The sequence below is a fragment of the Mirounga angustirostris genome, unplaced genomic scaffold (genome assembly GCF_029215605.1).
Source record: "Mirounga angustirostris isolate CCGP_5_RB_7025 unplaced genomic scaffold, mMirAng1.0.hap1 SCAF_1, whole genome shotgun sequence".
Classification (NCBI taxonomy): Eukaryota; Metazoa; Chordata; class Mammalia; order Carnivora; family Phocidae; genus Mirounga; species Mirounga angustirostris.
Genome location: NW_026991709.1, coordinates 212,902,953 through 213,039,986, shown reverse-complemented (window position 1 = coordinate 213,039,986; position 137,034 = coordinate 212,902,953). Strand labels below are relative to the sequence as shown.

At 57.7% G+C, this 137,034-nt stretch overlaps 5 protein-coding genes, 2 long non-coding RNA genes and 1 other non-coding gene across 12 annotated transcripts in view; 2 read left to right on the top strand and 6 right to left on the bottom strand.

Moving 5' to 3' along the window:
- The window catches only part of DAPK3 (death associated protein kinase 3), a 14,404-nt gene extending 2,161 nt beyond the window's left edge, over positions 1–12,243 (bottom strand). The window contains exons 1-8 of one of the 2 annotated variants that reach the window (XM_045863321.2): positions 12,111–12,243; positions 11,018–11,158; positions 5,197–5,557; positions 4,916–5,045; positions 4,592–4,640; positions 3,908–3,934; positions 769–921; positions 23–68 (exon numbers count right to left, since the gene is read on the bottom strand). In XM_045863321.2, the coding sequence (XP_045719277.1) occupies positions 23–68; positions 769–921; positions 3,908–3,934; positions 4,592–4,640; positions 4,916–5,045; positions 5,197–5,557; positions 11,018–11,079 (828 nt within the window). In that variant the 5' untranslated portion in view covers positions 11,080–11,158; positions 12,111–12,243. Of the gene's footprint in view, positions 1–22; positions 69–768; positions 922–3,907; positions 3,935–4,591; positions 4,641–4,915; positions 5,046–5,196; positions 5,558–11,017; positions 11,159–12,099 lie in introns of both variants that reach the window. The other variant, XM_045863320.2, reaches the window with a different exon arrangement.
- A 5,137-nt stretch (positions 12,244–17,380) lies between these two features.
- EEF2 (eukaryotic translation elongation factor 2) lies at positions 17,381–27,100 on the bottom strand. Its single transcript, XM_045863319.3, has 15 exons — positions 26,949–27,100; positions 25,838–26,052; positions 24,617–24,798; positions 24,321–24,532; positions 23,450–23,628; positions 23,146–23,251; positions 22,546–22,659; positions 22,169–22,307; positions 21,802–21,997; positions 20,919–21,177; positions 20,153–20,260; positions 19,376–19,729; positions 18,886–19,068; positions 18,672–18,804; positions 17,381–18,092 (listed from the first exon to the last, which is right to left on the bottom strand). The coding sequence occupies exons 1-15, from the start codon at positions 26,949–26,951 to the stop codon at positions 17,899–17,901; spliced, it is 2,577 nt and encodes an 858-aa protein (XP_045719275.1). The 5' UTR covers positions 26,952–27,100; the 3' UTR covers positions 17,381–17,898.
- Positions 23,700–23,764, bottom strand: LOC123835058 (small nucleolar RNA SNORD37). The gene has a single exon (XR_006788615.1). It is a non-coding gene; the product is annotated as a small nucleolar RNA SNORD37 (small nucleolar RNA).
- A 22,525-nt stretch (positions 27,101–49,625) lies between the features above and the next one.
- On the top strand, positions 49,626–73,777 carry PIAS4 (protein inhibitor of activated STAT 4). Of its 2 annotated transcripts, none has more exons than XM_064573372.1 (11): positions 49,626–49,749; positions 54,643–55,069; positions 65,559–65,616; positions 66,393–66,434; positions 66,797–66,887; positions 67,003–67,131; positions 67,220–67,325; positions 69,326–69,399; positions 69,500–69,660; positions 71,657–71,787; positions 71,942–73,777. In XM_064573372.1, the coding sequence occupies exons 1-11, from the start codon at positions 49,723–49,725 to the stop codon at positions 72,214–72,216; spliced, it is 1,521 nt and encodes a 506-aa protein (XP_064429442.1). In that variant the 5' UTR covers positions 49,626–49,722; the 3' UTR covers positions 72,217–73,777. The 2 variants fall into 2 exon arrangements, with proteins under 2 accessions (XP_064429442.1, XP_045719274.1); XM_045863318.3 differs by having other exon boundaries at positions 65,559–65,643.
- Positions 73,778–75,464: 1,687 nt separating this feature from the next.
- Positions 75,465–95,382, bottom strand: ZBTB7A (zinc finger and BTB domain containing 7A). 3 transcript variants are annotated; one of them, XM_045863316.3, is made up of 3 exons: positions 95,092–95,382; positions 84,202–85,481; positions 75,465–80,603 (listed from the first exon to the last, which is right to left on the bottom strand). In XM_045863316.3, the coding sequence occupies exons 2-3, from the start codon at positions 85,464–85,466 to the stop codon at positions 80,105–80,107; spliced, it is 1,764 nt and encodes a 587-aa protein (XP_045719272.1). In that variant the 5' UTR covers positions 85,467–85,481; positions 95,092–95,382; the 3' UTR covers positions 75,465–80,104. The 3 variants fall into 3 exon arrangements, with proteins under 3 accessions (XP_045719272.1, XP_045719271.1, XP_045719273.1); XM_045863315.3 differs by lacking the exon at positions 95,092–95,382 and adding an exon at positions 93,838–94,190; XM_045863317.3 differs by lacking the exon at positions 95,092–95,382 and adding an exon at positions 87,209–87,624.
- Positions 95,383–99,043: 3,661 nt separating this feature from the next.
- LOC135361815 (uncharacterized) lies at positions 99,044–107,063 on the bottom strand. The gene is made up of 3 exons (XR_010405923.1): positions 104,384–107,063; positions 102,756–103,042; positions 99,044–101,371 (listed from the first exon to the last, which is right to left on the bottom strand). It is a non-coding gene; the product is annotated as an uncharacterized LOC135361815 (long non-coding RNA).
- Positions 107,064–107,120: 57 nt separating this feature from the next.
- On the top strand, positions 107,121–113,060 carry LOC123834236 (uncharacterized). Its single transcript, XR_010405925.1, has 3 exons — positions 107,121–108,534; positions 109,350–109,428; positions 112,682–113,060. It is a non-coding gene; the product is annotated as an uncharacterized LOC123834236 (long non-coding RNA).
- Positions 113,061–114,142: 1,082 nt separating this feature from the next.
- MAP2K2 (mitogen-activated protein kinase kinase 2) lies at positions 114,143–136,742 on the bottom strand. Its single transcript, XM_045863314.3, has 11 exons — positions 136,360–136,742; positions 131,925–132,135; positions 127,268–127,414; positions 122,986–123,063; positions 122,448–122,499; positions 122,238–122,362; positions 121,481–121,694; positions 119,522–119,586; positions 118,162–118,223; positions 117,093–117,138; positions 114,143–115,476 (listed from the first exon to the last, which is right to left on the bottom strand). The coding sequence occupies exons 1-11, from the start codon at positions 136,449–136,451 to the stop codon at positions 115,366–115,368; spliced, it is 1,203 nt and encodes a 400-aa protein (XP_045719270.1). The 5' UTR covers positions 136,452–136,742; the 3' UTR covers positions 114,143–115,365.
- Between the last annotated feature and the right edge of the window lie 292 nt (positions 136,743–137,034).

The window sequence follows — 137,034 nt, the reverse complement described above, 5'->3', positions numbered from 1 at the left end:
GGAGCTGCCCCACCCACCTCACCTTGATCCAGGAGTGCTCCAGGCTCTGGGCGATGGTCATTCTTCTCCTGGAAGAGCCCCCCACCCTGGTTAGTGCCATGCATGCCATGTGCCCTATCCTCCCATGAGGCTGGCGGAGAGACGAGCAAACAGGGAAGGGATTTTCCAGGCTCTCCCCCGCACCTCTGCTCTCCGTCCCCACCTCTGATGACTCCTACACACAGACCCCCAGGGACTCCCCTCCAGCCTGGGGGCAAGTCCTTTAAATGCCCTTGAAACTACTTGTGATCTCCAGAGCATATGCTCCGCTCAGCCAGCAAGGAGCCCATGAAGGGGCCAGTGGGGGCGCAGGCCCCAGGGTCTTCCATGCTTTCTGAGGGGTTTTGTGAGCTGGGGCGAGACCGAACGCTGGGTCTCGCCAACTCCGGCGCCCACAGGAGGGACCAGAGAGGTGGAAGGAATTGAGCGGCTCGCGCCAGGGGAGGACTGTCAGCAACGGGAGCCCCTCTCTGTGAATGAGGGCTCCGTGATGCCAGAAGTTTTAGATTTTCCTGGGAAAAGTACCTGAGGAATTTGGAATTTCACAGGAAAACTATCTTAAACATCAGCAAGGAATTAACAGCTCTTCAAGACACAGCGGGAGCCAACTTGAGCATCCACCGCTGACCCCAACTCCCAGTTACACAGAGGGGACAGCATGGAGGGACACGCTCTCGGGGAGCCAGAAGGCCTTCCCTGCCAGCCCCCTGCCCAGCCCGGTGTTCCTACTTGGGGTCTTTGACAAGCAGCCGGCGGATGAAGTCCTTGGCTAGCTCACTGGTGTTGCTGAAGTATTCCTCGTCAAAGTCATAGTTCACGGCCGAGATGTTGGTCAGGGTCTCCTGCTTGGTCTCACCCAGAAACGGGGAGGCGCCGCTCAAACTGGAAGGAGGACAAAGGGCTCAGCGTCCCCGGCACTTGGTCCCTGTCACCTCGGGGGCTGGACACAGAGGAAAGCGGATGCTGGGGCCTGGGCTCCCCCACGCACCCGCATTCCCCCAGAACCTGCCCCCAACCGGCCCCCAGCCTCCCACCAGGAAGCACCAAAATGTCATGCTCAGCCGCTAATTGGCACTAAAGAGGGGGCAAGTGTCTCTAAGGATGCTGGAAGCATCTGCCCCAAACGTTTAGTGAATACAGAGGAAAAGCTGGTGACTTCCCAAGAGGGTGTCCTGGCCAACACCATGCCAGCCGGGCAGGGCGGACGTCACCAGAGATGACACAAGGATATCGTGTGCGTCCTGAGCAGCTGTGCTGGGGGGCCACCCCACCACCCCATGGGGCTCTGGGCACGAGCTACTGTGCCGTATGAGAAATACCCTCCTGGTCCTCACCCGTCCTCAGGCACAGAGCTCCGTAAGCCTCGTACCCTCCTGAACACTAAGAACTAAGAAGGTGGGAGTACCGGTTATGATATTCGGCCTCCAGCCTTGGTTTGTGAAGTGGCTGCAAGGTGGTAAGAGGAGAAGAGCCCTTTGCCACCCATCACGAGCCCCTTTCGGCCACACCGGAGTCTACCCGAACGCGGCTACTTCTGGTTGGAAGGGCCCTAGATGACCGCGGGCTGGGCTGGGGCTGGCGGCTGGGTGAAGCGGCCATGGGGTTAGCAGAATGGATCCGCTGGGGCAAGAAGAGGGGCTGGAGACTGAGTTCGTCATCAGCAATTTAATCACTCGGGCCTCCACAACGGGACCTCCGTGAAACCCCTCCCTGAAAGGGCTTGAAGTTTCCAGGCTGGGTTCTGAATGCCTCCACGTGTGGGGAAGAGTGCCTACCTCCAAGTCCACAAGGACAGGAGCTCCTGCGCTCGGAGCCCCCCCAGACCTCGCCCTACATGCCTCCTCATCTGGCCGCTGGTCCGAATCTCTGGCCTTCATAACTAACCGGTACCAGTAAGCACACTGTTCCGAGTTCTGTAAGCCGCTCCGGCAGGCTCTCCAGGCCAAGGCGGCTCATGGGAGCCTCTAACAACCTGGCTCGTGGCCCAGGCAGAGCGCACCAGAACTGACTAAAGCTATGGGACACTGTCCTGGGTGCCCCAAGATGGGTTTTTAAATATTTTTCAGTTAGTTTTTGTTTTTATTTTGTTTTTAATTTTTTTTAAGATTTTATTTATTTATTTGACAGACAGAGACACAGCGAGAGAAGGAACACAAGCAGGGGGAGTGGGAGAGGGAGAAGCAGGAGCCAAAGGCAGACGCTTAACGACTGAGCCACCCAGGCACCCCCTAGTTTTTGTTTTTAAAGATCAAGGTAAGGGGCGCCTGAGTGGCTCAGTCAGTTAAGTGTCTGCCTTTGGCTCAGGTCATGATCCCAGGGTCCTGGGATTGAGCCCCATGTCAGGCTCCCTGCTCAGCCGTGAGTCTGCTTCTCCCTCTCCCTCTGCCCCTCCCTGTTTGTGCTCACTCTCTCCCTAAAATGAATAAATAAACATTTTTTTAAAAACTTTATTTATTTGACAGAGAGAGACACAGCAAAAGGAACATAAGCAGGGGGAGTGGGAGAGGGAGAAGCAGGCTTCCCACCGAGCAGAGAGCCCAATGCAGGGCTCGATCCCAGGACCCCAGGATCATGACCGGACCCTAAGGCAGACGATTAACGACTGAGCCACTCAGGCGCCCCAAAAATGAATAAATAAAACCTTAAAAAAAAAAAAAAAAATCTTAAGAAACCTTCAGGGTGTGGGGCGCCTGGGTGGCTCAGTGGGTTAAGCGTTGTATTCGGCTCAGGTCACGATCCCAGGATCCTGGGATTGAGCCCCGCATCGGGCTCCCTGCTCAGCAGGAAGCCTGCTTCTCCCTCTCCCACTCCCCCTGCTTGTGTTCCCTCTCTCGCTGTGTCTCTGTCAAATAAATAAATAAAAATCTAAAAAAAATAAACCTTCAGGGTGGATCACTAAGCCACCTGACAAGGGAAGAAAGAGCAGTGGGGGCCTACTTAACACAGGGATGGAGGTGAGGAACAGTCCAACCGTGGCGCCTGAGGGAATAGGTCAGGGAAACCTGTTCCGCACAGAGCAGGGCTCTCCAGGAGCCTGAGACAGGAATCACCTTTCCCTCCTACACAAATTCATTTATTTGCTCATCCACCCATCCACCACCTACCCACCCATCCATCCACCCATCTACCATACATCCATCCACCCACCCACCCACCCACCATCCTTCCATCCACCCACCCACCCATCCACCATCCATCCATTCACCCATCCAACCATCCACCATCCATCCACCCATCCACCATCCATCCATTCACCCACCATCCATCCATCCACTCACCCATCCACCATCCATCCATCCACCCATCCACCATCCATCCATCCACCCACCCATCCATTCACCCACCCACCCACCCATCCACCATCCATCCACCCATCCACCATCCATCCATCCACCATCCATCCACCCACCCACCCATTCACCATCCACCCACCCACCATCCACCCACCCACCCATCCACCATCCATCCATTCACCGACCCACCCATCCACCATCCATCCATTCACCCACCCACCCATCCACCATCCATCCATTCACCGACCCACCCACCCATCCACCATCCATCCATTCACCCACCCACCCATCCACCATCCATCCATTCACCCACCCACCCATCCATCCACCATCCATCCATTCACCCACCCACCCATCCACCATCTGTCCATCCATCTACCCATCCACCATCCACCCATCCACCATCCATCCACCATATCCATCCATCCATCCACCATCCATCCATCCATCCACCCACCCACCAAGTTCACTGAGCACTGTGGCGGGTCAGAGCCCACGGTCCCTGTCCCTGCCCAGAAGCCTTCCTGAGCCAGCAGGGCCCCAGGAGACGCAGGAAGCACCAACCAGGCACTCACAGGATGTAGGTGATGACTCCGATGCTCCTGGACAGAGCACACAAGAAGAGAGGAACAGTCAGCTCAGCAGTGGGGGTGGCACCCCAATTCCCAGAACCTCTACCTGGCCCAGACGGGGAAGCCAAAAGCCCATGGCCTGCTCTGCTCTCCTTCCAGGGTTTGCACGGCCTCCACTAAGGGCGTTCCTCCCTCAGCTCTGGGTGTCTCAGGATGGGGCACCCAAGCTCATCTGGCCACACCCACCCCTCAAGGCTCAAACTGGGCAGGGGAGGGGTTGGGGCAGATGTGGGACTCTGTGCCTGCCTTGCTCCAAGCGGGGCTGACAAACTCTTCCTACAAAGAGTGAGAAAGCGAATGTTTCAGGCTTTCTGGGTCACGGTTTCTGTCCCTTACTTGTCTGTTTTGTGTGTAACAACACCTTAACAAGAAAACCATTCTGAGCTCACGGACCTGCTCTGGCTGGCGGGCCATCGTTTGCCGACCCCCGTTCCAAGGCAGTGGTCTGTCTTGCCCACACCCAACAGCACCACAACCAGGCGGATGGCCTACATCCCAGCCTGAGGCTGTGGCCTGGCAGCTCCCAGGCTGAGGGACTCCCTGAGGAACAAAGGGGCTACATGCCAGGCGGGTGTGTGCTCAGCTCAGCAGCAGGCAGCCCTGGCCCCACCACTCCCCGCCACTCACCACATGTCCGCCTCCAGACCCAGGGGTTCATAGTTGACGATCTCCGGAGCTGCGGGGACAGGGAGACGCAAGGGGTGGGGTCGGACGCTGGTACGTCTGAGGAAGCACGGGGATACGGCCACAGGGAGCAGCAGGGCCCACCTGGGGGGGGGGGGCGCGGGGGGCAGGGTGGCCTGACCTCCACGTGCCGACACCAGGACTCGGGAGAGGAGATCAGGGGGGTGGGCCAGATGCCCAGGGGCCAGGCCCGAGGCGCCCCCACAGGCCAGGGATCCTCCAATGGCCCCACAAACCCCGGCCCCAAGGCACTATGCAGAGCCATACCCACGAATTCAGGGGTGCCAAAGATATTCTTGAACTCATTCCCTGCTTCAATCTTGTGGGCGATACCAAAGTCGATGAGCTTGATCCGTGGGTTGGGCACGTTCTTGTCCAGCAGCATGATGTTTTCTGGCTGGGGGTATAGCAGATCTGTTGCTCTGCTGGCCCAGCGTCCCCAAGACAGCCCCAATCTCCCCTGGGAAGCCCCCACAGGTCACCAGCCTGCACTCTGTGCTGTAAGAGCTGGACCCCCTCCCCGGACCCGCCACCCTGCTGGAGCCCACCTTGAGGTCAAAGTGGGCGATGCGCTTGGAGTGCAGGTAGTGGACGCCATCCAGGATCTGCTTGAGGAACTGAGTGGCCTCGTCCTCCGTCAGCGACTCCTTTTCCGCCAGGAAGTCGAAGAGCTCCCCACCCGAGACCAGCTCTAGGATGAGCACCACGTCCGTCTTGTTCTCGAAGATGTCGTGTAGCGTGATTATGTTGGGGTGCCGGATCTCCCGCAGGATGTTCACCTCCCGCTCGATCTCCTCCCGGCTGACGCCCCGCCGGCTGGACGACAGACGGCGCTTCTTGATGAACTTGGCCGCATACTCCTTCCCGGTGCCCTTCTGTCGGCATTTCCGCACAATGGCAAACTGGCCGCTGCGGGGACAGAGGAGTGAGCAGGGGCCCGGCGAGGGACTGGGGAGGGGACAGGGCTTCTGTGACAGCACCTCCCAGCCCCGCCAGGTGGCAGGTGAGCTGCTAGGTGGGTCCAAAGTGGCCATGGCAGGTCTGCCAGGCAGAGAGCAGGGAAGTGGCTCAGTGTTTACAAAAGGAAACTGAGTCCATCCCAGGGCCGGTGGGATCCCAGGCAGCCAGGAGAAAGCAGCCGACAAGAGGTGTTTCCTCGGGCACAGCGGGCAGGAGGCCCTGAGAGCTGTCTACCCTGCTCGCCACCGTGTTAGAGGAGGGGACTGAGGGGCGGGGCGGCCAAGAGGGGTCTTTACTTTTTTTTTTTTAACATTTTATTTATTTATTTGACACAGAGAGAGAGATAGCGAGAGCAGAAACTCAAGCAGGAGGAGTGGGAGAGGGAGAAGCAGGAAGCTGATGTGGGACTCGATCCCAGAACCCTGGGATCATGACCTGAGCCGAAGGCAGACGCTTAACGACTGAGCCACCCAGGCGCCCCAGAGGGGATCTTTTATGTGATGTGATTCTACACTGATTTGACTTTCCATAGTCTATTTTGTCATTTTTAAAAACCTAAGAAAAAACTTAAAAAGCCACTAACTTCTTATTCAACTGGTCAAGTAAGAGGAACACACACATTTTCGAACTGACAGAGAGGACGGGGGCCAGAGCCTGCACCCACGGAAATGGGAGCTTAGACACAGTTTCCACGCACCTCTGCAGTTCCTTCCAATGTCTGCCCAAGAGAAATGACAACAGAAATCCACAGAGAGGGTTCTACGCAAATCCTCAGTCAGCACGATTCCCAGCAGCCTCAAGGGGGGAAACAACCAAATGGCCATCGACAGATGAATACATGTCCACCACACACAGGCATGTCAATCGGCCACAAACAGGAGCCAGGCGCCCACACGCGTGGGCCCGGGGACGGACCCCGAGCCCACGACGCTCAGGGAGGGAACCAGACACAGAAGGCCACACAGGGTGTGAGTCCATGTGGGTGACATGTCCAGAACAGGCTCATCCACGGACGGGAAGGGGGCTCGTGGGGGCCGGGGGCTGGGGAGGTGACAGGTAATGGGGACAGCTAATGGGGACAGGATTGCTTTTGGGTGATGGAATGTTCTAGAATTATTTAGGGTAACAGCTGCAAAACCCTGTAAATACACTAAAAGATCACTAACTTGCACACTGTAAATGGGTGAACTGTACAGTACGTGGATTATATCTCAAGAGAGCAGTTATTAAAAGAGACAAAAATCCTATTTACTGTACCCCAGGGAGCTGTCCAATGTCCAAATTATTTTGCTATCCAAGAACTTAGTTATATTAACTTACTTTAACTCAAGAGCTGGCTGAAAAAAGCCAGACAATAAATATTTTTAGCCTTATGGGCCATGTGGTTTCTGTCATAATTCTTGTGTGTTTTTACAACCTTTTAAAAAAATAAAAAAACATTCCAGGTTCAGAGGCAGGCAGGATCACACTAGGCTAGGGCCGGATGTGCCCACAGGCCGTACTTTGCTGACTCCACATAAGCGGGGACCAAGTGCAAGACAAAGCACACGCTCCTGAAAGAAAACGTCAAGGGGCACCTGGGTGGCTCAGTTGGTTAAGCGACTGCCTTCGGCTCAGGTCATGATCCTGGAGTCCCGGGATCGAGTCCCACATCGGGCTCCCTGCTCAGCGGGGAGCCTGCTTCTCTCTCTGACCCTCCCCCCTCTCATGCTCTCTAACTCATTCTCTCTCTCAAATAAATAAATAAAATCTTTAAAAAAAAAAAAAAAAAAACGTCAAGGCACCACCAGGGATCAAAAGAAAAGAGACAGGGCGGTGAGGGGGAGGGCTCCGAGGAAGGAAGGGCAGAGATGGGGACAGGCAGGTAGGCTCGCCAAAGCTGGCAACAGCAGAGGCAGGCCAGGCCAGGCAGAACGAGCCTAGAAACAGAGACACACAGACGAGTGAGGGACCCAAGGGGGTTTGTGCAGTAAGTGGACCAACCCATGGTGCCAGCACAGATGTGTTCTACCCACGCTCAATCAGAAGATGGGGGACATTCAAGGTGGGCAGCCTACTAACACAGTGGGCTGAACGATGGCCCCGCCAAAGACACCCACGGGTGAAACCCAGAACCTGTCAACAGATCACCGCTCCTGGTAAAAGGGACCTTGCAGGTGGGAGCAAGTCAAGGCCTCTGAGGTGGGGGTGATCCTGGGTTCCCGGGGGCCGGCATCCTCACGAGGTCCTCAGGAGAGGGAGGCAGAGGTGGAAGTCCCAGAGATGAGCAGACCCTGCACTGCTGGCGGTGAGGATGGAGAGGGGCCCGCGGGCCGGGAAAAGGCAGGAGTTGGGTCTCCCTGGGGCCCTGGGGGGAACCAGCCCTACAGGTCTGTTTTAGACTCCAGACTCCCAGACCTTTCACATAATTGCACGTCCTTCTAGGCCACTGAATTGTGGTGATCAGTGACGGCGGTGACAGGAGACTCAAACATTCATCCAAAAGCCAAGCGCACAGGTCAGCCAAGAAAGGCAGTGCTCCTTGTCAAGCCTCACCCCCCTACCTCCTGAACCTGCCACAACGGTCCTCGGGGGACACTATTCTCCTGCCCCCTCCACGTCTCCACTAACTCTCCCGTCACCTGAAATGCTTCCCCTCTCTTCTGCCTGCACTAGCCAAGCAAGTCCCATGACAAATCCCCAATGGAAATGACATCAAATTCTGAACGTTCACCCCATGCCAGCGGCACTGGGCTAAGTGCTGGACGTGGGGCCTCGTTTTCAGATAGAAAGATTGTTTTTCCCTGCTTCTTTCTAACGTGAACTAACAAATGAAGACGAGTAAGACAAGGCTCATGGGAACAGGCAAAAAAATGCTATTACAGGCTAAACTGGGTACCTCAAAAATCCCTGTTGAAGTCCTAACCCCCAGCACCTCAGAGCGGGACTATCCGGAGACAGGGCCTTAAAGACGTGATTCAGTTAAAATGAGCTTACACAGGGTGCCTGGGTGGCTCAGTCGGTTAAGCGTCAGGGTCCTGGGATCGAGTCTGGCATCGGGCTCCTTGCTCAGCGGGGAGTCTGCTTCTCCCTCTGCCCCTCCCCGCCGCTTGTGTGTGCTCTCTCTCAAATAAATAAAATCTTTAAATTAATAAAATAAAATAAAATGAGCTCACAGGAGTGGGATGAATCCAATCTGACCGGTGTCCTTTTAATAGGAGAGAAGGACACATAGACACAGACAGACAGCCCTGTGAGGCCATGGGGAGAAGATGATCATCTGCACGCCAAGGAGAGGCACCTCAAGAGGAACCAGCCCTGCGGACACCTTGATCTTGGACCTCCCGCCTCTAGGCCCGGGAGAGTATGAATCTCTGCTGCTCACGGCGCCCCGTCCACAGTACTTTGCTGTGGCAGCCCAAGCCCACACAAGTGCACGCACCACTCTATGAAGTGGAAGCCAGAGCGGAAGTCCACGTTGTCAACCCACAGAGTGATTTATTTCCCAAGACTATCAGTGTGAAGGTGAACTAGGAAGAAAGAATCCCCCGACCCCTCCCAAGCACACACACAAAGACACTTGCTTCCAGTTCATGCAGCCCCATCCCCCCTGGGACAAGAAAACATGGCCCTGCTTTATTCGTGGTCCTCATCACGAGGATGCCGGGCTGCTAATTCCCCTGCCTCTGAAACTGAGAGCTTCTGCGGCAGGCATCTGCCAAGGTGCAGAGCGAGCATGGGAGAGGATGCTGTCCGGGCACAAGGATGCACGCTCTTCCCAATGCATAGGGCTCCGCCTCACTGGGACATCTACTGGGCCTCTTCCAGGGGGGCAGGCAGAAGCCTAATGCCCACCTCTGGTTCCAGCACACCTGGGCTTTGCAGCCAGCAGGGCTTGGTCTCAGGGCTGGAATCCCACATGGCCACTTCCAGTCTGCATGGCCTGGGGCAAGCTGCTTCCCTCCTCTCGGCCTCCGCTTCTTTATAAAACAGGGAGGGCAGGTGCACCTGCCTTGTAGGTCTTTTCGTAGGTGAACCAAAGTAACAGAAGACAGACTAGAACTTGGGATGTCCAAAAGACATCTATAACTCATATAAACTGTGGCACGGCGTGCGCAGCACCCTGTGCCTCTAACCCTTCACCTCACGGATCTCCGAGCACATTTGGGATCATCGGCTAGAGCCGTGCCGCCCAAGACGACAGCCACTGGCCACGCGGTGGCCCGCACGCCAGTCTGAACTGAGATGTGCTGGGAGTGTGCATCACACACCAGATTTCAAAGGCTTCATACCCAAAAAAGGTGGTAAAATCTTTCGGTGGTAAAATCTTTCGGTGGTAAAATCTTTCACCGGTAATTTTTGTCGCGCTTACAAGTAAAATGATAATAGTTCAATCTATTGGGTTAAATAAAATGTATTAATTATTAAAACTGACCCAGCTACTACAAACCTTCAGTACGCTTCTGGGTGGCGAACATTCTACAGGCCGCGTAACGCTCCAGAGGCAGTGGAGCTGGACCACTGAAGAAACTTCCCGTAAAATCCTTACAGCGACTACCCTGTTCTTAGGTCACTGGGTCTGCACATACATATTCCTGTGGAATTAATTCCTAACAGCGGAATCGGTGGGTGAAGGGGCATATACATGGGACATTTGGCTGACTTTGGCCAAGCTGCCCTCAGCGGGAGGACCTAACACATTTCCAACAATAAAGGATGAGATGGGGGGGGCGGGGGGGCCTACGTTCTCTACCACTCTATTAAGGAAATTCCTAAAGTAGGGACTTCAGAATCCCAAATGAGCCTGAAACACTTTCTCAGCCAAGGCGTGAGACCCGACTCAGTTATTTACATTCCCTTTTGGTGACATCATGGGGCTGGTCAGCAGCGAACTCACCAAATAAGGTCTGAGGCTGGGGGGGGGTGGGGACGGATGGTGCCTGGCTAGTCTGAGGCACGGTGTTCTCAGGGGACACTCCCAGGCCCCTCCAGACAGGAAATCAGCTGCCTGGCTGGAATGGGAAACCTCCGCTCTTTCCCACAAGAATGCTAAACAATTGGCAAGGACGTGGGCCCAGACAGGAGGCCTCTCCTGCAAACGTGCACGAAAACCAATCATCTCCCTCAAGAGAGGGTTAAATAGAGGGACAGACCTTTACCAACAAACACTGCCACCACCTACTGCTCTCACGCCACACGGCAGGAACGCTGGTAGGTGCTCCAATTCTATTTCTCCCCAGCAGAGAAGGTCAGAACAAGAATGTGCGGACAGGGCCACCTGACTCCAAAGCCTAAATTCCTCCGGCCAGCACATGCCACTGACTCATTCCTCCTCCGAGAGGAGGATGAAGGACAGGAGGGGGGTACTATCCGGAAACCCCACAGTGCCCCTCTCCCATGCCCCGAGGCCCGGCGGCTGGCCCTGCTCACCTGCCCAGCTCCTCCCCCATCTCATAGTAGTCTTCTACGTCTTCCTGCCTGAACGTTGACATGGTGGGCAGTCTGCCTTCTGGTGCCTTCCCCTCGCTCAAGGCTGGAGACAGGACCTCAGGGAGTCCCCTAGCTGTGACCCTGGAGGAGAAAGGGGAAACAGGGAAGAAGTGAGACGCCAGCTGTTACTCTTAGCTACATGGAGCAATCTCCCCCACCCTGTGCCCCCAAACGAAGTTCCACACTCCTCATAAAAGGCACATGCATGTGGCGGGCCGGGTATTTTCCCATTACCTCACTTGGACACCGCACCACCCAAAAGGTCGCTGGAAGCCCCACTGTGCAGGCTTGGCCCCGACACTGCCCCAGGCCCACACCTCTGGCTCCCCACACACTGCCCCTGCCCTTCTCTGCCTCTCCCTCCTAGGCTTCTCCCGACCTGCTCATCCAAAGCACCCCCCCACATTCCTGCAAATTCCCCCCACACTGCACACCCCCAAACCCCGGGGCTCCCTTACGCCTGTCCAACCTGCTAAGTCGTTCCAGGGCCAACACCCCCCACCTCCCTGCCCATCTGCGACCTTAACCCCTCCTGTCCTCACCCATTCCCCCAACAAACCCCTGACCTCCACAGATCTCTTAAGACCTTCCTCAGCGGTGCGCTGAAGTCCTCGGGAACTGAACAATGGCTTCCAAACTGCGGCCAGCCCCCCACCCACGGTCGCCTGCCCCTGACCTCCGCCGTCCCGACAGCACCAACCGCTTCCCCGCTCCTCGAAGGCACCCCTGCAGAGGCCCGCACCCCGTCTCCCCCACCCGCAAAGGGCCACATCTCAGAGTCGCCTCCATTGTCTTTCCCCCAACCTTCGGACAAGCTCCAGGGTACACCGCCACGGCCCCCTCCACAGGCCCCTCCAAGCCCTAAATCCGGGTTCGAGCGTCTCCAAGGCGGCCACCCCCTCGCAAGCCCCGACCCAGCCCCTTCCCCTGCCGGCTCATCCCAGGAGGTCTCCGAACGTCCCCCCCGCGCCCCCGGAACGCCGCCTCGGCCTCCCGCGCCCGCCGCGGGCCACGAGCCGCACCCGCTCCGCACCGTCCGCGGCCCCGCGCCCCGGCCGGCCCTCTGCCGCGCTGGCCACCGCCGCCCTCTCCAGCCCCGCCGCCTCGGCCGCCGGGACGCGCCGACCTGCGTCGACGTCGCCGCGTCAGCCCGTGCCCGCCCCCGGGGGGCGGTCCCGCCGCCCATTGGTCTACGCGCCCGCCCCTCGGGACGCCCCGCCCCCAGCCGCCTTCCAGGCCCAGCGGGCTGGAGTCCGGTCCTCCGGATGACGCATCGCCACTGGCCGGCAGGCTCGCCTTCAGGCAGCCGATTGGCTGGAACGGGCGTCAGTCACACTTAGGAAGTCGAAAGGCCGACTTCCGGCCCCTGCGCCAGCCCGCCCGCTCTCCTCTGACCCCGGTCCTGAAGCTGAGGGGTGCGATGCCGAACTGCTGCATCCCTCCTCCTGCCTCCCTTGAGCACGGGACAAGCGCATGCGAGGCGCAGCTCCCGCATGGCCGCTCCTGGGGTGGACCCCGGGACCGCTTTAGTCCCTGAGTTGCAGTTTCCCCCTCTCTAAAATGTTACCCACGTTTCCAGATGCATAAACAAAAATGCACATGATGGGGCGCCTGGGTGGCTCAGTCGTTGAGCGTCTGCCTTGGGCTCAGGTCGTGGTCCCAGGGTCCTGGGATCGAGCCCCGCATCGGGCTCCCTGCTCCGCGGAAGCCTGCTTCTCCCTCTCCCACTCCCCCTGCTTGTGTTCCTTCTCTCACTGTTGTCTCTGTCAAATAAATAAATAAAATCTTTAAAAAAAAAAATGCACATGAGATCAGTCAGGTGTTGCCATTCATGCTTGATTTTTCTGACGTGTGTTGCCTCAAGATACACGCTAAAACAGCTTGTTAGTAGGTACCAATCAACCACCACAGGAGGTAAAACATGTTAACATTTCTCCGGTTCTGCAGATGGGGAAGCTGAGACCCAGAGAGGTTAAGTAACCCACCCGAAGTCACACAGCCGGGAAATGGCATAGCTGAGAATCATTCCCAGAAAGCCCTGAACCACTGCAGATGTCATCTGACGAAAGACCCCACGTCTTGACTTTCGCCGCCTACCCTGCCCTCATGCCATTCTCTCCTCGCTCACTCCACTCCAAGCTCATCTGACTTCCTTCTGACTTCCAACATTGCACTCCCACCCAGGGATTTGCACAAGCTGTCCCATCAGCCTGGATTCTTGCTTCAAGCACCTTCTCCCGGACCCATTGCATCAGTAATTATATCTTACATTAGATGCAATCATTACATCTTACGTTAGTATGGCACACTTGTCAGAACTAACGAACCGACAGTAATACATTCTCATAACCAAGTCCATACTTCATTCAGACTTGTTTTCCCCAACGTCCTTTCCCTGTGTCAACAATCCCCTCCAGAATCCCACATATTTAGCCCTTAGGGTCCTCTTGGTTGTTTCTCAGACTTTCCTTTTTTCCTATTTTGATGACTTTGACAGTTCCGAGGAGGACTGGTCAGGTATTTTGTAGAATGTCCCTCAATTGGATGTCTTTTTTTTTTTTTCCATAGACTGGGGTGATGGGTTTTAGGGAGGAAGACCAAATGCCCTTCTCATGACACCGTATCACAGGTCCAGACTATCGACATGACATTGCTGTTCACATTGGCCTTGGTCACCTGGTTCCATGTCAGGTTTCTCCAGAATACTTTTTTCTCTTCTCCTTTCCATACTGCATTTTTTGGAAGAAAGATGCTTGTGCGTAGCCCACACTTAGTGAGTTGGAACATCATTTTCCTTGAAAAAACAAAACAAAAACAAACCTGACAAACTATAGTAAATTAGACTTGGGTATATGGCATTTTCTCAAAAATGAACAAACCGAATCTGTCACTTCAAGGGAAACAATTGACAGGATTTGTTGCCAATGGTACATTTAAGCTTTTATTTTTTTTATAAAGATTTTTTTTTTTTAAGATTTTATTTATTTGACAGAGAGACAGAGCACAAGCAGGGGGAGCAGCAGGCGGAGAGGGAGAAGCAGGCTCCCCCGCTGAACAGAGCCTGATGCGGGGCTCAATCCCAGGACCCTGGGATCACGACCTGAGCCGAAGGCAGACGCTTAACGACTGAGCCACCCAGGCGCCCCTATGACTTTTATTTTTTATTTTTTTTTTAAGATTTTATTTATTTATCAGAGAGAGACACAGCGGGAGAGGGAGGAGCAGGCTTCCCGCTGAGCAGGGAGCCCGACGTGGGGCTCGATCCCAGGACCCTGGGATCATGACCCGAGCCGAAGGCAGAGGCTTAACAACTGAGCCATCCAGGCGCCCCAAATTTTAGCTTTTAAGCAAAAAAAAAAATATTTCAAAACTTGCTTGAGTTTCCAACACTTCCCTGATGAAACTGTTAACAAATGGGACTTTTCAATATTTTTTTAATAAGATGTGTCAACAATCTGAAAGAGCAGCAAACTTCAGGTATACCAGTATTTCCAAGGGACCAATGCATGTTACAAAAGCGTGCACGGGAAAAGGACGCCTTCAAAGTGCAAGAGGGGCCAATGGAGTTTAACAGTAATGAAAAGCTCGTTAATATGGTCTCAAATACCACACTGTTAATTATTCTTTAAGAAATTCCCACTTGTGGGACGCCTGGGTGGCTCAGTCGGTTGAGCGGCTGCCTTCGGCTCAGGTCATGATCCCAAGGTCCTGGGATCAAGTCCCACATCAGGCTCCCTGCTTGGCGGGAAGCCTGCTTCTCCCTCTCCCGCTTGCTTGTGCTCCTGCTCTCGCTATCTCTGTCTCTGTCAAATAAATAAATAAAATCTTAAAAAAAAAAAAAATTAAAAAAAAAGAAATTCCCACTTGTGTTGGGGTGCCTGGGTGGCTCAGCCTGTTAAGCGTCTGCCTTCGGCTCAGGTCATGATCCCAGGGTCCTGGGATCGAGCCCGTTGGGCTCCTGGCTCTGCAGAGAGCCTGCATATCCCTCTTTCTCTGCCTGCCACTCTGCCTATCTATACTCTCTCTGTCAAATATCTTAAAAAAAAAATTACCACTTGAGTTTTGGTGTTCCATCAAAGAACAGCCACAATCCCGAGAACAGTTCTTAAAGGGCTTCTTTTTTTCATGCACAGGAATGAAGCTGGATTCTCTCCATAGAATCCAACCAAAACCACGTTATCACCGTACATTTAACACAGCAGGTATGAGAATCCAGCTGTCCCCGAATAAGCCAGAGATTTCGGGGATTTGAAAAAAGGTAGGCTACTATTCCAATTTTTGTTTTGGAAGGTTCTTTTCTTCATAAAGATGTTAACAAACACATAATGGGTTTGTTGTATTTAAATAAAATTATATTTTTATCTCTCAATTTTAATTTCTAAACATGGTAAGTATCAGTAGATAAAACCCATTTAAACAAAAAGGGTCTTTAGGGTCCTTGATAATGATTAGAATGTACCGGTGTCCTGAGACTAAACAGGTTGTGAACGACTGGCCTAGAAAGACAAGGGTAACACAAAAAAATCAGTAAAAGGAAACACACATAAGGAGCAACATACACAGGCACATACTTGTAACATATCGATGCTTGGGATAAGCACAACAAGACATAATGAAGTCGTCAGGACAGCCCCTACCAAAGGAATCCTTTTGAATTTTACAACTGAAAATGCACACGGACATAGAGGTGCTGTGTTAGCAAGCCAAATACCTGAAGTGAGAAGAATTTAGAATTGAAAACTTAAAGCACAGTTCCATCTTACCAATTTACAGTCCCTATCTTTTGACAAAATTACTGGATATTAAAAATGCACAACTATGGGGCGCCTGGGTGGCTCAGTCGTTAAGCGTCTGCCTTTGGCTCAGGTCATGATCCCAGGTCCTGGGATCAAGCCCCCGCCATCGGGCTCCCTGCTCCGTGGGGAGCCTGCTTCTCCCTCTCCCACTCCCCCTGCTTGTGTTCCCTCTCTCACTGTGTCTCTGTCAAATAAAATCTTTAAAAAAAGCCAAAAAATTAAAAAAAATAAAAATGCACAACCAAATGCAATGTGGTATCCTCGATTGGATCCTGAAGCCGTGATAACCAAGTAAACGGTCACTTAGCATACTTTTGTAACACCTTTGCAACTTGTCTGTAAACGTATTCAAAAGTAAGTGTTTATAAAAAGTGCAAAAAGTACTTGAGTGTGGGGACGCCTGGGTGACTGTCGTTAAGCGTCCACCTTCGGCTCAGGTCATGATCCCAGGGTCCTGGGATCGAGCCCCGCATCGGGCTCCCTGCTCAGCGGGAAGTCTGCTACTCCCTCTCCCTCTGCTGCTCCCCCTGCTTGTGCCCGCTCTCTGACAAATAAAAATCTTTAAAAAAAAAAAAAGTACTTGAGCGTGGGTGTCAATGTCGGGTTCCGAAAGACCATTTTCGAACCCGAATGACCCTTTGTTGGAAGATGCTGGGGGTCGGAGACACGGGACAACTCTTAAATGGGTGGAGCTGTCCAGTGCTTTCATGACGTCCATCATCCCTGCCTGGCTTCTGCCTTCTAAATGGTAATGGGGCTCCCTAAGCCGGTGAACAACCCAAGTCCCCCCACAAATTTCCAAAACGGCATCCACCACAGTGCAGCATCACTGTTGAAGCAATGCATTCTGGTGGTGGTTTATCCAAAGAAGATGAAGAGTGACGAAGTAGAAAGACAAGGTCTGGAATTAAATGTTTATGGTTAAAATACACGCCTGGGTGGCTCAGTCGGTTAAGCGTCTGCTTTCGGCTCAGGTCATGAACCCCCTGGCCTGTGCTCTGGCAAAATCTTAAAAAACATCTCTTAGGTATGTGTGTCACTTTTAACCCCCAGCTTTAACTTTTCTGAACAACCAATCTGGTTGGCTAAGACAATTTGCCTGGCAGGTGGCTTGCTTTTGTGGTTTTCCCTGACAGTGAAGTCAGAGTTGTCCAAGCCAGCTACCGTCAACATGGCAGCCCCAGCACCATCAGACTCCAGAAGTGTAGTGAAATGCCAGGTTACAGATTAAACCCCTTGGTCGCACAGGACCCACCTCGAGCACCTCGAGCACTCAGCAGCCCCACGGGCCAGTGTGGCCACCTCTACACAGTGCAGGCGCAAGAGGCACCATCACGTGGACTAGCCCTGTGTGCCAGATGGGCCTCTGTACCTGGGCCTGACATCCGAAGATACTTCACGGTCAAGTCGAACCTTCTGCACGGCTATCACCAGCGGTGGAGATACCGGCATGCGGGAGGCCCGCTGCAGCCTGACGGGACCAAGGAAGTCACATGGACACACACGGTCACCACCATAACAAATTTATTATTCCAATGGCACTAATACAGCTGGAGGTGCTCACGGTGACACCGCACAGTTTCCTGCCTTCTAGCTTCTGTCCAAAGAGAAAGGTCTACCCGCTCGTTCCTTCCCCCTCGGGGGAAAATCCACTACGGGCCATTTACCCAAATAAACCTCTTAATGCATTATGTTTTTTTTTTTGACATCTGAGTTTCTGAAATGGAAAAAAGTGTTGAGTGTCCCATCCCGCCTCCCCCACCCCCACCGGCCAATAAGTCCCTGCTACCAGGGCATTTCTGTTGCCTCTGAAATCTTGAAATAAATATCGAAAGAAACGGCATCAAGTGTTCACGTTGAGTGATGGCACTGAGTGGGCCCCAGAACCTGTCAGGTGGAGCGTCCCCGTGGACAGTCTCGAGGTGTTATGGAGAATGCGAGGGCTTGTTGCTGTGGTTGATCGTCAGCCGGGTACAGGGGCTGTGCTGAGTCCCACCAGGGTGGTGGGCTGCAGGGGAGGGCTGCCTACAATTTGTCCAGGAAGTTGTCCAGGGCCGGGATGCCTTCCTTCAGGCCTTTGCGCTTGCGTGTTTCGGCCACCACCTGGCTGGGGCGGCTGGTGTTGTCGAAGGGATCCCCGGGCAGGATCTGCCAGTGGTCAAAAACGCACTGGGGGAAGGCCTGGCCACCAGTGTTGGACCTCAGGTCAGCAGTGAAGCCTGTGGAGAGGGACAGGGCTCACTAGCAGGCTCAGGAGACTTGGTTCCCACTACCTCCATGGCCAAGCCTCGGAGGAGGTGGGGACAACGCAGGCACACACATCACAGAACCCGGGTCAATTCAATCAGACCACATGTTAAACCTAACCCTGTACCTCACCCAAGCCTTGCTCAAAACCCACTAATTCGTAAGGGAGCCAGTGCTGGCCATTCCTGGGCCTCCCTCTGCTCACCCACAGCATGAACCTGAGCTACAGGCCAACCGCTCTGCTGGCCTTGACCTTAACATTTCACCAAGTCACACATCCAAGGGTTTTCTTCCCCTGCAAATCCACCATTTCAGGGAGCTGCGTATCGAGCAGACCCAACTCGTCCTCCATAGCCCTGCTGCTCCGCCGTCCAAATGGGCGGGGCCCAGGCCAGCACTTTGCAGATTCCATCCACAGCTCTCATCGGCCTTGCTAGAGGCAAACCCGGATGTATCCTGGACCAAGTCTGCCTGTCAGACTACTGGCTCTGCCCTGGAACCAACGGCCAGAGACAGTGGGTGTCTGAGGGATGCACCGAGCTGGAACTTACCAAAGGACTCATTCACAGGCAGGTAGGCCTTCACGACAAACATGGGGGTGCCGGCCACCTGGGACTCCTCAAACACATGACCCCGCTTCCTGTTCAGGACACCGTAGATGCCACCAACCACTTGTTCCGGACACTGTCAGGCAAGAATGGCTATTATAAGCAACTGCTGGGCAAAAGAGCAGCAGTAAGAAAGAACAGGACCGGCCCTCCCTACCTGAATCTCCACAAGGTAGATGGGCTCCATAAGCCGGGGCTGGGCGGTCAGCACACTAGCGTAGAGGCAGCGCCGGGCAGTGGGGATGATCTGGCCCCCGCCGCGGTGGATGGCGTCCGCGTGCAGGGTCACGTCGTGGACATCGAAGCGCACACCACGCATATTCTCTTCGCACAGAGCCCCCTGCAGAAGGAGCCAGAGACCACCATCAATGTCCTGCGACGACTGCAGCCCCTCCTTCCAGGACAAATCACATAGCTCTCCACCAACACCTCCTGGTCTCCACCTAGACTGACCTGCTGCGTCCCGCCCAGCGCAACCTCCCTAGGACTCCCTTCCCAGAAGGCAAGACCACAGCCCCACTGCGCCCACAGGGAACCCAGTACAAGTGACCCCAAGATCCCCCAATAGGTTGTGAGCCTCCCTGGCCTGTTTGAGAACCAACAGCCAGCTGATCCATCATCAGCTGGGCACCGAGTGGTCCCCTCACCTCTTTGGTGGCCCACTGGAAGCCAGCTACCACGCTATCCTTGATCTCATTGAGGTACTGCACACCCTTGGTGATGTCAGTGAGGACGTTGGGGCCAGTGCCGTCGGGCCCGAAGCACCAGATCTTGCGGGCCTCAGCCACATCCCACTCATACTTCTCGGCCAGATAGCGGGCCCGCTGCTTGAGCTCCTGGCGGGCGGACACCTCACCCTTGTCAATGTCCTCAGCCAAGCCGTCAGGGAAGGGCCGAGCCTTCATGTACAGCCGGTTGTGCTTGTTGGGGGACTTGGACAGGCAGAGCACATTCGACTCCTCACTGACAGTCTCACGATAGGAGACTACGGGGTCAGATTTCTGCAAGGGAAGCATGAAGGTCAGGCCAGGCAGCGACCTCCCAAGAAAACATTTACAGGGTCTTCCTGTTCAGACTCATGGGCATAGCATCATACACAGATGCAAACCCAGCTCCTTACAAGACCAGATGAAAACTAGGGCACCCAACAACCAGACCTGAGGCTAGCTATAGAAACCTAAGTGATCTATCTGCCATCTTCAGAAACTTCTGTTAACATTTCTTAGCATCCGGAAAGCAGCAGACCCTTCACGCTGCAACCTCAAAAATTTTGAACACGTATGTAAACTGTTTCCTGACAGCACATTTTATCCGTTTCCTAATAACAGACTTTATATGACAAACACATAAAAAAGAACAAAAAACCCTTGACTATGCAGTCTCTACTCAGGCCTCCAGCCATCTGAGCCTGGAGCAGGCCTCACCTTGATGGGAATGCAGGCATGGTCCTCCTCCAGGTCCTTCAGACAGATCTCCAGGTGCAGCTCACCAGCCCCTGCGATGATGTGCTCCCCGGACTCCTCAATGATGCACTGCAAGGGGCCAAGACTTAGCCCCTGGGCACTGACCCCAAGACATTCAGGAATCCCCAGAAATTCTAGGGAATGGGTGGAAAGCAGGCTCCCTCCAGTTGGAGAAGGTAGACTCCACAAAAATGGGGATTTTGGGTAACTCAGGGCTCACAATACAGTAAGTGCTCTCATGTGGTTTGTTTTTTTTTTGCGCTGGTTCTCAGCATTATTTCCCAAAACAATCTACACTAGACAGCCCATAAAAATCTAATGTTATGAAAAAGAACTGAATGATTTCGGGGCAAGAACTACCCCCTTATGGGACGCCTGGGTGGCTCAGTCTGTTAAGCATCTAACCTTCGGCTCAGATCATGATACCAGGGTCCTGGGATCGAGTCCTACATTGGGTTCCTTGCTCTGAGGAGCCTACTTCTCCCTCTCCCTCTGCTGCTCCCCCTGCTTGTGCTCTGACGAATAAAAATATTAAAAAAAAAAACAAAACAAAACCAAACCAAACTACCCCCTCGCTGCACAGCTGCTCTGCCAGGAAGAGTGTGTGCTCAGCACACACCTGACTTTCCAGTATCTGAATATCCCTAACTCTGAGAAGCCCCCCCATAGACCATAAACTAACCACACTCCTGCAGGGAGGGTTCCCTCCTGTCAGGGCACCACCCACCTGCACCATAGGGTCCGACTTGGCCAGCCGTTTCAGACCCTCCACTAGCTTGGGAAGGTCAGCCGGATTCTTGGCCTCCACAGCGACCCGGACGACAGGGCTCACGCTGAACTTCATCACCCGCATGTTGTGGGCATGCTCAAAGGTAGTGATGGTGCCAGTCTTCACCAAAAACTGGTCCACGCCCACCAGACCCACAATGTTCCCACAAGGCACATCTTCAATGGGCTCCACGTAACGGCCCATCATCAGGATTGTCCTGAGGGAGACAGAACAAGCATTAAAATACACCAAATCCCCAAATGGCCAAAAAAGGGACTCCTTCCTTCTGGAGCCTGGGGCTGTCCTGCCTGCCTGAAATGGTGGTGTGAACCCACCCCTAGAGCTTCAGTCCCTGACTTCACCTTGCAACCCAAGTTCCCATGACAAGGAGTCCCAGCTCTTGCACACCAAAGCTGAAATCTACCTGCTCATTCCCACCTCCCCTGTGGGGCTCCACACCCCACTCAGGGCTTCCTGGAGTGTCACAGGAACCTGAGGGCCCCAAGGAGCCGGGCTGTGTGTGTGGAGGGTCAGTCTTTCCCCCACCCGGAGACTACCACTACCACATGCCCTCTGAAGTCCACGCTGGCTCTCTGGGGACCTGACAGATCTACCGCTGCCAGCACCTCGAGCTTAGGGATGTGTGTGTCCAAGTCCAAACCAGGGCTCGGACCACTGCTTCCGGGCATGCTCATCCAGACAAGTCCCTCCTTCACCGTAACAGTTCCTTCACCCTCTCCGGGCCACACCATATCCTGCCACCCTCACTGTGGGGGAGAGGTGGGGAGTGGGGTGGAATACGGACCAGCCCAGCACATACCCATGAACTGCTGAGCCTTACCTCTGGATGGGTTTCAGGTACAGGTCCTCCTTCTTCCCAGGGGTGTAGTTTGGCCCCATGATCCTAACCTTCAAGCCAGTGGACACCAGCCCAGAGAACACACGACCGAAGGCGTAAAACCGACCTTTGTCGGAGGTTGGCACCATTTTGGAAATGTACATCATGAGGGGGCCTTTGGGATCACAGCTTTTAATGCCTGAAAAGAGAAAAATCCCCAAAGGGGAACATGTGATTCCCTCGCAGCTCACCCTTACAGAACCGTGACCCAGGACTTAGCAATAAGCAGCGCCTTCCAACCACTGCCACAGACCGCTCTTGAGGCAGAGCCCAGCACTCTAGAGCCAGATCATAGATGAACCTCACGTACCCATCGCTGCCTCGTCGTCCGGGGGCCCCTCATACAAGAGCTCACAGCGGTATTTCTGGGCCGTCACGGGAGAAGGCAGATGGATGGTGATCATCTGCAGCAAAGCGTCCCCGGCTGGTAGCCAGCGGCGCATCACAGCCTACGGAAGGAAACGGAAAGCTCAGGCAAGACCCATGGCCCTCAGAATCCCCTGCTCAAAATGACAGTAAGACGCACTTAGATTCTGAGCTGCTCCCCCCAGAGAGGCCAACACCACAGGTCTTCTGAACGTCCACTGGTGGATGGGGCTGTGACTGGTGAAGCTTCCGACTGAGAGCCACTGTCGCACGAGAGGGCAGGGCCGGCAAGTACCCCCAACAGGGCCCACCCACAGTCACCTTTAGAAGTGGTTTGCCTTCTTTGTCTTTGTCTTCGCTGTCCAGCTTGATATCCAGCTTTTCGATCAGCTTTGCCGTCTCCTCTTTCTTGAAATTCATGATAGCGTCAAACACCTAAGAAATTACAAAAATAGCAGTGGGTTTGGGAAGCCTGCGACTGCTTCCTCCCCAACAATCCTGAGCCATAAGCAAAGCAAGGGCAGGGCTACAAAATTCCCGTAACAGCAAGGCACGAAGGGCCTCGCCAGCCTAAGTCTTGGAAAGACAGAAGAGGTTGTTACAAGACAACAAACATGTTCTAATCCACAAACACTTAAAACTTGCTAGCAAAACCCCCACTTTTAGTCTCCTCTCCCCACCACCAAACCCCCAGCCAGAGAGGCACACTCCCCTCCACCCAGGAATCTCAGTGGATAGCTTGTCAGAGTGGAGCCCTAGGGGCTGAACCTCCACCACTCTTACCTCCCCCTCCCCCAGCACCTACCTTTCAACCCAGCTCTGCCCAACCACAGGAGATCGGTAACAGGTCCTCCGGGAGCCTCCAGGCCCAAGGACAGACAGCCCTAGGGATGCACATCCACGATGCCCTCATCAGCTCACCTTGAAAATAGGGTCCAAGATGAGCTGGCAGAACGTCCGTGGTAGCTTCTTGCCATCAGGACTGGTGGCTGACTTGCTGAATTTGCCGTTGGCTGGATCAAAGTACCTGGCAGAGAAGTATTCACCAACTCAACTACGGTAGGAGGATCAGGAGAGACCCAGATGGGCCAAGGAAACCAAGCTGGACAGAAGGAACCTACAGACGTTTGGTGGTCCCCAGCCCCGTCCCCACCACTGCCAGTTGATCCCCGTCCAGGCGCAGAAGTAGTGCGGAGAGCGCCTGCACCTCCCCTATGGTGCTCACCGGTCACCCCACAGCTTCTTCATCATGTCCTCCACTTTCTTGGCCCGCTCAGCAGGCCCCAGCTGGCCCTCGCCCTTGGCAGCAAATTTGGCCACATACATCTCTGCAAACTGCTTCAAGGTAAAGGCCCAACCGTGGAGTCCAGACCCAAAGCCGACAGTTCCAAGTACAGGGTCGATCTGCAAAAGCAAAAAAATGCTATGAGCGGAAACAGTTGCATAGAAAGCACTCAGTCCCTGAGTACTGTGGGCCTCAGACGTCAGATTTCTTCAGTAGCCATCAGGTCAAAGTGAAGAAATTTTAGTCATCATTTTTAAGGCCCAACTCTTCTCCATTCCCTCTGGCAGCAAGATACACACACACTAACCCTTAGAGCACTGTCAGCAGGCAGAACCACCCACTAGCCTGCAGCTCCCCCAAAAGTGCTAAGTGAAACCAGCTTTAAAAATAGCCCAGCTCGGGGCGCCTAGGTGGCTCAGATGATTAAGCGTCTGCCTTCGGCTCATGTAATGATCCCAGGGTCCTGGGATTGAGCCCCGCATCTGGCTCCCTGCTCCTCGGGAAGCATGCTTCTCCTTCTCCCACACCCCCTGCTTGTGTTCCCTCTCTCGCCATGCATCTGTCAAGTAAAATCTTTAATAGGTAAACATTCCCAGCAAATTCACTTTCAGAACTACCAAGAGTCTCCAAGAGACCCTAGCCTCACAATAGTCCCCAGGGCCAGCACCCTAACACCAAGGAAGGTCACAGCCCTTCCAGTATGAGCAAGAATTGAGTCTCCCCGTAGGGAGACATGGAACAAAGTACTGGGAACACAGGGGCAAATAGCAAGCTGGCCAAGACCCTCAACTTCAGCAAGCAAATGACCTACCATGATGTTGCCCATGGGTCCACTCTCGCCCTCCCCATAAGTGGAGATGATGACATTGACATTCTCCACGATGCGCTGGAAGGTCTGGTAGAGCTCCTCAGGCTCCAGCTGCAGCTCCAGCAGAGCCCGGTCCATCTTGTTCATCATCAGCACAGGCTTGATCCGCTCAGCAATGGCCTGTCGCAGCACCGTCTCTGTCTGCACGCACACACCTGGGGACAGGCGTCTCCATCAGCGGGGGCGGGGGGGAGACAGCCCCAGGACCCTAACTACACGCGCGGGTACCTACTGCTTACCAGACACACAGTCCACCACCACCAAGGCACCGTCGGTGACACGGAGGGCGGCAGTCACCTCCGAGGAGAAGTCCACGTGCCCGGGGGAATCAATGAGGTTGATTAGAAAGCCAGAGCCATCCTTGCTCTGCTTGATAAAGTTCAAGTCGTTCTCCGAGAGTTCGTAGAAGAGGGAGATGGCCCTGAGGAGATTGGAGCAAGTTGGGTGGATGGAAGCCACATCTCCACTGCCTTAGCGTAACCCCTGGAATAAACCTAGGTTCCTGCCTTTTAAACCCTCTCAGGGAGGTATTTTCTCTCCTCGCTAATTACTACTCCCTACAGACAGAATTCAGGCTTCCCACACAAAAGCCATCCCACCCAAGCAAGAAGCTTTGCCCTCACCCAGGGAGGCCCACCTCCCTAGTAGTACCAGCTGCAAAAAGCAGCTCCTCATGGGGCGCCTGGGTGGCTCAGTCGTTAAGCGTCTGCCTTCGGCTCAGGTCGTGATCCCGGGGTCCTGGGATCCAGCCCCGCATCGGGCTCCCTGCTCGGCGGGAAGCCTGCATCTCCCTCTCCCACTGCCCCTGCTTGTGTTCCCTCTCTCGCTGTGTCTCTGTCAAACAAATAAACCTCCTAAAAAGAAAAACTCCTTGGAGACCATCTGCCCAGCCCCTTCATTCTGGTTACTCCCAAGTTCAACACACCTGATTCCAAATATTGACCAGGTGACAAAATAAAACCCAAAAACCTCAGACTACCCCCAACTGAACTCTCAAAACAAACGACCAACTAAAAATAAGAGGCAGCTACGGTCACTGCTTCAGGTGCTCACTCTGTCAACACAGCCAAAAAAACTGTCACTGGGTGGGCCACATACGGGTCACGATATTCGGCAGCGTCTCGATGCCAGTGGCATTACCCCCCGACTTCTCCAAAGCGCCAAGAACACCGTGGCCCCGACACGGGGAGGCCGCTGGGTTAACCCCCTTCCTCTCCGAGGCTCCCCAGGTCCCAACACCAAGCATCACTGTGCCTCACCGGCTGGCTGCACCTTCCCCTCGTGAGACTGAACCGCATTCTCCCTCCCAGTTCAAAACCCCAGCCCCGAGGTGCTCCAATCACCTCCCCAGCAGCCCCAGGACCGTGGTACTGCCTGCGGTCTGGCTCCCCACGCATCCCAGACCTGGGTGAATTGAACACCCCCCCCCAGCTCTCCCCAGGACCCCAGCGCTGGCTCACGTTGACTTGATGGTGATGCAGCGCTCCTGCTCGTCCTTCCGGGTGTCGGTGAAGCGGGTCTCCCCAGCGCGGGCGGAGGCGATGATGCCGGCCTTGCACACCAGCGAGTCCGTCAGCGTGGACTTGCCGTGGTCCACGTGGGCGATGACGGACATGTTTCGGATGTTGGCCTTCTTGTCCATGATGGCCCGGATCTGGTCTACCGTGAAGTTCACCTGGACGGCAGGAGGCGGCGGCTCAGGGCAGCCCGGTCGGCCTTGGCACTTCGATCAAGACTGCGAAGGCCCCAGCCAGGAGCGGGCCGTCTGACCTCCACCTGGCGGCTGACACCCCCTTAAAAACGCCACTTGCCCCCTCCGGGAACCCCGCTTCTACTTGTCGCCAGACGCGGCGACCCAGATGGGGGCTGGGGACCAAGTGTCAGGGGTGACACCAGCTTTCCGAGGGCATACGCGCGTCGGAGGCCTCGGCAGCCCAGTTACGGCTGCGGGAGGGAAGGGGCTCCCCCCCCCAAACCCATCCCGCCGCTGGATCCTCCCGGGCTTCCCGCGAGCGAGGCCGTCTGCGCAATCCAAGGTCACCCCTCCACTGGGGGTCAGGCGGGGCCACCGGCGGGGGCGGGGAGCTCGCGCTGCCCCCACGGGCGCCAGCCTCCATTCGCTGGCTCCGCTGTCAGCGGTCCGCAGGCGCGACGCGCGGGGCGCAAGCCCTTCCCCGGCGAGCCCACCCCCGTCCTCCCACCCACGGCAGCCGACAGAAAACCGAGCCCAGCTCGCGCCCCGCGCGTTACATAAGGCGGCTCGGCGCGCCCCGCTCCCCACACGGCGCCCGCCCTTACAGCGTCTGCCACATCATCATAACCCCCCCGCCCCGCCTCTGCCCCAGCCCCGGCCCGGGGTCCCGCGAGGCGCCGGCGCCCCCGGAAGCGGGGCAGGGGCTCGGCGGACGGCGCGACGCGCAGACATGGCGGCGGCCGCTTCTCCCCCCCGGGCCGCCGGTGCCGCCATGTCTCCTCCAGGTCCGGGCGGCCCCAGCGCTCCAGACCCGGGAGCGCCGGTCCGGCGGGGCCCCCGCCGCCCACCCAGGCCGCCAGCCGGTCGGCGCTGCTCACCATGGTGGCGGATGGCGGTGGATTCTCCCAGACAGACCCGAGCGAGGCGAGTCGCGCCAAGGATGGCGGCGACGACGGCGGAAGAGAACGTTGACGTCAACACCCGGCCTTTTATAGGCAGAAGCCGGTTGGGCGGGTCATCTGACCGCGCTGCGGGGGCGGGGCGACAAGCAACGCCCCGCGCAGGCGCAAGGACGGGCTCCTCCGGTTAACCCTTCAGGCGACGGTGGGGCTGCGGGATTTCTCGGGGGCGGTGGTCGACCCCGAGCTGGGTGCAAGCTGCCGGAATGCAATGCTCAGGTGCCTTGGGCGAGAAGCGCCGTTTTAGCTGAGAGTATTAATCGTGGCCGCTACATCCGCTTGCACGATGACAAACACTTCTGTGAAAAGTACTTTACAGTGGGAGAAGGGTCTGCGGATTGTACCACAGCCCATTTTCTGGTTTTGCTATTATGTAAGATGAAACCGCTGGGGGAAGGTGGAGCGAGGATCCTCGAGACCTCTCTGTACTATTTTTGCAACCATCTGCCTTATAATTATTTCAAGATAAAAACCTTTTTTGAAGGCAGGTATTAATCACTCATTTATCCCAGAAAGATAGATTGGTCATCTACTGTACCAGGAATTGCCTGCTATAAGCGTAGTTGCTATAACGATAAACAAAACACCTTACTATCTCCCCCACTCTACCTGTTCTTACACTAGGTACTTAGATTCTTCTGTGCATCAGTTTCTTCACCTGTAAAATGGGGTAATCATTACTGCCTCACTGAGGGACAGTAAGATTAACTAAATACCTCCAAAGGAAAAAAAAAAAAATACATCCAAAGAGATTAGCTCTGCGCCTGACACAGCACTCAATACATGTCAGCTATTTTAATTAGCTATCACTGCTATTAATACAACATTTATTTAAGGGACATGGTTTGCCGTGTCTCAGGCACGGGGCTCAGCACTTTCCAGGTGCAATCTCATTTTCTATTTCATTTCCTCTCTAGCCGGAGGTTCACAAGTCTATTTTGCATTTGTGTCCTAATCTGACCCTAACAAACTATTGTATCTCAGATCTTTGGCTTGAGGGAACAAAATGGCATTCCATTCAGCATTTTTATTCTTTTTTTCTTTTTTTTAAAGATTTTATTTATTTATTTGAGACAGAAAGAATGAGAGACAGAGAGCATGAGAGGGAGGAGGGTCAGAGGGAGAAGCAGACTCCCTGCCGAGCAGGGAGCCCCGATGCGGGACTCGATCTCGGGACTCCAGGATCATGACCTGAGCTGAAGGCAGTCGCTTAACCAACTGAGCCACCCAGGCGCCCAGTATTTTTATTCTTTATAAAGAGCCAAGCTCGATGCTTGGTACATAGTAGGCTCTTAGGACGTCTTTCTTGTATCATCCATGAATGATATTCTTTTTTTTTTTTTTTAAAGATTTTTATTTATTTATTTGAGAGAGAGAATGAGACAGAGAGAGAGAGCATGAGAGGGGGAAGGATCACAGGGAGAAGCAGACTCCCCGCTGAGCAGGGAGCCCGATGCGGGACTCGATCCCGGGACTCCAGGATCATGACCTGAGCCGAAGGCAGTCGCTTAACTAACTGAGCCATCCAGGTGCCCCCATGAATGATATTAGCACAAAAAAAAACACCCTAAGGTAAATCTTCCCCTACACTCAGGCTGTCAAAAGGAGAGGGACTACATTGCCCTCCCTGCCCCCCCCCGCCCCCCCCCCCGCTGGGAGAAGGGGAGATACGCATCTGCCAAAAGCAATGCAAGTTGGAATCTGAACTCTAAGCCTGTGCACTCCTCATTCCCACAAATGCTTGCACATTTTGCTTTGTAAAGCACTGTCCAGCCCTGATAGCATTTACACTGAGGGTTAATTCGGGGGCTTTAAACACCTACATCTGTGTTCATGACACATTTGAGGTTAATTTTTACAAGGCAAATGTATGAGCCATTTGAAGGACATGGGTTTTTTGGTTTGTTTTTTTTAAGATTTTATTTATTTATTTGACAGAAAGAGAGAGAGGGGTGAAAGAGCACAAGCAGGGGGAGCAGCAGAAGAAGAGGGAGAAGCGGTCTCCCCACTTGCTGCAGGGCTCAATCCCAGGACCCTGAGATCATGACCTGAGCTGAAAAGGCAGACGCTTGACCAACTGAGCCACCCAGGGGCCCCTGAAGGACACATTTTCAGCAGATGGGTATCCAGTTTCCCATTCTTAATAAATTTTATTTTTTTTAAAGATTTTATTTATTTATTTGAGAGAGAGAATGAAAGAGAGAGCACGAGAGGGGGGAGGGTCAGAGGGAGAAGCAGACTCCCTGCTGAGCAGGGAGCCCGATGGGGGACTTGATCCCGGGACTCCAGGATCATGACCTGAGCTGAAGGCAGTCGCTTAACCGAGCCACCCAGGCGCCCCCATTCTTAATAAATTTTAATCTTTGGGCGCCTGGGTGGCTCAGTTGGTTAAGCGACTGCCTTCGGCTCAGGTCATGATCCTGGAGTCCTGGGATGGAGTCCCGCATCGGGCTCCCTGCTCAGCAGGGAGTCTGCTTCTCCCTCTGACCCTCCTCCTTCTCATGCTCTCTGCCTCTCATTCTCTCTCTCGCAAATAAATAAAATCTTTAAAAAAATAAAAATAAATAAAATAAATAAATTTTAATCTTTAAGTGTATTGAGCTCCCACTGTGTACTGGGCTCCATATCAGGCACTTCCCAGCACTTCCTTGCAAATTGGGGCATTTCATTGATGAAAAGCGAAGGTTTTCATCAAAAGGTGAGTCAATTTCCTCTCAAATGAATAGAATGCTTATTACGAAAATTCAATTTCGTGTAAATTGAATAAGGAGAATAGTGAGATTTAAGTCCTTCCATCCACTGTTACCCTTTATGGAGAGGTGTTCTGTCCCTCAGCTGCAGAGATGGAACCAGGTATTGACAGGGTACCTGTCCCCAGCGCTATCCCCAGACCCACGTTTAGCAGAAGCCTGTGGAAGGAGTTGGGCTTCAGCAGAGAGCGAAAGCATCCACAGCGGGTTCAGGGTCTGCAATAATAAATACAGGCCGGGGTAAAGGGTGGGGAAGAACCATGAGAAAAAAAGTCACCTCTGCAGGGAGGCTGAGCTGCGCATGCGCCAGCCCAGAGGCTGGGATGTCCAGGAGGCGACGGCAGCGGCCCCTGCTGACCAGCAGCCGCCATTGCATGCCCCTCGGATCTGCCTTTTGATGCTCGTTGAGCGCTTATAGGATGTCGGCCACCACCCTTTCAATCAATTAATTCACTTAATCCTCTTCACACCTTGGGCTTTGGCTAAGCTCCTTTGTGTGGGAGAAAACGGAGGCTCAGAGAAGTTAAGTGATTTGATCAAAGTCTCACAGCTGATTCAGAACCAAGGGACTCAGAAAGGCATGGTTTAATAGTGCATACACATAATGGAAGGTTCTTCAGCCTTAGGAAGGACGAACAGTCCTGCACCTGCCACGAGGTGAAGGGACTCTGAGGACACCGTGCTCAGTGAGAGGAGCCAGACACAGAGGGACACATCCTGCAGGACCCCACTCCCAGAAGGTCCCCAGAGGGAATCCCGTCCACAAAGACAGAGAAGAGAGGGTGGGAGCTGGGGCTGGGGCAGGGGGTGGGGAGTCCGTGCTTCATGGGGACAGAGTCTCCGTGTGGGGAGATGGAAAGTTCTGGAGACGGAGGGTGGGGGTGGTTGCACAAGAGTGTGAATACCTGGGGCGCCTGGGTGGCTCAGTCGGTTAAGTGTCTGACTCTTGATTTCGGCTCAGGTCATGAGCTCAGGGTTGTGAGATCGAGCCCGGCGCCTGGCTCCAAGCTCAGTACAGAGTCTGCTTGAGATTCTCTCTCTCCCTCTGCCCTTCCCCCTGCTTGTGCTCGCGCTCTCTTCCTCAAATAAATAAATACAATATTTAAAAAAAAAAAAAAGAGGGGCGCCTGGGTGGCTCAGTCGTTGGGCGTCTGCCTTCCGCTAAGGTCATGATCCCAGGGTCCTGGGATCGAGCCCCACGTCGGGCTCCCTGCTCTGCGGGAAGCCTGCTTCTCCCTCTTCCACTCCCCCTGCTTGTGTTCCCTCTCTCGCTGTGTCTCACTCTGTCAAATAAATAAACAAAAAATATTTTTAAAAAAATTGTGAATACTTAGTGAACCAAACTGTATACTTAAAAATGGTTAAAATTATAAATGTTAAAAAAAAAATTATAAATGTTATGGGGTGCCTGGGTGGCTCAGTCGTTGAGTGTCTGCCTTGGGCTCAGGTCGTGATCCCAGAGTCCTGGGATCAAGCCCCGCATTGGGCTCCCTGCTCTGCGGGAAGTCTGCTTCTCCCTCTTCCACTCCCCCTGTTTGTGTTCCCTCTCTCACTGTGTCTCTCTCTGCCAAATAAGTAAATAAAATCTTTAAAAAAAATTATAAATGTTATGTATATTTTACCACAATAAAAAAAAGACAACATGGGGCGCCTGGGTGGCTCAGTTGGTTAAGCGACTGCCTTCGGCTCAGGTCATGATCCTGGAGTCCCGGGATTGAGTCCCACATCGGGCTCCCTGCTCGGCAGGGAGTCTGCTTCTCCCTCTGACCCTCCCCCCTCTCATGCTCTCTCTCATTCTCGCTCTCAAATAAATAAATAAATAAATCTTTAAAAAAAAAAAAAAGATAAAGCTGGTGTCAGCCTTTAAAAAAAAAAAAAAAAAAGACAACATGGTTTAATCGGGGAGCAAATCTGCCCCATGGCTATTACCTGGACATGTTTCAGATCTGGTTAACTGAAGCTAGACATGGTGAGTTTAAATTCTGGTTCTGGGGGCGCCTGGGTGGCTCAGTCGGTTAAGTGTCTGCCTTAGACTCAGGTCATGATCCCAGGGTCCTGGGATCCAGTCCTGCATCGGGCTCCTTGCTTGCCAGTTTGCTTCTCCCTCTGCCTGCCGCTCCCCCTGCTTGTGCTCTCTCTCTGACAAATAAATAAATAAAATCTTTTGAAAAAAATAAATAAATTCTGGTCCTGCCCTCCCTGACTGTGTGACCTTGGGCATGTTACTTAACCTCTCTGAGCTCCAGATTTTGCATGTAAAATATTAAATAATTACAGAACCTATTTGATTATGGGGCTGGCTCTTGTGAGGCTTGAAGAAAATAATACCTAGTACACAGTATTCCCTTCTTAAGAGTTTACTCCTGTTTAAAAAAAAAAAGGATTTACTCCTGTTATGAGCTGAATTATGTCCCCCCCCAAAATAATATACTGAGGTCCTAACCCCCGGTACCTCAGAATTTGAGTGTATTTGGAGATAAGGTTTTTAGGGGGTAATGTTGTAATGAGGTCACTACAGCAGGCCCTCATCCGATGTGACAGCAGTCCTATTGGTTGGATTAGGACGCAGAGTGAAGACCATGTTGAGGACACAGCAAGAAGATGGCCATTTGAAAGCCAACAAGAGAGGCCTCAGGAGAACCAGCCCTGCCGATACCTCGACCTCAGGACTTTCGGCCTCCAGAACTGGAAGACAAATATTAAGCCCCCACTGTGTAGTGTTTTGTTATTAAGCCACAGTAAACCATCTTAAAAAAAAAAAAAAGCAAACCTCAATCACCGGGTTAATGTTTTAACACTACTTTTTTTTAACACCACTTTTAAAAAATCCAAGTGAATGCAAAAACGTCCATGATAAACAAGACATCAAATTTTTATTTTTAAAATTTTTTGAAGATTTTATTTATTTATTTGAGAGAGAGAGTGAGTGCAAGAAAGCATGAGCAGGGGGGAGGGTCAGAGGGAGAGGGAGAAGCAGAGTCCCCACCGAGCAGGGACTCCAAGGGCAGGGCTGGATTCACGACCTGAGCCAAAGACGGGATGCTTAACCGACTGAGACATCCAGGAGCCCCAAGACATCAAATTTTTTTTTTTTAAGATTTTATTTATTTATTCATGAGAGACAGAGAGAGAGAGAGAAGCAGAGGAAGAGTCCAGGGTCGCTGAACTCTGCAGAGGCTTTAAGGAAAAGACAGACTCGCTTCTCCCCTTCAGAGGGGTTTCGCCGTAGCAGCCGTGACGCCCCAGGTTACAGAGGCTTACACTGAGAATCTGGGAGGACAAGTAAAGGGAACCATCTCTTCTGGGCTCCACTTCCGTGAGGACACCCAACACGCCCTTAGGGACTTGATTAGAGCTCTAGGCAAACCATTTTGCATTTCTTTGTTTTTAAGCTGCCCCTACGACCTCCAGCCTGGGGACTTTCCAGGGGCCGCACCCCTCCCCACCCGCCAACACACCCATCAGCTGTGCAGCCTGGCTCCACCTTTTTGCCTGGAATTCTTCACATCCCTCAGACCAGGAGCTCCTAGGTTTCTTCAGTTATCTCCTGGGAGATTCCCTGCCCTCGGGGAGCTGACCAGCTGGAGGAAATAGTTGATCACATATTTGCACAAATTGAACCTTTCAAATTGGGCTTGGAAGGAGAGATAGACTAAGCAAAGGAGATAGCCGAACAGAGGAGGGCTATGATCTAGCCTGGGAGGATCAGGGAGGGCTGCCTGGAGGAGGTGACTCTTAAAATTTGTTACCCGTGGGTAGCCTGGGTAGCTCAGTCGGTTGAGCATCCGACTCTTGGTTTCAGGTCATGATCTCAGGGTTGTGAAATTGTGTCTGCGTGGGGCTCCACGCTCAGCACAGAGTTTGCTTTCTCCCTCTCCCTCTGCCCCTCCTCCCCTCCTCCCCTCCTCCCTCCCCCACCCTTTGGTCTCACGCACGCGCTGTCTCTCGCATGTGCGTGCGCTCTCGCGCTCTCTCTCAAAATAAATAATCTTGTTTTAAAAATGTAAAAACCACTTTTAGCTCCTGGGGCATACAAAAACAGGCAGTAGGGTGGATCTGGGCAGGGGGTGGCAGTTTGCCATCCCCTGCTCTAGGAGAAGGGTGTCCCTATGATTTATCATCCAAACAGGAACACTTTATGTTGGCAAAGTTGTGATTGAAGTTTAACCAATATACAGAAAGGGCATAAATCAAATGCAAAAAATCTGATGGCTTTCAGAAACTAAGCACACCATGGTAACCAACATGGAGATTAAAATACAGACTGTGGGGCTCAGTGGGTTAAGCATCTGACCCTTGATTTCGGCTCAGGTCATGATCTCAGGGTCCTGGGAATAGAGCTCCGCAGACTTGGCGGGGAGTCTGCTTGAGATTCTCACCCCCTCCCCCCTCCCCCTGCCAAGCATGCTTGCTCTCGCTCTCAAAATAAATAAATAGATAAATCTTTAAAATATGGACTGTGACCAGCCCTCAGATACACTAGAAATGCCACCATGTCTCTTCCAGTCACTACCACCCCAAAAAACCACCATCATGTCTTCTAATGACACTAGATTAATGGGGTGCTGTTTGTGAATTTTGTATGTGTTCAATCATGCAGCATGGCCTACTCCCAATGCTGTTTTTCCTTTTGAGACCCTGGCACAACGTATTTGTCCCTTTCCCTATTGGTGGGTATTTGGGCTGTTTCCAGTTTCGGGCAGTCAAGACTAACGCCGCTATGGAACATTCTAGCACATGTCCCAACAGCATTTCTGTTGGGTACATACCGCAGAGTGGAATTGCTGAGTCATACACCATGCCTGATTCCAGCTCCAGTGGATGCATCCATCCACCAAAGTGCAAACCAGGATGATTTTGAAAGCAAAACGAATGTTAATTTCATGGTACCAGGATGACTGTAAGCCAGGCTTCTCCCAGGACCCTGGGATGTGTGGTTCCCCCAGAGTATAGGGGAGCATATGAGTAGAGACCCCAGTGAAGAAGAACCTTATGTACAGCATGCTTGCTGTAAGTCTCATTTGTAAACGGGGATGGATAACCCTCGCCCTGAATCAGTAGTAGCACCCAGGAACCATTCTGTCCCCCACAGGGCACTGGGCCATGTCTGGGGACATCTGTAGTTGTCATAAATGGGGGTGTTCCTGGCATCAAGTGGGTGGGGACCAAGAATGCTGCTCAACACCCCCAGTGCTTAGGACGCCCCACAGTGCCCAGCAGAGCCGCACTTTAGAGAATGATCAGGTCCTGAATGTTTACAGTGCTGAGATGGAGCAAAAACCTATTATGCAACCTTTTTTTTTTTTTAATAATGTGCTCTAGGGGCTCTGCTCAGTCAGCAGAGCATGTGAGTCTTGATCTCAAGGTCATGAGTTCGAGCCCCACGTTTGGGGTAGAGATTGCTAAACGTAAATAAATAGATAGATAGATAGATAGATAGATAGATAGATAGATAGATAGATAATCTCTAAATTTTTGGAGTGTGGATGATATTCATCTATCCTGCATGTATCTAGTGAGCACCTCCTATCTACCAGACATTGACTGAGGTGCTGGGGACACGGAACCATCATCCCTGTCCTGGTGGGGCTTATATTCTAGTGGGACATGGCAGGGAGAAACATGAATACAGTATATGATATGTCAGATGGTGAGAAGTGCTGTGGAGGAAGCTGAAATAGGATTAGGGGCTGGGAGCACTGGGGTCAGATGGTGGTACAGATTTCATATGTATAAGGACTTAGAAGAGCAGAGACCTGAAGATCAGGGGCAGAGCAATGTGGGTGTCTGGGGGAAGGGAATTCCAGGTTGGGGGGGCAGCATGTGCAAAGGTCCTGGGGCAGGACCATGCCTGGAGTGCTGAAGGAACAGTGAGGAGGCCCTGTGCCTGGAGCAGAGTGAGGGAGAGGGAGAGGACAGGGAGGGGATGGGGCGGGTCTGGCAGGGCCTTGGCAGCCACTGGGAGTACTGGGGCTTTCCCCCCTGGAGAGGTGGGAGTCCTGGAAGGCTGTGGGTAGAGGAGTGCGGCGTCTGCCTCGGGTGCTTGCTGGTGCCCTCTGGTGGCTGCTGCGGGGACGACAGAATAGGGGCAGCAGAGGGCCCTGGCGATTGCCCTGGTCCAGGCAGGAGATCCTGGGGCTTAGGAATAAACAAATGTGCCCCGCCCCCCCCCAGCACACTGAAATATTATTATGCCCTAAAGGGGAGGGAAGCACTGGCACACACTATAATGTGGCTGGACCTTGAAAACATGATGTTCAGTGAGAGAAGCAACATAAAGGTCATATAGCACGTGATTCAATCTGTAAGAAACGTCCACAACAGACAAATCCACAGAGACAGAAAGTGGGTTAGCGATTAACAGGGGTTGGGGGAGGAGGAATGGGGAGCCATGGCTAAGGACTATTGGGTTTCTTTTTAGGGTGATAGAAATGTTTTAAAATTAGAATATGGTGATATGAAAACTCATTATACACTTACGTTGTTTATGGATGGGGCGCCTGGGTGGCTCAGTAGGTTAAGCGTCTGCCTTCGGCTCAGATCATGATCCTGGGGTCCTGGGGTCCTGGGCTCGAGCCTCGCATCAGGTTCCCTGCTCAGTGGGGAGCCTGCTTCTCCCTCTCCCTCTGTTGCTCCCCCTGCTTGTGCGTTTTCTCTCTCAAGTAAGTAAATTAAAAAATCTTAAAAAAAAAAAAGTGTTTTTGGATGAAATTAACACTTAAGTCAGTGGACTGTTAAGTAAAGCAGCTTGCTCTCCCTAATGTAATGGGCCTCATCCAATCAGTTGAAGGCCTGAATAAAGCAAAAAGACTGATCTCCCCCAAGCAAGAAGGAATTCCACAAGCTGATGGTCTTCGCATCTGAATTGAGATGGCAGCTCCTCCTTGGGTCCCCAGCCTGCAGATTTTGGACTTGCATTTCCACAGTGGCATAAGCAAATTCCTTAAAGCAAACCTTCCTCCCGCCCTCTCTCCCTCCCCCTTCCTCTCTCTCTATGTATGCATACGCATGTATGTATCTATATATGCACAGACACACATCCCTACAGTGCATGCATAAACACAGGTTTGCATGCACATATATGCACGTGTGCACATACACACGTGCATATGTTTACGTGTGCACACATACACACACACCTGTGTATGTCTGTATATTCTACACTGCACGTGTTCTTTGTATGTAACACGTACCGTACTACATATACACAGTGTATCTGTAAAATGCACCAGTAACAAACATATTGCCATCAACATCTCAAGATCCTTCTATCTTTTTGCTTCATCCTCCCTGGAGTATTGCCCTCACCCTCGTGGCCCGAGATGGTGCACCACAGGTCCACATTGCAGCCAATAGGAAGAAGGAAAGAGGAAAGGGAAAAGGAGTGTAAATATCACTATCATCATTGGCCAGAATGTAGTCACATGACCATACCTAGATGCAAGGGAATCTGGGAAATGTAGTCTTTATTCTAGGAGGGCGTGTCCAGCTTACAATAAGAAGTCTTATTACTGGCAGAGGGACAGATATGAGGGAACAATTCGTCTTTACCACCCTGTGATAATGCTAAGGATTCTGTGAGGCTTGCCACCTCTTGGAACACCCAGCACAAATTTTTCCACAAATCACACACTTCCAAATTTACCAATGCAGAGCTTGGGACTTATATAAGAATACATCTCTATGGAATAAATTCCTAAAAGTGAAATTGTCAGGTCAAATTGTATGGCTACTTTTAATTTTTAATAATGACATGAATGTGGGGCGACTGGGTTGCTCAGTCAGTTAGGCGGCTGACTCTTGGTTTCGGCTCAGGCCATGATCTCATACGTCATGGGATCGAGCCCCATGTTGGGATCCGTGCTCAACAGGGAGTCTGCTTGAGGACTTTCTTTCTCCCACTCTCTGCTCCTCCCCCTACTTGTGCTCTCTCATGCTCTCTCTCTCTTTAAAATTAATAAATCTTTAAAAAAATAATAACACAAACGTCAGGGTACCTGGCTAGCTTAGATAGTGGAGCATGCGACTCTTTATCTCAGGGTTGTGAATTCGAGCCCCTGTTGGGTGTAGAAATTGCTCAAAAAAATAATAACACGAATGTCCAATATTATACATGGGATCAGATTACATATACTACTTTTTTTTAAAAGGTAAATTGTACTTCTTTTTAAATTTTATTTATTTATTTGACAGAGAGAGACACAGCAAGAGAGGGGACACAAGCAGGGGGAGTGGGAGAGGGAGAAGCAGGCTTCCCACTGAGCAGGGAGCCAGATGCGGGGCTTGATCCCAGGACGCTGGGATCATGACCAGAGCCGAAGGCAGACACTTAACAATGGAGCCACCCAGGCGCCCCTACATATACTACTTTTAAGATGCTTCTAGTATTTTTATTATGAGTATTTTCAAATGTACTGTGGTGGACAGACTCGTAGGGTGGCCCTCCAAATCCACACCTCCTGGTATTCACACCCTTGCGCAATCTCCCCCACTTGAGCGTGGGTGAGACCTGTGACTTGCTTCTAACTAACAGAACACAGCAGAAGTGGTAGATGTCAACCCCATGAATTGGTTACATAGGATTCCAGTCTCTAGCACATGAGTTGTCTCTCTCACTTGCTGGTTGGGATGGAGTGAGCATCCATGTTGGGAAGGTTCCTGTGACAAGTCCTGGAGAGTGGCTTCTAGCTGACAGCCAGCAAGGAGCTGAGTCCCTCAGTCCTACAACCACAAGGAACTGAATTCTGCCCATAACCACAGCACACTTGGAAACATTTCCTTCCTCAATCAGGCCTTCAGATAAGACCATGGCCCAGCACACAACTAGATTTCAGCTCAGACTCTATGAAGCAGAATCCCATAAGCTGTGCATTGGATGCCTGAACTACAGGAGCTGTGAGCTGATAAATAGGTATTGTTTTAAGCTACTAAATAAGTGGTTATTTATTACATAGCAATAGCTATGCATTCAAGTTAAAGGGATTGGTATCAGTCACAATTATTCAACAACAATCAAGATTTTGCAAGCTTGTAATAAGTCCTATCATGAAATATATTCAAAATTTATGGAATTTACAAAAAATGTCATTTTAGGGATGCCTGGGTGGCTCAGATGGTTGAGCATCTGCCTTTGGCTGAGGGTCATGATCTCCAGGTCCTGGGGTCCTGGGGTCCTGGGATCGAGCCCCACATCAGGCTCCCTGCTCAGTGGGAGTCTGCTTCTTTCTCTTCCTCCCCGCCCCCAACTCGTGCTCTCTCTCTGTCTCTCAAATGAATAAATTTAAAATGCCTTTTTACTGTTTTTCTTCTTCTTTTGAACAGTGTATCAATTTCCTAGGACTGCTATAACAATGTATCCCAAACTGGGTGTCTTAACTGACAGGAACTTGTTGTCTCCCAGCTCTGAAGTCCAGAAGTCCAAGATCAAGGTGTCGGTAGTATTGGATCTTCTGAGGCCATAAGAAGGGATCTGTCCCATGCCTCTCCCCCAGTTCTGGTAGCCTCAGGTGTTCCTTGTCTTGTAGATGGGCTTCTCCTTGTGTCCTCACATTGTCTTCCCTCTGTACATGTCCAAATCTTCCATTTCTATAAGGACACTAGTCATACTGGGCTTGAGCCCTTCGTAATGACCTCATCTTCTCTTGATCATTTGCAAAGACACTACTTCCAAACAAACTCCATTCACAGGTCCTGGGGGTCAGGACTCCAACATCTTTTGGGGAGACACAATTGAACCCATAACAGAAAGGACTCAACAACAAAGTCCACGGTTAAATTTAGTTGCTGTGTCTCTTGAATCTCTTCATTGGAACCGTTCTCCCTCCCCCAGCTTGCTTTTACAAATATGACCCCATTGAAGAAACCGGATCGGTTGTGCTGAAAAGTGTTGCATATTCTTAGATGTGTTAATGTGCTTCCTTGGGGCGTCCGTGTCCGTTAGCCATCTGGTCTAGCCTTGATAAAATGGCAGTTAGGCTGGAGTCTTGGTTGAGTTCAGGTTCAACTTTTGGAGCAAAAAAAAAAAAAAAAAAAGCTTGCTAGGTGGTGCTATTTGCTTCCTATTGCATTATACCAGAAGGTTCAGAATGCTGCATGTCCCAAGTAGAGTGATTCTAAAATTGATGTGAATGACCAGGTGATGGCAACCCAACCCCTCCAGGGTCAAGTCATCCTTCCATCGATGGCTTTGACTATGAATCATCTTTGCTGGAATCAATGATTTCTTTAGCAGTTGCAAAATGTCAACTTTCTAATTCCCTCAAAATGTAAGGCTTTCCCTTTTTCCCTGTTTTCAAAAATTGAGCTGTAATTGACATACAGATTAGTTCCAGGTGTATAACACACTGATCCGATACTCATGTTAAACGTAGACTTTCTAATTCCTATATCGATTGGCTGGAATTCTGTAAAAAAAAATCTTCCCCTTATCAGCTAGAGCTATTCGATTCCACTGAAATAAAGTTTGTAGGGTAAAGGCTGATTAAATGCTTAATTCTCTCCCTTTGAAAGCCTGCTTTGATAGGAGTGGGTGCCCTAGTTACCTCCAAGGGTGACTAGGGGTAGCTCAGTTTTCTTCTTCCTCTTTCTGCTTTTATGAAGTGACATTAGGAACTCATGGTTTTCTGTACTTGCAACATGCCTGGCCAATTGCGGTCACCTCATTACTCTTTGAAAGCTGCCTTTCCCCCCATGTAAAATCATGTTGTGAAGACCTGAACCATTCCACTAAGTCCAAGATGTCATCCATGGTAAGCATGACATTATTCCCACGGCTTATGTACTAGTGAGAAAGAAATTACATCATCCATCAATCTACATCACACAACTGATGGTAAGGAGCATCTTAATTTCAGTAAGATTAAAACAGGAAGACGCAAACACATTTGAATTTCTTTTTTTTTTTAAGATTTTATTTATTTATTTGACAGAGAGAGACACAGCAAGAGAGGGAACACAAGCAGGGGGAGTGGGAGAGGGAGAAGCAGGCTCCCCGCTGAGCAGGGAGCCTGATGCGGGGCTCGATCCCAGGACCCTGGGATCATTACATGAGCCGAAGGCAGACGCTTAATCATCTGAGCCACCCAGGCGCCCCTGAATTTCTTTTAAAAGTCATGTTGTGTAACAGCCTATTTTGCTCTTTTTTAAAAAAGCTTTTTATTTTGAGGGGCGCCTGGGTGGCTCAGTCGTTAGGCGTCTGCCTTCGGCTCAGGTCATGATCCCAGGGTCCTGGGATCGAGCCCCGCGTCGGGCTCCCTGCTCAGCGGGGAGCCTGCTTCTCCCTCTCCCACTCCCCCTGCTTGTGTTCCCTCTCTTGCTGTGTATCTCTTGTCAAATAAATAAATAAGATCTTTTTTTTTAACTTTTTATTTTGAAATAATTATGGATTCCTAGGAGGTTGCAAAGATAGTAGAGAGGTTCCCTGTACCCTTCACCTAGTTCCCGCCCAAGTTCCTTCTTAGGTAACTATGGTACAGTGTCAAAGCCAGGAAAGTATTGGTATAATGTGTGTCAGGTTGGTGCCATTTAAGTGTAGATTCACATAACAACTACGGTCATCAAAATACAGAACTAGTCCATTGCTCCGAATGTCTTCCTTGTGCTATCCCTTTACTGTCTCCCCTAATCCACTCCCCATGGCCCAACCATTATGCCTGGAAACCACTGATCTTTGTTCCAGCTCTCTAATTTTGTCAATTCGAGAATGTTGTATAAATGGAATCAGGGAACATAACATCTTGAGATTGGCTTATTGCCCCCCACTCAGCATAATGTCCTTGAGATTATTTTGTCCTTTCTCAATTAGTGGTGTAATAATACATCACAATTCGGGATGCCTGGGTGGCTCAGCCAGTTAAGCAGTTGCCTTTGGCTCAGGTCCTGATCCGAAGGTCCTGGGATCGAGTCCTGCACTGGGCCCCTTGCTCAGTGGGGAGCCTACTTCTCCCTCTCCCACTCCCCCTGCTTGTGTTCACTCTCTCTCTCTCTGATTTAAAATAATAATAATAATAATAATAATAATGCATCACAATTCTAGAACACTTACTGGGTGCCAGGCACTGGGTGAGGTGGCCCTATGGTGACCCAGGAAACAGATGCTGTTTGCAGTGGCCAGCCTCTGAGATGGTCAAAGCAATCCTCACTCCAGGGCATCCATGCCTGCCTTTCAGCAGCCCTCACTCACACTGAACAGGGCTGAGCTTTGTTGCCAATGGAATAGTATGATGATGGTGCAGAGTGACTTCCAAGGCTCAGTGAGGCAAGATGGCATGGGTCCCTCCTTGCTCTGGCTCCCCCATCTGGGAAGCCAGCCACCATGTCATGAAGACACTCAGGCATAGATCCACGTGGTGAAGAACTGAGGCTTCCCACCAACAGCCATATGATCGAACTACCTTGCAAGCAGAACTTTCAACCCCAGTTAAGCCTTCAGATGATAGCAGCTCTGTCCAACATGCCATCTACAACCTCATGAGAAACCCAAGCCAGAACCACCTAAGTTGCCCCCAAATTTCTGACCCACAGAAACTGGGTAGGATGACAAATATCAACTGTTATCTTAAGCTGCCAAATTTGGGGGTCATTTGTTACACAGCTGCACACAACCGATACATTATTTCCTTCCTCTTTCATGGCTGAAGAAAATGAGGCTCTGACAAGTTAAGTAACCTGCCCAAGGTCACACAGAGCACAGGTCCTAAACTTGGTATTCAAATCCAGGATAACAGCCCCGGAGCCATGCTCTTCCACCAGGTAAATAGCAATGTAATTTAGCAAACCGATCTGCTATGGCTGAGCATGTAAGTTATTTCCAGATGGTCCCAGGTGTGAATAGCCCGGCCACAAATATTCAGGTGCATACCTTTTTATGCATTTATTTTCTTAGAGTGACCCTGGCATGTCATTTAATCACTCATGACCTCCATTTTCTCAGCTGTAAATTGGAACCAATAAAAGTGCCCATTCCATGTGATTTCCACGTGGGTAGAGTGATAACATATGTGAGGTGCATAAAACAGGACTCAGCATCTAGTAAATATTAGCCAGTATTATTATTATTATCGCTGTCTTCGTTATTGTTATTTTCTGGGGAAGATTCCTTTTCCAGAAAGTCAATCAACTCAGCTCTTCTACAAACTGGCTCCTTGAAATATTATCAGCTTCTCTTTGTTCCCATTAAAAAAAAAAAAAATACTGGGGCACCTGGGTGGCTCAGTCAGTTGAGTGTCCGACTCTTGATTTCTGCTCAGTCACGATCTCAGTGTCCTGAGATTGAGCCCAGGGTCGGGCTCCACGCTCAGCGGGAAGTCTGCTTGAGATTCTTTACCCCACTCTTTCCCTCACCCTCTGCTCCTCCCCCTGCTTGCACTCTCCTTCTCTAAAAACTTTTTTTTTTTAATATTTTATTTATTTATTTGAGAGAGAGAGAGAATGAGAGGGAGAGAGCACATGAGAGGGGGGAGGGTCAGAGGGCGAAGCAGACTCCCTGCCGAGCAGGGAGCCCGATGTGGGACTCGATCCAGGGACTCCAGGATCATGACCCGAGCCAAAGGCAGTCACTTAACCAACTGAGCCACCGAGGCGCCCTTAAAACCTTTTTTTTTTTAAAGATTTTATTCATTTGACAGAGAGAGAGAGACAGCGAGAGAAGGAACACAAGCAGGGGGAGTGGGAGATGGAGAAGCAGGCTTCCCCCCGAGCAGGGAGCCCGATGCAGGACTCGATCCCAGGACCCCGGGATCATGACCTGAGCTGAAGGCAGACGCTTAACGACTGAGCCACCCAGGTGCCCCAACAAATAAACAAAATCTTTAAAAAATAAAATAAAATACTAAAAACCTAGGACAGATAGAAAAGGCAAGAGATGAAGCAATCACAAAGATCGACTGGGGAAGCAATGGGTTTCAGGAATAGAGGACTGGGGCCTTGCTTCTTTTGAACATTTTGTCCCTAATAAAAAAAGGCAGTCAAAGATTACTTATTTGAGAACGAGAGAGAGTGAGCGTACACCCATGCAAGGGTGGGGAGGGACAGAGGGAGAGGGCAAGAAAGTCTCAAGCAGACTCCTTGCTAAGTGTGAGCCCAAGGCGGGGCTCAATCTCACGACCCTGAGATCATGACTTGAACCGAAACCAAGAGTCAGAGGCTTAAACAACTGTGCCACCCGGGCGCCCTGATAATTTTTTTAAAATGATTTTATCTATTTATTTGAGAGATAGAGAGAGGGCACGAGCAGGGGGGAGGGTCGGAGGGAGAAGGAGAAGCAGACACCCTGCTGAGCAGGGAGGCTGATTAGGGACTCAATCCCAAGACCCTGGGATCATGACCTGAGCAGAAGGCAGATGCTTAACCAACTGAGCCACACAGGCACCCAATTTTTGTCTTTTTTATACCTAAAAAAGTAGTAAAATATACATAACATAAACTTTACTCTCAATTCTATTCTGTTGGTCAATATGTCTGTGCAGAGGCCAGCACCACACTGTCTTAATCACATAGCTTTATAGAACATTTTCAAATCAGGAAATGTGAGTCCTCAGATTCGTTCTTTTTTTTTCCCCAAAATTGTATTGGCTATTTGGGGCTCCCTTGAGATTCAATATGAATTTTAGGATGGATTTTTCTATCTTTGCAAAAAAAGTGATTGGGATTTTTTTTTTTTAAGATTTTATTTATTTATTTGAGAGAGAGAGAATGAGAGACAAATAGCAAGAGAGGGAAGAGGGTCAGAGGGACAAGCAGACCCCCCGCTGAGCAGGGAGCCCGATGCGGTACTCGATCCCGGGACTCCAGGATCATGACCTGAGCCGAAGGCAGTCGCTTAACCAACTGAGCCACCCAGGCGCCCGTGATTGGGATTTTAATGTGGATTGCATTGAATTTGTTGACCGATCGCTTTGGGTAGTTTTTGACATCTTAATAATATTAAGTCAGGCACCCACGGAATAGGAGAAAACATTTGTAAATCATATATCTGATGTGGGGTTAATGGCCACAATATATAAAGAATTCCTATAGCTCAACAACACAAAACACAAACAACCCAATTAAAAGAAGGCAGGGGGTGCAAAAGACTTGAATAGACATTTCTTTTTTTTTTTTTTTTTTTAAGATTTTATTTATTTACCTGACAGAGAGAGGGATAGAGAAAGAGAGAGCACAAGCAGGGGGAGCGGCAGGCAGAGGGAGAGGGAGAAGCGGGCTCCCTGCCAAGCAAGGAGCCCGATGCAGGACTCAATCTCAGGACCCCGGGATCATGACCTGAGCTGAAGGTAGATGCTTCACCAACTGAGCCCCCCAGGCGCCCCTTGAATAGACATTTCTGCAAAGAAGATATACACATGGCCAATAATTGCATGAAGAAATGAGCATCCTGAGCATGATTTCTTAGGAAATGCAAATCAAAACTCCAATGAGATACTAACGACTTCACACCCATTAGGATGGCTATTGTTAAAACAAAACAAAAAAACAGAAATAACAAGTGTTGTTGGGAGAGTGGAGAAATCGGAACTCTTGTGTAGTATTGGCAGGAACAGAAAATGCACCAGCCACTGTACAAAACAGTATGGCAGTTCCTTAAAAAGTTAAACATAGAACTACCACATGACCCAGCAATTCCACTTCTGGGTATTTACCCAAAAGAGTTGAAAGCATGTTCTCAAAGAGCTATTTGTACACCCAGCGTTCATAGCAGAATTATTCAGAACGGCCAAGGGGTGGAAGCATCCATCGATGGATGAGCAGATAAACAAAACGTGGCCCATCCATACGACAGAAGATGATGCAGCCTGAAAAACGAAGGACATTCTGACACCTGCTACAACGTGGAGGACATCATGCTCATCAAAATAAGCCAGACTCATAAGGACAAACACTGTATGAATCCACTCCCAGGAGGTCCCCAGAGGAGTCCCGTCCACAGAGACAAATAGGAGATGGTGGGAGCCAGGGCTGGGCAGGGGGTGGGGAGACCGTGCTTCACGGGGACAGTCTTTGTGTGGGGAGATGGAAAGTTCTGGAGACAGGGTGGGGGTGGCTGCACAACAGCATGAATGTGCTTCATGCCGCTGAGCTGTGCACTTTAAAATGGTTAAGATGGTACAGTTTTTTGTTTTGTTTTGTTTTAAAAGATTCTATTTATTTGACAGAGAGAGACACAGCGAGAGAGGGAACACAAGCAGGGGGAGTGGGAGAGGGAGAAGCAGGCTTCCCGCGGAGCAGGGAGCCCGATGTGGGGCTTGATCCCAGGACCCTGGGACCATGACCTGAGCCCAAGGCAGACGCCCAACGACTGAGCCACCCAGGTGCCCCAAGATGGTACAGTTTTTAAAGATTTATTTTATTTTAGAGAGAGAGAGAGTGATAGAGCGAGTGGGGGTAGGGGCAGAGTGAGAGAATCCCCAAGCAGATGCCCCACTGAGTGTGGAGCCTGCCGTGGGGCTCAATCCCACAACCCGGGAGACCACGACCCGAACCAAAATCAAGAGTCAGATGCCTAACCGACTGAGCCACCCAAGTGCCCCAAGATGGCACATTTTATGTTTTGTGTATTTTATCACAATTGGAAATTAAGAAAGAAAACAGAACGGAAGGAGAGAGAGGGAGAGAGGGAGGAAGAGCCAAATCTAGCCTCACAACTGTTTTTGTATAGCCCTTGAGCTAAAGATGGTTTATCTTTTATTTTTTATTTAAGATTTTATTTATTTTTTTAAAGATTTTATTATTTGTCAGAGAGAGAGACAGCACAAGCAGGGGGAGCGGCAGGCAGAGGGAGAGGGAGAAGCAGACTCCCCGCTGAGCAAGAAGCCTGATGCAGGGCTCGATCCCAGGACCCTGAGATCATGACCTGAGCCGAAGACAGACGTTTAACTGACTGAGCCACCCAGGCGCCCCTAAAGATGTTCTATCTTTTAATGTTTAAACAAAACAGGAGAATATTTCATAACACATGACAAAGTTATAAAATACAGATACCAGTATTTATAAAGTTTTATTGGCACATAACTATGCCTGTTAGTTTGCATATAGTCCACGGCTTCTGCCCCATGATGGCAAAGTTGAGCAGTTGCTAGAAACACTGTATGTGTCCTGCAAAGCCAAAGATATTTCTTTTGGGGGGGGGGGCAGTGCTTAGCACTTTTTTTTTTTTAAAGATTTTATTTATTTATTTGACAGAGAGAGACACAGCAAGAGAGGGAATACAAGCAGGGGGAGTGGGAGAGGGAGAAGCAGGCTTCCCGCGGAGCAGGGAGCCCGATGCGGGGCTCGATCCCAGGACCCTGAGATCATGACCTGAGCCGAAGGCAGACACTTAACGACTGAGCCGCCCAGGTGTCCCGCCAAAAATATTTCTTATCTCAACCTTTATGGAAACCATTTGCGGACCCCTGACCCAAAACATTGGTATATAGCAGGTGCTCAATATATGGAGAGATTATTACTCAGTATCTCATGGCGGGCCGGGCGCCTGGGTGGCCCAGTCCATTAAGCATCCGACTCTTGGTCTGGGTTCAGGTAGTGATCTCCGGATTGTGAGATGGAGCCCTGTGTCAGGCTCCACACTCAGCACAGAGTCGGCTTGGATCCTCTCTCCCTCTCCCTCTGCCCCACCCTCCCCCATGTGCATGCACACGCCTGTGTGCTCTCTCTCTCAAATAAGTAAATCTTTAAAAAAAATATCTCATGGAAGAGTCTGCCGCAGTTTGACTGTGGTCTTGGAGTGGGTCAAACCTGGGTTAAGTTTCTGCCTCTGCCAAAGTCAGGCTGCTTCTCATCTCTGACTGAGCCACCCAGGCGCCCCTTTACAGAGCCTTTTTAAAACAGCCATAATATCGGGCGCCTGGGTGGCTCAGTTGGTTAAGCGACTGCCTTCAGCTCAGGTCATGGTCCCAGGGTCCTGGGATCGAGTCCCACATCGGGCTCCCTGCTCGGCGGGAGGCCTGCTTCTCCCTCTCCCACTCCCCCTGCTTGTGTTCCTGCTCTCGCTGTCTCTGTCTCTGTCAAATAAATAAATAAAATCTTTAAAAAATAAATAAATAAATAAATAAATAAATAAATAAATAAAACAGCCATAATATCACAATCGCACCTTAAACCATTAGAACCATGATAGTGGCAAGAATCTACACGTGTGATCAGATTTCACCACCACCAAAAAGTACATGTAAAAACTGGAGAAATCGAAACATCTGTACCTGAGTGGATCGTATTGTACCAACATCACTTTCCTGGTTTTGACAACACACGGTGTTTATGGAAGACGTTATCATTGGGGGCAGCTGGGGGAAGGCTAGGAAAAACTGTGTACTATCTTTGCGATTTCTTGCAAATCTGAAAACTGTTCGGAAATTTAAAAATTGTAATAACAATAAAACAAACCCCGTAGGGACGCCTGGGTGTCTGAGTCGGTGAAGCCTCCGCCTTTGGCTCAGGTCATGATCCCAGAGTCCTGGGATCGAGTCCCCCATTGGATTCCTTGCTCAGCCTGAGCCTGCTTCTCCCTCTGCCTGCCTCTCCCCCTGCTTGTGCTCAGGCGCACGTGCTCTCTCTGACAAATAAATAAAATCTTATCTTAAAAAAAAAACACCCTATAAAATTAGGGTTTGGGTGATGTCAGTGAGGTCATGCGCAATTGCAGAGTTGGACTCTTAAAAATTCTGATATTTTCATCATCATGGATTTTTTCTCTTGCATTCTTCTTTTTTTAAAAATCACACTAACGGGCACCTGGGTGGCTCAGTCGGTTAAGCGTATGCCTTAAGCTCGGGTCACGATCCCAGCCTTCTGGGATCGAGTCCAGCGTTGGGCTCTCTGCTCAGCAGGAGCTTGCTTCTCCCTCTCCCTCTGCCTGCTGCTCCCCCTGCTTGTGTTCTCTCTCTCTCCCTGTTAAATAAATAAACCTTAAAAAAAAATCAACATACTTCGAGTGATTTGGGGTGCTTCCTTAAATTTCTCTTAATTCCTGCCCTGAGAATCACGAACTCAGGGTATGAGCCCTGGAACACACACTTTTTTAAAATTTAAAAATAATAATTATTATTTCTAAGGTAAACTCGCCCCCCCAACGTGGGGCTGGAACTCACAACCCCGACATCCAGAGTCGCACGCTCTCCCGACGGAGCCAGCCGGGCGCGCCCGCAACACTCGTTTTTGGCCTCTCGTCTCCCGCCTTGACACAAGCAAGTTGGAGCTGCGCGGCCCGCGGGCGCTGGGGAGCCGGCGAGGGCTCTGGAGCAGGGGAGGTTCCAGTTAGCGCAGACGCCAAAGGTTACTGTGGGTGCGGAGGCGGGCCCCGCAGAGGGTCGCCCGCAGGGGCGGGGCAGGCCCGGCCGCGGGAAGCTGGGGAGGAGGGCCTCCTTCCTCGGCCGGGGGCCGGCCGGGGGGCGCCGCGCCCGCTCGCCCTCGGCCGCGCTGGGCCCCGGATGTGCAGCGCGCTGGGCCCGCCGAGGCGGCGCGGTGCTGGGCGGCTGGGCGCCCGGCCGCACGCGCCGGCGACCGCCGCGCTGGAGCACCCGTCCCCTCCCCCCGACGCCGCCTGGCATCCGGGCGCGCACCAGGCTGGCCGCCCAGCGCGGAGGCCGCAGCACCTGGCGGCATTGTTGTCACCGCCGCCCCCTCCCGTCCTCCTTCCCGACCCACACAGGACCCAGCACTCGCCCCGAACTGCGCGGGGCTCGTATTCCTTTAAGTAGCCAGACGCCGCGAGGGGTGGGCGTGGCGGCCGGGGGAGAAGTGGAGGGGGGCGGTGCCGGGCCGCCCTGATTGGCCCGAGGCCCGGGCGGCGGTCGTACGCGCCTGCGCATTGCGCAGCAGCGCGCGCCGCGGAGGGGGTGGGAGGGCGTGCGGGCGCTAATTGGCCGCGCGGCGGCCCCGCCCGCGAGTGGCGGGCGGTCACGTGACGCGACGGCTGGGGGCTCCCGGCGCGGGGGACGCTGGTGGCCAAGATGGCGGCGGAGCTGGTGGAGGCCAAAGTGAGTGAGCGGCGGCGGCGCCGGCCCGGGCGGGCGGGAGAGTGGGCGGGGGCCGGGCGGCGGGCGGAGGTCTGCGCCTTCCGCCTGGGGCCCCACGGCGCGGCCAGCTCGCGGTTCGCCGCCCGGCCCCCTCGCCCGCCCCTGGCCCTGGCGCGCCGGGTGCGGGCGGGGGGCGGGGAGGCCGGGGGCGGGGCCCCCCAACCTTTCCCCAGCCTTCGCGCTGGGGGTTGGTTCTCGGGCTTGAGGCGGGGTTGCCCCCCCACAGCCCGAGCGGTTAGGGTCCCGTCTCCCTAAGCACGGGGACAGGGCCGCGCCTCCCAGCTAGAGGCACAGTTCCCCCGGACAGCCCGACGGGCTGGACTGCTCGTCCCCTCCTCGCCCTGAGCCGGGGTCCTGCTCTTTGGCCTGGGGGAGTGTCTTCGCCTCCCATGGCACCGAAGGCTGGCATCTGGGTCTCAGCCCCCCCACCCAGCAGGCCAGCTGGGGTTGGCGACTCCCTGCTCTGAAGGGTCCCCTGACCCTTCTGCCACCGATTCCACCATCCGGGGTGATGAGCCAGGGTCCTGAAGCTCCCCCAAACACAGTGTTTTCTTGGGGTTCGTACCCCGGGCTGGAGTTTGGACCCCTAGTTCAGCTCCCGCGTTGGTCCCAGAGCCCCGCCCCCCTCCTGACACCATCTCTCTCGCCTTCGGAGTGGGCACCGTGTCACTCGAGTTCGCTCTCCCGCCTGGGACGGAGTCCTGACCACTGTTCCCTGTTCAAACCCTTCCTAACTCTCTCCTCAGTCTTGGGTCCTGGGCTTTGCCTTCCTCCCACTTTTTACCCTCGGGACAGCATCTGTGAGGTTTTGGACTCTGCTCCTGGGGTCTCTAAACTTCACGCTAGCAAGATCAGACCCCATACTAAGTTTCCCCTATACTCCTTAGTGAGTCTGCTAAGATCACACTCCCTCCATACAGCTCCCCAAACCCCACTTTAGATCTCTTTATGCACCCCAGCTCTGGCTTCTGGGCCTCCGTCTCCTTTTTTGCTGGTTTCCTGTGTTGATCCATGGAGAGTCCCCCACCTCTTTCTTCAGTGCCCTCAGTGCTTCTCCCTCATACTCCATTTTGGGGTTCAGGTTCCACATCCCATAGGTGCCATCCCTGTTAAGGGATGTACCCTCTTCCAGGTACCTCCCCAACGGTGAGGCTCCAGAGCCCTTGCCCCGAACTACACTAGGGTTGTTCCTTTCCTTCCTGAGTTTACTCAAGGTCTTTGGTGGCAGGGAGGTAGGGGACTGGACCTTTGCTGGTCAGAGGCTCCTCCCCCTCCTTCCCCGCTGGTCTCCCCTCCCCAGGGTCCTGACCTGTAAATGTTTTCTTTCTCCTGTTCCTCTCTCTCCTTCCATCTCCCTTCCCTTCCCGCGGAGATCTGAAATGGAGCTCCCTTCCCCCTGGAGCGTCCCACTCAATGCCTGTACTACACACACTGCCCTTCTCTAGGGTTTTGAGAAATTGGGACTTCCCCTGGAGATGCAGAAGTCTGAACTCTGCACGCCCGAGGTGGCAGCCGGTGGGCTTGAAGTCCCCTGGAGCCCTGAAATTCAGTGGTCCCATGGGGCTGTGACTCTGTGACTCTGGGCCTGGGCACCCGCCCCCACCCCCACGCCCACGCCCACCCCCACCAGAGGGTAGGGACTAAATTCTTTTATACCATCCAGGGCCTTGAAATACGATCTGATGAACTCTCTTTGACCCTCTGGTGGCTGGGGCCCCCCACCCCAATTAAATCAACTTGAGCCTTTTTTCAAGTTCTCTAGAATGTGAGCCTCCGTTCAGTGGCCCAGCTTTGCTCTGAGCCTCGGGAGCCTTTCTTCTTTAGTCTCTGGCTGTCGCCGTGGAGTGTCGCACGTGTCATTGAAGTGTTCTCTTCTTTTAGGTGCTTACCTAACCTTTTGTATTAGGAGCTGGGGATTACGTCTTTTGGGGTACAAAACTGGCTGCTCCGCGGGGAGAACGGGGGGGGGGTTGTTGGTAAACTTGGAAATCAGACTCTTCACCTGAGGCCCCTGAGAGGGCTTGGGGGAAGAGGTAGTCTGGGAACCCCTTGGGATGGTAGCATTTTGCGCAGATCTCCCATTTCCTGGAGAGAAGGACCTTAACTTTCCCCCGTTCAGAGGAACCTATACCTGAGACCGGTTAAGTTAAGCCCAGCAGCTCTATCCAGGCTGATGTTTTTCCACGCAGCTCCAAACAAGCCCAGAGTTGAGACTATGGAAGCCGTCGGGGCCTGGTGCTGTTTATAAACACAGATCTGAGGGGCAGGCGGGGTAGGATGAAGCCATGGCAGGAAGTGATTTGCAAAGCGCTTGGGGCTTCTTCCTGAATGTTTGTGCCCCTCTCACGCTGTCCCTCCTCCCAGTGTCAAGGGCAGGCTCCTTGGTGGTGGCAGCTGCTGAGAGATCTGAGTCGTGAACATATGGCAGCTTGAGGGATGTGCCCCAGGATGCTCGTGCGGCAGATCCGGATGTCCAACCTGGTGAAAGGGCTAGGCCTCGGCGGGGGCGGGGCGCTCCCAGGGGCGGGGTGATGTTAGAAGATGTGTTATGGTCAGACTTGGCATCCTGAGCCCACCTGCCTTTAGCTCCATGGAGGCCAGTCAGCTTCCACATGACATCGCTTCTCCCCTCCAAGGCCTTGGGCCTCTTCCAGAAGAAACATCTTGTTTGCAAGCCCATTTTCTCTGCTCAAGGTAGGAAGTCAGGCCAGGGAAGGTGAAGTCTTTGTTTTCATAAGCGTTCCAGGCTTTCTGAAGGCCAGCACACCGCTGCGGTCCCGAGGCCAGGGGTGTGCTGGGATGTGAGGGTCCCCAGGCCCCCAGACAGCTGGGGGGGAGTGGGAGGAAGTGCCCTTGGGACTCCGATGGACCCTGCCACTACCGCGCTGGAAGAGCCCTCGTGCTTGGCATGCGGCGGACACTCCACGTCTAGTGCGGGAGCGGGAAAAGGCTCTCTCTTGAGGTTTTGCAGGCAGGACGGGGCAGCTCCACACGTCTGTCTCTGTCGTTTTGTGCCTCGACAGCCCCTCCCCGCCATCAGCCGGAGCCTGGTGTAAGGCTGGGAGTGATCTTAGAGGGTTCCCATCCCACGTGGCTAGATGAGGTGCCCAAAGTACAGAGAGGCCTGATGGAGGACCCAGGGTCGTCCGGGAACCCGGGGCTCCTAAGTCCCAGTGCTCCCATCAGTCTCCACGCCTCACCCTTCGACAGCCAGGAGACGGGAAACACCAGAGCCTTCTGGCATTGGGACCGCTATGTAAACACCCTGGCAGGATTCCCACTCACCTCCGACTGTCAGACTCTCAAGTTGAATTTAAGGGCTTTATTGGTTTCCTTGGGTGGTGTCCTGCCCTGTGCCCGCCAGCTTTCAGTATACACCCTCATCACTTGTACCTGTTTTCCCCATTCCCCTGGAAGTTTCTTTTACCCACCACGTTTCATTCAACACAGGCCAGCTTTGGGGCTCAGTGTGAGTGGCCCAGAAACCCTGCCGGCGCATCCATCCTTCAAGGACACTTTGCTCGTGTAGCCTATGGGAAGCGTCCCTCCCCTTGGGGTCCAGGGTCTCACAGAGGGCAGGCCATGGTCAGGCTGCCCCAAGGAAAACATTGGCATCAGCTGAGCTCTCGTGTTTGGCTTGATTGAGTTGGAGGGACCCTGCCAGACCTCTTTCATCACTTCGCCACAGCTCACTTCACCACAGCTCACTTCACAGCCTCTGGGGCTGCCGGATTCCCAAAGCCTTCCCCTCAGACCCACGGTTCTCGATCCTGTTCCCAGGGGACATTTGGCAGTGTCTGGGGGACCTTTGTGATTGTCACCGCTGGGTTTTGGGGGGGCTCCTGGCATTGAGTGGGTGGAGGCCAGGGATGCTGCTGAGTACCCCATAGTGCTCAGGACAGCCCCACCCCAGAGAACAATCCAGCCGCAGCGTCCACAGTGTCGAGTTGGAGAGGGCCTGCTGGAATGATCAGCAGACGTTTGATGCTCGCCTGTGCTCAGCTCCATGTGGACGCTTGTAGTGCGGTAGAGAGAAATTACCCCTGGCTTTAGAGTCAGGCCTAGGTTTGAATCTTGGCTATAACGTGGAGCTCCCCCCCCCGCAGCCTGGCAGGGTTGTTTTAAGAATCAGAGTTAAGTATATGATTGCATGTGCAGCTCAGTTCCTGGCAGGTGATTAGTATTAAATCGTGGCTACCATCCTCCAGACTGAAGGGAAAACATGTTTGTGGCCAACGTTGGTTTACTCTGCTTTCCGTATGTTACCTCATCTGGTCTTTCCCACATCCCGACGAAGTGGATCCTGTCATCCTGACGAAGAGACTGAGGTTCAGAGAGGCCATTAGTGTTCTTGGCTAGGGAGTGGCTGAGGCTGTTTACGGGTAAAGCAAGATTCCCAGTTCCTGCCCTGGGGATGCTTTCAGGCTTGAAGATGGGAAAAGAGAACCTAAAATAGAAGGCAGTGGTGTGTGTTGGGGGGGCGGTCAGAAGCTTTTGCTGCGTTGGCAATGCCGAGGAAGATTTGAGAAGGAGGAGGGGAGCAGGGCTGAGCTGGGAGGGGGCATCACAGGGAAGGGTGAGCAGGAGGCCTGAGCAAAGGCATGGAAGTGGGACTGAGCCTGGGCTAGTGGGCCTGGTGCCAAAACTGCCACCTCCCCCTCCTCCTCCTGGGCTCCTGCCAGCTAGAGTGAAGGGGACCTGGGGGCAGGGCGAGGCAGCACCTGATGGGCTGTCACTTCACTGTCCCCCAATTTAGGGCCCAGGTGGCTCCAGGAAGCCCCTTGCTGCATTGGCAGTCCCCGAATCTGGCCAGGTCTCCTCTGAGCGTGTGTGTCTGTTGTTGCTCTTCCCCAGAACATGGTGATGAGTTTCCGAGTCTCCGATCTTCAGATGCTCCTGGGTTTTGTTGGCCGGAGTAAGAGCGGACTTAAACACGAACTTGTCACCCGGGCCCTCCAGCTGGTCCAGTTTGACTGTAGCCCCGAGCTATTCAAGAAGATCAAGGAGCTGTACGAGACACGCTACGCCAAGAAGAGCTCAGAGCCTGTCCCCCAGCCCCACCGGCCCCTGGACCCCCTGACCATGCACTCAACCTACGACCGGGCTGGCACAGTGCCCAGGACTCCCCTCTCGGGCCCCAACATTGACTACCCCGTGCTCTACGGGAAGTACTTGAATGGACTTGGACGCTTGCCTGCCAAGACCCTCAAGCCAGAAGTGCGTCTGGTGAAGCTGCCCTTCTTTAACATGCTGGACGAGTTGCTGAAGCCCACAGAGCTGGGTGAGTCTGCCACCGCCCTGGGGGGGGGTCCCACCTTCTGCATTCCCCCAGTGCCTGTGGCAGCTACGTCACCGACCCGGAGTGTCTCTCGGGAGGCAGCGAGGGCCAAGGGGTCGTGGGGGGCTTTCCCTCCTAGGAAGCACAGAAGCCCCCTCTGGGTCTTTATATTAGTGACCTGTAGGGTTGTCTCACGAATGAGCGTGAATCACAGCAGCTTAGCACAACAGGCACTTGTGAGGGTGAGAACTTGGGAGTGGCTTGGCTGAGCAGTCCTGACGCATGGGCACTGGTGAGGTCTCCGTCAGGCTGTTGGCTGGGGGCTGTCTCATCTGAAGGCCCGACTAGGGCTGGGGGCCGCCCACTCACAGGGTTGCTGGCAGGTCTCGGTTTCTTGCTGGCTTTTGGCTCAAGACCCTGATTCTTGGCATGTGGGCTCTGGAGACTGTTTAAGCATCCTCACAGTGTGGAATGGTGGTTTGCTGCGTCCGGAACCAGTGATGGGGGTGGTGGGAGGGTTACTATGCGCACATGTGTGAGCGTAGGGGCAGCTAGAAGCCACGTCGCTTCTTTGACCTCCGCTTGGAAGTGACCTAACTTTGTGTTCCACGTTCCGTCGGTCACACAGACCAACTCTGTGCATTATGGGCCGGGACTGTTCCAGCCTGGACCATCAGGAGGCGGGCATCACTGGGGGCCACCGGGGATGCTGGCTTCCATGCTCTAACTCCCTGTGGCAAAAGGGCTGGAAGTTGGATCTGACCTTCCTTCCTTCCTTCCGTCCTTCCTTCCTTCCTCCCACAAAAGGCTTGTTTCCTGGTAGGCAGCCTTGGGAGCAGCCTTGGCCAATGGGTTCAGGCCGATCACCACGGACCAGCAGGTTAGGGAAGGCTGGCTGTGCTCCCAAGAGGTGGGACACCGCCAGGAGTAGAGGGGACAATGCCAGGGCCTTGTGGTTCCTCTTTGCTCATTTCTCTGGCCCCCAGGTTGATGGCGCGCCGTGTGTGGACAGGCCTGGCCCCTCACTGGCAGCCGTGATGATGGGGCGGGGTGGGTGTCGGCCTGATCTCGGCCTCCTGTGCTCCCTCCGGCCACAGCTGCTGGTGCCTCCAGGGCTCCAGATAGCGAGTCTAGTGCGACGGGCTTCTTGGCGCCCCTCGGATTTGACTGGGTGCCCGCGTGGGCCTGGAGGCCCCTCTGGTCGTCATTCTCACCTCTTCCGTCTTCTTCCCCTTGAGGGCCTGCTGGGTGGGAGGCCCGTGGAAGCCCACCCTGGGGAAGCAGCAGGGAACAAGCAGAGCCCTCCACCCTTGTAAGGGTTCACTCTGGCATTCCTCGTTTAGGGCCTAGAGGTGCCCCGAGCGCATGTCAGTACTGTGGGTCCAGCTGCCCCCCTGCAGCCCCTCGTCCACACCTCCCTTTCAACCCCTGCATCTTTACCGAGCCCCTCCTGCACACCAGGCTCTGGCCCTGGTTGTGAGTTGGGCTCTGTGTGCCGTGGCAGAGGTCACAGCCCCACCGTGCCCCCCCCGTGCCCCCCCCGCCATGCCCCCTGCTGTGTGCCTCAATCCCTCCTGCCCTGCTGACCCAGCATCCCGTCTTGCTCAGCCAAGGGGCCCCTCTGTGCACGGAGAGTTCCACGCCAGCCCCATGCCAGCGAGCCCACTCTGTCCAGCCCTAGCTGCGGGGAAACGGGGGGGATGCAGCTGCCTCTTTTCCTCCTTCCTGTAGCCCTTGAGCTTCGTGAGGTTGGGCAAGGCGGCTGTGGTTCCGGTGAAGCTGGAAGGAGTTGCTGCTGGTCCAGGCCTTGGAGTCCCAAGGCCCCGTATCAACCCGAGTCTCTGCCCTCTCCTGCCTTCCCTTTGGCGGTGTTGGTCACCAGCCCCCGAGTGGGGAGTAAGTTGGCCTAGCAGCACCTGTCGTGGGGTTGACATGGCACCGTTGGAGACCCAAGGCCCTTTCCTCAGTTTCTCCAGGACAGCCCCCACCCCGCCCTGGTTCTGCTCCTCCTGACTACCCTCTGTACGTGTTGGAACCCATTCTCCCCCTACCCCCAGGGGTTCTCCGGCAGGCTCTGGGGGCCTTGGGACTGGCTGGCTCTGAAGGTCAGGCTGATGGTTCAGGTTCCTGAGGACTCAAGGGTGATGTTTGTAATAAGGAGGCTGGGTTTTCACCGGGAAGCAGAAAGTCAGGCATGGCACTGGGCGGGGGACAGAGGTGACTTTGAACTCAAGGGCCAGCATTCTCCCTCTCCTGCCTGGACCACAAGCGTCCTTCCTGCATGGTCCGCTCCCACTCCTGCCCCGCAGTGCATCACTTTGCCCTGAGCCCCCGGGGACCCCAGTCACCTGATCTCCGGGAGAGTCTGCTCCCCTGTCTACACCAGGAATTACTCTGCTGGCGGCTCAGAACAAAGAGGCCTACCCCGCCCTGCCCTGGCTCCCACCCACTCCCCCGCCCCTATCCTGAATGTACCCCTTCCTTGGGACTCCCATCCTCAGGGACCCTCTGTTGTCTGCTAGGTTCTGAGGGAGCGTCCTCGTCGAGCACAGATCTGGTCCTGAAGCCGTCTGGTCCCCTCTATTCCAGGACCAGCGGTTTTGGCCCCCCGCTCCTCAACCTGGGGGCCTCCCTGGGGTGCCTCTTCTACAGCGCTGGCGTTGCCCAAGAGCCACCTCACGGGGCTTGCGCTCAGCTGGCTTCCCCGTCCCCCCGTGCTCCTGACCATGACCTGCTGACCAGAATGAGGTCCAAACACTCTGGTCTGTTTCCCCGGAAGAGCCGCCGGCCAGCTCCAGCTTCGGGATGGAGACCGCGCCGGGTGCAGAGGAGACATAAATCACAGGGAGTGGAATGTTTGGGTTGGGGGAGGGGAGGAGAATAATGGAGCTGGAAGGACCTCAGGAGACAGATGATCTGCTCCAGCGGGGCTGGCACCTAGAAAGGTTGGGAAACTGGCGCAAGGTCACACAGCCTGCTGAGGAGGGGGCCCTGGGGCCGCAGCTCAGCCATCTTCCTGACTCTGACCCTTCCCTGAGTCATCAGTGCCCTGCACCCCTGTGGGGAGATACCCATTTTGAAGCATGGGAATGTTCTGGACCTCAGGCCTCCTCTTAGCTCAAAGAGCCTGGCTGTCCGACCCGTCCCAGCCAGGAAAGGGGCACTTGCTTCCCAACCCCAGCAGAATCCAAGGGGGGCCAGGGAACACCGTCCTGGGCATGCCCCTGCAGCTGGGGGCTCACTGGGCATCTGACAGCCACCCAGGGTGTGAGCGGCCGGAGAGTGACGGAGGAGGCCCGGAGCCCCGTCGGTGCGTGGGAGAAAGGAGAGGCCATCCTGAGACTTGAGGGCGGAAGGAAGGAAGCACGACCTGACGCGGTGCTGCTCTGTGAGGCTCGCCAGTGTCCTGTGGCCAGCGTCTCGGGCTGTGGGGCCGGGCCCTGCCGCCCCGAAGTGAAGGAGCCAACCCACGTCGTGACAACTCCGAAGGGTCTCCTGGTTGTCTCCGTGCCCCAGAGGGTGGCCAGCACCAGTGCTGGCTGGGGACTGCTGGTCCGGCGCCCGCCCCGTTGTGCAGGGCACACACGTGTTCCCCCTCCGGCCTCTGGCTGGTATCGCCGAAGCAGCAGGGGAGGTATGGGGTCCCCCGGCTGGCGTGTTTTGCCGGGAAGCTGCACTTGAGGTGAACGAACGGTGCTGGGAGAGCAATGCTCTGCTTGGGGAGCGCAGGCTTCCTGGGGGCGGTCAGGGCCGCGAGCTCCTGCCAATGCATTCGTGGGGAGGTGGCAGGCAGGAGGCTTCCTGGAGGAGGCCACGTTCCAGACCTGAGGGGTGAGTAGCCATAAGCCTGACAGAGAGGAAGGCGCAGGGGAGTGTGTCCCAGGTCCGGGCCTGGCAGTGAGCGAGGGCTCGGGAACAGAAGTCCTTGTGACTGGAGCGAGGTGCGGCGTGAGAGGAGAGAGGGAGGGAGAGGCCAGAGAACACAAGATGGGTGGGCCACGGGGAGAGTGGGGGCCGGCTGGACTGTCCCGAGGGCTTCTGGGGTCGTCGAAGATCTGGTAAGCTTTCCCGGGTCTCGTTTCCTGGGGTCCTCTCTGAGGTGGGTGTTAGCTCCTGAGGGACGCAGAGGCAGAGTGGCCTGTGTGCCGTCCAGGGGCCAGGCGGGGCTCACACGCAGGTGCATGCTCCCTCCCTGGGTCCTCAGGTCCATCCCGGGCCCTGGGAGCTTGGGTGGTCACGTGGCATCCCAGGTCCGGCCTCCCAACTCAAGGGGCAGGTGGCCCAACCTACTGGGCCGGCGGGGCTTCCCCCACCGCCCACCTGCCCAGCCGTCTCCCTGGTTTCTTCCCTCCACGTTGTCAGTCTTCCCCCCCAGCAGCCAGAGGAAATTTTTAAAAGAGCCATCCAGTTATGTCCTTCCTCTGTTCAAAACCCTCCCGTGACCCACTGACTTTTCTGCTTGGTTTCTTCCCTGCCCTCCTCTCCTCTCTCTCCCTTCCCCTCCCCTCACTATTCCTCCAAAACACCAGGCCGTGTTGCCCTGGGGCCTTTGCACATGCTGTACCTTCTGTCTGTCACACTTTCTCAGACACCACATGGCCCTTCCCTCCCGAGGCACCTAACCTGAAGCTCATCTTCTTTTCCTACTTGCCTGCCTTCGCCTTCCCGTCACCACCCTCTCCCCCTCCATGGCTTTGCCCCCAGCCCTGGCGTGGCTTATTCATTTGTAGGTGTTCTTCTTTAATGTCTGGGCCTGGGATCGGTTCATTCCCTCACTGCATCCACGGTGCGGAGCGGGGCAGGAGGTGCCCAGTCCGGGAGCTGAGAAGCAGCCAGGAAGCTGCCGTGAGAATGACCGAGAGCTAGCATTCTCCAGCTCTCCTTCAGTGTGTGACCCTGTACCATCCCCATGACCTCAGGAGTAGCAAATCAAGAGCCCGCCAGCTGGGTGTGGGCACCCAAGTTCTGCCCCTGTGATTGGAGGAGTTGGGGTGTGAGCCCAGAGCCCCTGACCCAGGGCAGGTGCCTGCTTGCTCCCTGCTGTTGGCAAGGCCCCCTGCACCGCCCACACCATCTCTTAGACCTTGACTTCCTCATTTGGAGAGCCGGGGCCGGAGTCAGAGACCCTATGTGGGTCTGGGGGCATTGGCCTGGAGGACAGGCCTTGATCCTTCTCTGAGGCCCCAGGGTGCAGGAGGCTGCAGACTAGTGGGAGGGAGGCCAGGCCTCTCTGACTGATTGGAGATCCCGGTTTCTTTGCTTTTTATTTAAACTTTTGTAAAATTGTGTGTGTGTTGTAGAAAATAGTATTAGGCCCCTGTTGGAGGTTTGGGCTTGTTCTTGCCACCCTCTTTTTTTTTTGCATGTGTGATCCTCCAGAACGGTGGCTACGTCCTAACTACCGTTTTACCCTCCCGCTCATGCCCCCCATATCGTGTTCTCTGCTGCTGGTGGTTTGCACGGTGGCCTGGCAGCCGGGGTAGAGATGGTCGTGCTGGGCTCCTCTGTTAGTGTCTTGGATTGAACCAGAGGCTGGTTCCCAGTCCTCCCAGAAGACCTGAGAGCAGGGGGTTCCCTCCCTTTAGTCCCTGGGGGGCTCTGAGGCCTGGGGTGGGTACCTCGTCCTAGCCCACGCGGGGCCCCCATGGCTTTGTGGCAGCCTATGTGACACGGCAGAGGTACTTTGGGGTTGGTTCAGTGTTCATGACGAGCCAAAGACACTGGGAAATTGTGTTGATTCTTAGGAGGTAAAAGTTTTAGAGAAAAATCAAGCGGGCAAGGAGATACAGGCAGTACCAGGATTGCAGGGGGCTATGGGGGGCTTGCAGTTTTTAAATAAAAGCGCTCAGGGAAGTCTGTCATTCTGGTGGAGTTTGGGCAGACTTCAGAGACATCAGGGCCATCTAAGTAGCTGGGGGAGGAATGTTCTCGAAGAGGGGATGTCGAGTGCAAAGGCACCAAGGCAGGATGTTCTTGGCACTTGGGGAACACAAGGAGGTGGCCTGGGTGGCTGCTGTGGAATCAGGGCCGCTTGGGGTGGGGACAGCATCCCTCAAGTGGCAGGCGGTGAACTTGGGGGAGCTGGGGGGCCATCGAGGGGTCAGTGTACTGATCGGAGGGGTAGGGGTGGTGGGAGAGGGACCTTACTAGTGTGTTTTGAAATTGGAGCCAACTGGGAATTGATGCTGGGGGGACAGGGGGTGCCGAGAGTCGTGGATGCTGCCCACGGCCCAACCCTGAACAGCCGAAAGGGTGGAGCTGCCATTGGCAGTGGACGATGGAGGCCTGGATTTGGGGGACCCCCACCCCCCTCCTACCGTGTGGGGTATGCTGTGTCCCGGCCGAGGGGGCGGCTCACCTCCCACTGGCCACTTGGCTTCCTGAGGGAAGTCAGCCACCCGGGGCCCATGGCACAGCAGAAAATGCGAACGCTGTCCCCACGGTGGTGTCATCTAGAAGGGGGAGCCCTGGAAGGGACCCCAGACTCTTGGCCTCCCATGATAGCGCTCACCTGCCTGCCTTGTTTCTGGGGATGGAGCTCCCTGGCCAGCAGGTGGGATTGGCTTCCCGCTCAGCCGCCAGCCGCCGCAGCCCAGCTTGGGTATGGTGAGCGCCCCCCGCCCCGCCCCGTCGGAAATAATTGCCCTTTGGCTCTTAGGGCAGGTCTGGGCATGTCTACAGGTGGCCTGTGGGCCCCCTCACCCCCCCAATTAGACGGCCCTCCTCAAGGGCCCCAACCAGGACTGCGCAGGGATTCGCCAGGCCCTCGGCAAACAAGCGTGAATTGGTGGCGGCAGCTTGGTGGTTACAGCAGCTGCCTCTTGCTGAGCTCCAGCCTCACGCCCAGCTCTGTGCCCCGAGAACTGGGTCCCGGGGACGGAAGGCACCCAGCCTGGGGTGGGGGTAGGGATGTGTGCCCCAGGCAGAGCTGGGTTATGAACCTGGTGGTCTGGCTTCTGAGTCTCGGCTGGTTTCAAATCCGAATTGTGTTTGCTTTTTACTTTTGTTTTTTTTTTAAGATTTTTATTTATTTGAAAGAGAGAGCGTGAGCGAGAGAGATAGCATGAGCAGGGGGAGGGGGAGAAGCAGACTCCGCTGCTGAGCAGGGAGCCCGATACGGGGCTCAATCCCAGGACCCTGAGATCATGACCTGAGCCGAAGGCAGACACTCAATGGCTGAGCCACCCAGGCGCCCGTGTTTGCTTTTTAGATAGGTTACCTGCTGTTGTGGTTTGGAATTCAGAGAAGGTTCTGGAGCAGCGGTTGGCCGACTAGGGCCAGGGGCCAATTTCATTGGCAGCCTTTTTTCCTAAACCAAGCTGTATTGACACAGCAACGCCCCATTTGTCTGTTTATTGTCCCTGGTGGCTTTCATGGTACAAGGCAGAGTGGGGACGTTGAGGCAGAGACCACGTGTCTTACTAAAACCAAAACTACTTACGCTCCAGCCCTTCATAGGAACAGCACGCACACCGCTGTTGGATGGGTTGGCAGTACAAAGAAGGCTGGCTTCTAGCCTCTCCCGGTCACTCCGAGGCAGTGGCTGTGGCCGATTCTCAGGGGGCTCCCAACCCAGAGATGTCTCTTGAGCAGATGAGCAGACCTGCACTTACGCAGACCCTTCCCCCTGTCGGTGACACGAGTCCGGGTGTGACGCACACCCACCCGCACCAGCTGCTTTCACCTGACAAGAACATCTCGGAGGTTACTCCTTACCGTCCTTATCGGAGTGTGAAGAGCTTCTGGATCCTTCGCTATCTGTGTCGGGGTTGCGTGGTATTCCTCTGTAAGCTGCTCCGGCGTGCATCTTCACCAGACCAGGTCGGTGGGCATAGACTTAGGCCATCCGCCCTCGATGGAAACCGTTCTGAGCGATGGCTGTCCGCGGGCCCCGGTCCTCCTGGGTGTGTGAGCACGTGTGCGGTCGTGGCCCTAGAACCGGGGGCCGCTGGGTCCACGTTGTGTGTGGGTGATCTTGGCAGATTGTGCAGGACGGCCTGCCCTCCCCAGAGGCTTTCGCTCCTGCCAGCCACGTCGCATCCAGTCTTCTGATCGGGTGGCTTTCAGTGTGGTTGGTTGGTTTTGTTTTTTTAAGATTTTATTTATTTATTTGACAGCGAGAGCAGGAACACAAGCAGGGGGAGTGGGAGAGGGAGAGGCAGGCCTCCCGCGGAGCAGGGAGCCCGATGCGGGGCTCGATCCCAGGACCCTGGGATCCTGACCTGAGCCGAAGGCAGACGCTTAACGACTGAGCCACCCAGGTGCCCCTGTGTAGAGGTTTTAAACCAATCTTGCATTCCTCAGCTAAATCCCAAGGGCCCGGATATTTGCTGATATTTTCTAAAGGGTTTTTGTGTCTGTGTTCATGGGGGATGTTTATCTGTAATTTTCTTTTTTTGATGTGTTTTTGTCAGGTTTTGGTATCAGGGTCGTGTCAGCCCTGTAAAGTGAGTTACTTGTTCTCTTCTTTATTTTCTGGAAGTTCATAAAAGTTTATACGATTTCTTAAATATTAGGTAGAACTCACCAGTTGGATCTGCAGTTTTCTTTGTGGAAAAGTTTTTAATTATGAATTCAGCTTTTTTTTTTTTTAAAGATTTTATTTATTTATTTGAGAGAGAGAATGAAAGAGAGAGCACGAGAGGGGGGAGGGTCAGAGGGAGAAGCAGACTCCCCGCTGAGCAGGGAGCCTGATGTGGGACTTCATCCCAGGACTCCAGGATCATGACCTGAGCCGAAGGCAGTCGCTTAACCAACTGAGCCACCCAGGCGCCCGAATTCAGCTTCTTTAACTGATAAAGGGCTTTTCAAATTTCTTATATTTTTTGGTGCTAGTTTTGGTAATTTGCAACTTCGGAAGAATTTGTCTATTTCATTTAAATTGTCAGATTTATTGTCATAAAGTTGTTGGTTTCATTCCTGTATTAAACCAAAAGGGTATAGATGTGTACTACGGTCTATTTTTCGTTTCTGACAGTGGGTGTGCTTATGATCTTTTTTTATTGTTTGTTCTACTTAGCTTATCAAAGAAGACTGGCTTGATTATTATTTCTGTTGCTGACTTTCTATTTTTATTTTTAATTTTCTTCTAACTTCAGCTTTAATTTGCTCTTTTTTCTAGTTTCTTGAGGAAATGCAAGGCCTTCATTTGAAAACTTTTTCTGTCTTTTTTTTTTTTTTAGATTTTATTTATTTGACAGAGAGAGAGAGAGACAGCGAGAGAGGGAACACAAGCAGGGGGAGTGGGAGAGCGAGAAGCAGGCTTCCAGCAGAGCAGGGAGCCCGATGCGGGGCTCGATCCCAGGACTCTGGGATCATGACCTGAGCCGAAGGCAGACGCTTAACCATCTGAGCCACCCAGGCGCCCCGTTTTCTGTCTTTTTTAATAGAATCATTTTAAAGCTCTGATTTTGCTTCCAAACGACTATGTTAGCTGCTTCCCCCAAGTTTTGGCGCAGTGTATATTCTCATTTAGTTCAGGGACTTTCTGATCACCCCTGGGGTTCTCGATGCAGTTATAATTGAGAGTGAAGAGCCAGCTTGTCACCACCATGGTTTCCGTCCCCTGGCAGACATTCCTCCACTTCTGCACCCAGGTGGGCACTTTGGGATGGTTAGTGTGGTGCCCCTGCTGCCCTCCTTGTGTCTCCTGCTGTGAGCTGGGCTGCTCCGTGACTCTTGTTTTGTGCACCTGGAGGTTCAGGGCAGTTTCACTTGCCTACCTCCTTTGCTGGCCATGAATGCCCGAGGCAGGACCTCTGTCCAGCTTGTCCCTGTCCCCTCCGGCAGTGCCTTGCAGGGGCTTTGCTGAGCACCACACAGACAGGCACACGCTTGCCAGTTGCCCAGAACAGTTGTGTGAGGTGGGGACAGAGTTGTTGGCATCTTACAGGCTCCAGGGGAAGCAGCTGGCCCAAGGGTGTGCAGTCTGTCCCACTGCATCCTGCCAGCCCGCCAGGCTCCTCTTCGTGAGCTGAGCGTGTCTTTTTTTTTTAAAGATTTTATTTATTTGAGAGAGAGAGAGAGAGAAACCGCGTGAGAGGGGAGAGGGTCAGAGGGAGAAGCAGGCTCCCCGCCGAGCCGGGAGCCCGATGTGGGACTCGATCCCAGGACTCTGGGATCATGACCCGAGCTCAAGGCAGACGCTTAACCAACTGAGCCACCCAGGTGCCCAGGCTGAGCGCTTCTGTTTTCCTTAGAGACCCTTGAACCCCGGAGGGCTAAGAAATTTGCTGTTTCCCAAGAGGCCCTTCCGGGGTTAGGGGTGTTCCCTGAATCATAGGCTGTGGTGTGGCACCAGGAAGGGCTGGGCTTCCCCTGCACCCTCGTCCCAAGCGGCCCTGCTTCCATCCCACAGGCCTGGCTGCCTGGGTGAGGCTCAGCCTCCTGTTCACTGCTTCCGGGTCTGAGGAGGGTCCAGCCCCTGGAAATGGGTGTGGCTGGCTCCCTCACTGGGGACCAGACATCACCCTGACCCTGAGTTTGTCTTTAGTTCCACAGAATAACGAGAAGCTTCAGGAGAGCCCATGCATCTTTGCGTTGACGCCAAGGCAAGTGGAGCTGATCCGGAACTCCAGGTGCGCTGCGCCCTGCACCCCTGCTGGCCTCCGCGGCAGGCGGTGGGCCGGCATGGTCTGGGGCCGTCTAGAGGGCTGGGCTAGGGGCGCCTTCTGCAGACCCGATGTGGGCCCTGCGCTCCGCGGTGGGGGGAGGGGAAGCCCTGCCCCCGCCCTGTGCTCGGCACCTGCCGTGTGTACCGGGCAGTGCGCCCTGTCTGCATGCTCTCGCTGCCTCTGATCCGCAGCCCCCGCTTTAACAGAGCTCCCCTTGGCCCTGTTGGCATGGGGGCTGAGCGGCATCCCTGGCCCCACCCACTTGATGGCAGGACTCCTCTAGTTGCGATGGCTGTAGCTGTCCCCAGACACTGCCTGGGGTCCTGCCGGGGCAGGATCTCCCTGATGAAGACCCCGAGCCATAACAGCTGAGGGTCAGAGGCATTCCCGGTGTCTGCTCCCCGAGGCCCTTCTGTCTGGAGCAGCCGTTTGTTGCCCACTTGGCACATACTGGGTCTCTGCCTACCGACCTATTAAATATATCCGCGTGGACACTCCCCTCCGGTTGTACAGAGGGAGAGGTCATCTGCCCAAGTCACCAGTGAGTAAACAGGAGAGAACGTTTCAGTCAGCGCCCAGAGACCTTCGGTTGCCAAGGGAGGTAGCAGGTGAACCTGTCTGGCTAGTGCAGGCGAAGTGATCAGCGTGCCGTGCTGGGTGCTCTCCTGCCTCACTGACCCCCCTTCTCCCCTCTGCTTCCTCGGCATGTGCAGAGAGCTGCAGCCCGGGATCAAGGCCGTGCAGGTCGTCCTCAGGTGAGCCTGGGCCTGCCCGCATCCCCCAGTGCCCGTAGCCCTGCCCTGTCCACCCCAGGTGCATCCCAGTCGGGCCCCTCTCCCTCCTGACGGCTTCTCTGGTTCTCCCCGGTTCAGAGGTGGAGGCCTGCTCCTCCTCTCTTCCTGCTGTCCGTCCTTGCCTGTGGACACACCACCGCCCAGCCTTGCTCAGACCAGATCTGGGGCCCCGAGAGCCCCTCGTACGGTCCAGAACGGCGATGCATCTGTTGGGCAGAAATGGCCCTTGTGGCCTCCATGCCGGCCTTGCACCCATCCCCCTCTCAGGGCCACCCCTCTGGCCAGAGCCCCTGCTGGCCTCACGGTCCACGTTGTTATTGCAGAATTTGCTACTCAGACACCAGCGGCCCTCAGGAGGACCAGTACCCACCCAACATCGCCGTGAAGGTCAACCACAGCTACTGCTCGGTCCCGGTGAGTGCCCCCCCCGTGGCCCCCGCCACCGCAGCCTTGGGCCACTGTGAGGGTGGGGCAGAGAGGGCACCATGGAACCTCTTTCCGAGGTGTGAGCCCCCGCGTCTGCTTCCAGGGCTACTACCCCTCCAATAAGCCTGGAGTGGAACCCAAGAGGCCCTGCCGCCCCATCAACCTCACCCACCTCATGTACCTGTCCTCGGCCACCAACCGCATCACCGTGACCTGGGGGAACTACGGCAAGGTGAGTGGGGCGGGGCTGCCTCCTGCCTGCACCCCCCCCCCGCCGCCCCTCCTCGGCCTCACCACCCCTCCCCCACCTCTGTCCCCAGAGTTACTCCGTGGCCTTGTACTTGGTGCGGCAACTGACCTCTTCAGAACTGCTGCAGAGGTTGAAAACCATTGGGGTCAAGCATCCAGAGCTGTGCAAGGCGCTGGGTGAGCTGGTGGGCCCATGTGTCACCCCGGGGGATGTGGAAGGAGGGGGAGCAGAACAGCCAGCACAGAAGCCCTGAGGCAGGGACGCGGGAGGCAGGCCCTCCAGCCCAGGGAGCCTGGGTGGTGAGAGCCAGGGGCAGGTCTGGCATGTGGGCAGGGCGAGCACATGGGGGTCATCCCCACAGCAGCGAGGCGGGAGAGATCCTGGGGGATGGGGGCTGGAGGCCGTTGCTTCTGACTGCTGGGCGGGGACCAGGGACACGGGGGCAGGAGCAGACCCGATTCACAGCCGGAGGTACCGGGGAGTGATGGAATCCAACCTGAGACCAGACCGGCTGTGTTGGGGGTGGTGGGGGGCACGTAGTAAGCGCTGAAAGTGAACCACCGCCAAGACGGTCCTGTGTTTTGGCTCGTGTCCGTGCGTGCGCTGGCTGTGCGGCCCTAGGCAAGTCACTGGCCCTCTCTGGTCACTGCACCTTCTCACCAGATCCTCACAGTAGTCCTGGGCCGAGGGACTTGGCGATGTCCCCATCCGACCACTGGGGACCCTGAGGCGCAGAGTGGCAGGGCTCCCGCCTGTGCACCCCACCCCACTGCCTCCCTCTTTCCCTCAAAGAGCCCTTTCTTCAAAACCGGTCCCCCACCTGCCCATCTCCCTGTGGGGACAGTGACCGACTTGACCAGAGGGGGCAGGCATTGGCGTGGGGGCCAGGTGGGATTCATCCAGGCCGAGGCCCACAGGGTGGGGGCAGGGCACCCAGAGGTCTGGTGGAAGTCTGGGAGAGGCGGGGGTCCGCAGGGCTAAAGGGAGTGGTGTGTGTGGGACCGCTCGGGCCCCTGCTTGGCGCCGACGGTTCAGTTTCCTCTCGGAAGCCACCCGCAGGCTGGGTCACCGGCTGCTGGGTTTTTAGTTGCTGCGGGAAGTCCTGTATTTGTCTCACTTGTAGCCTTCTTGCTGCACCCAACCTTCTCTCTGTCGGGTGGGGAGGAGGCGGCCTCGCTTCAAAACCAGATGCACCTGAGTCCATCGCTGGCGTTTGGCCAGAGAGGCAGGCCCTGAGGTGGGGATTCACGTGAAGGTGTGAACAGCTGATGGGGCCTTCGGGACCTTGGGGAGAGGGGTGGGCCTAGGCCCCCTCAACCCTGTGTGGGAGGGAAGAGGAAGCTTCTGGAGGAGGGGCTGCAGGGGTTACACGGAGGAAGGAGGGGCAGCTCCAGGCTCCGTCTGTCCTGAGCCCTCTGGGGGTCTGTCAGCCAGTCTCCCCGTTCCACCGAGAGCAGAACAAATGCAGAACGAAAGGGTCCGGAGGGAGGGAGACCGCACTCCTCCTTGTGGGCCTGCCTCAGGGTTTGCTCGTGCGCATTTCCTTCCAGTCTCTCTCCTGCCGTGTTCACCGGCAAGAAGGGGGCCTTGTGTGTTGCTGTGGGCATTTTCCACGAGGCCTTTGGCTTCAGGTCACCCGAGAGGCCGTGCTCGTGGGCTCACTCCTGCTCCTGCCAGGGGTGGGGGTGTCCGGGAAAGGGGCTGCCAGGACCATCCTGGAGCGGCCCAACCTCCTTCTTGCTGAGCCCTCCGGGATGGTTGGTGTGGGACACACAGTCCCAGCGAACAGCCCCGTCTGCGGCTGTCGGTTGCCTCCATCTCTCTTCCAAAAGAGGCCCATGGGCTGTGAAAACGGGCAGCAGAGGGGGCTTGTCGGGTCGGCCTGCCCCATCGGCATGCCAGGTTGTCCAAAATTACCGGCCGCTGCCCAGGACACTTTCACAGGTGATCCTCGTGGCCCTGGGCCCTGGAGCTGAAATGTACATCTCGACATCCTGGGAGGTGGATGTTGGGGTGCTCCGTGTGTGGACCGTCTTCCCCCTGAGATGGAGGGGTTGAGGGTGCTTGCTGCTGCCTTCCCCGGCGTCCGCGGGTGCTGGAAAAGCCTGCGTCTTGGCTCCGACCCCGCAGACGCCTCTGTCCCTTCTGCTAACGACGGCCGCCTCCTTCTCCGCAGTCAAAGAGAAGCTGCGTCTGGACCCCGACAGCGAGATCGCCACCACCGGCGTGCGGGTCTCCCTCATCTGCCCGGTGAGTCGGGCTGTGCGCGTCTTCTGCTCCCCACCTGCCCGCAGCGCGGGGCCGCCCGGGGGGAGGGGGGCCACTCACGCCACCCGCTCCCTCCCCGCAGCTGGTGAAGATGCGGCTGTCGGTGCCCTGCCGGGCGGAGACCTGCGCCCACCTGCAGTGCTTCGACGCCGTCTTCTACCTCCAGATGAACGAGAAGAAGCCCACCTGGATGTGCCCCGTGTGCGACAAGCCGGCCCCCTACGACCAGCTCATCATTGACGGGTGAGGCTCCGGGCGGCGCTGGGCAGCCCCCGTCCCCCCCGCGCCCACCCTGCGGCAGGAGGGGCCGCGCCGCGCCCCTCCGGAGGCCCCTGGGTCTCCTGACTCGGGTCTGCGGGTGGCTCAGAAGCCCTGGCCGCAGGGAAGGCAGATGTCCTCCTCGTGGGGCTCCAGGGCCTTCGTGCGCCGGCGGGGGCTGCCAGCTTAGGCTCTCGGGGCCCAGGAGGTCGGTTGTTGCTTGTGACCCCGCGGACCTGGGGTCTGCTTTGCCCCACGTGAAGCAGGGACCCCAAGAGCTCGGTGCCGGGGCCGCTGCGCGAGCCGGAGAGCTGCTGCGCACCCAGCATTCAGCACCGCAGCCGGTATGCCCTCTGTGCGGAGAGGTGGAGAGCACAGTCTCCCCGGCTCTGGTCTCGGCTCTCGGGTGCCCCTCTGCCCAGGCGGCATCAGCCCTCCCCAGGCCACGGGGGGATGAGGGGAAGAGGCCGTTCTCCCCAAAAGGGAGACTTTGCTCAGGTCTTAGGTTTCCAGAAAGTGAGCCCAGCACCTGACCAAGCAACTCCGGCCAGGCGCCAGCCACACCCATGTCCTGTCCCCGGAGCTGGGGGAGGGGCGGGGGGACAGAGGCTTTGGTTAGGGGAGTTGCGGCTGCCAGGCTGGGTCTGTGCCTACCCTCTGCGCCTGGCAGTGCGTGAGGGCCGAGTGTGTGCGTGGGATTTGTGCATGCTGTGGGCCCGGGGATGGCCCACGGTCGGTGGGGGCTTGGCGTGAGTCCGTCCCCACACTGGGGTGCTTGTCTTCATCTGGTCACTGCACTCGGGCTGTTGTCAAGCCATCCCTCCCAACCGTGCCAGGAGGTGAGCCTGGATCGTCCCCACCTTACAGATGAGGAGACTGAGGCTCAGAGGGGGCAGTCACCTGCCCCGGGCGTGCCCAGCTCACAGGTGGCCGGGCCAGCACTGGAACCCAGGTCCGGCCAGCTCTGAGCCTGGCTCCCCTCCCCGGAAGGGCTGAGCTGCCGTGCCCCAGTGTCCCCACGCCATCTAGCCTTGGGGTGGAGTGAGGAGGCCCCTGGGGCCGGGCACAAGGGTCAAGGCTGAATGGCCGCTCTGTTCCTGGCCTGGCAGCTGTGTGGCCCCGTGCTTGCCTCTCCCCCCACCCCCACAGGCCTAGAGCGGGTCACCCAGGCTCGAGTGGCGGCAGCTCCGACAGCTCCAGGGGCAGAGGGTCCTGGGGTCTGGGGGGGTGGCTGTGCCCCGCACGCCACAGTCCCAGCATCCCACAGGCTCTGGGCATAGCCAGGGAGGCTTCCTGGAAGCAGAGTCCTTGATTCATGTGCTTCCTCGAGGATTATGCTCTTTTGTCCCACCCTTGGCCCTGAGCCGGGTGATTCTGGGGTCCTCATAAGGACTCTGTCCCAGACTCTGCCTTCCGAGGACCCCCAGCTGGGCATGGGGGGCGTGGGGCACGAGCCAGCCAGACATCTCATTGGCTTTGGGGAGCTTCCCACCCCTCCCCGGGCCTCAGTGTCTCCGTCTGTAAAATGGGGCTGGCTGGCAGTACCTCAGTGAAACGGTGCCCAGGGCCAGGGCCTGTCCCGCTGGGCCGGCCGTGCTCTCTTGGGGCGCTGCTGTGTGCGCGGGACGCGGTGGTCTCGCTTCTTCCTGCCCCACCCCAGGGCTTCTCGGGGGCTGTGAGCAGCGCGCTCGGCCTGTGCACGCCTGGCGCCTCGTCTGTAGCGAGGGGCGGCGCGGGGTCGGGATGGGAGGGTAGGGGCCGCGGGGCAGAGGGGTAGCGGTGGGCTCACGGAGCGCTGCGCGGGCAGGCCCCCCCCCACCCCCCCGCAGCCCCGCTGCACCTTGGGGCGCCGGGCCCTGGTGGGGGTTGTCCGAAAACCGCTTCCGCAGAGAAGGAAGTGGTTTATTTAGCGAGCGTCCCACCTGAGTCGGGGGGCGGGGGGGCAGACGGCGGCCCAGGAATCAGCCCCCTGCCCCTCCAGGCTCCTCTCCAAGATCCTGAGTGAGTGCGAGGACGCCGACGAGATCGAGTACCTGGTGGACGGCTCGTGGTGCCCGATCCGCGCCGAGAAGGAGCGCAGCTGCAGCCCCCAGTGCCCCATCCTCGTGCTCGGTGAGTGGGCTCCCCGCGAGCGGGCCGGAGCGGGGCTCGGCTGGGGGCTCTGGGGACCCCGTGGCGCTCGTGGAGGCGGGGGAGCACCCCAGGGCCCCTGCCCCTCACTGGCCTCCCCGCGCCTGCTCTGAGCACCTCTCCCTGTCGCCCTCAGGCACCTCGGACGCCAACGGGCTCCTGTCCACCCCCAACGTCAACGGGGGCGGGGGCGGGGGCGGGGCGCTTGGGGGCGCCGGGGGCGGGGGCGGCGCGGCAGGCGGTGTCGAGAACGGGAAGCCGGGAGCCGACGTGGTGGACCTCACGCTGGACAGCTCGTCGTCGTCGGAGGACGAGGAGGACGAGGAGGAGGACGAGGAGGACGAGGACGAGGAGGGCCCCCGGCCCAAGCGCCGCTGTCCCTTCCAGAAGGGCCTGGTGTCGGCCTGCTGACTGCTCGCCGCCGCCGCCGCCGCCGCCCCCGGCTGGACGCTCGACTTCCCTGGTGCTCACCCACGCGGAGGGGGCGCAGGCGGGCCTCGGGGTGCAGAGGGAGGAGTGATTGGTTTCTTTTTACTGTTGTTCATTTTGTTTTTCCACCCCTTTCCCTGGCTCCTGGTACCTGTACCTCTGGACTCTCCTATCGGAGAATTAAAAAAAAGTAAAATGACAAAAAAAGTCCAAAAAAAAAAAGGAAAATGAGACAACAACAAAAAATGAAACTCTTACAAACGAGGCAAGCCACCCGCCCAGCTGCCTCCCCAGCCGGAGCCGAGCCGCGGAGCCCGAGGCGGCCCTGGGAAGGGGCAGGCAGACCCGGGGAGCCGCACTCGGCCGCCCCGCCTCGCCTCGCCTCTTCCAGGGACCATTCCAGCCGGTGCAGAGGGATGGGGCGCGTGGGGGTGGTGGGGGCGGCAGGGGAGACGGACGGGCGCACGGCCCCCCTCCCTGGCAGCAGCCGCGACTTTGACATCCGTCTGTTCCTCTGCTTTTTTTCTCTGCAAACACGTTCTCTCGCCCAGAGACCCTGGAGCGCACCGCTGAGCAGGGAGCATTTTAGCCAAGAAGCCATGGAGTGGGTTGGGGCGGGGAGGGGGGCGGGGGGCACAGGAGGGGCGGGGGGGGGGTGGGGGGGGGCCGGGGAGGGTTTAGCCACAGATGTGTTGTATTTTTTGAAAGTGCAATAACTTGGTATTTTGAAGACCCAGCATGTGGCCAGGACCCCCGTGGAAGGCGGGGGCCCCAGGGTGCGGCAGCGTGTGGCGTGGGGGGGTCTCAGTTTTCTAGCCAGCTACCTCGGTAACTCCAATTCAGGTTAACTTCCCTACGGAACAGCGCAGATGTCCACAGACGCCCCCACCACCCCCGGCCCTCCTCAGGGGGGCGGGGCGGGCGGCCACTTCCCAGGGGGCAGCAGGGACTCCCGCCTCGCCCTCTCCACGTGGGGTGGCTCCTACCCCCCTCTTGCTCTTGGGTTTTCCGACGGGTAGAGGCCTGCCTGGCCCGCCCCCCCGGGGAGCCTCACTCTCGTCTTCCAACAGGACCAGGCCGAGGGCCACCCGTCAGCGACTCGCCGAGCCCCTGGGGGCGCCCGGCCTCGGGGGTCCAGCCATCGCGGGGGGTCCCCACCACTGCCCCCGATGCCTCCAGGAACCCGCGGCTGGGTGCCCGGCCCCCCGCCCAGCGTCGTTGTCCTCTGGAGGCCACGCTCGGTTCTCCCACCGCCTCTGCCCTCCGTTCTGTTCTGCTTTTTTTTTCCTTGCTGCCCCCCCAGCCCCAGAATAATTTCCTTTGTGTAAACAGCTCTTCTAGTCAGGAAGCAATACCGTTTCAGGTCTGAAGAAAGGGACATCAATCTGGCCGAGGGCAAATTCAGTTTTACTGTATAAACTCGGCCGTGCAGCTCGGCCCCCCTCCGGCTGCACTGGCAGCTGAGGGCCGCGGTTTTCTAATATTTGTATTCTAATTTAATTGTTTTTAAAAAACGCAAATAAAAAAGGTCAAGGTGAAGCCACCGAGGCGTCCGCTTCTCTGTGCATTGGGGCGCTGGCCGGGGGTGGGGGGATCGAAGGACAAAAGCTCCCCGTGGACGGTCCCCTCGTGCAGCATGGCGTCGGGGATCCAAAAGGCGCGGCATTTGGTCAAACGCGGAAGGAAGGTTTCGCTTTGCACTGCTGGGCCCGGCGGGGTCTTTCCGCTACGCTGGGCGAGGAGCCAGGGCAGATCTGCCGGATCCAGGGTTGTCCCCGCTCGCCTGGGGAGCCGGGGAGCCGGTGGGAGGGAACTCGGACCACAGCCCCGAGAGCGCAGCAGAGCCGCCGGGCAGAGCCGCCGGGCGCGGGCCTGCAGTCAGACAGTAGCAAGTGTCGGCGAGGATGCGGAGGGGCTGGAACCCTCGCGAGGGCTAGCGCCCTGGAGGCCGGGACACCAGGTCCTCCGCCAGATGACACACAGAGTGACCACGGGACAGCCATCCCCGTCCTAGGTTAGTGAGCCCAGCTCACATACAAACCCGCACACGCGTGTGCACAGCGGCCAGAAGGCGGAAACAGCCCCGCGTCCGGCGACAGGCGAATGGATAAAGGAAGGGTGTCCACCGCGTGCGGGCACACCCCGCCACCGCGAGCAGGAGCGAGGCGTCCACGCGCACGGCCCCGGGGACGGACCCCGAGCCCACGACGCTCAGGGAGGGAACCGGACACGGAAGGCCACGCGGGGTGTGAGTCCACGTGGCTGACACGTCCACGGATGGGAAGGGGGCTCGCGGGACAGTGTGGGGGTGACTCCTAACAGGGATGGGTTTCTGGGGTTATGGAATGTTCTGAAACTAGACAGGGGTGGGTTCCTGGAAAATGCTGCAGGGGGAGTCTTGTGTGAGTACTATTTCAATTAAAAACAAACTCCTCCCTCCTAGCGGGGGTAGGGGGGACACAGGGCACGTGGGAAGAGGCCCTGGTGGGCTGGTGGCTGCCTCAGGCCGCTGGCCCCACCCCCCCTGTCTGCCTGTGTCTGCCCCCACGGGACCCCAAATCCCTCCCCGAGCCCCCGCTAGTGCTCTCCCAGGCTGTGGCATGGCCGTCCCACCCCTCGGTCCCCTCCATCACCCACCCCCTGCTCCCCCCTCGGGGCCCTGAAAGTGGCCATGTTTGGTAACCCCAACCCGGACGCGGAGGCTGCAGTCCCGGACCCCTCGTTGTGGGTGGGCAACAGCCCCCCTTCCTCCTGGGGGGGGGATGTCAGGGGAGCGGCCAGCGCCGATCCTTGATCATGTCATGGGGCCCAGTGTGGGGCCGCACCCGGGGGGCCTCCGACAGACTTGGGGCTCCCCAGCCAGACGCCCCGCCCCTGGCCTCCAGAAACCCTGGAGCTGGAGGTGGCCGAGAAGCCTGTCGGGCCAGTTCTCCCTGCCCGCCCCCCGGGGCCCCTTCCTGGTGCCACCTGCCCAAGCCGGGGCGTGTGGGTCACCTCCTCCATAGGGGCCCCAGGCCTGCCAATGCTGGGGATCCCCACCCAGCCCGGGAGCCCAGAGCCCAGCTCCCACACTGCCTCCCAGGCCTGGCAGGAAGGGTCAGGCTGAGCACGGGGCCCCGACTGGTGTGGGCGCTTAAGGGCCAGACCCTTGGTGAAGGGGCCCCGGGGCCCCCCGTCCCCGCTCCCCAGCCTCCCCCCACCCACCGAACAAAACACAAAGAACATCAAAATCAGGCAAATGAGGCAGCAGCATTCGTAACAGGCTGCGTTTAGTGGTTTTTTATGTACAAGAAAAATGATTTTTTTGTCTGGTTTTTCATCTTTTGTCTTTTTGTTTTTGTTTTTTTTATTACTTTTAAAGCTTCTCCCCCCCACCCCCAAAAAGTGCATTTTTATCAATTGATTTTTTTTTTTAAATCTCCCACACTTTATAAAGACTCTCAAATACAGTCTATGGAATGTCTGCTCTGTGCTCTGTGCCCCCGGGCGCCGCCCCTGCCCCCCATTCACCAGGCCCGGCCCCCCAAAGTCCAAGGCACCTCGTATCCGGGCCTGGGAGGGGCAGGGGGGAACCTGGGTATCTGAACCCCTGGCCGCGGCCTCCAGGCAGCCTCAACTCCGGGACGGGGGTCTCCCCGGCCCCCTCCATCTCCTGGCCCTGCCCGCCCACCCCCCATGTAAATCTATGCATTTAGTGCGAGCTAGTCTTAACTCTGAGGTTATGGTTCCCGGGGCACCTGAGCCCCCAGGCCCTGACCCGTCCTGCGCCAGCCACCCCTCCAGGAAGGCTGCTTCCTCAGCTTAAATAACTTTTTAAAATAAAACTGCAAATATAAATATCTTTCTTTCTCAAAAAATAGGATTTTTGCTTTTTTTGTTGGTTTTAAATTTTTTGTCCTGCTTTTCCTTTCACTCTGTCTGGCCTCCTACAATCCCGGCTGCCTGGACTGCCTCGGTCCTGGGGAGGGGGGGGTCCCCGGGCCCCACCCCCTGTCTCGGTCTCACCGCGTCCCACACATCCGCCACGGCCCCCCCACCCCACTCCAGCCACCATCAGTGGGTCTCAGTAGTGCAAAAACTCCCCAGAGGGCCCTGGAAGGGACTGGGGGACCCTCCCCTCCCACCTGAGACCCCCTCCCCCCTGGAAGGAAGCAAAGGGACAGCCATGTACAAACGGAAACGGGATGAGATGGCCACATGGGGTCTCCTGGGCAAGCCACCCAACGGGGGCAGACTTTGGTACGGCCTGCTGGAGCCCCGGCTGGGCGCAGGCCCACACCGCGCCAGGCTGGGCCTGCTCCGGCACTTTACATTCACTGGGTTTTAAGGTTTTTTTTGTGTGTGTGTGTGTTTGTTTGTTTGTTTTTTGCCTTTTTTTGTTTTTTGTTTTTTTTTTCCTTAATCTCAAAAGGCAGGGTCAGGGTTGGGGTGGGGGGCTAGGCAGGGAGGAGTAGCAAGGGTGTTAACCTCTCTCCCAGGTCCTGCAGGCCCGGTGGACGACTCGGGGGGGGGCTCCGCCACCCCCACCCCGAGCGCCCCCCAGAGCCCCCCAACCCGGAGCCCCAGGCCGGGACCTCACTCTTGCACACGCGCGCACAACACACATCCACGCAACTTCACCAAGATGATGGAAATAACAATTTCGCTTTGTTTTTCTTTTTTTTTTTTTTTTTTGTACCAGGCAGTTAAAAAAAAAAAAAACACCCCAAAAAAAGAAAACACAAAAAAACCCCAAACAACCAAACAAAAAAACGTTTTGCTGTGTCCCTTCTGACCAGTCAGCACGTTCCCCCTCAAATATTTTTTTTTGTTTGTTTGTTTCCTGAAACGTGAGAATTCAGCAGTATCTTTGGCAACACTTTATCACGACCTTAATTTAAAGAATAAAAATAAAATCGATCCACATCTATATACAGTATGTGATTGCGCAGAGTTGGGGGGGGGGGCTGGGGTCCCGGCGCTGGGCCCATGCAGACGCTGCGGCCCTAGGACGGGCTGGCGGGCAGCAGGAGAGGGGTTAAGGCGGAGTGGGTGGGCAGGGCTGTCAGAAGCTGAGCTCAGAGCTAGGGGCAGGGGTTTAGTGCAATTCCCGAGGAAGTCTGTGTTAAAAGTGTGCTCGGCGGGGGTTCAGCCCTTGCCCCCGCCATAGTCCCAGAGGCCTCAATCCCCCAAGTCCAGTCGCCCCCACTGGCCAGGACGACAGCTGTGATTTTTCAGTTGGTTTTATTGCGAGGGGGTATACGGGTAGGGTGGGGGGGCGGGGAGAGGGCTGTCCCCTCAGGGAACCTCTCAGCTGGGGTGGGGTGGGGGGGGAGGTCCCTGGCCTGGGCGCCCAAGCTCTCTGCTTGGCCTCCACAGATGGTTCTCTGAAAGAGCTCACTCCGTGACACCGGGGTGTGAGCAAGGCCACCCGGCCCTGGGCTCCCCTGCCACCCCCCCTCAGGAGGGGGGGTCCTGAGACATTTGGGGGGCTGACGGGCTCGGGGTGGGGGTGGGACACGAAAACTATCCTGTAGAAACAATGATGAAAGTTGCCTTCTTAAAAAGCTTCCCTTTAAAAAAAAAGAAAGAAAAAGAAGACGAGAAGACGGGGTCTGGGGCGCGGAGAGATGGGCCAGCAGCTGGAGGCGGGGAGCAGGGGCACCCCTCACCTTGGGCTTTGATGGGGAGGGGTCTCAGCTTGGCAGGGCGTCTATTTACAGGGTCCCACGCTAGGCATTGCATATGCGAGAGGGCGTTGGGGTGAGGGTGCCCTGGCCTCTGGCAACACGGTCCCCCCAGCCCTGGCCCCTGTCCGTGGCCTGTGGCTCGGTCAATACCGGGCCTTTGGGGAGCCAGAGGCTGGGGGGAGGCAGGTGCCAGCCCCCAGATTACAGTCAGTGCCTTTGAATAAAAAGAGGGGTGGCTGGGGGGTGGTGTAAGGCCCTGGAGGTGGGGCCCCGTCACCCACCTCGACGGGGATGGCATGTCCAAGATGGCGGCTCCTTGGTGGCCCACAAGGAAAGGCGGCCATGCTGGAGGGCGGGGAGCCCCGAAGTGGGCGAGGGACGAGGGCAGGGGCGGCAGGGAGGGGGCGTGGGGGGTGGGGGCTGGGGGCTGGGCTGCTCTGGCTGGTCGGAAGGCCAGCCCTCTCTCGGGCCCATCCCTGAGCTGGGGAGTCAGTAAGGAGGGTCCCCGCGGACACGGGTTGGCCATTGTGTGGCTGGTGGGTGATGAGACATCTCCAAATCAGAACCAAAAAGGGACAGGAGTGGGGGGGGTGGGGGGGGACACGGCAGAAGCACAAAAACCCCACGGTCCTGCCTGCAGGGCAGGCCCCCGTGGCAAAGCACGAAGACCACCTCCGAAGACCTCGCCCGTGCCTTCCTGACCCCCTCCTCACCTCGGGGAACAGAAGTGGATTCTGCGTCTGTGGTGGGTTTTTTTTTTTATTATTTTGTACAAAAATAAATTGACTTTTAGGAATTTCTTTTTGCTCTCTCGCTCGCTCGCTCTCTCTCGCTCGCTCGCTCTCTTTTATTTTTTATTTTTTTTGTCTTTTCGACTTTTCATAGAAGTTGGTTGTAACTTGTAAACATGTTTTTAAATTAAGAATTAAGATAAAGTATAGTACCCGTTCTGTTACAAAGTGCCAAGACTTCTATTTGTGGTTGGTTGTCTTTTTTTTTTGTTGTTTTTTTGTTTTTTTGTTTTTTTTCCTTTCATTTTGTAAAATCTTGTTTTTATTGCTTTTGTGACACTGGAACTTCTGGACTCTCTCCCCTCCTCCCTGCCACCATGAGACCCTGGGCTCTCTCTGCTCTGGGCTCGTCCACCCCACACTGTTGCCTGCTCCTCTGAGGAAAGTATATTTTATATATATATATCTATATATATCTATATATAAATTTTGTTTTTAAGGAGGAAAAGAAAAAAAAAATCTAAAAAGTGCTTTAAAAACTTGGGAGAGGGCAGGGGCGGGGGAGGGTGAAGACAAAAAAGTTTTGAATCTCCAAACGTCTCGTCGGGTCTGGGCGGCCTGGGTCAGGGAGCGAGGCTGGGGGGGGGGGGGGCGCCCTGAGCAGCGGTCCGGGGTGGGGGTCCGCCGGGGTGTAAGTGCCGTGAAGGGAGGCGGCGGGAGCCCCTGGGAGCCGCCCTGGCGCCTCCACCACCCCCCACCCCGCCGCCCCCCTCTCTCCAGGCCTGGAAATAAATAGATTTGTGTCACATCGGCCAGGAGACACAGAGGACCACAGGCAGGAACGGGAGGCGGGGAGGCCATCGGGGAGATGGAGGGGGGGAGACCCCCACTTAGTAAGTGCCCTGAGGAAGGAGGGTGGGGGTGGGGACAGGGTGCATTTTAACGTCCACTCACAGCGGACAGAGATCGTTTAAGGTCCTGTCTGAAAGACTCCTAGAAACCAGCGAGGGGATGAAAACAAAAGCCCGCCCCCGTCCCCAGTCCCCCGTGGCCACCCTCACCCCCACCAGGGGCCTGGGGCCCTGACCAGGCCTCAGAGGGGACCCCAGACTCCATGCCGGGGGATGTCCGGGGGCCTCCGAATCTCTTATGTCCCACAAAAACCCCAAACCGAGCCCCGAAACCCATCGACGGGGTGGGGGGACGGGGAGCCGGAGCAGGGGTGAGGGTCCCCGTGGAGGGAGAGAACATCATGAAGGAGAAAAATCTGAGAAAAGCACTACCCTAGATTCTGTGACGCTTCATATATATATATCTGTATATATATATATAGATATAGATATCTGTATATAGATAGATTTTCTTTTTTTGTGTTTTTGGGGGGGTGGTGGGTGATTTTCTCTCTCTCTGTCTCTCTGTCTCTCTCTCTCTGTCTCTCTCTCTCGGGTTTCTGTTTTCTCTTTTTGGTTTTCAGGCAAGTCCGGCCGCGAAGCTGCCGTCGGCGGTGGGCCCGCTGCCCCCGCCGCCCCCCCCTCCGCCAGCGCCCGCTACATTCAACCTGCTCGGGCCGTCGGGGCTGGCCGCCTCCTCGTCCTCCTCCTCGTCCTTAAAGTGCTTCTCCTGGCCGTTGCGCCGGGCGTCGGGCGAGCCGGCCGGGGCCGGGGCGCCGGGCGGCGCGGCGGCCCCCGGGGAGGGGTCGGGCCCCCCGAGCCCCCCGCCCCGCACGCGGGGCTTGCGGCCGCGGCGCGAGGGGACGCCGTTGCAGCCGTCCTTCTTGAGGTGTCTGTGCAGGTGGTCGGAGCGGACGAAGGTCTTACAGCAGCTATCGCACTGATAGGGGCGCAGGCCCGTGTGCACGCGCATGTGGTTCTTCAGGTCGTAGTTGTGCGCGAAGGCCGCCCCACACTGCTGGCAAAGGTATGGCTTCTCGCCCGTGTGCTTCCTCATGTGCACCTTGAGCTTGTCCTGCCTGTGGAGGGGGCGACGGGTCAGCGGGCACCGCCCGGGGCCCCCAGCCGCCCCCAGCCGCCCCCGCCGGCCCGGAGTTGGGGACGTCGGGGCAGGCGGGCCGGGGCCGTCCTGGGCGTGACGGTGCGGGGGGTGCACCGGGGGCCCACGGGGCGGAAGAAGGCCTCGGACCCCACGGGCTGTGCGGCCTCACGCAAATGACTTCTTACGCACAGGCGGAGGACGGTAAGGGGCTTCCGTCCGGGGCACTTACGGGGGCCCTGCTGAGTACCAGGCTCTATGCCGGGGGCTGGAATGCACTACAGGGCACAAGGCAGAATGCCGGGGGGGGTCTGGTCATAGATCATAGAGGGTGGCCAGCTGTCCTGGCTTCTAACGCTGAAAGTCCTGCATCCCGGGCCAGCGAGTCTCCAGCCCACGGCCCCCAGTCCCTGTCAACTCTCCCAGCACCTCTGCCCCTCTCTGCTCTGGCCACACTGGCTTCCTAGCTGTCAGCGCGACACGCTAAGCACGCGCCTACCTCAGGACCTTTGCACATGCTCTTCCTGCTGCCCGCAGCACTTTCTTCCCAGAGCTTCGCATCTGAATTCCAGCTCAACGGGCACTTCCTCAGAGAGGCCCCTCCCTGCTGCTACAGCCGCCCCACTCCACGTCCCTCATACCACCACCACCTGACTCTTCATCCGTGTGCCGGTTTCCTTGTTCCTCCTCTGTCTGCCTGACTGGATTGTGACCCCCAAGACAGCAGGGTCTGGGTGATTCCGGGACCCCTCCGTGCCCATCTTGCCCCCTAGGGAACAGCATGGACCCAGCTCAGCCAGGGGCCTTTTGGCCCACAAAGCTGGTCAGGCCGGCTGCTGCTAGGCCCCCACTGCAGCCACTGCTCACACGTGGCCCCCGAGCCCTTGAAATGTGGCCCGTCCCAACTGAGATGCGCTAGAAGCGCAAAAGGCACCCCAGACCCTGAAGACTTCATCTGCTTAATGTAATGTAAAAAAGTGCATTTATGATTCGGCACATTGGTTACATGTTAAACGTAAAAAAAAAAAAAAAAAAAAAGGATGTAAAATACGATTCAGATTACTTTCACCTGTTCCTTTTACTTTTTAAAAATGCGGCTATCAGAAAATGTAAAATCACAGGAGTGACTCACATGATGCTTTACTGCACTGTGTTGGTCTATAGTCACAGGAAAGGGCTCCTGCCTGGACCCACACGGCAGGGGCAGAGACCTGGGTCTCAGGAGCGCTGGCCAGCATCTGGCCCACTCCTTGCTGCAGCCTCTTGCACCCTACGTATGAGATACACTGAGTCTCTCACTTTTCAGACATGCCAGACTGGTCAGTGCCAGGGCTGACAAACTCCTATTCATCCTTCAAAGCCCCATCTCAATTGCCCTCCTCCTCCAGGAAGCCTTTCCCACCCCTCAGACAAAGACTTGGTCTCCCCTAGGCTCCTTCAGCCCCAGGTCCCTCCCTCTGGAATCACTCACAGAGCTGGTGTCCTTACCTGCTCTAATGCTTTCCTGACTCCTTGCTGCTCTGAGGGTCAAGGCCTGGCCCTCTGCAACCATACCCCTGCCCATTCTCCAGCCTTCTTACTTCTACGTGCGTCAAAAGGACTCAGGCCACAGTGAACTCATCGTTCCCCGGACTGACCGGGTCTGTCAGCAGTGAGGGGATGCAACTGCCAAGCTCCTTTCCTCTCACCCCCTCTAAGTCCACTAACATGGTCCTCCAGCTGCCTTGCCCAGATCCCAGCCCGGGACCAGGTCCAGAGGGGACAGCAGGGGCTCGGACTGTTCGAGCAGTGTGCAGAAATCTCCCCAGGTGAGACTCAGAGGCTCAGAGAGGGAAAGTGACCTGTCCCAAGTTGCACAGTGGGTCAGGGGCCGCACGGTGGTGGGGTGGGGGTGAAAGCAGCCTGTTTCGTCACCCCAAGCCCTGGTCCGGGTAATTATAGCCCCGGCTGCCACAGGTCCCGCTTACTCAACTCTTTAGTGTGACTCAGAGGGGCCCCTGGGCTCCCTGGCCTGGAGGAAGGCGTGGGGGCTGGGGCCCTGGGTTGGGGGCAAAGAGGAGCCGGGTGGGCACATGGGGGGGAAGAGGCGTAGCCCGGTGGCCCTCTCCCTGACTCAGTTTCCCTGACTGGCAAACAGGATCAGCCCGAGTCAAGCCGAGCCCTTGGTGGGGTGACCAAGAGAACAGCAGGTCGGAATGAAACCGCCTCGGGCCTGTGGTTAGGGGTGCTGGGGCGGGGGGCTCCAGGCCTCTGCTCAGCCTGGTCACCTCTCCAGACCGTGGCTTGCTGGACCTCTATCAAGCTGCCCCTCCTGGGCCCAGAGACCCCTGCGGGCAGGGCCCACAGCCACCTCAGGACTCCTGTCTGAAGGAAGAGGGAGGCCCCAAGACTACCAGCACCCCAATCTTACCGAAGGGGCGGGAGCTGGGCCACAAACTAGACTGCCTCCCTCCCAGCTGGCACCCTTTGCCCCTCGCCTGGGCTCCCGGGCCCTGCAGTCTGGGCCCTGCGGTCTGGGCCACACCCTCTTCTCCTGGCCTGCTGGGGAGGGGGCCAGGGGTCGGCCCCTAGGTCCTGTCCCCATGGGGCAGGGCCGGGAAGCTGGGACAATGGCCTCTTTCTTCAGCCTGGGTGGGCGTGGCTGGGGGAACCCCAGGGCGGGTGGGGGTAGGGGGTGATGCTGAGTCACCCAGCCTGGCCAGGCCCCTGCACGCCAGCCCCCCACCCCCACTGGGCCGGCCCTCGAGGCCCGACCAGCCAGCTCTGGACTCTTAAGATCCAACCACAAATTCCCCTAGCCTGGCCTCCGACTCCTCCTGCCTAGAGCCCAAGCCCAGTGGCTCCTAGGCCCGTTTCCCTCCACGGGCTGTGGTGACCCCCAAGCTCCACTGGCCTCAGGGCCTTTGCACTAGCTGTTCACGTGGCCTTCCCCTTGCCTCCTCGGGGTCTCAGCTCTGTTTAAAACAGCGGCCGCCCCCCAACCTTGTTCCCTGCAGCTCTGCCAACTCGCGTTACTAATTCTGTGGTTTCATCTCAGACGCGCCCCATCGCCCCCACGGGGACTCTAGCACGTCTCTGCACTCCTGGGTCCCCACGGCCTAGAACAGGGCCCGGCACCCAGCAGGTGCTCTGTTAAGTGCTGGCCGAAGAGAGCGAGTCCCCGGGGCTCCCGGGAGACTCAAGGAGATCACACGGCTCCCCGCGCCCCACGGGGCAGCCACCCTCTCCCAAGGCAAACATCCGCCTGGAGCGCAGACGAGAAGAACCACCCCCGGGAAAAGAAGAAGAGCGACTCCCTGCGCCTTCCCTCGAGCCTCGCGTGGCTCGGCCCCGCCGCCCGCACGCTCACCCCGGTGAGTGCCTGAGCTCTCCCCGCCACCCGAAGGCTGGTCCCGAGGGGTGCAGGGGAGGCAGGCGCCCAGAAATGGAGGAGGCCCCCTCCCAGGCAGGACAGCGCCGCTCCTGCACGTGCAGGCGGTGTATGTGTGCGGCGGGGGAGGGGTCCACACGGGGCTGCAGTTGCAGCAAAGGGCCCCCCGCCGCCCCCGCCGCCCCCCGCCGCGGTGCCGCCGGCTCACCTGGTGAAGCGGACCTTGCAGATGTTGCACTCATAGGGCTTCTCCCCGGTGTGGGTCCGGATGTGCCGCGGCAGCTTGCCGGCGCCCTGGATGACCTTCTCGCAGATGGGGCACTTCTGGAAGGCCTTGGCCCGGATCTTCTTTTCCACCTTCTGCGACCAGGCCGGGTAAACATCCCCATCGTGGGCGCCGCTGAAGTACTTCAGGTAGTAGTCCACGACGCCCTTGTCGTCCGCCCGCGACTCGTCGTCGCTGTCCCCCGCCGCCGCCGCCGCCCCCGCCCGGCCCACTGATGACATCATCTGCTGCAGCAGCGTGCTGGCCGCCAGCCCGTCCGCGTCGGGCCCGTCCCCGTCCCCGTCCTCGGCCGCACCCGACAGGAAGCCCGGAGAGTCGCCCGGCTCGGGGGCTGCCTCCGACAGCGAGGCCGCCTCCTCCTCCCCGCCCCGGCCATAGTGGCCATTCTGCGTGGCGGTAGCCGGCGGGGCCACAGGGGGCGGGAAGAGGCCCCCGGCTGGGGCGTCCTCGTCCCGCTCTGGCCACAGACCTGGGTTGCTGTCGCCCTCGTCCCCATCCCCAGCCGAGGGCCGATCGGCCGGCGGTCCCGGCCCGTAGAAGTCCAAGCCGTTGCAGTCACCGGTGGCCACGGCGGCCACGGCCGCGGCCACGGCCTCCTTGGTGGCATCCAGGTCGTCGTCGGACGTGCCGAAGGCAGACCAGGGGAAGGCGGCGGCGGCGGCGGCAGGGGGCAGGCTGTTCATGGGGTTGCTCTGGAAGAACTCGAGGTACTCCTTGGCCCGGAGGAGGTTCCGCTGGTCGGTCTGATCTACGAGGTCCAGCTGCCCGGCGTCGGCGCCCGCGTCGGCCGCCAGGATCTGCCGGTCGAGGAGGTCGGCGCAGACATGGCTCACGGCGGGGATCTCGAGCAGGCGGGCGGCGCTGAGGATGTCGCCCACGTTGGCCGTGCTGACGGTGAGCGTGGCCGTGTAGGCGAAGTCCATGAGGGCCGTGAGCGCCTCGGCGCTGACGAAGTCGATCTCGTACACGTTCTGCTGGTCCACCACGGCGCCCGACGTGAACAGCTTCTTGAAGTACTGGCTGCAGGCGGCCAGCACGGAGCGGTGCGTGGGGAACTCTCGGCCCTCCACCAGGATCACCACGTCGCACAGCAGGCCCTGCGTCCGCTGCTCGTTGAGCCCGCTCAGGATGTCGCTGCTGTGGTCAGGGAACGGGATCCCGATGGGGCCATCCACGCCGCCGGCCATCTTCCGCGCCGAGACCTGCAGCGCCGGGGAGGGAGGGGGTGCCCGTGAGGATGCGGGCCGGGGGGGGCACGCCGGCCGGGGCCGCAGACCCTCGGAAAGGAGCGCCCCGCCCCCGGCCTCAGTTTCCCAGCTGGGCGCCAGCTCCGCGTCATCCGTTGGCAAAACCCACGCCGGGTGCTTCAGAGACGGACCCTGGCGCCCCCTCCGCCACTAGAGGGCCCACCGCACCCCCCGTCCAAGGGCTGAGCTGAGGTGGGATGCGCACACAGTAGGTGCTCAACCAGCGCCTCACGTGACTTGCTTCCTAACGAGTCCGAGCGCTGGCTTCCGCCCGCAGCCTCCCAGGAGGCAGGGACACAAGGCGCCCACCGTGCGCCGTCACACCCGCGCCCCCAGCGGGCCCCGGGCAGCACCATCCCCGCTGTGGGAGGCCGGAAACCAGGACCCAGGCGGGAGCTGTGCCCGCGGCCCGGCAGCTGCAGCCCAACTCGAACCTCGGCTGCGTGACCTGAGGGTCTGTGTCCGCCTGGCCCCTTGGCCTCTCTGACCCTCACTCCTGCCTCCCAGTGAGGCCCGGTTCTCTTTGGCGGGGGGGGGGGCGGGGGGCTCTGAGTCAGAGGGAAAGGGAGAGGCCGAGGCCCAGGGACCAGGCTGGGGTCAACAGGCCGTAGGCGTGCCCCGGAGGGGCGAAGCCAGGGACGACGGCACAACAAACCCCCTCCTGCCCCGGGGAGCCCCCACCGCGCGGCCTGGCCCTGGTCGAGTAATGGGGGAACAGCCTGACACTCCTTTTCCCTGCCCACCCAGGCTGAACCCCACGAAGGTGGAACGGGGGGGACAGGGGCTTCCTGTCCACCTCAGGCCCACCCAGCCCCTCCCCAACTCTTGGCCACCCTGGCCACTGCTGTTCCGGCCCAGGGCCTCAGTCTCCCCATCCGTCAAATGGACAGAGGCCTTTGGAAGAGCTGGTCATGGCGGGGGGCGGCACTCTGTCTGTCCTGCCCCTCTCCCCCACTCCTTTTTTCCGCCTTCCCCTGGGCTGTGACTCATCCACCCACCCGGGCGCTTGTGCAACCCTCTGGCTCCTGTCCCCACCCCTCCGCCCTCTCTGGGGAGCACCCGGCTGCCCCAAGCCACCCAACACAACCCACATTCCTCTGGCTGGTCAGCTCTCAGGACAGAGCCCCCGGACACCTCCCGGGACAGGGACGAAGCTGTGCCTTCCCTGGCCACCTCAGGAACCCCCAGCCCCCAGTGCGGAGCAGCCCAACACAGGTCGAACCCAGATCCCTCCCACCTTGAGGGGCCAGGCTGGCAAGGGACCCCAGGGTTGGTGTGGCCGGACCCAAGGCCAGGGCAGGACCGTCCCAACCCTGGGCCGCTCTGGGAACAGGGTCCAGGCCCTGGGGCTGACACAGAGGTCTTTGTGCGGCCACTCAGGCACGTACTACACTTCCCAGGATGCCTCTCTCTGCGGCCCGCCCCCTTTCCCGCTGACCACACCAGCTGCTCCGTTCCCCGCTCTGTTCCGCCAGCCCGTTGGCGGAGGGGGGAGGCTCAGATGTGGCTGCTGGGAGCAGGAAGATGGGGGGCTGACCCCATCTGAGGCTCAGCCCCGGGAAGCCTCGGAGGAGCCCCTATGGCGGCTTCCACCCCCTGCCACCATCTGCTGTCTGGCCCCAGGCCCCAGGGAGCAAGTGGGCAGATGGGCTCCGGATCAGACTGGCCTCGGCCCTCCTCACCCCCTTCTGATCCGCCTCAAGATGGCCACGCTGGCCCTGCTCGCCATCGTCCCCCCAGGTGCCCCAGCGTCTCCTCGGACCAAGGTGTCTCTGGGGGCCTCGAGGTCGGGACCTGAAATGGTTCAGATGATTCACCAGCCGCCCCCTCCACGGCCGCTCCGCCCCCGCCTTCCCACGGGCACTGAGGCCGCCGGGCAAGAGGGCTGGCACAGCCCTACATCAAGGCCGAAGATGCCCTGGCTCTCATTTGCTGTAAACCACCCGGCTGGGAAGGAGGCAAACTTGGGCCTCAGACCTGGCGTGGGGCACCGGACCAAGCCCTGGGGTCTGCGTGGGGTCCGAGAGCTTCTCTTTCCCCACATAACCATAAGGGATCCTCCCGCAAAGGGCCAGGCCTGGGAAGATGGATGCCGGCCAAAGAACCCCCCCCCCGCCCCCGTGAGAGCAGCATGACCCCCACCAACAGAAGAGAACACAAAGGCCCAGATACACTTGGAATCCTAGCCAAGGGCGCCCGGCAAGCCTGACCCTCAGGGTCTGGCCTCCCACCTCCCCGCTCCCCCCCACCTGCTCAGCAAGCCGTCACCTTGTCCCTCACCCTGGAAACTAAACTGGCTCTGCAGACACCTGGCCCACACCCTCTCTCCAAGAACACATGCCACCTGCCCGCCACGCCCTGGGCCACTGTCCCCACCCAGGCCTCTTGGGGCCCTCCCTCTAAAGAGGCAGAAGACCACGTGAGATGGCAGAGGGAGGGCAGCTGAACCCCCCCTGCTGGGTCAGGTGGGCTCGGGCAGTAAACAGCCCCGTCTGCTGAACATGCACTGTGCACCGCATCTTCTCACCGGGACAGCCTTGTGGCTGCCTGCGCTCTAACAGGCCCGGCTGGCACCTAGCAGGTGCCCCCACACCAGGTGGTTTCCTTGGCAATGACAATCCAATGAAACTGCTCTCCTCCGGGAAGCCGCACCCCCACGCCGGCCAGGTCCCCACCCTCAGCGGCAGGCCAGGGTCCCCGAGCTCAGGCCCACACCTACCCGGCCCATCTTTCATCAGAGCTCCGCCCCCGCGCTCGCCTCCGTGGGATTTCCGGGGCGCTGGGTGCTGACTCGGCGGCCGAGGGGCAGGCCTCAGCAGGCTCCTCCCGGGCTAGAGGTGGAGCACCCCTTCCCTTCTGTGTTCCCCCCGCACTGCCGTGGGCGCACAGTAGGCGCGCAGCAAACCGGATGACCCAAAGACCACAGAGCTAGGCGCTGGAGAGAGCCCACACCCAACCCCACCCACCTAGCTGGCGGGCTCCCCACCCCCCAGTCCCACCTCCCATCTAACCCGGGGTCGCTTGCTGCACTTTCTCCAAGGCGGCAGAACCCAAGCCGGTTTCGGCCCTTGTGGGGCCTCCTCTGTGCCCCGGACATTTCACGAACTAATTGAGGAACGAACCGGGCATCTTGACTTCATCCTTCCCGCTGTAACCCTGGGCTTTACAGACAAGGAGAGGCTCAGAGCAGTGAGCAGACTCGGGCAAGGTCCCACAGCAGACCAGCTGCCAGGCTGGGACTCAGACTCTCGGACCCAAGCTGCGGCCACTCAACTGCTGGGGCACCAGGGTAAGGTCATGAGCGCCTTCCCCTGGTCCCAGGAGTAGCAGGTGTCACCCAGGAAGGACCCCAGGATTGTGGGAAGGGCGTCCTGAGCATGGGCAACAGCAGAGGCCAAGGCCCGGAGGTGGGCGCCTGGGAGAGAGACAGGGAGAGGAGGCTGTATCTACCAGGCTTCCCAAGGTCAGGCGCAAGGTGAGGGCTGGGGCGGGTCTCCTCCTCCTCCCTGCACTCCTCAGGAAGGAGAGGGGGCGGCCAGCACGGGGTGGGCAGGTAACTGCCACCTGACATCTTCCTGGAGGAGTAGGGGGCAGCCTAATGAGGGGTCAAGGCCTCTCCACCCCCCCCACCCACGGAGAGTACGACAGGAAACCACAGGGGACTCTAACACCTACTATGTGCCACGCACAGCAGCTTGGGCCCACATCCCGGCTCTTGCACTTCCAAGGGTAGGACACTGGGCAAGAGGCAGTGCCTCTCTGCCTCGGTCTCCTCAGAGGTCACGACAGCAGCAGGGGGACTGAGGCTGCTCTAGGCCCAGGGTCCCGCTCTCGCCCACTGGGCCAACTCCTCCTGGGGACCTACTGTGTGCCGGCACCGGTCCCCGAAGGCCCACTGAGGCTGTTTACTGTCCCCCTCCTTGTGCATGGGGGGCTTTGAACTTAACCTCTGAACGTTACTGCAGGAATTCAACCCCTTCCCCACCAACAAGGTGTCAGGGGAGTGGGGGGGGGGCCCCCAGGAGGAAGCCAGGGGAGAGGAGCCGACACCTGGAGGGGAAAACCAGGCCCAGAGAGGGCGGGTGGCCGGCCCAAGGTCACACAGCAAGCCTGGTGCCCAGGTGCCGTCGTTGCCAGGCCCACGCCCAGCCGCCCCCGCCCCCTCACAGGCCAGCGGCCTGTGTTGCAAGGTTGGTCCCAACGGGTAACCCCGCCCTGACCTGGTGCCAAGCCCTGCCTGGCCCGGTCCCCGGCCTGGGGTTTAATGGGACAGGAATGCAGCGTCCCAATTAGGGAGTGGGGGGCACCCATGGCCCGGCGTGGCTGCTGGGCTGCCAGCCCGCCTGTCCTCATAGGCCTCCCTCCAGGCCAGACACCAGCAAACAGGCCCTCGGCCATTTTATGTGTCCATTTATTGCCCTAAATGGGGAGGGGCTTCCTGCCCAGGCCTTAAAGGGCCAGAGGCAGGAAGGCTGCGGGCCCAGTGGGAAGTGGGGGGGGCGGGGAGGGGCGACGAGGAGGTCATGGGGATCCCATCTGACCCCCAACTCATGGGTGGGGCTGAGGCTCACCCTATTCCCACGCTCTTGAGTGCTGTCAGGGGTCAGGAAGTAACAGCCCTGACACCACACTGGGCGCCAAGAGGAAGCCCAGGGAAGGCAGAAGCCGTTCATGGTGAGTTAGAAGGAATGAGCTTCCCATCACCTGGGGTAAGTAAAGCCAGGCTTCACAGAATCCCATCACTTCCTACCCCACCTGCTCAGGCTGCACCTGCTTGTACAAACTGCCCTAAGAGGCCTGGGTGGCCTGTAGGAGCTGGACTCCTCTCTACCTCCAGACCCTGAGGCCTGCTTGTTCCCAGGAGGTACCCGACCACCCCAACCCCCGCCCCCCGCCTGAGCAGCCGGAGGCCTCAGCCTGGAAGCCCCAAAGGGGAGCTCAGCCCATCGGGGCCCTAGTGTCCTGTGCCCACAAACCCGCCAAGTTCCCTCCCATCAAACACATCCTGATGGGAGGTGGGACAGGGCCTTGTTTTCCAGTTAAACCAGAAAGGCGTGGGTGGGGACACTTCCACTGAGTGGCCGTTCACAGCCTGCTGGGGGGACAGATGGAGGGGCTGGTCCTTTGGCCATGCTCCTCACAAGCGCCAGATTCTCCACAGGGCATCTTCCGCGCTTTGGTGCGCCGGACTCAGGCCCCGGCCCTGGCCCCGAGGGGAGGGGCTGCTCCCCCACAGGCTGCCAGGCAGCAGGGTGGGGGGCTGATGTCTCAACATCAAGCATCACAAGGTCTGTAATCATTGCCCACTTTATAGGTCGGGAAACTGAGGCTCAAGAGAGGGGAAGGGACTTGCCCAGGGTCACACAACAGAGCCGAATTTTAACACAAGCCCACTGGCTCTGTACTAACTGGTCCTTCCAGGGCTCCGTCCCCCCCCTCCCCCACACTGCCCCCGGGGCACCAGCAAGGGACTAAATCCCCCTCCCGTGGGGGCCTTGGGGCTGAGGACAGCTTATTCTCACGCCCCCTCAGAGCTGCCTTGTGATAGCCCAGAAAAGGGAGAGGTTTGCCTGAGGTCACACAGGGAGCCTGGGGCGGGACTGGAGTCGGGCTGACATCTGTGAACTCCTGGCATCTGTGAACTCCGGGGCAGGGGCCCCGGAGTCCTGGTCATCAGGACAGGGATGCAGCAGGGGCTCTCCCAGGCCCTGACGCAGCACGGCAGGGACCCAGCAAATGCTCCTGGGGCTCCTGGGGAATCGCTGACCAAACCCTCGGGCCAACAGATTTGGGCTGACAGCAAGACTGAGGCTGACAAGAGGGGCAGTGACCTCCGCAGGGAGGCCTCGGGTGGAGGAGAGGGCTGGGCTGAGGCTGGACCACACTGGCCCCCACCCAAGCCTGTTCCTCTGGTCCCCGCTGCCCAGGGCTGTTGCGGGGCAGTTTATGGCCCGTCAGGTGCCTGGAGCACAAGGTGACAGGTGGGGGTGCTGCGTGTCTCAAGTGGCTGGCCTGGACACACTCCAGCAGAATCCTGTTGGCGCCCTGAGTTGACCGGGGTGCTCCCTCCACGAGGGCGGGAAGGAACAGGAACACAGATAGATCTGCAGGCACCCACAGAATACCCCATAACCCCATTTTACAAGGGGGGACACCCAGACTCCCAAGGGCCGAGGGGCTTGTCCAAGGTCACAGAGCGACTAGTGGGCTGTCATCTGAAGCTCCCGCAGACCTCAGGCCAGCTCTGCTGCAGAGGGGCTGGCCCTGAGACTTGGCTTTGTCGAGGTGACCTCGGTCATCTCAGGTATAAAGGGTCATAAAACCCGGAGAGCCCTGCCCGTCTCCAGGGGCCAAGGTGCCAAGGTGCCGAGGTGAGGGACTGTGGCTCAGAGGGGAAAGGCCCCAGCAAGCCATAAAAGTGCCTGCCACAGAAGGCTGGGAGGCGAGAGGACAGGGGCTCATGCTGTGTGACCTTGGGCACCTTGCTGGCCCTCTCTGAGTCTCACTGTCCTCTTTGCGCAAAGGGTTTCATGAGCCGCAGGAAAGCTCCATTTGGCCTACAGGCGCCTGCTCTCGACCCCCAGGCCCTCTGGAAGACAGGTGGGCGGGCGCCCCTCAGCTGAGAGGAAGGAAGACTGGGCCTCATCCTGAGCCAGGAGGCAGGACCACGATGGTCAGACCCAGCTAAAGCGCGATGACCTTGGGCTGCTCTCTGCTTCCCCCTGGGCCTCGGTCTTCCCGCCCACGGCACCAGCTCCCCGGGGTTGCTGTAAGCCCCGCGCAGGGCTCCTCTCCCAGCCTTGGTTTCCTCGTCCGGCAATGGGGGCTGCCACCGGCCTGCACCAGCGGTAGGTCAGAGGGCCCCGAGGAAGAGAAAGCAAGGAAAAAGGCAAACACGGGTCCTTGCTACTGCCTCGGGAACCTTCCCCGCTGGATGGAGGCTGAGCTCTGCCGGGCCTCAGTACCCCACACAGAGCAAAGGGTGCACCAGGGCTCCGAGGCCACCCTAACGCTGCTTCTCCCAGGGCCTGCGTGCGCTCAGAGTTTCGTGGCGCCCGGCCCGGGCCAGGGTGCTGACTGGCCACCACGCAGCCAATCAGAACTGAATAATAAATACCCCCCCAAAGTGACCCACGAATTAAAATTTCAGTGTCCCCGTTGGCTCCTCTTTCCTTCATTAGGCATGCGGATCCCAGGGCTTCGCTCTTCCAGTCACTGGCTCCTGCCCCCCCTTCTCCCCGAGGCTCCCGTCTCCACAGCGATGGGAGGCGGTAAACAGAGCCCCGAGCCCAGCCGACAAGTGCCAGGCCCGGTGTGCTCCGCGGGGAGGGGAATGCCCCCTGCCCGGAGCCCTCCACCGGCAGCAGCAGGGCCCGGCCCGGACCCCCCCGACCTCTCCCAAGACCGGCTCTGCCAATAGGAAGTGATCGGCGGGTCCTGCCGCGGGCCCCCCAGTGGGGGAGCGGCACACTCAGGGTTACGCCCTGGCCCTGTTGTTGGGGGGGGGGCTGACATGGAATCCCGGATGCCCTCTCCAGCCGGGCCTGCTCCCGGAGGCAGCTGGCAGGGAGGAGGGGGGAGTAAACCAAGCCCGCCACCCATGGGTGAACCAGGTGGGCACGCCCGGGGAAGGGGCACAGCGGCTCTCTCACTTCCGCCGCCTGGCTACGGCGACAGAGACGAGTTGTCGGCCTCCCCCCGCCGCCACTCAACTGCTGGCTGCATTCCCCAAACATTTCGCGGGCGCCCACTGGGTGCCCGGCCGCGTCGGACAGCAGTCTCTTGCTGCGGTCCACCGGGCTCCCCCGCAGCCAGCCAGCGCGGGCAGTGCCTCCCAGAAGCCGCAAAGGCCTGTGCCCGGGGGTGCACCCAGCCCCAGCGCTCAGCTCAGGTCCCGGCCTGCTTCCCAGGCCTGGGGCTGGGGGAGGGGGCTGGTTCCCAGGCCAGGGAGGGAGGAAGAGCGAGGGAGGGGGCCGGATCCCACCAGCTCACCCCCTCCTCTGCCGGGGCTCAGGGTTCGCACGTGGTGGTGGCGTCAAGGGGAAGGAGGGGGGTCCGGGCCACAGGAGACGGGGTCACGCGCTTTGGGGGCGCGGGCGGGGGGAGAGGGGTGCTCTCCGCCCCCTCCCCGGGGGCCGGAGCCGCGCGGCTGCGCGGGCGGGGCCAGGGGCCAGGCCGGTCCCCCCACCCAAGGCTGAGTCAGGCCCGGGCGGGGGCAGGAAGCGGCCCCCTCCCCCGCCCCGCCTGCAGCGCGCGGCCCCCGCCCCGGCCCGCGGGCCCCCGCCGCGCCGCCCGCGCGGGGGGCTCCTACCTCCTTCCCGGGGCAGCGGCGAGGGGGCCCGGCCCCGGCGGCGGCGGTGGCGGCGGCGGCGGCTGCGGCTGGGCTGGCTCCCTCCGAGGGGCCGGGAGGCGGCAGTGAGCCTGGCCCCGCGCCACCCCCCGCCGCCGGCGGCCAATCCCCACCCGGGCTGGGGGGAGGGCGATGCAAATTACCCCGGATCTGGGTCCGCCCGCCCGCCTCCCCCACGCCCGGGCCCGGCCTGCACTAGGCCGCGCATCCCCGGGCTCGCTTGCGCCGCGCGGCCCGTCGGGCCGCCGCCCTCCCCGGGGAGCGCCGGGTGGGTGACCCCCCCCGGGGCGGGGGGCCGAGGGGAGGGGGGCTGGGGACGGTTACACAACCAGGCGGGGAGGGGCCCCGGGGCGGGGAGGGGGCCGGCCCGCGGGCCGCGCAGCCGGAAGCCGGGGACCGCCACCGGCCCCCGGCGAGGGGAGCCCGGCTTCAGGCCCCGCCCTCGGGCCGGCTCGGCCCGCCCCCGCGCCGCGCCGCGCGATCGGTCCGCGCCCATTGGTTCGCCGGCCCGCCGCTCACCGCCCCTCCTCCGCACCGCCCCTACCCGCGGACCGCGGCGGGCCGCCGGCGCGAGGCACCCTGGGACTTGTAGTCCGAGCCGCCTGCCACCTGCCAACCGCAAGCGGCGGGGGGACTACGACGTCCAGAAGCGCCCGCGGCCGCGCCCGCCCACCGGGACACTCCACCCCTTCCCCCTCCTTTGCAAAGCCCCCCTCCCTGTTTTTTCAGCCCCCTCCCCCCCCATCCCCCATGGAGCTCAATCCTGGCCAACTCCAACGTATGCACGCAGCACCGAATAGGCCCCCGGGGGGCGAGAGCGCCCCCAGTACCTAGCTGCAAACTTAGCACGCGACGCGCCCCCCTATCTCCCCACGCCGGTTTCCCCCACCCTCAATGCGGCCCCGCTTCCCCTCCCCCGCTCCCCGCGCGCCTGGGATCCCCGAAAAGCCATGCACCCGGGTGGGGGGGGCTGGGGCACAAGCCCGTGCACTTCGCCCCCAATCCCCCTTCTCGGGCGGCGCCCCCTCCCCGCGCTCGGGATCCAGGGCGCCTCCAGCCTCCGGGCAGCTGCCAACCACCCCCTCCTCTGAAACTTGCGGAACGTCCGCGGTTCTCCTGATCTCCCCTTCCCGAGAGGGCAGAGGTGGGCGCAGCGCCCCCGGCCCGTCCCCGCCCTGCACCCCGTACGGGGGGCCGCGCCGGGCGCTGACTTACCTCGCGCGGCCGGGCCGGGGCCGGGCCGGGCCGGGGCGCGAGGGGCCGGGGCCCGGAGTTGGGACTGGGCTCCTCGGCCGCTCGCCTCCGGGGTCCGCGTCTCTCGCTCTCCGCCTCTCGCGCTCTCCCCTCGTCGCTCCCTCGCTCCGGCGGCGGCGGCGTCACTGCCCCTACAGTAACTGTACAGTACAGCCAAAGCCCCGTATGATGCTCGCGACTCCCTTCCTGGTTTCTCCGAGGGCAAGAGGGGTCCTCCCTTGTCTTAAAGGTGCCGCAGCCGCCGGCCCCCCCCCCACGCCCAGCCTGCCCCCCCCACCCTGGCCTCGGAGGCCAGAACAGGCTCGGCAGGTCCCCTCTTGCCACGTCTCTGCCCTCCCGTGGGGCTTCGCCCGCTGCGCCGGGGAGACCGGGCTGTTATTAGGTTTTGTCAAGTTGGGGGGGGGGGTCCAGCCCGCCCCCGGCGCGCCCCCCCTCCTATGACCTCTCCGCCCCGCTGCGCGGCGCCGTGCCAGCTTGCCAGCTTATCTGGCCCCAGAGCTCCCCGGGGCGCGGGGGGAGCGGGCCCCCCGGGGTGGAGGGGGGGTGGGGGCCTCCAGATAAACAGGCCCCCAGCCTCTGCGCAGGGGCGGGCGCGGGGGGGCGCGGGCTTTGCCCCCGACGCCCGGGGCGTGGCAGGATGGCAGCGGGGGCGGGGAGGGCTGTGCGCACTGCGAGGACCGACGCGGGCGTGGGTCGCAGCGGCCGGGGCTGCTGGGGGTGGGTGGGGGGCGAGGGAGTGGGGACCCCGGGCCAGGCGCCGGCCCTCCCGGGGCCTCAGTTTGCCCAGCCGCAGAAGGGACCCGGGGGCGGGTTTTCGAATGACGGCTTGGGTCCGCTGGGCTCCTGGGTCCCTAAATGAAGCAGCCAACCTGCCTGCCCGCGATTATATAAAAGAGTCGCCTCCGCCCGCTGCGCCAGGGGCGTAGCGGGGGAAGGGGTTGGCGAGGGGCGGGCTGGGCGGTTGTTTTCCCGGCTTTCCGAGTTCCCCCACCCAACTGCGGGCCGCTGGGCTGGACGGGGACCGGGCCCCGGACGTCTGGGTCCTGCGGGCCGCTCTCGCCGGGGTCTGCGTGGCTCCGGAGGGGCAGCGATGGGGAGTGGGGAGGCGTTGGCTCAATCCAACTTTTTTCCCTGTCCATTTCTCCCACTTCCTCCCCGGTCGTGGGAGAGGTCCGGCGGGGGACGGGGGAGGGGGAGGAGGGGACGAGCGTCGAGAACAGCCTGACCCGGCCCGGCCGGCTGCCCGCTGCACACAGTAGGCGCCTGGGGAGGGCTGGCTGGTGCGACCCGCCGCGTGGGGGGCTCTGCGCCTCAGTTTCCCCTTCCTCCCTCCCTTGGACGGAGAGGGCTGGCACCTGCTTAATAGCTGCCTTTCACTGAGCGCTTCTCGAGTGGCTGGCTCTGTCCGGGGTCCTGTTTACCTCCATTCTAACATCTAATCTCATTATACTCATTTATTGCTATTATCATCACCACCATTACCTTACGGGCAGGAAACTTGGGTGAAGTGGACTCAGTCTGTCCTTCTCTGACTTCAAAGCTTCCCACCGCCCCTTGTACTTTATTACTTCTGCGCACAACATATTAAAGGCGCCTTTCAACTCCCAAACGGGTTGAATCGGCTTTTGTAATAATAATTTGGCTTCAAGGGGAAACCCGGGAGGCCCCCAGAGGGGAAGTGACAGCCCCAGGTCTTGCAGCCTGAAACCAGCCCCTAATAGGTGGGAAGGGACCGAGGGAGGGGCCACGAAGGTCTGGGGTGAGGGTGGAACCCAGGGACTTTGCTCTAACGACCCTGCCTGGGACGTAAGCCCTTCTTCCTTCCTTAAACCACCCTGCCATCAGCCTTGGGATTAGAAGGGCCGAGCAGAAAGACACTTTGCAGGTCTCAGGGTTGTGCCTGGACTCCGGCAGATAACTAATGCTCTGTTCTTACTCCTCAATGGTCTCACCCCCCACACACACACCTCACCGCAAGCTCCACCCACTCAGCCAGTACTCAGTTTCCCCTCCTGTACCACCTAGTCTCAAATATCCTGCACCCTTTCTCTACAGTTGAGAACCTGATTCAGGAGGGGACGGGAATGCATATAGAAGATTGGCATTGAATCTAATCCTCAACACGCCCTGAAAAGAAGCAGGCCATTTTCTATAGGAGCAAACTGAGGCCCAGAGAGGGACCATGAGCAAGGATGTCAAAGGCAGCATTCACCTGGCTCTGGATCCTGCCAGAAGGGCTGGGGGTGGGTCCTTCAGGATATGCCAGGATGGCAGACCCCTACCTCCCATGCTCACTCCTGTCCCTGATATGAAAATAGTGAGGGAGGCAAAGCTTTGTCCTGACCCCCATTCCTCACTCGCTACCCGCCCAAATACCCAAGTAGATACTATTTTAAAAGCTAATAAGGTTAGGGCACCTGGGTGGCTCAGTTGGTTGGGCGACTGCCTTCAGCTCGAGTCCTGGAGTCCCGGGATCGAGTCCCACGTCGGGCTCCCTGCTCAGCGGGGAGTCTGCTTCTCCCTCTGACCCTCCCCCCTCCTGCTCTCTCTCTCTCTCATTCTCTCTCTCTCTCTCTCTCAAATAAATAAATAAAAATCTTTTAAAAAAATAAAATAAAAAATAAAAGCTAATAAGGTTATAAAAGATTGAGTTACCGTGTGACCTTGGGCAGATTACTTAACTTCTCTGATCCTCAAGAGTCCATTGCAGAATATAATGATAGAAACTTCCTAGGGTACTAACAAGGGAGACAATAGGTACATATAACATTCTTTTTTAAAAAAATATTTTATTTATTTATTTGAGAGAGAGAGGCAGAGATAGTGAGAGAAAGAGAGAGAGAGGGAGAAGGAGGCTCCCCACTGAGCAGAGAGCCCAACGTGGGGCTCAATCCCAGGACCCTCAGATCATGACCCAAGCCAAAGGCAGACACTTAACCAACCGAGCCACCTAGGCGCCCTACATAAAACAGCACAGTAGGGTAGGAGAGAAGTCCTCCATACATGCTAGATGTTATTATATTGATGTTATTACTACTGTTTGGGCCATACCCCCGATCCTGTTCCTGGCCAGGGCAGCAATGAAACCCACATTTCAAAGAAGAAAAGTTCACACACACACTCAATGCATTTTTTACTTCATTGGCAGACCCCCATAAGTTGCTTGGCAAAAGGGTTTTCAGAGTATGTCAAGACCAGCTCCATCTTAGCAATAAAACAACATGAAAATCAACAAATATTTGGCACTTGCCTCAGAACAAATTTGTTCCGGGGTAAGTAGTAACATCAGCTCTGGATTTCTGAATTCCACCTTTGAATGCAAATTTAGTCCCTCTGTGTAGCAGGGATTATCATCCCTGATGGACAGGATGATGGTGCAGAGACCCAGAGAAGGCATATAACTTACCAAAGACACAGCGAGTGAATGGATGGACCTGAATTCGAGTTATGTTGGCGAGGCTGCAAATTTATATATTTTGAGCAGATAATTCTTGTCACCATAAGCAGGGGTTGCTTCTGGGATGGAGAAACAGAGGGGGTGGGGAGCAGGGTCAGAGACCTTCTGTTCACTGTCTTTGATCTTTTGAATTTTGCATCATGAGTTTTTTTTTTAAGTCATCTCTACGGCCAACATGGGGCTTGAACTCACGATCCCGAGATCAAGAGTCACATGCTCTCCTGACTGAGCTGGCCAGGCACCCCGATGCATATATTATTTATAATGAAATTTAAAATAAAGTCACATTTCTTAGCTTTTGTGCTTCAGAGAATACCAGCGAGAAAGTGAAAGAAAAACCCACGGAGGGAGAGAGAATATTTGCAAATCATAGCTATAAAGGTCTGCTCTCGGAATACGTAAAGAAATTTTAAAGCTAGCAATAAAAACAAAATAACCAATTGTTTGAAATGGGCAAAGGATTTTAATGGACATCTCTCCAAAAAAGATATACCAAAAAAAAAAAAAAGATACCTTTAAAAAAAGTTGCGCAACATCATTAGTCATTAGGGAAATGCAAATCAAAACCACGATGAGACACCACCTCACCCCCACTGGTATGGGCTGCATTAAAAAGGCAGACAATAGCAAGTGTTGGTGAGGATGGGGAGAGACTGGAGCCCTCCTGTCCCACTAGTGGGAAAGCACGATGATGCCACTGCCATGGGGGATAGGCCGGCACTTCTTCCCAAAGTTAAACAGAGTGACCATCTCACCTGGCAAGGTGTGTGCACCCAAGACAAATGACATCTGGTCCACATCGAAACATGGAGGTGCACATCCATAGCACCATTATTCATAACAGCCCCAAACTAAAAACAGTCCAAATGTCCATCACCTGATAGATGAATGCACACAACGCATCCGTCCACGCACTGGATATCAGCCCCAAACAGGAGCGAGGCACCCACACGTGCTGCCCTGGGGACGGACCCCGAGCCCACGACACTCGGGGGGGGACCCAGACACAGAAGGCCACGCAGCGTGTGAGGCCACGTGGGTGACACGTCCAGAGCAGGCTCATCCACGGACGGGAAGGGGGCTCTCGGGGGTATGTGTGGTGGGGTGATTGCTAATGGGGACACGTTTCCTTTAGAAGTGATAAAAATGTTCCAAGATTAGATTGTGGTGATGGTTGTACAACTTTTGAGTACACTGAAAACCACTGAATCATACACTTTAAAGAGTGAATGTTTTGGTACGTGGATGACATAAATTTTTAAAAAGCAAAGCAACACCCATATTCACAGCAGCATTTTTCACAACAGCTGAAATGTAGACACGACCCAAATGTCCATCAACAAAGGAATGGATAAACAAGATGCGGCTCATTCATATGCTGGAATATTACTTGGCCTGAAAAAGGAAGGACATCTGACACCTGCCATGACGTGGAGGGACCCTGAGGACACTGGGCTCAGTGAGAGAAGCCAGACCCAGAAGGACACATCCCGCAGGACCCCACTCCCAGGAGGTCCCCAGAGGGGTCCCGTCCACAGAGACAGAGAGGAGAAGGTGGGAGCCAGGGCTGGGCCAAGGGGTGGGGAGTCCGTGTTTAGGAAGATGGAAAGTTCTGGAGATGGAGGGTGGGGGTGGGCTGCAGGACAGTGTGAGTGTGCTTCATGCCATTGACTTATACAGGTGAAAATGGTTGAAATGGTCAATTTTCTGCCATATATATTTTATCACAATAAAAAAGTAAAAAGAGGGGCGCCTGGGTGGCTCAGTTGGTTAAGCGACTGCCTTCGGCTCAGGTCATGATCCTGGAGTCCCGGGATCGAGTCCCGCATCGGGATCCCTGCTCGGCGGGGGGTCTGCTTCTCCCTCTGACCCGCTTCCCTCTCGTGCTGTCTCTCATTCTCTCTCTCAAATAAATAAATAAAATCTTAAAAAAAAAAAAAAAAGTAAAAAGAAAAATAAGTCGACCTGAAGGAGGATATGAGGGTGGCCATGTTCTATCTGGTTCCAATGTCCCAGTGGATGGCACGTCCCATTAGTATATAAGTGTGGTTGTTTAGGAATAAGATCAAATTTTTTTCTCCCAAAAAATTAGAATTAAAAAATGGAAAGGTGCCCCCAAAACAGCGTGAGGGGAAGATGTTAGCATTACTTTAAGCAGATGACTGCCCACCTTTATGCTCCCTCTGTCACACCCATGGCTGAGTGAGAACACCCGGCAGGGCGTGAGCGGCCCGCTGGGGACCTGGGGTGCGCATCCGGGGAGCACAGACAGAGACAGCGGTAGCAGAATGAAGAATGGATCTACTTTGAATGTCAAGTCGAGAAGATTGGATGCTGCGTCAGATGTCGGGGGGATGGGAAGCAAAGAACCCAAAGGGCTTCTGGGGGCCACAACACATTGGTTTGGGAAGACAGCGAGCGTGAGGCGTGAGCCATGACTCCATTTTTTTCTTCACAATGGAGATGTGTCCATTAGATGTCGAGAGGCAGTGGACAGATGAATCAGGAGTGTCGGAGAGAGGGTGGGCTTGGCACTGGGGGTGGAGGGGTTGGTCTTCCCCAACTCGACGGCTGCATGGCATCCCCCAAGGGAGCGTGGACAGAGAGGGCATCCCCGGGCACCCCAATGCTGGAGTCCAGCAAAGGGGGCAGAGAAGGAGGCCTGTGGGAACCTAGAAGACGATTGGGTCACGGCCAGCAGTTTCCAGCAAACGGTCCTGGCCGCTCACTGCCTAATCCTCGGGGCTCAGGATACGGTCCTGCAGAGCGGCGCCCACTAAACACCTGCTTAAAGAACAAACATTTGTCTTTAAGCTTGCAGACAAGAAAAATGGCGAGCATCAGGAACCCTCATGCAATCACTAGGGACGAGTCACACCAAAGCAGGTCTTCATTCGCTTGTTAGATCAAACCATAGAAGGAGACAGGCAGAGGGTACCCCAAATTCCAGCAAAGTCAGGAGCTGGACGGTGCCCGGGAGTGAGGAAGAATGTGGCGAGGGTATGCTGATCAGCAAACAGACCGGGGTACACACGGCCCGTTCCCGGACCTGCCTGTGTGTATGTGTGTGCATACATTTCTTTTTACTCTTGATCTCAGTGTTATATAAATAATATATACACAATTATTTTTTTAAAAGGCTCCTGATCTCTTTCTTCTTCTTCTTCTTTTTTTTTTTTAATTTATTTGATAGAGAGATTGACAGAAGAGCACAAGCAGAGGGAGTGGCAGAGGGAGAGGGAGAAGCAGGCTCTGCACTGAGCAGGGAGCCCGATGCGGGACTCGATCCCAGGACCCTGAGATCATGACCTGAGCCGAAGGCAGACGCTTAACCATCTGAGCCACCCAGGCGCCCTGATCTCTTTCTTCTATCTTTAGAACTGGCAGTATGACATTCTTCCAAGATCTCTGACCCTCCTACCCTCCTCTTGTAATGGACCCTATAAAATATATCAGCTGCTTTCCTAGGGTTGCTGTCGTAGGCTCCCCAGACTGGGTAGCACAGACCAGCTGAAAGACAGTCTATCAGTTCTGGGGCCTGAAGTCCCTAGTCGAGGTGTCGAGGTATTGGCGGGGCCACGCTCCCTCCCAAGACCCCAGGTCCTGGCCTCTCTCCTAGCTTCCAGGAACCTCACAGACCCATGGCCTGGTCCCAGGATCGCTTCCCAGCGCCCTCCCTCTGTGTGGGTCTGTCTCTCCATGTCCAGATGTCCCCTTCTTATAAAGACAGCAGTCATGGGGTGCCTGGTGGCTCAGTCGTTGGGCGTCTGCCTTCGGCTCAGGTCATGATCCCAGGGTCCCGGGATCGAGCCCCGCATCGGGCTCCCTGCTCCACGGGAGGCCTGTTTCTCCCTCTCCCACTCCCACTGCTTGTGTTCCCTCTCTCACTGTGTCTCTGTCTGTCAAATAAATAAAATCTTAAAAAAAAAAAAAAGACAGCAGTCATATTGGATTAGGGGCCCACCCTCCTCCAGCATGACCTCATGTTAACTAATTATATCAACTTCAATAACCGTATCTCCAAAGAAGGTCACGTTCTAAGGTGCTGGAGGTTAGGACTGGAACATGACGTTTGTGTGTGTGCGCACGGATGTGTGCACGCACTTGTCCACATATAAACACATCTACCTATCTACCTGGCTATCTATCCATCATCTGTCGTTTTTACCTTGACTCGAGTGAAGATGCCGAGGTGCTGAAGGCGAGCTTATCAACCGTTCGGGAGCCACGTCTGGCTGAACAGAGCTACGTCTGGATTCGAGGTAGACCACGAAAAAACACCCGAATGAACACCAGGTTTCCTGGAGGGGCCGTAAAGATTCTGTGCATGCTCTCAAAGGCCAGCTGGCTGCATGGGGACCGAGGTCCAGTCTGGGAAGATGAGAAAGTTCTGGAGACGGGTGGTGAGTGTGGCCGCTCCCCAGGGTGAGTATTCGAGGCCTCTGAACGGCACACCTAGAAAGGGTTAAAATGGTAACTGTTACGCAATGTATAATTTACTACAATTATTTTTTAAAAGGGGGGAAAAGTCAGTTGGCTAACTGCAAGGCGGGGTCCTGGATGGGGTCAAGAAACAGAAAAAGGGCCTTAGTGGAAAAACGGGCGTAGTCCAAATCCACAACAGAGTTTTACTGATGGGGGTTTATGGATGTTGGTTCCCAGCTGTGAAAATAAAGGCGGGGGTGTATGATGTTGGCTTTGGGGGAAGCCGGGTGAAAGGTGTATGGGAAGTCTCTCTAGAATCTTCGCAGGTTTTTCTATAAAATTCTAAAAGTTTCCTAAGAGGGACGCCTGGGTGGCTCAGTCGGTGAAGCGTCTGCCTTCGGCTCAGGTCATGATCCCACCAGGGTCCTGGAATCGAGCCCCGCCTCGGGCTCCCTGCTCAGCAGAAGCCTGCTTCTCCCTCTCCCACTCCCCATGCTCGTGCTTCCTTTCTCTCTCTGTCTCAAATAAATGAGTAATATCTTTAAAAAAAAAATAAAAAATAAAACTTTTCTAAAATGAAGCTAACAGCCAAAGACAGCAAAACTCAAGGCTACATGGGTGTATACATTTGTCAGACCCATCAAACTATATACTTAATATCTGTGCATTTTACTGTATGTAGCCTATATCTAAATTTTTAAAAAGATTTTATTTATTTATCTCAGAGAGAGAGCACAAGCAGGGGGAGTGGTAGGCAGAAGGAGATGGAGAAGCAGGCTCCCCGCTGAGCAAGGAGCCCGACGCAGGACTCGATCCCACGACCCTGGGACCATGACTTGAGCCGAAAGCAGATGCTTCACCGACTGAGCCACCCCGGTGCCCGTAGCCTATACCTTAATTTAGAGATACCCGGCAAAAGTCACCTGATGGAAAACGTCCATCAGATTGGCCCAGAGAGTCCACATTTTAAAAATGTATCTAGGGCGCCTGGGTGGCTCAGTTGGTTAAGCGACTGCCTTTGGCTCAGGTCATGATCCTGGAGTCCCGGCATCGAGTCCCGCATCGGGCTCCCTGCTCGGCGGGGAGTCTGCTCCTCCCTCTGACCCTCCTCTCTCTCTCATTCTCTCTCTCAAATAAATAAAATCTTAAAAATAAATAAATAAAAAATAAAGATGTATCTAAAGGAAATATTTTGGGTTGCGCTTCAAGACGTAGCTGCAAGGATGTTCAACTGAGCGTTGTTTATAAAAGCAAGACACAGGAGATGATGCAAATGTCCTGTGGCAGGAGTTTTGGGTAATGAAATACGCAGGGGTGATATTTAGAATATTTGGCCACCTGATAAAGCCTGAGCACTGAGTGGACAAGTACCTGAGAGGGGGATGTCAGACCAGCTCTTGGTCGCAGCTGAGCCTCTGCCTGCCATCCGGCACACTGCACGGGGCGCTCTAGCTCCGGGCTGGCAGATGCGCACAACCTCAGGAGAATTTCCTGGAAGCCTTGTGGAGAGCCCTTCCATCAGACTCATCAGGTCCAGCTCCAAATCGCCAACAGGGCTGCTGAGGCCTAAGTCAGAGAATCCAGAGCGAAGTTTAATTCCTAAAATTATGTTGGTGTTTGCATACCATGTTCGTAGTTGCCAAAAGGTGCAAGCAACCTAAAGGTGTCCATCCATGGATGAAGGATACACACGGTGCAGTCCATCCACGCGTGAGAACACACTCCAGCCTTAGAAAGGAAGGGACCCTGACACCTGCCACGACGTGCAGGGACCCCGAGGACACTGGGCTCAGTGAGAGGAGCCAGACCCAGAAGGACACATCCCGCAGGACCCCACTCCCAGGAGGTCCCCAGAGGGGTCCCGTCCACAGAGACAGAGAGGAGAGGGTGGGAGCTGGGGCTGGGGCAGGGGGTGGGGAGTCTGTGCTTCACAGGGACAGAGTCTCCGTGTGGGGAGATGGAACTTTCTGGAGACGGAGGGTGGGGGTGGCTGCAGGACCGTGTGAGGGTGCTTCATGCCGCTGAGCTGTGCGCTTAGAGATGGTTACGGTGGTGACTTATGTGTATCTTACACAATAAAAATATCAAGAGTTCTGGGAGCCTGGGTGGCTCAGTTGGTTGAGCGACTGCCTTCGGCTCAGGTCATGATCCTGGAGTCCCGGGATCGAGTCCCGCATCGGGCTCCCTGCTCGGCGGGGAGTTTGCTTCTCCCTCTGACCCTCCCCCCTCTCATGCTCTCTATCTCATTCTCTCTCTCAAATAAATATTTAAAAATATATATATATAAAGAGTTCTGATCTGGTTTTTTGTTTGTTTGTTTTTTAAAGACTAAAAAGAAGGAAAGCAAAGAATATCAGGGTCCAACTCTGCAGAGGCCAGCCTTTTTGATCTGGCAAGTAAGGACATTAGTAAACAAGAAGGGGCACTGCCCCCCGTCCCCCCCAGACTCTGAGTCCCACTGGGGCCACAGTGCTGAATTTGTGGGCCGCTACATTGCAGGCCATGGGTGCCCAAGAAACCCGGGATTGTGTGCGGGCACGAGGAAGGCTGGGGGCCGCCAGGAGCCCCTCCGCGCTGCCCCCCTGCAGGTGAAGCCTACTCCCACTCGGGCTCCTCCCAGCTCCCCGGGCTCCACCCGAACCCGCTCCCGGGCAGAGCTCACATTTAACCAGCACGCCCAGGGTGGCCAAACCAGGTGCGCAGGTATGAAGGAGCATACCTGCCTGGCAAATCATTGCCACTCGGAGCGCCCGGAAGCCTCTCGTAGGACAGCCCCCGAGTATCACAGGAGTCCTGCAGCCTCCGGATCCACAGTGGCTGGGGAGAAGCCCAGCCTCCGGGTGCCTTGGGGGCTAGGGCAGCACCCCCCCCACCCCTGTAGGCTGTTTAGACTTGGCCCACAAGGTGGAGGAAGAGGGTTTTTTTCTGGCACGGCTTGCGGTCCCTTACTGCACCCCGCCGCTCAGTATTCCTATCTGTGCAATGGGCCTTGCAGCTCGCCACTCCCGGAGGACGCCTCCCTCTGGCCTCTCTCCCCGCCTGCGCCCTGGTCTCCTGGACGCCCCTGCACTCCCAGGCTGGACGAGGACCCCAGGGCCTCTCAGAACCTGGACAGAGGGCTGCAAGGCCGGGGGCCAGCCTGCCTGCCTTTGGGGCCTGGCTCAGAGCTCTGTCTCTGCCAGTCTCTCCCTGGCCTGGCCCCACGTTGTAAGAATTTGCTGAGGGCCGTGGGTCACAAGAGAGAGGCTGATTCCTCCCCCCCCCCGGGCCCCCCCTTACAAAGAGTGATGTCTGGGGACATCAGTGGTTGTGACACTAGGGGGTACTCCTGGCATCGAGCGGTTGGGGCTGGGGATGCTGCTGAACCCCCCACTCCATGTGCTCAGGACAGGCCCCCCCCTCCCCGAGAAGGATCAGGCCCCAGATGGCCACAGTGCCGATGGGGAGAAAGTCTGGCCTGGGTCTAACTTCAATCCTGCCTGCTGCCAAGCATGCCCCTTGCTGCTCCCTCTCTGTGCTCTGCAGGGAAGGAAAACTTGCCCCATGGCTCAGGACAACCCAGGACTTGAGCCATCCCGCTGCCCACTGCCCCGGCCGCCCTAGGCAGCCGGTCTCCACTCAGGGCCTCAGCTTTCCATCTGGGCAATGGGCCTGAAGCTGGATAACGAGGGAAGCCTCAGAGATGGTCCCCGGGGGTCGGCTTCACCTGCGGGACCCCAAAAGGACCAGGCCAGTCCTGGCCCTGTGCCCCCAGCCCGGCCAGAGACAGAGAGCAGAGGAGACCAGACCGCGGGGGTGGGGGGGGGACGGGAGAACACTCCTGCATTTCTGGTCCGAGTTCTTTCTTTTTTTAAAATCACCGCAGTTGAAGGAGCGACTCCTCCCTCCGTCCTGCGCCTGCCACGTGGGCCGCCCGGCAGCCGCCCCTGTCCCCCGGCCCTCCCTGGGCTGGGCCGGCAGCAGGAGCTTTGGTTTCACTTTGTTGCCACCGGTTTCACTTTCGGGCAGGAGAAGAAAAGAGAGAGGCAGAGCGAGGGATGGAGAGCGCACAGGAGGCTCCGCCAGCCACAGGGTCAGCCGCCTCGGCCACCGCAGTCCCATCCCGGGGGGTGGGGTGGGGGGGCTGCCTCCTGACCTTCCTCCTGGCCTGGGGATTCTTGTCTCTTTCAGAGTCAAGGTCAAGGGGTCAAGGTCAAGTTCGCTAAGTGACTGTGGGCGGGGCAGGGCACCTCCTCCCTCTGGGCTCCTTTCCCCAAACCCACCCCCTTGAAAGTGGGGCTGTCACTCCACCAGCCAACATCAAGGACGGTCCCACTGCATCCCCAGTGGGAGCGGGTGGGGCAAGGTGCAAGGCAGAACAGGATGTCGGGTCAGTTGACTTCCCCCTGCAAGGGACCCTTTGGCCCAGAAACCACTAGGAAGGAGGCTCCATGTGGTCCGAGTCTGGGCCTGGATGTGTGTATGTTGTGGGGGGGTGCGAGGGGGAGACGACAGTGTCCCTGAGGCCACCTGCCGTAGCATCTGTCTGGCAGAACCAGGCTGGAAGCCCAGCTGCTCTGCTGGCTTTCCGGCACACCTGCCCAGCTCCGGGACTCGGTGTTTTCATCTGTGAAATGGGCGTGGCCTTGTTGCTTAGCCCCATGCGCCCCCCCTCCTTGGGGGGCCCTGCTGCCCTCGTGCAGAATGGGGGTCCACTGCCTTCTGAGCCTGAGAGCCACGCCAGGGCAGCAACCGGGCCCCGTGCCCGTCTCCGCAGCACAGGATCAGGGCCTGGTAGAGGACTCGCCAGACAGGACCGGGGAGTCACCTGAGGCATATGTCAATAACATGGCGCGGGCAAGATAGACAATGTGTGTGCCAATGGGACAGGGTGGCTTGTTTTTTTAATAACAGCTTTATTGAGATATTAATTCACCCACTTCAAGTGTATAATTCACTAGTTGTTAGTACGTTCACGGAGCTGTGCAAACACTACCACTCTCTAATTCTGGAAAGTTCCATTACCCCAGAAAGAAGCCCTATCCCTTCCCCTCCTGCAGACCCTGGCCCCCACGAGCCCCCTTCCCGTCCGCAGATGAGCCTGTTCCGGACGTGTCACCCACGTGGACTCACACCCCGCGTGGCCTTCCGTGTCCGGGTCCCTCCCTGAGCGTCCCCGCCCCCATCAACGGTCACTCCCCACCTTCTCCCCCGCCCCCGCCCCCTGAGCCCCCTTCCCGTCCGCGGATGAGCCCGTTCTGGACGTGTCACCCACGTGGACTCACACCCCGCGTGGCCTTCCGTGTCTGGGTCCCCCCCTGAGCGTCGTGGGCTCGGGGTCCGTCCCCGGGACAGTGTGGGGGGGGGCCTGTGCTCGTGGCCAAGGGACGCTCCCGTGCGTGGGGGACACACTGTGTGTATCTGCTCTTCAGCTGATGGGCATCTGGCCTGTTTCCAGCCTGGGCTCTGGTGAATCACACTGCTGTGAATGGGGGCAGGTGTTACGGTGACCACAACGTGTTGACTAGTGTGTCTCCACCCCAGTAAGTGATGTTTGGGGACCCTGTGTTTTGTGGGGTAACAAGCACCATAACGTGCAGAGAGAGGAGGGGCAGCCCGCGGAGGGGCTCTGGCACCCAGGCTCTCTAGGTCTCTGCTGGGCTCCGGGAACCCCTTCCCCACCCCCTAGGTTGGCCCAATGGTGAACCCGGGACTCCCCCAGAGGCCCCCAGGGGCTCCCACACACTCAGGGGCAGCCCTCAGATGCTGGCTGACACAGCGCAGGGGGCCAGGAGGGCTGGGAACACAGGTCTGGAACGCAGTCCCTTCCCTTTAAAGGGGAGGACCACTGGGCTGCTGTGGGCAGGGAAGGGAGGGGAGAGGCAGGGAGGGGAAGGAGGAGTCACACAGGGAGCCACTTCCTACTCTTTAATGTGGGGTGAAGACAGGAGACAGCAAACCTAGGGGTTCTTTCAAGCAACCCTCCTGACCCCCAACCCCAAGACCCCCGGCCTCGGCCTTGCCAACGCACCTCCCAGGTCCTGGTGCTGGGACCCCATCCCCCTGCGGATCAGCCAGAAAGCCAGCCCAAATCCAGGTGTCATCCATGGGGAACCAAGTCCAATGTCTGCTCATGGGCCCAGTGGGGAGATGCCCATTCCAACCCCCTGCCTGCTTTTTAATTGGGGCGCTTGTCTTTTGGTTGCTGAGCTGTAAGTATTCTTTATACTCTGGACCCTAGAGCTGTCTCCCACTCTCTGGGTTGTCTCTTGATGGGGTCCTTTCATGCACCCGATTTGAGCAGTCCAAGCGCACCTGTGTTTTCCTTTGCTGCTTGTGCTTACATGTCGTGTTGAAGAGCCCACCGCCAGGTCCGAGGCCAAGAAGATGGGAGTGGGAAAATCCAACAAGCAGCGATGCTGAAGGTTCACTGGAAGGTCTGGTGGCCCTTGTTGGGGAGGGGGTGGGGAGCAGGCTGCCCTGAGTGGGGGGGGGAGGGGGGATGTTTGTCCTGAGCCTGAAGTTTGAGCAGGAGTTGGGGCTGGAGAGGGGTGATGACAGAGAAGCTTCCAGAACAGGGAGGGAGGCGAGAGTGAGAGTGAGAGATTTGCACTTCCCCTGCGCCCCTCCCCTTCCTCCCCTCTCCTCCCCACCCCATGACCCCTGGGCAGCCCCTGCGCCTGCACCCTGGGTCCCAGGGCCCAACAGACATGGGGGTGGTGATGTGACTGTGTTTAGAAACCTGGGTCCCGGGGCGCCTGGGTGGCTCAGTTGGTTGGGCGACTGCCTTCGGCTCAGGTCATGATCCTGGAGTCCCGGGATCGAGTCCCGCATCGGGCTCCCTGCTCGGCAGGGAGTCTGCTTCTCCCTCTGACCCTCCCCCCTCTCATGTGCTCTCTCTCATTCTCTCTCTCAAATAAATAAATAAAAATCTTAAAAAAAAAAAGAAAGAAAGAAACCTGGGTCCCTGTGAAAAAATCCTGTCACTGGAAGAAAGGAGATGAGGGTCAGGGCAGGGGGGTGGCGAGTGACCCCTGCATGAGCTTGTCCGTGAGCGGAGGGGGTGACTGCAGCCACACAGAGGGTTACAGGGGTGAGGGAAGCAGGGGTGGCCTCCCTGAGAAGATGAATTCTGAGCAGCTGCCCACCCATCAGTGAGTAGGAGCTAGGCAGGTGCAGAGGGAACAGAGTGTGAAAAGGCTCAGAGGCGAGCAGAACCGGACATGTGCAGGGAGTGGACAGCCGAGCCAGGTGGGCTTGGTTCTTTGGGGGGCAGGGGGCACCCAGGACAGCTTCTCAGGGTCCAGGCTTTACCTCCACCCAGCCAGGGTCTCTGTGGAAGAGACAGATCTAAGGGCTGGACCCCGGGCAGGCCGTGTGGGGGTCTCCAGGCCACGGCCTCGCCCTGCCCTTTAGGACCCAGCTCTGTGACGTTCTTTGCACTCCAAGGTCTGCTTCCCTGAGGCCCCTCATTGATGCCTGGACGTGCACCCCCGCATCGCTGGTGTGGCCCCCAAGAGGACAGCCACAGTCGGGGCTAGACCCCCGTGCGGGGCAATCTGTGCGTCCTGCTCCTTATTAACTCAGCTTCCTAAACCTGTTTGTCTGAGGTTACTGCCTAGCTCGCGGTCGGCAGCTGTCCCTGGCACAAACTACTAGTTTCTTAGCCAGACACCCAACTGACCTGGCTCCCAGCGTGGCCACCACCCAGTCCTGCGCCCAAGGCCAGCGGGGGGTTGAGTGCTAACAGGCTTCGGTTCCACCCGGTGGCCAACGACCAGACCCCTTTATTTCCCACTGCACCACCAGAAAGGGTCAACACCAGGCATAGCGGGGTCCCCTGACTCCCTTCTGAACCCAGGTCCCTTCCCGTGTCCAGGGGGGTGGTCACTGCTCCACTGGATGGCTGTTAAGTATTTTGAGCCCCATCCCCCCTCCCCAGGCCAGTGGATCTTCTCCAGGGCCCATGTTCTGTGGCCCCACTGCCAAGCCTTGGCCTCCGCGGGTTCCCCTGCTGGGGGTGCCCCCTGCCCGAGGGCCCTTGGAGACCCTCCTTCACAGGCGGTTCTCGGCAAGAACACCCAGTCCATGGGGTTCTGCCTCGCTTTGCCTTTAGCCTTACGGGCGCTGTGAGTTCTGTTCAGCTCTATGGCCAGGCTGCGGACCCCGTAGCGGGGCATCAGTGGATTGAAAAGACAGCGACCGAGTCAGGAGAAAGCGTGGCTTTGGCGACGGCAGGATGGCCGGCGTTTGTCCTGGGGGAGGTGGGACCCTCTGGGTGGGCCCCATGTCACCCTGGGCAAGTAGCCTAGCGTCTCCGGGGTCAGAGACCTGTGCGGCCCACCATACGGGGTGTGGCCGGGGTAGAGAGAGAGGGATTCAGGGCTGCTCTGGGGAGGATCTGCTCTGTAGGCCTGGGAGGACCCCCTCTGCTGGTGGGGCGGGGAAGGAAGGGGGGCTCCCAGGGGGCATGGCCTCCCTTGAGGCTGCTGAGCCAGGGGGAGAGTGCTGTGGGTCCTGCAGCCACGGGGTGGGCGTCCCAGGGGAGGGGGCAGGGCCGTGGGCGCAGTCCCTCCCTCACCCGAGGCCCCCGGTTCTCCAAGGGCTGCTCTTCGGGCCTCCCTCTGTCCCCTGGGAAGCCCGGGGAAGAAACCCGAGACGGAGCCTCGGCCCCGGTTCAGGCTGCTCAGGCTGCGGTGGGGCCCAGGCCTCTCCCTCCGGCCCTCCGTCCTCCTCCTCCCTCCTCCTCCGGAGCCAGCCCCACGTTGCCATGGGGACGGCAGCCCAGCGGGTCCTCCACCCACCTGGCCGGGGGCGGCCCCAGGCCCACACACCTGGCCAGCTCCAAGCCCGGGAGGGGCGGGGCCTGGAGGGCCCCTGCTGCTTTCGTTTTGAAGGCACCCCTTCCCCTTCCTCACCCCACCCCACCTTGGACCCCGCTTTCTGGGAAACCCTGTGGCAGTTTCCTCTGACCTCTGTTAACCCGGAGTCCATGGCCCACAGAGGGAGGCCGACTTCCGCCTCTGACCTGAGGCTTCCTGCCCGGCACGTACCTCCGCCCAGAGGGCTGGCTGAGCACCCTTCTCTGGACTCCCCACCTCCCAGAAGGTTCCAGGCCCCCTCTGCCCACAGTCCTCCAGCCGCACCGCGTCCCGGACTATGGCCACAGGAAGTCCACTGGTTTGGGCAGGGAGGCTGGGGCACAGATGCTCTCCTCTTGGTCCATCAAACTGGGGTAGGGTTTAGGGCTGAGTCAGGCTCTCTGCCCTCGGCATCGTCCACGTGGGTGCTGTGGGGGTGGAGCAGCACCCCCGGCCCACCCCCTCGGTGCCAGGAGCTCCCCAGTGGACCACCACAGACGTCCCAGACGTGGCCCAGCGTCCCCTGGGGGCAGGGTTGCCCCAGGTGAGACCCCTGGGAGGCCACACACATTTAGATACACACGCTGAGGGACATCTGGCTGGCGGGGGAGTGCGCGGCGCTTGACCTCGTGAGCTTGAGCCCCACCTAGAGCTTACTTAAAAATAAACACACGGAGTGGGAGGGAGAGAGGGGGTGACTCATAGACACCGGGGTCGCCTGGTTTGTACCCCAGGGGCTTTACTCTGGGGTCCAGCACGAGCAGGGGCTGGACTCAATTTCTTTTCCAAATAATTAACGCGGGGTCTCCCCCCCACCGCCCCACTGCAGCCATTCGGGATCCTTCTCTGCGGGCGCCCAGGGCGCTGTGGGGGGCTGAGCAGCCTCTCTGGCCCCCACCCAACAGATGCCAGGAGCACCCCCAGTGTGACCACAGACATCTCGGACATGGCCCTGTGTCCCCAGGTTGAGAACCAGCGGGCTGACAGCGGAGCGGGCTTGGGCCTCTGCTACCCAACGCGGCCCCCGGCCCCGGAGACGTGGCCACGCTGGGCTGAGGTGCGCTGCGAGGGCAAAAGACACGCCGGATTCCAAAGGCTCCGTGGAAGAAGACACAAAGAACGTAAAAGACCACACTGCTAATTTCTCACATTGGTTACAAGGCGAGAGGGTAGTATTTTGCCTCTGTTGGGATGAATAAAACATGCCATCGCATTACCTTCCCCTGTGTCTTTCCCCGTCTTACACGCAGCGCTGGCCCGGCGGTGACCTGGGCTGGGTCTGCAGGCTCATGCCCTGCGCTCCGCCCGGGGCCACCCCGCCGAGCTCGCTGCGGGAGGGGAATGCGGGTGGGCTTTCCTGGGGGAGGGGGGTGCACCACCAGGCCGTCCGGTGAGCCGCTCAGGACTCCGCGGCACAAACGGTGCGGAAGGGAACCAGGCGGGGACGGGGCCCACCCTCCGGGGATGCAGGGCACAGGATGAGAAAAGCTGGCGCGGACAAGACACTCGGGATCTTCTCCCAAACCAAGCGCAGGAACAAAAAAGCAAAGACAACACAAAACAAACGAAGAACCCAACCAACGCTCAAGATCCCAAAGCTCGGATGCCTTTCCTGATTGATTTTGTTTGCACAGAGAGGTCAGAAAGATGGGGTGTCCGGGGGTCACAGGTGTCGTGCCCACAGGGGCCCCCGAACATGGAGGCGGGGTCTTCGGGCTCCCATACTTGGTGGCATCGGGATTCTTCAAGAGGAGCCGAGAAACCTCAACCCGGCCGCACAAAACGCTCTGTATCTCCTAAGGGCCACCTTCTGCTGACCCCATGTCAGGAGACCCCAAAACCAACCGCTCCTACGCAACTCAGGAGGAGCCTGCCCCTTCGCAATAGAGCCTGTCAGCAGGTCTGTCTGGCCGACGGGAGAGCCGGGTGTGCAGGGGAGACACCAGGAAGTGCTGGCCTAGGTCCCCAAGGTTCTGGTGAGTTCCTGGCTTCCCAGGAGCCTGGTCTGGGACAGACAGGGAAGAGAAAGAGTCCGCTTCTCTGTGGTCCGGCCCTGGGACACCAAGCAACAGAGGCCTTACCCCACCGATTCCAAATCCTCCCCGAGCCCTCAGGACCCAGTCACCGTGGTCTCTTACTCCTTGAAAATGGCAGCCCGTTACCAGAGGCTCGGCGGCCATGGCGTGTGTGGGACAGGCCCCAAGATGCGGCCCATCGTGGTGGCCCGTGTTGGGCCCCGCCGCCCAGACGCTGACCCACCTTCCCGGCCCCATAGAGCGACAGCGGCGGATTTCGGGGTATCTGCTTTATTCTCTTCTCAATAGGTGAGACTTTGGGGACTAGGAAGTGGTGGAAACCCAGAAAGCCGGTGGAAGGAGCCAGCAACTCGTCTCCTCTTTGGCGTCCACAGGAAAAAGCACAGGAGACTGGGAGGGCGGCCTCCAGAAACCCAGGGCTGGCCGCCTGCCGTGCCCGCAGAGCAGCCGAGTCCCGCGACCCGCCGCAGCGTCCAGGGGGCGCTCACAGCCCCGCCATCTTCAGAGCTGGCAGGGAAGCCTCAGAGGCGGCCCAGCCTTGGGTCCTGGGGCACGTGCACATCCAGATGGACACGGGAACTGGGACCACCTCACCCTCACCGTTTCCTTTCCCAGCAGCTGGTGCTGACCTGCCAGAGGGCCTGAGGGATGCGCCCTGGGCAGTCACTTCCGATTCTCTGGGGGAGCCGAGGTGACATGAAGAGCCACCTGCCTGCATCTGCCAGCCCGCAGGCGTGGGGACAGCACAGGCCCATCTGCTGGATCTGTGGGGCTTTTCGACCACACCGACAGCCTGGAAGCCCACTGCTCCCTTTCTGCCAAGTGTCAGCTCAGCAAGTGCCACCAAGAGTTAGAAGTGTCTGTCCCCTGCAGCACAGGAAGGGGTGAGCAGGTCCCTCCTGGGGGTAGGTCACAGGCTGCTGAGCACAGACAGGTCAGCGGCGTGACAAGAGGGAGGGAGGGAGTGGACCCCATGACCACCAGTGGGCCCTGGGGACCACCTCCAGGGGTGAATGTCGGGCGTCATGCGAGGGACGACATAGGAGCGTGGGGCGGCGGCACCTCCCTTTCTTTTGGTGAAAGACACCAAGGTCTAGAGGTTCCCTGAGGCTGCATCCCCAGTTCCTGGTGTCCCCCCTACCCCACCGCTCTGCCCCAGGTGGGCGGTGGGCTCGGGGCTGGGACTGCCAGCCCACCCCCCCACTGAACAAACAGAACAGGAAGTACAACGGGCACAGTTTGCTTTTTCTTTCCCTGTTTTGTTTTAAACCTAAGAAGCAGGTCCGAGAAGACACCGCGAGCAGCGTCACCCTCCCCGGGGACCGGAGGCTCAATGTCCACTGCGGGGTGTGCGGGCAGCTCCGCGGAAGGCGGAGGGAGAGGCGGGCCGGGCCGGGGGAGAGGAGGCCCTGACCTGTCCTGGGCAGGAGGGGCGGGGCACGGGTGGGACGGCGGGCAGGTCGCCCATGGGACCCCATCACACGGCGGTGCGCGTGGGTGTGCTGGGCTGGTTCAGCCGCAGCGTTTTACACAACCAGCCGGCAAAATCCACTTCTTCCACCTCGGACCGCTTGATGAAGGTGTGGCTCTGCAAGGGGAGGAGACGCGCGTCAGGAAGGAGCGCGGCCCGGCAGGCCAAATGGCGCCAAGCCTGAGCGGGAGGTGATGCTGTGCTCACCAGGCCCAGGTCACCACCTGGCCCCGCCAACGCGGGGCCGGTCACACTCTGAGGGGCTGAGCAGTGTCCCCAGCCCCCACCCCTCGACGCCCAGAGCACCCCCGTCGTGAAGCCCACAGACGTCCCCAGACACCGCCCTGTGTCCCCTGGGGACAGAGTCGCCCCTGGGTGAGAACATCGGATCTGGAACAAGAGAAGCCTCCGTGAGGACAGGAAGTCCCCGACTCGTTCCGTCTGGTGTGGCAGCCACTGGCCACGTGAGGCTCCTGAGCCTCGGACGTCGGCTCCTGGGGCTGAAGAAGAGAAGCGCGCGTTCCGTTCCGTTTCAAGTATCTGAGATCAGCACATGGCTGGTGGTTCCCGTCCGGGACGGCGTGGCAACAGAGGTTCCTGGTTGAAGGCTGGGGGGCGTGAGCAACGCTGTCCCCACAGGGTGTGCGGGGGAGGGGCGGTCCTGGGGGCTCGGGGTGCATGGGAGGAGGCCTGGTCCCCCACAAGATGCCCAGGCGGGGGGGCAGGAGACGCCATCCTCACCTTCCCAAGAGTCAGCACAGGCTTGGGGGCGACAGGACAGAGGGCCAGACTCCCATGGTCTGGGGCAGCAGGCCCCACAGAAAGTGGTTTAAGTGGGGCAGAGACCTGGGAGCCCCATGGGGACCTCAACATCAAGAAGCTTGTACATCTGTACATCTTACACCCAACACGCATTTGTGACATCACACGAACACTCTCTACGGCGGACACAACAGACTCTCGAAGAACCAGGGCACACAGACCCTTCCCACATGGTGCTCTCCGCGCCCACGACCGGGAGACGCTGGCTGTCACCGAAACTAACGGAGGGGCGCCTGGGGACAGGAGGCGCCTCACAGGAGGCGCCGAAGCGGAGACCCCAGGATGGGGACAAGCCAGTCGAGAGGGGCAAGGGCCGTGTCCCCCAGGGAGCAGGCCTGTCCTTTGCAAAGGCCCTGAGGTGGAGGCTCTTTGGAGGAGGCAGGAAGGCCGCGGCCCCCTTACTGGAAAGGCTGAGTTCTGACAATGAATAGAGGCTCGAGTTCTGCCGTTTGCATGCCCGAGACATTGGACTGGTGCCCGTGACTGTCATGGTCTCACGTCGTGGGGGTGTGTGAAGGGTAGGCTGCCGCAGGCATGGCAGGGGTGTGGGGGGACGAGAGCTGGCAGTGGAGGGGGCTGAATGCGCCAGTGGTCTTGCATTGCTAGAGGAAAGGGAGTCTCCACGCCCACCTTGGTTCTCAAGGGCATCAGACAGTGTGGACTTACAGGGGGGCTGGTAAGCCCAGGTTTTCCCAGCCTGTGGGGCCCTACCACTCTCAGTAACACCCCTGACCACAGGCACGGATGGGCCATCCCGTGGCTCCAGGAGCCAAGGGAACCACAGCTGCTCTAGATCCTCCCCACTAATGAAGCCAGGAGACCACAGGGGACATGTGGCCCAGGATGCAGAGTTGGCTTGAGAGCTGGTTGGGGTCTCCCCGAGGTGAGCCCGTGCCCCTGCGATCACTCACCATGAGCATCTTCAGATCCGCTCGCTCTGCTGGGTTCTTTATTAGGCTGGAGAGGAAGACAGAGGGTGGGGGAGACAAGGCAGGGCAGTTAGCCAGCGGCCACGGGGACTTGGTTTTGAGCCGTCATCGGTCAGCCCCGTCCCCGCGCCTGGCCCATCTGAAGCCGGACGCAGCAAGAACAGAACCCGCTCTGCTGTCCCTCGGGTGTAAGGGCAGGACCCCCGGGGAGGGAAGGGTAAGGGTCTGAGACCAGGACAAGAGGGAAGGGGAAAGGCTGAGGGGACCAGCTGGCCGCTGCCGGGTCTGAGGCCCAGCGCAACCGCACTGCTAATAACCCCCTAACCTGGGCGTCTGAATGTCAAAATGGAACTTTTTCCTTCAAAAAAGCAGAACTGCCCCTAAAGACTTGCTCAAACCGGCCTGAGGCCAAACGGTGGCTGTTCAGAACCAAAAGAAAATGAGAGGGGTAGAGAAACATTCACCCAGATCCCTGGATTCATGCCGCACACACTGGCAGTGGCTGTGCAAAGGGCCGGTGGTGTGGGTCTGCTGCTGTCTGTGAGGTACTCCCCAGGCTGACTCCACCCGCCCTGACATGCAACACGGCCCTCGAGGTGAGGGGTGGCCCCGGCCCCTCCTGTTGCAGAGCCTGCGCGCCCCAGGCCCCGCTGACGCACCGAGAGCAGCTGACCGCTTGCCAGAACCCGACTTGGAAGCCTTGTTGGGAAGCTGGTGGGTTACAGGGCTTGACGGCTTAGGAAACTGGGACGCCTGCTGGCGGAAGGCAAGGCAGGAATCCTGGTTTGTTCTGGGCTTTGGGGACAGGATGGGGACAGCACCTGGACACCGCGACTCAGTAGCCTTGGAAAGGGAACCTACTGGGTTCTCAGGTGAGCTCCAGGTGCCCCCAGATGCCGCTGATCCCGGCAGAGGGGCCCGGCCCAGGACCAGGAAGGAAGTGTGCATCTGGGCCAGCAGCCAGGGTGTGGGCAGCCGTCCCGGGAGGCAGGCGGGGCCTCTGACGGCCTGGCACCCCGCCCCGGGCCGCCCTGAGACTGTGGCACCTTACCATTTATTTACAAACTCCTGGAAGTCCTGGGTGAAGATGCCGCTGGGCAGCTTGGGAGGTGGCTGTGGGAGAGAGCAGAGGTGGGGGTCGGATGCTTGAAGATGGCTCTCGAATCACAGGGAGAAGGTGCTTCACGGCCCTGAACCCATGAGGACAGCACTTTTTGGGGATCCTCAGAAGGCACCTCTCCTGGCCCCAGTCCCTTCACCTTGCTGGAGGGGGAGCCCCCCCCACCCCATGCCCACCTTCTGGCAGCTTCCCCACAGGCCCTGCCACCCGCCCTGCCAATTTGGTCAGGCCCTTCTGGGGTTCTCTTTGGAAAGCTCTGGTTTTGGGATCACAGCTGGTTCTAGGGGGGAGAAGAAAGGGCCCATCCATTTCCAGCTGGGGGTCCGGAGCACTGGGGGGAGGGGCGCGGGGTGGGGCAACAGGTTCCAGAAGCCCAAGGAGCCTGGCCACCACCCCCCCCCAGGGTGGGGACAGCTGTATGCAGGGTCAGGCCCCCGTCAGGGCAGGCAGTGGGCAGGCAGCCTGGTGAAACCCACGGGGCCTTCCTCCACGCAGGGGTGGGGGGTGCTGGCAGGCTCCCGGGGAGGACGTGCTTGCTGCGCCTAGGTGCGGCTGCCAGGTGCAGGGCGAGCTGTGCCAGCCCATCCTGTTCTGTCGTCACCAGCCCTGCTCCGCGCCGCTCACCCCAACACTCAACCTTATACCAAGCCAGTGCCACAGGCCGCCCGGCCACCCCATTTCTCTGCCCTGACTCCGAGGGGCCCCAAAAGCACACTTCGGCCCACAGAAGGCCCAGGAAGGGTGACCCAGCCAGGCAGGGAGGGTGGGTTTCAGGGTCAGGTCCCGCTCTGCCCCTTTCCAGCTGCAGGCCCAAGGAAGCTGCTCCCATCCCTGTACATCCACAACGGAAACAGTCCCACTACCCGCTCACCCGGTGGTGAGGCAGACCGGGGGGCTGGGCCCTCCGTGCCTCCTTCCCTGAACTTTCCCCGAGGAAGTGGATCACTCATGACAGCGCGTGCAGGGAGTCAGATGCGCAGAGAGCTACCAGGGGCAGCTCTTGGGGCCTGGGCATGCGGCCTTGGGGGAGGGGGGTGTCTTTACCCACACCCACACCCACACAGGGACGTAAACTCCTCTCAGGACGTGGCAGACTCGTGTGGTATGGCAGGAAGGCCACGCGCTTCTACCCGATAACTGACCGTTGAAAAGAGGTCCCTGCTCCGTCCCCCACTCCTCCCCAACAGAATCCGGCCTGCGTGCAGAATTCCCTTCCCTTGGGTAACAATTCCAAGTCCAACAGCTTAATCCGCCCTCGTGAAGACGGACCAGAGGGGCCCCCGGTACACACCTCGTTCACAATATAGTCCAGCAGCTCGAAGATGGCCATGGCCGGCCGGCTGTCCGTCCCGTGACCTGCTCGGGCAGAGACAGAAACAGAGGTGAGGTGGGCGTCTGCCGGGTACCCTCCCCCTGACACTGGCCTAACCCAGGGGAGGTGCCCTGGTGGGGTCCTTGCTGCCGAGCTCGCTTTCTTGGGAAAGCAGCTTCTCTCTGAGCCTCCGGCGAATTAACAAAACGAAGCAAAACGCCAAAATGAACAGGGGCATTTTTTGAGAAAGCACACATTTGGCACGGGGCTGCTCCCAGGCTGTGCCAAAGTCACAACCCCTGCTTCCTGGCGCACAGGCAGGGTGTGGGGGGTGGTGCTGACCAGCAGCAAGGACGGCAGCGTGACCTTGCACGGAGCCGCGGGCGAAGGCAGTGTCAGGCCCCAATGCTGCCCAGAACAGACGACCGGCTGGGGGTAGCTGACCCCCATCTTCGACCCAGCTGGCCAGGGCCGGGTTTGGCCGCTGGACTTTCGCCTTCTGTCCCCTGTCCTGAAACGGGCACGCAGGCCAGGGCTGGGGGAGGGGCTGGCAGGCCAAGGTGGCCTGGCATGGCCCGCCGCTCCTCCCTGCTGGGACGGGGCCCCAGCTGAAGGCCCGCGATGCCATCTGGGAGCTGGTGCTGGGAGGGAAAGGGCCAGGGCCTGGGGACACAGATGGGGGCAGGGGGTTCTCCCCTCGGAGAAAATCAAGACACCCCAGCAATGTGGGTCTGCCACCAGGAAAGGAGAAGCTGAGCTTGAAAATACTGTGGAAGCCGCCATTTGATGGCCCATGTCCATCAGCGATGAAGACACACAACATGGTCCACCACCCACGGGGATACATGGCCACGGACAGGAGCGAGGCGCCCACACGCGCGGCCCCGGGGACGTTGATGGGGGCGGGGACGCTCAGGGAGGGACCCGGACACGGAAGGTCACGCGGGGTGTGAGTCCATGTGGGTGACACGCCCAGAACGGGCTCATCCACAGACGGGAAGGGGGCTCTCGGGGGCAGGGGCTGGGGAGGGGGATGCGGGTGGGGAAGGGGCTTCTTTTTGCGGCGATATTCTGGAACTAGATAGTGGTTATGCTGGCACAACCTTATGAAGATACAAAATTCCACCGAATTGTACGCCTTCAACAAGGGGGCCCCGTGGAGCGTGAAGTCTATCTCAATAAAGCTGGTATCAGACAAACGCAACCCACCCGCACTCGGCTGCACACTCCTTCAGACTCACTCAACTCCCTTCCTGTCACTTGACTTAAAAAACAGAAATCAGAGTCCTAAGTGCTGCTTCCTAATTACGCTGCATCCGCCCTGACCCTTCCCCCCCTCACCACCTCCAGAATGGTCAAAGGGTCAGCCTGGACCCCTCTGGCACGGGGGCGCCCCCACCTCCCAGGGGCCTGCTGCTGGCCCCCAGAGCCCCCCAGCCTTTTGTCCCCTCCCACACTGTGTGTCAGGACTGAATCTGACAGGCCACCCAAGGAAATTCTGAGTCGTGACTTTCAGTTTCTGAAAGGACCGGCCCAAACGCAGCAGAGCATTTGCTGCTGAGTCCAGGCGGTGGGCACATGGGCGGCTCGCTGGGCAATCCTGGCAGGCCTTTCTCTATGTTTGAACATTTTTGTGATGAAATGCTGGAAAACCCACCCAATCAGCGGCTGGGCTGAGGAGTCTGTTTCGAGAACACCACCCCCCCGCCCCCCACCTGGCCACAACCCACGCAGCTGCCCTGGATGGCAGTGGCCTGGGGAGCTGTCCCCAGAAGCCTCAGGACCATCTGCGGACCGCGGAGTGCAGCTACCGTGACCCAGGGGGACAGGTGGTGCTGAGGAGGGCCGGAGGGGAGGCAGCTGCCGCCACCGGGCGCGGCTCTCCCCGCATGCGGATCACGGCCTGTCCCAGCCCAGAGTTCCAGAGTGAGGTCGTACCGCTGACGGGGCGTCCAGGGGGTTTCGGCCGTGGCGAGATGCTGTGAGGCTCTCCTTCTGCCCCGTCCACCACGGGCCGGCCAAATATGGCCTCTAGCTCCTTGGCATCTGGTGGGGGGATGGGGTACCTTCCGATGGACAGCTCCACCAGGGACAGGCCCATGCTCCAGATGTCCGACTGCACGGAGTAGTGCGTGCCCTGCAGCCGCTCTGGCTGTCAGCGAGAGAGCAGAGAGACGCCCCGAGGGACGCTGGGGCCCGGGAGCGCTCGCGGGGTTCCCCCACAGCCCCATCTGGGCCCCGGGCCGCCCTCCAGAGACCCAGCACCTCCGTCTCGTCCCTGCCCCCGCCGCAGGACCGCCACGGCCCAGCCAGTGCGGACAACAGTGCTCAAGACCCAAGTCGGCCCGGGAGGCAGCGGGGTGCCTCCGTTTCCGCAACAATCCCAAGACTAGCTTCTCAGAGTCTGCTCCTGAGATCACCCAGACGCTTCCTGAGATATCTGGGGGGTAGTTTCTTGGCTCAGAGACTGACTACCTGCTCCCCTGGACTAGTCTCTTCCTGCTAGAGGGAAGCCACTGGGCGGGCATTTGCAGAGAAAACCCTGAGCCGCAACTAGAATCTGGATGGAAAGGAGAAACCGAGTGGAAACAGAAAGTGTACTAGGAGAACCGCAGGCCTTGGAAAAGCTTCTGGAAAACGGAACAGCTGACGGGATGGGGGAGGGTACAGATGCCCTCACACCCAATGGACTTACAGACATGTAGGACCGAGTTCCCACAAAGGAGTTGGCCATGGAGTCGATGAGCTGCCCGCTCACCCCAAAATCGCACAGCTTAATCTCCCCTCGGGAGTTGACGAGGATGTTGGAAGGTTTCACGTCTGAGGACAGAGCCAGCGGCAGGTGAGGGGGGCCTGACCTGCCCGCCAGCTCCACCCGACCCCCAGACGTCCCCATCCGGCTCACCTCGGTGCATGATCTGGTGCTTTTCCCGGAGATACGCCAAACCCCGAAGAACCTGCGGGGGAACCCCAGGGAGGGGTCAGCAGGGCAGCACCGCGGGCAGACCTGAGAGGCCGCACGTCTGGGACAAGCTCAGGGAGCCCACATTGAGGGCCGGGGGCAAGTGACAAGGGTGGCAGGGACGGCCATACCGTCCCAGGCCAGTGGGCAGATGCCCGGCTCACCCGCCCTCACCACCCTGCCCCAAAGGTCACACAGGCCCAGTGGGCACTGGCTGGTGAGCGCTTCTGTGCTGGGTTTACGTGGAGGCCCCGCAGACAGATGGCTGTTTCACCAAGGCTGGGACCCTGCCACTTGGGCCGCGGGCACCCCCAACGCCTATATAGGGCAGGGAAGCATCACTCCTGTTTTATGGGCCACGAGACGCCACGTGCCAGGCCCACAGCTGGCAGAGATGGGCGTGGGCTGCTCCGACCCTGGCCACGTGAACAGGGTGGGGTAAGAACAAACCCGGCAGAGCACATGGCCAGGAGCCACTTACCGCAATGCTGACCTTCCCCAAGATCTCCTCGGGAATTCTCTTGGCTTCTTTTAACACCTGATCCAGAGAGCCGCCATCCTAGGGTCAGCACAGGAAAGAAAAAGCAGGCCGTGCTGAGCAGTCGGCCGGGCAGGGCCTGCAGGGCACTGGAGGACTCCCAGAGGGACACCGGGGCGGCAGGTATAAAAGCGAAGCACTTCCCCGCTTCCCGGCGAGCTGCAGCTCAATTTCCTCCACAGGAAACGGAGGCCAGACCACAGCCAAACGCAACCCGCTGGCCCAGAGTGGGGCCTCCTTCGGGCCCTGCCACCTCTGGGGCCTCTACGCGGCCCATCCAGTAAGGAAGGAACAAGGGTGCCAGCATGCTCCCTCGGCGGCCCGGCCCCTTCCCCAGGTTGCCACGGCAGCTGCGGGAGGAGCGCAGCTGCTGGGCTTGCAACCTGAGCGACCACGAGGCCTGCTTCCGGGGCCTGGGTTCTACTCCCGCCAGCCTGTGGCAGCCCCACTACACGGGGGATGGAGAGCCCGGAGGCGCCAGGGCAGGAGAACGCAGGCCAAGCCGCTGCTGCCCACTGCTCCCCATTCCCCTGCCCCTGGCCCCGAGGTCCTGTGTTCGCCGCCACGCACTGGTGAGTCCTGCAAAGGATGGGATGCAGGTCCTCCTGGTCAGCTCCCCACCCCAGGCCTGGCCTCAAATCCACAGGTCACCTGACAGCAAACCTGGAGACCAAACCCAGGCCGGGGTCCCCGCCGGGCCCCCCGGGACGCTAGGTGGACACACCGAACTGAACCTCGGAGCAGGTGCTTTCTCTCCCATGCTGCTCCAGGCCACCTACAGCCACACAGCTCCAGCCACCAGAGGAGAGGGGAGGGGCCCGGGGAGGTTGGGGGGAAGCCCGCAGTCCCAGGGATGCTGCGGCCTCCTGTCTCAGCACTTCTGCCCCAACCTTGCTCAGTTAGAAAGGCCGTGGGTGGGGAGTTCTAGAAAATCCAACACCCTGTGAAGCTTCTACAACCTGCATGTGACTCTGGATTAGCTCCAGACTGAGGGTGCGGGACTGAGCACAGAGGGTGGCTGTGCCCGAGGAGAAAACCACGGGGCCAGCGTTCCTGGCTCTGCCCAGCTCCGCCTGCAGGACCAGGGGAAATGCATTCTATTCTCGTTTCTCCCCTGTATCACCCAACCTTAAAAGAATACAAAAAAAATCTTTTTAAACTATGACCCTGCTTCCCAACACAGCTCCTTTCGTTCTGAACGTTTATGGAGCTGTGATAGGTTTATATACGAAGACGTCTGGCGGGAGCGTCCACAGAGGGGCCATGATAGGCCAGGCCCTGTGTGGGGCGCCTCGGTGAGCGGACCGTTCTGCGCTCTCTCTCTGGCTGGCTCTGCCCCACCCCACCCCTCGTGCCGAGCACGGATGTCCCCAATGTGGCCCAGTGTCCCCTGGGGCGGGATCACTTCCGGATGAGACCCCCAGGTCCATACTAAGAAGAGCGTGAGTTGCTCAAGTCACATCGACAGGAAGTGGTCCAGGAGATAGCACAGCTGGGTCCCTCTGACCCCAAATCTCACACCCTGTGCGGTGTCACACGTCTTCATTTTGTGTATGTGTTCTAAATATTCCGGAAAGCGTGCTTTTATTAAGTTAAGTGGTACATGAATACCATTTTATAAAAAAACTCAACTGCAGGGGCGCCTGGGTGGCTCAGTCGGTGAAGCGTCTGACTTTTGGTTTCGGCTCGGGTCATGATCTCAGGGTCAAAGGATCAAGCCCCTCACTGGGCTCTGTGTTTGGCGCGGAGTCTGCTTGAGACTCTCCCTCTGCCCCTTCCCCTGTTCACACACTCTCTCTCTCTCTCTCTCAAAACAAGAACTATAAGTAAGTAACACTCTCATCTCCCAAAAATTCCACTTGCCTCCCCTGAAGTGTGACTTTCAGATCCTTCTGTGTATTTGCATATGCATCCATATGCACTGGGAAACAGACTTTAGGGCTCACATTATGCATATTTTCTCCCTCGGCACATATACACCACCTCGTTTCTCCACTGCCAAGTGGCCCGGTATCGCTCTCTACCTCTCCCTTACCAGCAGATGTGTGATTTTTCACTATTACAGAACAAGGAGGCATATGCTTCAGATGTGACTAGACCCCAAGAAACACCAACAGGTGCCTCTGAATGGTCAGTAAGCTGCCCCCCAAGATAACCACTGTCTGCAGGGTCCATGCCTGGAGTTGCCCCAGTGATAGCCCCAGGCCCTGGGGAAACCACCGCCCGCTCTCTCTAATCCCCAGACACTGGACCAGTGAGTTCACCCTTCTGTGCTGAGTCTGGGCTGCTCATCACCAACTCAGGGTCTTTGCTTGCAAGCCGGGGCTGGAATCGACCAGTCAGAAACATGGGCCAATCCACACCCAAACCCGCACAGAGATGAAGTCTCACCCTCTGCTCGCTGCTCCAGATGCTGCGGGAAGACTGGTTCCCCCCACCCCAGCCCCAGGACTCAGGCACAGGCACCCCTCAGTTCTACAGGTGGAGGGGGGAGAACCTGGTCCCAAGTCACGCTATTAGGAGGTTAGCGGTGGAGTGCACGCCTGACCCCAGGCTGTCCCCCACTACGGCACGCAAACGAACATCGCAGAAATGTCACGCATGCACGGAAATGCCCTGGGCACGTGGCGCGGTTCCGGGGCGGATTAGGTGACGTGGAAACACTGTGAAGGGCGGTGGGGCGGGGGCTACCTCGCCCTTCTGGTACTTTTACATCATTTTATTCTCCTCGCCCCTTTCTTGCACGCAGCGCCCCCTCCTGGGTGCTGAGCCGCCCAGTCTCATCGCTAACTCGAGAACAACGGCATCCGATCTTGGCGCCCGGGGAGCGGGAGCGCAGGTGCATGCCTCACCTGACGGCCGCCGGGGCACTATTCCCTCGCTCCGCTGCCCTCCTACGCCCAGCGCAAAAGCACACCAAAAAACCCAACTAGGAATTTGCAGAGGATGAGCACAATAAACCACTGGGATCACCTCCCCCTGCATCAGTGTGGCTCGCTCCTTGTGCGGACGCCTCATGCAGGAAACCCTTCAAGTTCACTGAGAACAAAAGCAGAAGGCGGGCCAGCCTGTGACGCTCCCCCTCCTCCAGAAGCGCAAGAGGCACCTCCGAACTCCCACGGGGTTCAGGGAGAACAGGGAGGGGAGGCGGAGGGACTCCCCGTCCGGCAGTGAGCGCCAGGCAGCCGGTGGGTCCCACTTCCGTCTCCCTTTGCAGGGGCAGACAGGCTGCGGTGGGGCGCTGCCGGGCGGGGGGCCTGGGGCCAGGTAGGGGCGGGGGGGGGGGGGAGGGCAGCACCTTCTCCAGGGCACGGTGACACCACGCGGCCACTCTCGATACATACGGGCGCTTGCTCAAATTCACTTCCTGCCTCCGTTACAAAACCGTCAGGGGGGAGAGCACCGCGCCTGTGAGGCGTAACCCAAGCTGCTGGGCCTAAGGCCACCGCATCCTGGTTTTGCAAGGGCCCCGAAGGGCCTGAGCCTGGACGGCCGGGGGGCAGGCAGCCCCGTACCTGACAAATCAGGCTCGGCACGGGGTCGGCAGCATTTCCTCCCAGGGCCCTCAGCTCTGACCACTTCTGCTTTCGCTATCCCCGATCCCACCCATTTCTGAGGTTCAAGACCAGAGTTTCTTAACAAGGGGGCTCATCAGAATCAACCATGGTGGTTTGAAACAAGATCGGTTCCTGTGTTCCACCCCAGAGCGTCTGATTCCACAGACCTGAGCTGGGCTGCAAAGCCGGGCCTTGCCTTGAACAGAGCACCCAGATCACTGCTCTCTCCTCAGGGGGTGCTTGGGAAACAGCCATCCAAGTCTCCACCACATAGGCCCTCAGGCCCGGCAATTCCACCTTCGGGACCTTATCCCACCTCTGGCCCAAGGACATTTCTCCCGCTGTCGCTCCCCACAGGTCGGAAACAACCTCTGTCTGCCACCACGAGAGTGTTCAGTAAACTACCTTACAGGCACTCGCCGTGGCCAGCACACGGACGGTAGAGAAAATGACGCCAGCTCCCTGTGTGCCAGCAGGGAACGGCTTCCACCACGTATCCGGGGAGAGGCCAGGCGGGGGGAGGGGGAGCATCTCGTGCTTAGAGAACCGAAGGATCTATGAGCACACGCTTGCACGGCACGGAGTATCTCCAGAAGGACCCCTTGGAAACAGGTGTGCTTTGCATCTGAGGACGCGGGCTCGGACGGGTGGGCAGGGAGCGCACTCACCATGTGCTCCATGCAGATGCTGATCTCACCGTCGCTGTAGAAGGCCCCGTAGAAGCCCACGATGTACGGAGAGTTACACTCGTGCAGCACCTGCAGCTCACGGATGATCTGGTTCCGGATGGCCGGCTTGATTTCCAGGTGGATTAGCTGTGGGGGAAAGCGAAGGGCGCTCACAACCGGGCCTCTGAGAGGCCCAGAAGGAGGGGCCTTTGGCCCCCTGCCCTTGATGTGCACACAGCAGCATTCAAAACTGTGCAATCCACTCCTAGGCATTTACCTAGAAGAAAAAAAAAAACCACGTCTACGCACAAACTTGCACACCTGTGTTCACGCAACAGGAATCACGATTGCCAAAGCATGGAAGCCACCCAAGTGTCCACCTATAGGTGAACAGATAAACACGCACCCACACACACAGGCACACTACTCCACCAGGAACAGGAGCGAGGTGTCCTTAAGAAGAATTCTCTTCCCACCCAACTGTACGAGTACCGCCTTTCCCAGGACCCAGACCAGGGACGCCCATGACCTCGCCCCTCTCAGCGGGGGTCTGCTTCTGGAACCCTTCCCCCTCCGGGCTGGAGATGACACAGAGGAAGCCTCAAACCGCCACCCGAGGAGGCTCCTAGCTCCCCTTCGACCTGAGTTCAAGTCAGTAGCCGTGGATGGTTACCCACGGCATCACGAGTTCAGATGGGAAGAAACCCGAGGACTGCCTGGAGAGATGCAGGACACAGGAGACAAAGCGCCAGAGCAATGCCCAACAGGAAAGAGTTGAGGCCGGGACTCCACGTGCTGGCCACTTAGAATCTCAGCTGCTCCGACCATTCCAACACGACAAGAAAAAGGTGATTTCTACCCACCTGTCAGATCAAGGGTGTCTGAACCTGTCGCCACAGATCCTATATTTCATCGGAACCCTGTGATGGGGAGAGGGAATGGCAAAGACTTGCTCGGAGTGGACACGCGCCTGGAAGGACAAGTGGGAGTTGGCCAGACGGATGTGGTAGGGGTGGGTGTTCCAGGCGGGAGGGCAAAATGCTGACTGAGGGCACCAAGGCACAAAGGGGCATGTGCCAAGTTCAGGGAGACACAGGGTGTGTGTGGGAGCAACACCCGCTCCCCAATGACCCTGGCCACCTTGAGAACTGCAGTAGGTCCTGGTGGGACAGTGCCCGGGGCTTCTTGCCACTCCCAGCAAAGCTTCATGCCCCCCCTGCAAAGGCAAGCTTTGGCCATGGGTTCCAGGCCCTGTACTCCCCCCAGGGCCACCCCCAGTAGGACCCAGGGAGGCTCTCTCCTTTGGTGGGACCACAACTGTGATTTGATGCCCCCTCACACACGGGAGAGGCTGGGTCTGAAAATGAAACTTGCGGTCTATGCGGAAGGCAGGAGGTCTGCTCTCAAAAGCCCAGAGAGGACTCACTGAGGCCAACAGATAGACCATGGAGGGTGATGGAGGCCAGCACCAGCCAACAGAAGTACAATCAGGCCTCGGGTTTAATTTTAAATCCTCTAGCTGCCACATTACAAAAGTACAAAGAAACAGGTGAAATGACTAATTTTACATATTTTAACTCAATGCAGTGTATCAAAAAATTACTTTCAATATGTAATCCATGTAAAAATATGAATGAGATTGTCCCATACTGAGCCCTTGAAATCTGGCATCGTATTTCTTTGCATGAACAGCAATCTCAGCTGGACTGACCGCATCTCAAGGGCTCCGTGTCCACAGCTGACCGGGGTAGGCGCCGTGGACACTGCAGATCTCCACCAAGAACTTCAAAGGAGCCACAGATGAGTGACTGAGCTGGGGAGCGAGAACCCTACAGGCTTCACATAAAGGAAGGGGTGGACAAAGGTGGGCAGCACTGGACAGAAACCCAGAGGTCACCGGAGCCCGGAGTTGGGGCCTTCCACATGAAGTAACGCCACAGGAAGTCAGAGGCTCTTGGGGAAGATGCAGTAGAGAGGACGCGGGAGCTCACGGGTCCCTTCTACCTGGGCCTAGAGAGCGAGCCTTCCAGATCACTGAGGAGCCACGCTGAGAGCATACGGAGAAAGCAGGCATGGGAAGCAAGGGCACGTTTCTGAGCATGCGTGGTCACACCTCACCCTGACGACAGCCCTTGCGGGGACGGGAGAATTGCCCCCACTGCACTGATGAGCAGCTTCAGGTTCTAAGAGGCTCAATCCTGTTTCCAGGGGCATATGCTGCTGAGTAGTCAAGTCTGCGTCAGGGCCGGGCTCCCAGATCACCAAAACCCACGCTCTCTCCACGCCACCACCTTGGGGTCATGCACACTCCAGGAGCTGCTTACACAGGGATGGCGCAAGGCACTCGAACCCAACACCAAGCCCATCTAGCAGTTTAAGGCGATTTCTACTGCAGAATGGGGGTGCGGGGAGTACACACAAGAAAGAGAGGGAAATAAATTCTGGAGGTGAAACACTGACATCTTCTATCACGTCAGGGCCAACTACAAAGGGCAAACCTGAGAGGGTTCGAACCCAATTCAGATGCTCACCCACCTCGGCCTGTTTCCTCGTGTGTAAAATGGAGCTGTTGCTCAACTGAAACCAGAACACGACACCGGCTCTGACATGGGGCTGTCACGTGAGGATGGCCGAAGGACCACGACGTGGCCTTGCGGAGTCACAGACCTCCATCAGAGGCAAGCAAGTGCTCAGGGCCCGCACAAACGCGAGGCCCAAACACGCTCCTCCCGCAAGGCCAAGGGAGTCGAGGAAGGCCCGTGCCTGACACACACGCTAACTTCATCATATGGCTCTCCTGGCCTGAGCAATGCAGAGGTTCTGCTCTTCGGGCTCTCAGAAGGATGCAGGAGGAGTCAGAACGCCACGCATGAGTCAAGAACACATTTACCATCACATGTGACTGTAAAAATCGAGACCAGTTCACTCGAGGCTTACATAACTGGTCGCCCTGCTCTCCCGGCAGGTCATACTGGTTAGGAAAATCCTCTGCCGATCGAAGGGGCCACAGGGATGCTGGCAACAAAGGCTGCTGGCCCGCGGGGAAGCCCCACCCCAGCCCCTAGTTTCTAGCCCTGTGGCAGGCTGAATTTGGAGATCTGGTGAGCTTATGGACTCGGAAAGCACGGAATCCATACCCGGCACCTGGGAATTCAGAGGCCACCCAGGGTAGTGGGGAGAAGGACCGAGGCTGGTTTCCCCAAAACCACTTTGCCACGTCAATTTCCCATCGGTGCCTGCAGCTGAATGAAGACAAACTGGCCTCGCGGGTGAACTGGCATTCTAGATAGACTGAAAGGAGCCCTTGACTCCTGGGGACCGGTCGCGAGCTCCTGGGCCATCACGGAGTCACAGCCCAGAGCCACACGACAGCGGGCGGCCGGCCTTCTTACTCAGCGTGCTCCCCAAATGCCTGTGGACACAGCCGCATCCTGTGCGCACTGTGCTGGGCGTGCAGCTGCTCGGGGCTCACACCATGGGGGAGCTTACCACCTACGGAGAACCGCACTGGACGCCCTGCTCCCCCAGATCTCAGACCTACTTTCCTGCAGCTTTTTACTTTGAAAGACTTATGGAGGCTCGGGAAAGCTCTGACACCACTGTCCTGTGCAGCCTCCACCCCGCTGCCCACGGTGGTGTCTCCTGCGGCTGAAGGATGCTGCGAAACCTGGAAACCTGCAGCGGGCCGGCACCATGACTGCTCGGCAGAACTCACCTGGGCCCCCGGGGTTTACGCCCCCAAATCTGGCTCCGAAGGCTTTCACAGAGTTGCAGAGCAGCTCCCGGAGTCACGCTTACAAGGCGTGTCAGCGCTCCCCTCCCCCCCAGGCGACGGCTCAGCTGGCTTGGGGACACTCCGAGGTCCCCGATGTCGACCTGGGTCAGCACTCTGTTCGCAGCCCCCCTCCCACCCCGTCATCCTCGGAATCTCACGTCTGCCTTTCTAGTCCCTGTTCGCGGGGTGACGGCAGACCCGAGATTTCTGGGGTGGCTCCGGTACCAGAAAGGCTACCCGCGGTGAGGGGACAGAGCCAGGTCTTGGAGGGCAGGCAGTGCTCCAGGGACAGAAGAAACAGCTGCAACGCGAAGTCCCAGCGGAGAGCCAGAGCAGCACCCTCCACCCGGGCGTGGGGTGGCCGGCTTTCCGAGCACACGAAGTGGGGACTACAGGGGGAGCCAGCTCCAGAAGAGCTGGCTCTCCGTGCCCGAGAGAACATGCCTGTAGGAGCTGAGTAATTTGTCACATAAGGTTCCCTGGTTATGTGTTTGGGAGCCACGATCCCCAAAGGGTCACATCCTCCTCTTCTCTACCCGTCCATGTGTCAGGGAGGCTTCTCGACCGCTTAGCTGGGAGCCCGGGTGAGGAAGCCAACCTGGAACAGTCAGGATGTTTCTGAGAGTGGGAGTTTAAGTCCTGGAGGGCGGAGGGCGGGGACAGAAGGCAAGAGCTGCTCGAGGCAGACAGGCCACGTCCTAACCAGAGACCGACTCTCCCTGAGGACGGGGTGAGTGCTGAGTGCTTGGAGCTCAGGGGCCTATCAGAAAGCAGAGGCTTGCGCCTTTCAAACCTCTCTGCCATGTCTGGGGGGGCCTGTCTCACCACGCACAGCATCAGGGCACAGGGATGGTGTGCCCGCCCTCACCGACCGCCTCTCACCTTTCTCGCCATGATGAGGCCGGAAGGTCTGTGCTGGACCTTGGTGACCACCCCACCGTTCCCGGCTCCCAGCTCCGAGATTCTTTCAAAGTCATCGTCCTTGAGTTCCCCGACCTTGGCCTTCTGGGTGAGGAAGGCTTCCAGTCGCTTCTTCTGCTGCTCGTCGAGTTCTAGCTCCGCTAGCTTCTTCTGGAGGTCCACCAAGTTTGCTCTGCAAAGACCCCAAGGGCAAGGGCTAGTGAAGAATGTGCAAGCTATGGAAAGATGACCGGATCCGGCCAAGCTTACGGGGAGGCTACTCCGTGCCACGCCCCAGGTGTGTCACTGCAAGGACACGGGGATGGATCAGACACCAGCCTGTCCCTCAGGACCAGCTCTGGTTCAGTGGTGCGAGTCTCAGACCAGGAGCCCCCCTTCCTGACACGAGGACTCCAGACCACATTGGAAGGAGATGCAGGAATGGCGGGGGGCGGGGGGGGTGGAGAAGCTGCGCCACAGATCAGGTGAGTGAAGGCTCAGGCCGGGACTGAGGAGCAAACTTGTTCTGAGTGGTCTCAGGGCCAAGAGCAAGAACCAGCGGGCAGAAGACAGGAATTGCAGGATGTGTGCCTTTAATGCACATGAATGACGCATGAGCACTTGAGGGGAAATGAAGAGGGGCAGAAAGCAAACAGTGCAGACATTTCCAGGGCATGCTGCTCAGCCAGCATACTCTTATGATATGACTCTAAACATTAAGCATTTATATGCACAAACATTCCTGGAGCCAGTCATTAAAAAAACCAACCAGGGGCGCCTGGGTGGCGCAGTCAGTTAAGTGTCTGATTCTTAATTTGGCTCAGGTCATGATCTTGGGTCATGAGATCAAGCCCTGAGTCAGGCTCCGTGCTCAGTGTGGTGTCTGCTTGGGGTTCTCTCCCTCCCTCTCCCTGCCTCTCCCTCCCCCCCACCCCCACTCTCTTGTGCTCTCAAAATAAATAAGTTTTTTTTTTAAAGATTTTATTTATTTATTTGACAGCGAGAGACACAGCGAGAGAGGGACACAAGCAGGGGGAGTGGCAGAGGGAGAAGCAGGCTTCCCGCCCAGCAGGGAGCCCGATGCGGGGCTCGATCCCAGGACCCTGGGATCACGACCTGAGCCGAAGGCAGACGCTTAACCGACTGAGCCACCCAGGTGCCCCCCCACCCCCACCCAATAAATAAATCTTAAAACAAACAAACAAAAAAACCCAAAAAACACCCAACCATGTAAACTGCACTTTATTGGGTGATTCGAGGAATTTCCCAAGGAATTTTGATAGTAAGCTATTTTCACTAATGCCTTGACTTTGAACCAAATCCTGGAGTCAAAAGCAGCTCCCCGTAACAGGCGGGCAGACATTAGCTCAATGCACACAAGGACTAACCCAGTGCTGTCCAAAAGAAATAGTATAAAAGTTACATGTGCAATTAAAATTTTTCTAGCCACGTTAAAAAAAAATATATCAGGTGAAATTAATTTTAACATATTCCACTTAACCCATCAAAAATATAAATTTCAATATGAAATCAGAATAAACAAATTAATGAATATTTTCCTTTTTCTTCATATGAAGTCTTTGGAATCTGGAATGCATATTATCCTTCCAGCTCCCCTGAATTTGGACCGGCTAGCCACATTTCAAGCACTGGCAGTGGCCAGGGGACCAGACAGGGTGGGTAGCTAAGAAAAGCCTCTAAAGGACCTTGGGTGATCCCCAGCCAATTTCTGAGGGCATTTAAGCCCAGGCTGACCCCCAACCTGGGGGAGACCTGGTGGGGGGATTCAAGCAGGGAATGAAGGGGGAGACTGGAGCTCTCTCAGGAACCTCCCAATCCTGAAATTTGACTGTAACTAGGCTAGAACTTAGAGGCTTAAGCAAAGGGGCACTGGCTGGGAAGGAGATGAGGAAAGTCATCTGAGCTCCTACAGCAAAGAAGTTGCTAGAAGGCAGGGGGCTAGGTGCCACTTCCTGAGCACATATCAGGGCTTTACAAACCCCACTTTGTTTCACTCTCAAAATCTTCCTGGGATGTGGGTATCTTGTAGTCCCAGCCCACGCAGGAGGGAACAGGCTCAGAGAGGTTAAGTAACTTGCCTGTGGATCACAATGCAAGGAAGTGGCAGTGCCTGGAATCAACCTGCATCCTTCCGCACTGCAAAGCCCTGCTCATCATGGCATGATGCTGAGCCAGGACTGTGGGCCTACTACGTGCTCCCTGAATGCCTGGTTAACAAAGACCTGGATGAGGAAGGGACGGAGGAGGGAAGGCAAAGGAATGAATGTACATGACAAGCTTCCTTCCTAAACGGTTGAAGAGGTGGCTTTTTTTTTTTTTTTTTCAGATTTTATTTATTTGTTTGAGAGAGAGAGAACAGCGAGAGAGGGAACACAAGCAGGGGGAGTGGGAGAGGGAGAAGCAGGCCCCCCGCGGAGCAGGGAGCCCGATGCGGGACTCGATCCCAGGACTCTGGGATCATGACCTGAGCTGAAGGCAGACGCTTAACGACTGAGCCACCCAGGTGCCCGAAGAGGTGGCTTTTGAGGCCAGACTCCGCAAAGTCGTCTTCGCACTGCCCTATGAGCTCGAAAATGTGTTCTGGAGTCAGCTGATTAATCCACTTTAAATTTAATAGCGACCCAGCTGTGGTTATAAAAAAAAACCCTGGAATTCCAATGGCTGGCTTTCTCTGCAGGGGGAGTTCTGGAAGGGATGGAAATCAGAAACCACGTAAAAGAAAGAAGAGAATGAAGGAGGCGCTCTCCTGAGAAGAATAAGCAGCAGACTTTTGGAAATAAGGAACACATCCCCATGCTGAGCTGCCTGCTCAGAGAAAGATGTCAACTCGCACACACAGGCATCAGACTCTCTCACCGGGGGCGCAGCAGCCATGTCCCCTGAGAGGCACCACACAGGCTGCTCCCCCATCACACCTGGTTCTCAGGGGGTCACACCACAAGCACAGCAAACAGACCCCAGCCAGGGGCCTCTGGAACCGTCCTGCTCCTCTTTAGCATGGGGAACAGGAGTGGGGAGATCACAGGGACTTCTTCTGTGGCCAAGGGGTCACCCTCGCTTGACCTCGAAAGTATGTGCCCCTCCCACAATATGATTCCGCCCATCTGGAGACCCCACTGTCCCAGATGCTCCTTCCTGTCCCTTCCCCCCAAGTCCTCCTGTCTGCTTCGGTGCCTGCGGCTCCAGCCCCTAGAGGCTCCTTCTCCTCCTCCCCACCAGGATCCTGCAGTTGACCTCACTACTCAGGGGCCTCGCCTGGCCCTGTCCCCTCAGAGACCCCTCAACTAGTCTTCTCCCCTCAGGGGGTCCTGGCTCATCTTACCCTTCAGGGAGCCCTCAACCACCCTTCCCCTGGAGGGACACTTCCCCCCATTCCTCTCCTCCCAGGAACCCCTTCACCCCATTCTTTGGTATGCAAGGACCTCCACCATCTACCTCACTACTCAGGGACCCACCCAACTCCAGTTTCACTACTCAGGGGCCCCATACACCATCTTTTCCCTCGGGGACCTCCTCCTGCCTTGATTCACCACTCAGACTCCTCCTCCCATCCTCTGTGGGCAGGAACCCTCCCTCAACTCCGTTTCACTCCTCAAGACCTCCCACCCCATCCTCTTCACTCAGGGACCCTCTCCTGACCTCAGTCCTCAGGGTCCCGCACCCCATCCTCTCCACTCACGGTCCCCCTCCCCTCAACCTCACTACTGAGAGCCCCACACCCCATCCTCTCCACTCAGGGCCCCCCTCCCCTCAACCTCACTACTGAGAGCCCCACACCCCATCCTCTCCACTCAGGGCCCCCCTCCCCTCAACCTCACTACTGAGAGCCCCACACCCCATCCTCTCCACTCAGGGACCCCCTCCCCTCAACCTCACTACTGAGAGCCCCACACCCCATCCTCTCCACTCAGGGCCCCCCTCCCCTCAACCTCACTACTGAGAGCCCCACACCCCATCCTCTCCACTCAGGGACCCCCTCCCCTCAACCTCACTACTGAGAGCCCCACACCCCATCCTCTCCACTCAGGGACCCCCCCCCCTCCTACCGACCTCACTGTTCAGGGCCCCACACCCCATCCTCTCCGCTCAGGGACTCCCACCCCATCTTCGCTCAGGGCCTTTCCGCCCCATCCTCTTCACTGAGGGACCCCCTGCCCCGACCTCACTGCTCAGGGACCCGCACCCCATCCTCTCCATTCAGGGACCTCCTTCCCCCATCTTGCTACTCAGCGCCCCGCAACCCATCCTCTCCACTTAGGGACCTCCTCCCGCGTCCTCACCACTCAGGGAACTCCCACCCCATACCCCATCTCCTTTCAGGTCCCCCCCTTCTACTGACCTCAGTACTCAGGGACCCCCTCCCCTTCCTCACCCCGGCCAAGCCCGGCCCACTCACTCGGAGGCGCCCTCGCTGGTGGGGGACGGGCCCTCGGCGATGGCGGGGTTGATAGTGAGCGCCGGCAGCACCGGCTTCCTCCGGGCCAGCATCGGGGCTCCGCGGGCCGGCGGCGGCGGCACCTCTAACCGGGGCCCATAGGGGGCGGGCCGGGAGCGGGCGGCGCCGACGCGAGCCCGGGGCTGCGGCCGCGGCCTAGGCGGGCGCCCGGGCGGCGAGGGAGAGCGTCGCTGCGGACCCGGGCCGAGGGGCGCGGAGGGGCCCCGGCGCTGAGGCCAAGGAGCCGCCGCCGCCGCAAAGAAGGCCCGCCCGAGGCTGACGCTGCAGCCGGAGCCCGGGAGGCCGCGGACAGGGAGGGGGAGCAACGAGATTGCGGGCCGGCCTCTCGCGAGAGCCAGCGCCGGGAGCCGCGAGGCCCCGCCCCTCGCCGTGGCGCGTGCGCACCAGCCGGAGGCCGCCTTCCCGTGGGGGAAAGGGGCGGAGACCTACCGAGGCGGTGCCGGGAGTGTGCGCACTCTCTCGCTTCCCCCACTGCTGGCTTGCGCATGCGTCTGAGACTCTGGGCGGAGGCTCAAGGGAGGCGGAGCCTGAGGGAGGTCTCTTAGGGGCTGATGAGAGTGGGCAGGTGCGCAAAGCTGAGGCCAGACCCGTGTAAGCCTTGTGGTGCCCGATTGG

Excerpts from the sequence above, each read along its gene's own strand:
- EEF2 (XM_045863319.3), bottom strand. Across the intron at positions 22,308-22,545 it reads AAGGCAAACCACTTCTAAAG|GCTGTGATGCGCCGCTGGCT; the intron begins GTGACTGTGGGT and ends TTCCTTCCGTAG. Across the intron at positions 18,093-18,671 it reads GCCTGTGAATGAGTCCTTTG|GCTTCACTGCTGACCTGAGG; the intron begins GTAAGTTCCAGC and ends CCCTCTCCACAG.
- MAP2K2 (XM_045863314.3), bottom strand. The coding sequence starts at position 136,451 with ATGCTGGCCCGGAGGAAGCCGGTGCTGCCGGCGCTCACTATCAACCCC. Across the intron at positions 127,415-131,924 it reads GCCTCATCATGGCGAGAAAG|CTAATCCACCTGGAAATCAA; the intron begins GTGAGAGGCGGT and ends TTTCCCCCACAG. Across the intron at positions 115,477-117,092 it reads CGGATCTGAAGATGCTCATG|AGCCACACCTTCATCAAGCG; the intron begins GTGAGTGATCGC and ends CTCCCCTTGCAG.
- PIAS4 (XM_045863318.3), top strand. The coding sequence starts at position 49,723 with ATGGCGGCGGAGCTGGTGGAGGCCAAA. Across the intron at positions 65,644-66,392 it reads GAGCTGATCCGGAACTCCAG|AGAGCTGCAGCCCGGGATCA; the intron begins GTGCGCTGCGCC and ends CGGCATGTGCAG. Across the intron at positions 66,435-66,796 it reads GCCGTGCAGGTCGTCCTCAG|AATTTGCTACTCAGACACCA; the intron begins GTGAGCCTGGGC and ends TTGTTATTGCAG.
- ZBTB7A (XM_045863316.3), bottom strand. The coding sequence starts at position 85,466 with ATGGCCGGCGGCGTGGATGGCCCCATCGGGATCCCGTTCCCTGACCAC. Across the intron at positions 80,604-84,201 it reads TGCAAGGTCCGCTTCACCAG|GCAGGACAAGCTCAAGGTGC; the intron begins GTGAGCCGGCGG and ends CCCCCTCCACAG.